Below are 144,179 nucleotides of genomic sequence, written 5' to 3' on the forward strand. Positions count from 1 at the left end.
TAGGTACTTCCATGGAAGTTGGAAATGAAACACTTCTTCCTCTTTCATCATCTAATAAATTGTGAGGCAAACACTACATGCCTAGGGCAGTAGCAGGAAGGAAGAACGAACAAGATTCCTGGTTGTAGCACCTGGGCTCCTCTCACTGCTGTGCTGGTTGATATTTGTAGTGCTTAACAAATGAATCGGTAGAACAGTTCTCCGCTTCAACCTTCACATAGTCTAAAACAGATTGCTCAGAAAGGGTGACAATAAACAAAAGACAAAGGAAAAAATGTAATCAAAGTGATCATAAGAATGTATAGTTACAGTGTAATTTTTCAGAAATCAAAGTGATCTTCCCTTAAAAAGCAGGAATTGTATATAAATATGGAGTATCCAGGTAGGTCTACATAGGAAAGAGCTTTTTAATCATACTCTCCGTTTCAATACTTGTGCCTTCAACCTGCAATATTTTGTGGCAGGCTTTTCTTTATTTCTTCAGCACATACTAAGCATGTAAGCACATACTGAGATAGTTACTCTGCAAAATTTCAATACTAAATTAATCTTAAAACCTCTAAGTCAATAAATACAGTGGTTAAAAACTTTGCTGCATCAAACTGCAAGTGTTTTGTCATTGAAAACATTCATGCAGTAATATGGAAGGATCTTCAGTTTTGTTCAGATTTCATTTGAGCCAGGACTTTATCTAAAAGTATCTTTCTATCAGCAGATTTGTTGAGCACTGTATGTAGAAATCACAACATCAAGACAGGATCACAGTTTTCATGCACACAAAACTCCTTTTCATTTTACGAGAAAGTTGGAATCTGATTTACACTTACTGCAACTAGTAGACATTTGATTTCCTTAACACTTCCAAGGAATCCCACGGCTGATGTAAAAGTAATAACAGATCCAATTCCAAGTAACATACAAGAAATATATGCCACTAGCTGGTTCTCACCTGAAGAAACTGTAACACAATGCATTCATAGTATCACTTCTCTTTTTTTTTGAGACTTCCACTTACAAAACTTATTCCAGAAAAACAATTAAACTTTTGCAGTGCCATTACTGAAAGGATGGAAATAGTAGAATGATAAAAGGGTAGTATTATTACTTATGCTATCTACAGTCACAGAAAGAAAAAGACATATTTTCATAAATTCAGAGGATGGTAACAACATATGAGATGTAAACAGAACATACCCAATTGAACAATGTGAACCACTCACAATGAAATCAGAGAACAATTACAAGTTTACAGATTTTTTGTTTGCCAAAAATTAGTAGCACATGTACAAATCCTATGTGAACATAGATACAGTTCTCATTAAATCCAGACTCAGTTTCTATGCTATCCTTCCTCTTTGTGACTGGCCACTTTCCCCTTTCCACTTTAACCATTTTTGCGTAGATACAGAAAGTAGCAGGGGTTTTCATTACTTCCATCTCAAATGCTTTATCCGAGAGTTACTGTATTGGATGATTCCCATCCCACCAGTTGGGAACTTGGTGCAACCAAGGCAGACAACTCTTTAAGAGCACAGATGTTGTTATGTGACCCAAAACTTACTTCTCTGTGAAACAATTTGATAGACACTCTGGGAAAAAGGAATATCTATATGGAGAGGCCCAAGCTCCAACTTGTGTTCATTCCACCCAAATATCCACCTAAAGGATCTATAATCTTGTTAAATGCAGGCCAAATGCAGTCTGGTAAATTATATAAAGAAAAGATCAATAGAGCTGATTTATATTTCAGTGATTCATCTATATGCTGTACACCAAGAGAAATAAATAAATTGTATAAATTATAATCATATATAAATTGTAGACATACTGATATATATCTTCCCCTATTTTGATAATCATACTGTCTAATGATGGAAAATAGACACAACAGAAAAAAATAACCTACGCATTTCAATCCAATACTGCCACCTTGTGAAAGAAAATTCTATAGCAGTGTCTATCGATTTTTCTTGCAATCATTTGAAACAAAAGAAAAATTCTATTTATACTCACATAACACACTGAATAAATTGTTTCTGTCAAAGAAAAGCCACAGGCCAAATGTCAAAAGCATAAGACCCAGAGCCTGGGAAAAAAGGAGGATCATTGTTTTAATTCAAAACATTTAAAAAAAAATGATTTGAAGCTGCTAAATAAGAAAAAGATAACAGAATTTTTACCAAGAAAATTCCATTGAAGACATTTAAGTAGTACTTCTGTATTAGTATTTTATCCCTTATTTTCATTCTTCAGTTTTCAGTTTTGAATCACAGCTGAAAATATAATCATATATTCAGTTCAATATGAAAAAGATATAACTAAGCCTATCAATTACAACGGGATTTATTTTCTTCAGGTAATGTTTTATAAATTTAAACAGTCACCTGATACATTGAACAAAAAATAGTGGCAACAGCAGAAGCATCAAGATGGTGTCTGGTCTCAGTTGCCTCTAATGTTATATTGTACACGTGCATTTCTTTTTTTAGCTTTTTTTTTCTTAATTACTAAAGACATTTGGAGGCAGCATGTATGTAGGAAGATTTATATTGCAGAGATGGCAAGAGTTACATAGCCTGGCATACACTTGTCCTTATATTCTTCAATACAATTAGTTTACTAATTATTACGGATACCAGCTGAAATGAAGAGGGAGAACCATAGTAAAGATATAAGCCCTCCTTTGTCTACACGACCTGATTCAATTTTTGTTTAAAATAGCAGATACAGCCTAATGATTTCAGTGCGATCCAGCACACAGTTCTATCAAAGCCATGACAGCTGTCAAACGGTGCTACCAACTGTCTTGTACTAAACTCTGGAGTATGCTTTATACTTCTGAAGTGAATCTCCCAGTCACACCCACTTACTTTTTTCCTCCGTTTTTTGCTGCAGAATGTAACAGGATGTGAAAAGTTGAATTCCTTTCAAATGAAACTAAATCAAGAGCTGCACTTCATTGGTCATCAGTAGCAAGTGGGCACTCAGTCAATGGAAGAACAAGCAGAGACCCTGCCCATAGCAACTGCTCATGAAATACACACAAAGTGTGCGTTAGAACCCGAGTACCAACTGTATCGCCCTTGCAAACGCTTGCAAACCTCAACAGAACTGCAGTGAAGTCACATGGGCATTCACATCTTGAGCGTAGTTTAGCATATTTCAGCGGGAAAGACCCCTAGCACTGTAAACTCTCTGATGAAAGACTTTTTATATATCCTTATTATCATTATTGGATACCGTATCTTATGGGCCTATCAAGATTTTTGCACAGAGTAAAAATCATACATTTGTCCCCCACCTCATGTGCCCTTTCACCTGTCTTGCCTCTTCTGTAAACACACTCTGGCATTTTGGTCTGCCTGGCTTTATGGTACAAGCTGAAAGGAGTCCAAGACCAGTGTCAGAAGACGGTTTCTGCAGTGGCAGCCCACTGCAGTTGTCCTACATGTCTCATGTGCAAAGCATGCACAGATGCGTGAACATAACCAGCATAGCCACACTCTTCAGAAAGTATTTTCTAATGCAAAAGGATTTGTTTGAAAGGAATTGTTCTTGTCTTCTGTCAGAATTCCTACAGATTGATTACAATACGAAGTTATGTCTTCTGTTATTTGTAAAACAGAAAAAAAATTACAAATATGAAGCTTCTGCGGTCAAAAAATATCTTGCACTAACAACTTATTTTACATACAAAACGTATGTTACATATGTATCAAATTTGTTGATTAGAAGAAAAGATTCAGCAAACACAAGCTTTGCCTGCCCTGTCAAGATCTTCATTGCCTGGATTATAAAACTTCTGTTGCTGAATCGCAGAATGAAGAAAGCAATAAGCGTCTCAAACTAGCCCCGCAGTGGATTTGCGTCAATAATGCACCATGTAAACTTATGGACTGTATTAGATAACTGGTTTTTCACTTTCCCTGAAGAAGATCCACTACTTTTAAGAGCAATTAAACTTCATCAGAATTTTCAAAACCAGAATGTATTAAAACATTGGTGTGTTCCATTGTTCTGGTAAAAAACCCTGAACGGTTACATATTTCACTTGAAAACTGGCATCTGCAATAGTTCTGTTGTAATAAGTATGTGGTTTCAATGCTTTACTTTGAGCCATTTTAATAATAATAATTCAGATTATGTTATTTATCTGAAAAATAGAAATATTATCTTTATAGAATGATGCACATTTTACATTACATCGTTACTTCACAAGAAAATCCTTACCAGCTCTGAATATTTCCGTCCTACCTTAAAGAGCACAGTCTCATAATGATACGTTTCTTCCTGAAGTCCAGCTTAACCACATCCTTACAACAGAGAAGTTTTCTTCTGTTGATCAGCCCTGACTTCCTGGTTACAGGCAACAGACCTACAGAAACATCTTTTTTATTGGTGAAGTTGTTTGCTAAATGCATGACACAGTGCCTGTGGTCTTCAGTCACCATGATCACAGCGTAACTCGCATTACAAAACAAGTATCAAGTGCACGTTGACTCAGTGCTTGAAGACTTGACCACATTGAAAAGTTCACTGGTTACATGATTCTGTGAAGCACGAGACATCGTGGGGTGGATTTCAAATGGATGAGTTTCCATTGTTTTAAGATTTAAATGTCTTATTCATCCATAACACCGGTGAGAAAATGGTAAACGGTTGCTCTTGAATCCAGTATTTTGTGGCTAACATCCATAAGTCTTTCAGAAAGGTACTCAGTTTATTTTAAAGATGGCAGGAGCTGGGAAAAAACCCTACTATCCTTGGCAGATCCTTCCCATTGCTCACAAAACTGCCCGTTTTCTATGTAAAACCTGTCTTTACCTTTCAGTTCTTATTTTTCTATTACACCTGTCTTTGCGCCTTGGTATTCCTAATCAGACTTTAGGGACAGATGCATTCCCTGTAAATACCATTCCGCACTAAAATTACATTGTCTGCACCGTCCCTGCCCGGTATCACTTTTGCTAGACTGGACTGTGTGGTCTTTAATTCTCCGACTGGACATTTTCTCCAGCTCTCAAATAATTTGTATGTGCCTTTTTTTTTTTTTAATATTATTTTTTGTTCCCCACCCACAGCGCAGGCAGCAGGGCGTGCTGAGCCGCCGGTCCCCCGGACCCCCCCCCTCAGGCCTGGCCAGGCTAACCGCCCCGGGGCCCGGCCTCCCCGTGCCCCGGCCGCTGCCCACCGCCCCTGCGTGCCGGCGGACCACCGGCCTGTCCAAGCCACGACGGGGCCCCAACGTGTGAACGCAGAAGGGGTATCTGGCGGGCCTTCGTTTTTCACGCTTCTGGAGTTCTCTTGGCAAACGGGAAGCATTTTGATCCGCCTTTACGATACTTTGTCGGTAGTCTGCTTTTAATTTTTTATTTAATAATTGCTGAACCAGATTTATTCTGAAAACTAAATTTCAGTCCATTACTTAAAAAACAACAAAAAAACCCCCAAAACCACGAAGCAAAGGGCTGCGAGGTGTTTCGTCCCACGCTGACGATCGCGGCGCAGCGGCCTTCCGAAAGGCGCCGCCGCCCCCCCCCACCGGGCGCGAAACGCCAACTGCTCGCGAAGTTTGGATCCTCCCGCTTGCCTTCCGAGCCGCTGTTTCCCGTTGCCGTGGTGACGCTCCCGGTTTAACAGCACGGTGGCTGGGCTCTCGGCGTCGCCGCGGAGGGCCTGACCGGGGGCGGTTGGGGGCTGCGGGGTTTCAGGGCGGAGGGGCGGTCGGTCTCCGGAGGCGGCCGGGAAGGCGGGGGCTCCGGTAGGAGCTCGGCTGAACGAGAAGTGAGTAGCCTCACGGGGTAGACCGCGGAGACCGGCGGGCTGTGGGTGTCCTGAGGGGCGGACTACAGCTCCCAGCATGCAAAGAGGCGGCTCCGCGGTCCTTCCGGGAAACGGCGGTGGGCGGGCAGCCTCCCCACCGCGATGCCTTCTGGGAGGTGTAGTTTCTCTCAGGAGGAACTGCTTCGCGCCTTGACGGCTGAGATGCGCCCAGCGTGTCCCTTCTCCTGCTCCAGGAGTCGGCGAGGGAGAAAGAGCTGCTCGCTGTCTCTGATGGAGCGGGTCTGGGCTGCCTCCCCTGTCCCGTAATTGGGGCTAGGGGTGAGGAGCAGGGTTGCGGAGGGAGAGGGGGATGGCGAGGGACCCCTTCCCCTCCTGCCTGGATCCATGTACTTCTGTGGGTTAGGCCATTTCTCACCACTTTCTCCGTATCATTACAACTTCATGGAGTGCTTTCTGGATTCTTAGTATTATTTTGTAGTTGTTAATATGTATTTATTGTTTGAAGCTTTTTTTTTCCTTTGCAGCTATTAGGGCTAGGAAAAAAACCCTTGTGAGGCTTAGGTTGTAGCACTGATACCATCCACAAAGAGTAGAGAGCAGGCAGAGGTTTTTAACATTCAAATTTGGTAACACTTGCAAAATTTAGAGAGGTAGACTGAGGGTGGATTCTCTTATCACAAACTAACATTTTTTTTATTTTTTGCTTGTTGGTATGGAGTGAAGTGTTCAGAACAAGCTTCTGCTGTTCCTTTTCATGTTTTCAGCCAACTGTTCAATAAATACATCTGAATAAACTTATGCTAAATGAGCACCCTCTTTAATTTGGTTCACGCAGTGCTGAAAGTTAATATTTTCTTTGTGTAGCTTTGAAAGCAGATAAGACGCTGTGGAAAGTAGAATGTCAGAAGATATTGAAGGAATTGAAAAAGAAATAGCAATTGAATTAAGCAGAATCAGGGTTTCTTCCTTTGAAGCAGATGATCCTGACACAGAGGTATCAGATGAAGCTTTGAGTGACAGTGAGACAGTAAGTATTCAATGGGCTAAAACTGCTTCTGTTTCTGCTTGAAAGTAGTACGGGCATTGGAAAGCCTATCTGATGAATGAACTTTTTCCTGACATATCTAACCTGAGGATTTCTTCTGAAAGTCTCAGTAGTATTGCTTCATGAAAAATGTAACCTCCAATGGTGACAAGACAATAAAAGAGATGAATATCAGCATTCTGCTTAAGTGAAAAAAATCAGATATCGTAGATAATGATTTGTTTTAGAATTCTCTGAAGCTGGAAGATTTTATTAAAGCTAATGAGGTAGATTACATCTGGATGAATAAGCCAATGATTCTTCATTTAAATCTGTATTTAAATATCACAAGAGACTGTCTTATGTTTGAAGACTTCCTGATACTAATTTCATATAAATTGGTGCTTCAAGTCCTCTTTTTTTGGATGACTTCTTATTTTGGGGAAAGATTCTCCTCTGAAATCCAATCAGTTATTTGGGTCCTTTTCAGTTATTTTAATCTTTCAGACTTGTACAAAAAAGGATTGGTCTATAGGATATTAGGGTAGAAGATACAGGTTATATGTGACCATAAATCATATGATTTTTATGACATAAAGCTAGGCAAATGTATCAGTGATAATTATTTATGCACTCACATGCTGAACGCCACCAATGTTTACTGCAATTTACACATCTGAGAGAAGGCACTCCATTTTCCCAAATGCTTGCAGTAAAAGATAGTCTTTTGAATAGAAAATATCTGTGTAGTAAAGAAACTTGAAGCATCTGATTTACATGCATACTTTAAACATTAGTAAATTTAAAAGCAATTTGTTTTTTAAAGAGTCTGAACATTTTTAAGAAAAAGATCCTGTGCATCATAGGTATTCATTAATTTTTTGTCTTAACCTTTTTATTAATTTCTTGGTCCAACACAATTATAAAGAAAATGTTAATGGAACCATGTTTCTGGAGATACCGGAAGATAAGTTACTAAAATGTGTTCCAATCAAAATTTAATTAGACTGTAATTAAAAATGAGAATTATTAATTGTTCAGTGGGTGATAAGACAATGGGAAGAGCGTAGGAATTAGCAACAATTTTGGTAGCAATTGCTACTAAATCTCCATCAGTGCTTTATAGGTGAAGCCAAAATGAATCTTTATTCTTGCATGTCAAGTATTTACCTCTGGTCGTGGCTGTGAGATGAAAATGTAGCATTTATGTCAAACGTCGTGTTTTTCTAGATTTCAGATGACTTGCCAGAATCAGTTCTCTCCTATTTAAATTTTATAAAGAGCAGAAATCAAGATGCTGAAAAGCTTATACTGCAAGACTTAGAAGATGAAGAAACTACAAGTAAGCAGGGGTCACAGTTAAAGTATTTATGCACCTCATATTGCCAGTGGAAGTTAGATTAACGATCATCAGTAAAACAATGCAAACTTTTCAGTAGAGCAAGCAGAGAAACCTATTGCACCAGCTTCTGAATGCATGCTGAAAATCTCTAGGAATAAAACCATGCAATGGTGTCTTCTAGGATTAACATCTGAGTATGAATTGAATTTTTCTAAAAATTCATCTGATGCTAAACCATAGATCAATGCAGGATCATTCTCTGAAACAGGACCTGGGCCAGACTCTTCATGAGAATCTAAAGTGAAGTCACTACGAGCTGAAGTTAAGAGTTCAGATACAATTGAACCCCATAGGATATGTTTAAAGTCTGTCTTTAGAGATATCCAAGCTGGCATTAAATGAAATTACCTTGTAATTGGGAACAATATTGCTGTGTCAGCTGTGTGACTGAAGCCAAGCTCATAGTTTGTATGCCAGAAAGCTGGCATTGTTCCGTTCCAGTTTTTCACATCATCTTGGGTTTCACACTCATTTAGTGTAACGGTCTTTGTGAACAAAAGTTCAATATTGTCTATACATTTTGATATTTGAGGAAGGTTTCTTTTTATCCTTTTTTTGTAATGGACACTTACTCTTTTATTATTTTTGTAGTTCTTTGTCAGTTTTTGACCTATCTGATACAAGCTCTACTGTATTTTTCTACACAGAAAATGTTCTGCTGTGTTCTATGCTGTGGAATTCTCTTTCATATTTCTATGACTGGATTCTTACAGCATCATATTGTGTTCCAGTTACACATATTTGCTGCTTTTAATGTAGTTAAATGACTCCCACGTATATTTGAGTAAAATTGGGGGAGGGGGGTGTTAAGAGTTTTAAAGGGGAAAAAATGCTTTATTTTAGTTTAAAGAAATATAGTAGCTAAGCAGTATAGAGCAGAACTGAGTACTGGTAAGGGATTTTCTCTCTGTGTACTAAATATTTATTTTTTCTTTAGGTAACATTTATGGAGTAGTTTCTTGCCATGCTTCAGATTACTTGGCAGAATTGGCTTCTGATTATAATGAAGATCCAGAACTATTTAAAGAAAGGGTATTCTCTATTTAAACAATATTTATAGTGAACAAAATTCTATTAAGTAATGTGGATAACTTACACTTGCTTTGTTGGCCTCCTAAGGAGACCTATAGATGTGTTCAGTTTTGTTTCTGTCAGATTATCCATAAGGTATTAAGATGAGTTTGTTTATGCCGTTCTTTAGAACTGGGACATCAGCTGTAATACACCATGTCAATAAGTTTTTAAAATTTGGAATAAATTCTCTGTACCAGTAGTTGAGATGCTGAGCACAAAAATCAACAAAATTAAACAAAACTGAATAATCCTATATTGTTAATTATTTGCAGAATATTATCTCAATAGTCTGATAACACTTTTAAGCTTCTCTATCATTCTTTTTATGGTGATCAGGAGGATGTGCTACTATTAATCTTGCTCCTAATATATTCCGTTATTTTATAGAAAATGTAAACATAATAATGTCTGTAACTTTCAAAGACAAATCAAGAGTTATGAACCTGGGTTCTTTTATATTTTCATAGGATTTGACCGAATTTGCTGAAGCTCTTAGAAAAACATAAACCTGTATTTAATTTAATCACTTTTAATTTGTCGCCTGGCTTTTATTAGTGAGCACTTTTGCAAACATGATTTTTTGTTCTCAGAAGACCATTGTTTAGAACAGCACAATTACTTTATGTGACTTCAGCTGCATTACAAATATATGCCCCAAGCATGTGATGAGCAGATGATAAATGAGCAGGAATAGATTACTTCTTGTCAATAAAGAACAATGAAAGAAATATGCCCATAGCATTATTTTCAAATAGACTTCTTAAAAATTTACACTGTAACTAGTTCTTCCCCTATGTGCATAACAGTATTAATGCATAAATATAGTGCTTAGTTCCACAGAAAGTAAAACAAATCCCAAATGCAAAACATTCGTTTTTCCAAGTAAAAATGTAAAATATATTAAAAAACCACATAGAAATATTATGTATTTTGGGAAATACTCCAATATTTATTGCTCTAGAAAACAATATTTTGACTGATACGTTTGTATTATTCAATGTCTAAGGATTCCAGCCAGTAGTAAGTTTTGTATTATTGTACTTGTCATATGATGAAAAGCTTATCCTTGTTCTGGAAGATTTTTATAATGTTCTGCTTTTAAATTTTGTTTCTTGTTTCTTAATGACACTATTAAACTATATTAGGTACTATTTGAAATTGAAAATGAAGACTTGCAGATTGCTACACCACCTAGTTATAATAGTCAGTCCACCAGTGATGCACTGGTCCCTGACGACCATTTTGTTCCAGGTAAGCAAACACATCAGTCGTTTGGTTGAGTTGATCTTCAGTGTCATATCACTATTTCCTGCTTTTCTGTTTTCATGAATATCATAACATTCTTTGTAAAGAATTACACATTTCAGCATGCAATAGATTTTGATACTTCATGAATTGGACATGAGCAAATGCCTGTGCTTTTATCTCATTTCAGGATCACAAAATTGTCCTAGTCTTTAATGTCTTGATAGAAATCTGTTTCAAAAAATAGTACTCAAAAATGATTTAAATAATTATGAACACAAATGAAAGCCAGATTGGAGGCACTAAGCAGGTTGTGCTTTGGCCACAACTTCTTTTATTTTTTTATAGTCACATTGGCTGGGAATATTTCCCTTCACCATGTTTTGGGGTGGAGTGCATCAGTTATAAAACCCCTGCTGATAGCCACAGAAGACATTCATCCTGAAGCCAAAGTGTAGTCCTGAAATATATGTTGGTAGAATAAGCGTGATTGTAGCAGAGTCAGTAAGTGTGCATCATGATAGTAAGACATCTCTGATAGAAAAGACTTGCATTGTTGTTCTGATTTCCTTGGGGATATATATTGCTGGCTCTATCGGCACAGAATCCTTTTCTTGTCAATACTTTCAGACTGTTTAATGTTCCCCAATGCTTATCAGGAAATTAAATAACAGGTTTGCTTGGTTGATTACAAATTCATAGCTGATGTTGAAATGAGCATAAGCCTTACTCATCGTGAAGTAGAAGAGAAGTGTAGACAAGAATTTGAGCAGTGGGAGAAAAGACAAAAGGAGCTTGAAGATGAGAAGAGGAAAAAATGGAAAGCTGAGAGGGAAGCACAGGAAAAACAGAATGAAGAGGAACACGCAAGAAGGGTGCAGCAGCTGGAGGAATTTGAGGCTGAAAGAATAAAGTTAGAGCTTCTTCATAAGGTAATTAATGATATTGAAGCCAATCTGTTCCCATCTAGACTATCTGAATTCAAGATCTAATGTGAAAAAAGAGAGTACTATCCCAAACTGTATGACTGTCCTAAACTCTGTCTACTTGTGATACCAAAGTGAGATGTAAGACATATTTAAGTATGATCCACTGGGTTTTATGCGTTTACTGCTTTGATCAACAGTGAATGAATTTGCTATGCTAAATGTTAAATTATTCTTTAGGCTTTGCCCTCACTCAGTTTTTATAGTATGACACCAGCCAAAGTACTGGAAATGAGAGTTGTGCTAAATTACTCACAAATGAAAAATGGTCACTGTGCCTTAATAGAAAATACTTACTTACTTTAGATCTCCCACCCCAATTTTACAGTTAGATGAAAAATCACAGGTGAAGTAATCTGAACCAAAATCATTCCGTTCAGAAATGCTGGTGCTGTGCTTCATCTGGGTAAAAGTTACAATACTCCTTTTTCTTGTCTGTATCTGGGAGACTGAGTCAGGCTTAATCTACTGAGTTCTGCCACGACAGAACATGACTCCATATGTTGACTGGTTGCATTCTCAGGGTGTCTAGCCGTGTTTTGCTATAGTGCATAGTGCATACTGAAGGATAAAATTTGATAACTCTCCACAAAGGAGCATAAGAATGTGAAAAAATTTAACCCTCACACATACTTGTGGGGCCACAATATTTTATTATTTAGCCTAAATATTTCTGTTTTGGGAGATACATTAACACTACATATTCCGTTAACTAATTTGTAGCTTTCTGAAGAGGTGAGCACCTTGGTCCCAGCAAGGTAATTCAAGTCACCAAAATTAAGGAAGGGCTTAGTAAGTGAAAAGACCTTTGATCTCTGAAGGCCAGTTCAGTGTCTGAGATAGCTCCCTTTTCAACAGGCCACAAAACTGATTAGGCTTCCTCTGCTCTTTGATGTCATAAATAATTTTTGGATGTAGAATGGCTTTCTTTCTCTGGAAAAGGTGGGGCACGTTCCCATTTAGACACTTTGGTAGTGCTGTCGCTAGCACACTTTTTGTGGAGGTGAGAGATGGAGACTAATGTCCCCCATTACAGAACGGTCTAGACTTCCAGTCTCCTATTATCTGAACAGCATGCTTCTGAACATGCATGAAAAGCAGTGCTTAGGCACCTGGGAGACTTTGTCCAAGTTGGAAGTGCTAGTTTGTTTATACTGGTTCCTTCATATACTGCTGTGTATTTAATTTGGCTGATACTGATTTATCTTGGTTCCACCAGGAGTTAGGTGGTTCTGGATCAGCCTCTGGTTTTTAGGTACTTACTGTCTGCTAATTTTCAGTCAGATGTAATTCCAGATCATTTGGATTTTTTTTTCTGATTGAGAATATGTTGGGGGGGGAAATGCTATTTATTTGCAAATAGGGAGAAAATAGACTTGAACTTTCATTTTCCACTGAGAAACAATTTCAGTGAAAAAAATTTCTTTAACTTTATTGAACAAAATTCCTGTTTGAAAGATTATACGATTATCAGTAACATAGCAGTGCAAAGGGGCACTGTTCATGCTACTTTCAGATCTTTTGTTTCTGTTACGTTGCTATTATCTACCTGTAGTTTGAATGTTGGTTTCATAAGCGTAGTTTTCATCTTCAATAGTATTACAGAATTTGGAGAGAAAGGTGGCAGTTGTTGGGGTCAGTACCGAGATGCTAACCCTCTGAAGGTATGCATCTGTCAGTACATGATGAAATCTGCATTACTGATATGAGTGTCCAGTTGTTTATTTTGACCCTCACACAGCTGAGTTTCTCATTTTAATTCAGGCATTCGCAAAAGTGGATTGTTGGAAAGTCAAGAAGATGGGGGAGATTGGAGAGAGGGTGTTTTGTGATGTTCCAGGTTTTGTGCAATATTCATCTCAGTTAATTTGTTGTGCAGAAACAACAAACTGTGATGGAAGATGAGTTACAGAAAGAAAAGAAAGCTTGGAGAGACAAAATGATGCAACATAAGGTAAGGTTGTACAATGAGCTTTTGTCAAATGACTGTGAGGTTACTATCATATATTTGAGAATAAATGTTATTCTGGAACAGTTAATACACCAGATTCTGTTTATTAATAATAAATATGTGCCAACAGCTGTCTTATTTTAAAAGTAGTTTATCCTACTTGTTTTGGCCTAGGAATTGATCATGAAGCTACAGTTGCAAATGGAAGAGGAAAAAAAGGCATTGGAAGAGCAGAAAGCAAAAGAAAGACAACACCTGGCAGAACAATGGAATACAGCAGCTGTGAAAATTCAAGCTAGATTTAGATCATTTCTAGTCCATAAAAAATATGCTCCGATCTTAAAAGAATGGAAAGATGAAATAAAAAAGAAGCAGAAAATACTAGAAGAAATAGAGAGAGAAATGAAAGAAAAAGAGGAAAAAATAAAGAGGCGAATGGAAGAAAAGAGGCAAAAGAAAGAAGAAGAAAAAAAGAGACAAGAAGAACTTGAAAGACAGGAATATTTGGAACAGGTGAGGAGGCGTGAGGAATATGAGAAAAAGAAAGAAAGCCTGAGACTTGAAAGAGAAAAACAGCTGCAAATAAGCAAAGAACAGAGAAGACTAGGAGTAAAAAAAGTAAAAGCTGTGACGGGTGAAAGTGGAGATAACAACAAAGAAAACATAAAAAAGGATAAGCAGACAGAAAATACAGAAGTGATAAGAGAACAGAAGAAGGAACTAAATAAGCAGGTAGAGGAACAAAAAGAAAAACAGACTGAAATGATGGATGGAACAAATAATTGGATGATTCCAGCAGAAAGAAATTTGACACCAACACCAAATACGCTAAGCTCTGAGAAGAAGGAACACTCTTCTCAAGTAAATAATGAGAACATATACATGAATTCAGTAACACATGTAGAAGAAAATTACTCACAAACTACAAATCTTAAAGCTCCAAATAGTCATACTTCAAAGGATGAATCTGTTAATTTTGGAGCTAATGACATGGTAGAAAATAAGGCAAACAATACATGCAGTAGTCTATCAAATGTCCAGCCAAATGCTAGTAATAGAGAAGTCAAAGATCAATTTTCTCAGTCTGAAACAATGGAGAAAACTCTGTTCCTAATGGAAGATGCTAATGAGGAAGTCAGAGAGACCTGGGACAAAATGAAAAATGTAGCTGAGTGTTCCAGTAGACTAATTCTTCCTGATGATATTGAAAAGAAGAGGATAAACTGGATGAACACATGTAAATCTTGGCCTAAACTATACGAAGAAAACCAAAGAAAGCAAGCAACTACAAAAAAACGACCAAGGAAAAGTTCAATTAGCAAGATGCCTCCATTAAGTACAGAAAAGATAATTCATAGTGGCCCTTGGAGTACTCTGCAGCAGGTAGCTATACAGAAGACTTAGAATGAAATGGGAAGCCATACCATCACTTTTTGTTTGTTTTTTTTTAATTTGGTATGTCAGCGGAATGCTGTTTTGGAAGAGGAGGAGATTATCGTTGAGCAGGATACAGATCTCAGTAAGAGTTTCTCTGCACAAATGCAGAATAAGGGCGATGAGAATGACTTTTGAATTCCTGTGAGTGTTGTGGAGCAGACTGGTGTGGTATTAGTCTTCAGATGATTGATAGTATCTTAAGTCTGTAAAAGACAATAGCTCCTAGCTCCTATTTGCTGCTAAATTAACATGGTTTTGCCTTTGTATGAGGGTCCACATTTCAGCTCCTGCTCATCTAGCCCCTTCAGAGTTTTGAGAAAACTAGTCTCTTCCAGAAGCAAGGCATTGCTGATGAGCTTATAGATGGTGCTTTACCATAAAGAACATTGCTTAGTTCCCAGCACTTACTTATCTTACCACTTACTAACTTATCACTGTATGCTTGCTCTGTGCTCTTGTCTTGGTATCCACTCTGAGATGACATACTAGACTACATACACTTTTAGTCTGAACTATTTTTGTCTGTTCTTGCGCACTCACTCACTCATTACTTATGATAGTGTGATGGGAGACAATTCACACTATTAATTGCTTTGCTTAGTGTTAATCTTCCATCCATTCAAGTTCAATGTCATTAGCAAAGCATCGGTTTTATTTATTTTAAGGTGGATGTTAAAATCAAACAGATTGTTTTCATAATAACTTCTCCCATTTAGCGGAACAAACCCATCATTGCCATCCTTTTCTATATGAAAGGACTAACATGTTAGTTGTGTGCATTTTCTAAAGTGTTAGTAGAATGTAGTTTTGGTCTCTTTTTAAAGAAAATAACCATAATGTGACATTGTACAATGAATGTTCAATATGCAAACAATTTTATTTATCAATAAATGCATGTAGGTCACAACACTTACACTCGAAGATTTGCCAGCTTGTAGCCTCTCAACGTTATCCGAGTGTTCAAATCTTCAAGTTTTGACTCTGAGGCGCTGTGGACTAGTGGCGCTGGAAGGACTAAGTAGCTGCAAAGACCTGAAGTATATCAATGTGGAGGTACCAAGCATATTTGATTCTTTATTATAACCCAAAGAGAATTGCCAGTTTTGCTGCTTAGGTGGTTATGCAGTTGAATATATAACTTTTATTGCCTTAAGAGCATAGGAAGATCAACAAAATACTCCCAAACGTGAACAAAGTTATACCAGCAGATTTGCATTGTATATAGCAATTTGCATTGTACTAAAGCAACATCCTGCAAATTAATCAAGCTATACTAAGAAAAGTGCATGATAGTATCAGTCTAGGATTAGCGTTAGTATGGCACAGTGATAGATCTTCATTACCTCAGTCTTTCTGATTCATGAGTGGGCAGATGCTGTTCACCATAGCCGGTGCTCAGCTTAAGCAGGAGTAGGTAGAAGGAAGAGTCCTTTGCAATACACACCTTGAATATTAGTTAAAATTACTTGCATATATGCTCAAGGAACAGTATAGTGAGTTACACTAGAGGCATAATGTCTAGGTACTTGCTACTGCACAGTGTCTTACATGGCCTTGTAAATTTAATGACTAAAGAAAACGTTTTGCTCTGTGATGCATCTTAATTCCAGAAGTTGGCAATTTACATGAAACAACTCTGTTCACCTTTATTTCATGTGTTTTAACAATACCATTTCACAAGAAAGTTAATATGCCCTTATTATTCATGGAAATCTTGAATGTTTCTGCTTACACAGTAATTGGTGTTCTTTCCAAAGTATGGGGCTTTTGTTGGTTTTGGAGTTCTTAATAAAATTCGGAGAAGAGAGCTGATAATAACTGTAGTTAAAGGAGTATTGTCTGTCCAGTAATTAGAGCTTTGCAATAGGGCAGGTTGAAATAGTTCTGTCCTTTTCTCAGTTTTCTTATCTATTGAGAACATAATTTCTGGGATTTGATAATTTTGGGTACCCTAAAATACAAGAGCAAAGTATTAGTATAAGGGCATAATATTTATCTAAGCTGCCAGTCTTACTAAGGTTGGTATTTATATGTGAACTTTTTTAGATCAAATATTGTCTCTTACAGAACAATTTTGGTTTTGTGATTTGGCTTTTTTTTATTATTTATTTTAAAACGTTATACTTTAAATTATATACAAGATTGCTTCACTGGGATATGTCAGGATAATGTAGTTAAGGAGAAGACTTAGATATACTTTAAAGTATGCTTTATTAATAATTTAATAATTATATACTTTGTTAATAATACTACTTTATACTCTTGCTGTGCCAGCTAATGTGACAGTTGTCTTCCATTCAACCATAATGAAGAAACAGCCTCTTTTGTGACAGTTGAAACAGTCCAAGATTGCTTCATGGGTATTTCTCACATAGCTAAAGCAGCTGCCTCTGTTTCCCTTGGACATTCATTCCTACTTGATATTGCCCCTCATTTCTGTTGATACAAAAGCTAACATTTAAGCCATATCAGTTCTCTGCTTTAACTTACTGGTGCAACTGAAGGGGCTGTCCAAGGGCAGGAATCAGTGTTATGGCTTCCAAAGGAAACCTGTACAAATCTCTGCCTGCAGCTGAAGGTAGCACATAAATCTAGACAGCATGTTAATTCTGGAATAGGAATTAGACTATTTGGCTTAACTGGTTTGTTACAAAGGCAGGGAATGTAAGTTTTGTTTGTTTGAGCATCTGCAGGTGAAAAACAGAAGAAAACAGCAAGGGCAGCAAATAGTGAAATAAAAATCCGAGGAAGCATTATTAAAATGGCCTGGGGAGGGGTATGTTAAAAGAGCAAGATCTCTTGGGGGAAAGAACATTAGCTGAGGACAGTATTAATGTTTGTGATCAAAATACCTCTAAATGCAGATTTTCACTATTAGTAAATAGGATTCCAACAAAGTTATAGCTGTCTTCATTAGTGTCTAGTAAATATGATGGTTTCTATGCAGTTTTTAGTTCAGTCTTCCAGGATTTGGGAAGCTAGGAAAGCATATATGGAAAAGACCACTCTGTCCTTAACTTCTCCTTACACTTTTTGTTTCAATTTCTGGGCATTTTCAGAGCTAGAATGAAGTTTGAGATCTATCTTTGTTCTATCCCAGCAGGAAACAAAAGGCAGTTTCTATGACTCATCAATTTATTTTCCTAATGGAAAAAATAGAGATGCCCTTACTCCTAGCTACAAGTTTAAGATAAAAATAAGCAATGATAACAATCTACCATATTTTTACACTTAATATTGCTATTTCACTTCAGATGCTATCTAACATTCTTATTTTCCTTTGTTGCAGGAAAACAACATTCAGATAATTGACTGTGAAAATCTAGAAAATCTCTGTGTTCTGATTCTGAATAAGAACCATCTTCCATCAGTTTGTGGCTTAGATGGCTGCATAAATCTCCAAAATCTTGAACTTTCCTACAATAGAATCACTCGAATTGGTAAGAAAATTAATGAAAAATTATTCCAGTTTGTAAAACAATATTTGTGTTGTTTATATTCAGAATTATACTTCCCTTGGATTCAAGGCCAGCCAGCTGCTAAGCCCAAGTAGAATGAGAAAAGTCTTAGAACAGACCTGCATTTTAAAGCATACTCAACTTCACATTTATTTGTAGTATGGCTTAGCTATTGCCATGTATTCCATCTACCAGATCATATAACTATGGTCAGCCAAAGAGAACTAAAAATCTTTCTAGAAGGGCCCCTAATATTACCTGCACCAGCTCAATAGGAATATATGAGTAGCCTGAGTTCAGTTTATCTACAGAAGCAATTAATATAAAGCCTAGCCTTGCAACGGCAGAGAGTTCCAGTGTGTTCCTGACTGACACAGTAAGTAGTTAGATAGAAATCGTGTTATCTGTCTGAGTCTGTGAACCATACTAACACTGGGCCACAGCCTCTCTTTCTACTAAAATGCTGCCCATTCTGGCTCCAAACTATTGTTCTATACTTCCCTCCCACTCTGGCTCTTCATGCTGCTCATTGACCCAAAGGTGGAAAAAAGAAGGAGTCTAAGGTGGAATTGTGCAAATCATTTAGGCACAGCAAGTATGCCAATCCCTATTACATTTACAAAGGCGGTTTGTTATATTTGTTAGGTCCAACAGTTGGCAGGCAACAGGTGTATCTTTAGCATGCAGTCAACCAGTTAGAATTTACATACACCCAGACCACCCAACAGATGCATCAGTACATGAAATCTTTGTGCCAGGAGATAGATGTTTTCTGTTGGCCAGACAGGAATTTTTCATGTAGTGAACAAGTGTTTGCCTCTCTGCTTGTACTGCCACTTGGACTGTAAAGTGCCTAAGGGGTAGATACTGTGTCTCGGCTTCTGGCAAGCCAAAAATACTGCATTGTGAGCCTTGTGTTATGTAGATTTGGTATAGATGTAGTCAGGATCCAGAGCCTTTTCTACTGACAAAAAGTCAGGAAAGTCTAGTGCAGTGAAAATAACCAAGAGCTTTGCTGCACGTAAGTGGAGAAGCCAGTTTTTTGTTTTTAGAATCATGTACAGAGGGAAGACCATTAATGGTCCCTCAAAAGCAACATTAACAGTTGAGAAAAGGTAGTAGTAAATTGCCAGATCATTACTTGAAAGGGAGCTCTCAGGGCTTGAAAGTAGCAAATTTCCTTCAAGAAGGCAGCACAGCAGATAGAACAGAACTAGGTTTAACAGCCTCCCTATACTCTAGGGACTTGGGGTTTGGTGCATGACATACTGTGAAATTTGTAAAGGCCACCAAAATACGGGTGACTGTATAATGTCAGTATTATAATCTTAGCAGAGATAAATCTTCAGAGGTTTGTCCATTGAAATAAAATCTTATTGTCAAGAAAAAAAATTGCATGTGATGAAGTAATTAATTTTGTATAAATTGAAACATGAAACCTGAAAAGGTGACTCTCCAGTTGTATTATTAGTCTGTGCTAAATCTAAAGATGTTACTTGAAAAGACCGCAGAGCTGGAAATGGAAAGGAGATAAGGAGATTTTGATTTTATTTGTCTTGATTTAGACTTTTAATTTTCTTTAAAGTATGTGGACATACTTTATTTTCCTGCTGGACAGGAGGAAAATAATATAAAACAATTATTAAGCTGATGGAGGAAACATATTCACATAATACATTTCTATAAAGAAACGGTTTCCACTGTTAAAAAAAAAAAAGAGACTGAAACAGTATGAACATGGATGATGAAATTCTGTGATAAATAACAAGAGCATAGCAAACAGGCAATGGGAAAGCTTAAAAAAAAATCTGTAGATTTAGGGGGTTTAATGTTGATATTTTTAATATTTTTTGCTAATATGTGCAAATTTGTATTGTTAGTATTTGCAAACAGAGTTTATAATACCTGAGAATAAAGGTGCTGGAACATCACTGTTTACTGTAAAAGCATATCCGTACCCTAATGAGAAACAATAAAACAAACTGGTCAAAGAGAATTCTTCTGTATCCTTGTGGCCAATAATGCTGGATAAGATTCTTATTCAGGTTTCTCTCATTTGATAAAAATGTCTGTAAGATTACTGTAAGAATGACATAGTATTAGTGGATGACATTTAGGAATGTGGCATCTGTGTGGAATGTAGTATCTTTGTACAGGCCAAGTGCAGTAAAATCCTCTTGTACTTTCTCTTTTGTGCAGTGTGGTGCTATGTTTACTGAGTCTCTAATGAATTTGAATGGGTAAATAAATGTTCACAAAAATCAGCTTGGAATCTGTCTTTCTCCTTTCCAGAATTGCTTTGAGGATGTCTGGTTAAAACAGATGCATAATACAGCATTTATCATACAATAACATATTGGGTGTAAGTAGTCACACAGAATACACAAAAATGGATTTATGGGGTTTAAGAAGTTATTGTATCCCTCCCATCTGTAAATCTTGCAGGATGTCCCTTAGCAATTTTGGAAGCTGCAGTACTGTGCAATGTTCTCTGTTCATTCAGCTTTAACAAAGGCTGTGGGCTTTTTCCTAAGAAGAAAGGTTTATTTACGTTTGTAATACTTCTGTTTTAATAACTTATTGTAGGCAACTTCAAGCATACTATGATTTCTTTTTTCTTTTTTTCTCCTCTCGTTGAAATATAGCATCAGTAGGGGAAAAATTAGTTGCCAGAAAACCCTTAAAAATAACAGTAGAAGTATGAGAAATATGTCTCAATTATGCTTTTCCACTTAAGAATGCATGATCACGAATTAAGTAATTGTGTCAGTAATACACTGAAGTTCAGTGCATATGTTTGTATTGCTTGAATTGTATATTGTATTGAAGATGGATGCTTTACTTAAAAATTTTCTTACACAAAAAGTAGCATTTTTACTTAAGTCACAGAATACGCTTTTGTAGGATGTCTATATTGCCACAGTTGGCAATATTTTAGTTGGCTAAAATCCTGGCAGTGCTAAGAATAGTAATGCGTAACTGTGGATAGTCATAAATGCTTCTTCGGACCTACTCTTTTTAAGAAAGCACATAGAGGGTTTTTTTTATCAGACATCTTTCAGTTTTGAGGTTTTTTTTGTATGTGTTTTTTCATCTTCATGTTCACTGTCAGCTTTCACTCCTCTCTTATCATTCATCTTCGTCAGACACAGAAGTTACTTCAGAACTGCATTGGTAGCTAAGATAGAGTCCCTAGCTAACAGAGTCCTGCTGCACTTTGTAAATTGCTGAGCTACTTCTATAAAGGTTCTCCACAAATCTTGCTGAAACGATACGTTTTTCAGCAGAATGCATTTCCCCATATACTGCTATAGCTGTTGCTGGTTGCATCATATGTAAAACAGACAATATCTTCTGGAAATGTGCAGAAGACTTTCATGCTTATTTTTAATTTTGCATGTGTACAGAAGAAACATTAAAATACCATCTGTTTGTATTACATTATTCTGTCTTGTGTATGTTTCTGTTGGACTGCGTTTGATAGTTTCAGAATAGATTGTGATCCCATTGTCTGTAGCCTTGGCATGTCTGTTCCAAATGACATTGGGTCTAATTAAACAAGACAGATGAGGAGAAGGAGATGTAAAAAAGGTGCTTTGTGCAGCATGCAGAATAGGAAATTTCCAGATCCTGTATTAACTCCTTGCCTTTTCTTTCCGTGTGTGCAGTCTCTCCTCTCTGCCCCACTCCAGACTAATTCAGTGCTTTTAAAGTTTCCAGTACTGCTATGCTGATAAATTAAAAGTGGAGATTTAAGGCCTGCTCTTGTGAGGAAATCTTGGAAGCTGTTAAAACACTGTCTGGAATGAAGTTGTTTTGAGACCACTAGATGGTGCTCGTTCCTTTTTTATTTTTATCCAAGCATAAAAGAAAATACAGACCAGGATCTTGCAGTCAGGATAGTATGTCATGGGCATGTTTGAAATTCTTTCAAAATAATTAAAGATTTCTGTATTTATTTCCTAAAGCACAGTTTTGAAGTTACAGTACAGGACATTTGTTTTCGATTTAGGATGATATCTCTTTAATATCAGGCGATTGTGTTATTTCCACTAGATGCTTTCCATTTTTAAATTACTGTGATTCGAAGGCCTATATTTGATTTTTTTTTTTTAAATGTACTGCTAGTTTTGGCAGTAGTTTAATTTTTTACTTCTGTTTTCTCCTTATCATTAATTTTATTTTTTTTCTTTCTCTTCTGTATTCTCGATAATCTATGGTGCAAACTGGTCTCTGGTCTCATAATCCAGTTTATTCTCAGAGGATAATCACAAAGACATTCACCTCTGTAAAGCTCACCCAACTTCCTTTTGGGAACTTGGGAAGTTTTACATGAAAGATGAGACAAAGTGTTAGCTCAAATAATCCTGTGAAGAATACATGAAAAAAGTAAATTCAGAAATTCCTTATTGTAGATATGTTTTGTAAAGGGTGCCCCTTCAAAGGAGTTTTATTACAGAGGTACAGAAAAACTGCTTGGACCTGTAGCAAGTCAAATGCATCAGTGCTCCAGAAAGGAAGGCATTGCAGAACATCTAGCATGTATAAGACTGTGGAAAGACAGTATGATTTTTGCCGTTGTAAGAGGATGATTTGGGAAAAGTTCTGTGAAAGAAACAGATGCTGACAGGAACCTTTTCCTTTGTGTCCTTTTGGGGTAGAGATCGCACACGTTCTTGCTCTTTATACTAGCTGGCAGGAGTAAGTTTGTTGAGAGTGTAATGGCTATAGAAGTATAGCTTTATACTTAAAGGCACTACATTTTCTTGATAAATTTCTTCATTAAAAATACTTCGTAACATAATTCCTTAAACAAGATGCACTTAAATAATATAGTGGTGCTGGCCTAAGTTTTAACGCAATTTGTTGTCATCTTGCTGAGAACTTAAAAAAAAACTTTTAAAAATGAAATAATGAAAATTAACTTTTAAACATAAATACTGTTTCCATTCTGAGGGGTGATTTTAAGAGGGCTGTTAGCATTTCACAGAGCCCATAGGTTCTGAGTAGCAGTTATAAAGTGCTTAAAGCATAGTAAGTACAGTTTATCACTAAAAGAATGTTCTGTTCCAACAGAAGTGCTAAAGGGGTTATGAACTGTTATTATTGCTTGGTTAACAGGATCAGAAATTTGTGAACTGTATGCATTGTCTATTTGATAAGCTCAAAATACAGTAATTATTTTTAAACCTTATACAGGACTAATATTAGTTGTTACTATAGAAAATATAAAAATATTGAAAGTTCAGTGTTTTCTTAGTACTTGAAAACCAACAGGTTGTTATTTCATTATGGCTTAATTCAGCTAAAATCTTTAATTTTCAGGTGGTCTGGAGTCATTGAAAAATCTTCAGAAATTAATTGTGGACCATAATCAGTTAATCAGCACAAAAGGTCTTTGTGAGACACCTACTCTCATTCACCTAGACTGCTCTTTTAATCATCTCACGCAAGTTGAAGGCATTGAGAATTGTGGACTACTTCAAATTCTGAAGTTGCAAGGCAATAACCTCCAGGAGGTAGAAGCTTTGCATTCAGTGGCTGTTGTGCATACATCTTTGTTAAGACTCATATTGTTCAGAATGCTGATCATGTGCTCTTTGTTTGCTGTGGGATGTTTCATGCTCTTTGGTATGCTTTTTTCCCCCCTGTTAGAGGGAGATTTTTCAAAGATACAAATGGCTAGCAGTTTAAGTATTTTCTTGGTCTGAAGTCCTTGAAAAATTGGCCCCTCAGTAATTATATTTCCCTCCTTTGTTTATAGCATCTAGCCTTCAGTTTATATTATATGATGCTGATTCTTTGTTTAAAATGTAACAAAATATTATTATCGTTACGTATAAGTAATAGTTCAGGCTGATTTGACGTATGCTGATCCTCCAAAAGTTGAAGTTGGTGCTGCAGCATTTGAAATAGGAAAGTGGTTTGCTAACTGTATGCTTAGTCATATTTACTGACAATGATTCTCCTGTGAATCCGAGAGAAAAACCATTGTCAATAAGCAGCAAATAACTGCATAAATAAAATAGTAAGACTGTGGCTCTTGGGCGCTTGACTTTTTTTTTTTTTTTTAATGTATATTGACTATTCAGACTTGGTAGAAGACATTAAAAATACTTACCACCTGATATGTAGAAATTATGTGTGACAATTGCTATATACATAATAAGGAAATGATGCATATATCCAAAATGTGTTTTTTGCTTGTCTTTAGTAATGATTTATGAAAAGCATCAGGTAAGCATTCCATTGTTGTTTCTCTAATTTATATTAATTTTAAATAACCATCTCTTTTCTATTTAGCTTCCAAGACTGGAAAATCATGTTCTCCTAAGAGAACTATATTTGGATGACAATAGCATTTCTGCTGTGAGAATGCTTTCTTTGTATTGGTTGCCTCTATTGCAGATTATTTTGCTGTCTCAAAATAGGTAAGCAAGAAACATTCTTCCATTTACAAAATTGATACAGAGGAATTTACTAACATAACACTTATCTGAAAAGTATAATTCTCAGTATGGTTAAAATATCACTATCTTTTCCAGATATTCTTTGAAAATATGTGTTTGACAAGTAATGGCATCGGCTACCTTTAGCTAAGAAAATTTGAAACAGCTTTAACTATGAAAAGTAATTTTTTCTATTAGATGTTATATGAAAATAATTTTTGAGCATTGTGGCATTATTAAAACCATGGTGTTTCTTTTTTTTCCTTTCTTTAGCGATTGTTTCTAGAGAATGTCTGTCAAACTTCATATTTCACAGCTAGCTTATTCAAAACAGACTTTGAAGGCTATGCTAAGTGCAACTACTAGAGTTAAAAAAGACAAATGAGAATGTTGGTTTTTATTTTACATGCATATGTTAATGCCCTCCAAAACAAGCATATTTGCTTTAATTTTTCACTCTTATGGTTCAGTTTGAAAGGTATAAAATAAAAAAGAAGGATCAAGACCAGCAGCATAAAACTAGACCATGCACTCGAGTACTCTCTAATTAGCTTTCTGTTCATTATCTGAGCTAATCTGTACATCTGTAGAGTTAGGATGAACAGATAATTCAGGAGTCAAAATTTTTATTTCCCCATCCCCTTTTTCTCAATTTAAATTCTGCTGAAAAAATAAGGAACAATTATAACTTCCAATGTGTTAGTAGTCAAATGAATCTTAAATTAGTATAAATTAATTATTTTTCTATACTGTGACCATTTCGCTCTGAATAAGATTGATCTCAGCTAAACAAATAGAATATACTGTTACACACAATATACAGAATATATGGTCCGAACTAATCACTTAACTCTCCTGTTAATGAAGAGAAGAAGATGCTTTTAGAATGTGATTCCTCTGCCATTTTTAGACGTTTGCTACACCTACAGGTGCCTGTTCATCTTCACTGACTATTAAGAGTCAAAATGACCAGCTCACATGTAGGTGTCTACATTTGAACAGATGAATCCCATTCTATGTGACATTTAGTTCAGCAGAGTCAACTGTAGCTGGGATCCTGTGGGAGAAAAGATCTGTAAGACTGTTTCCTGTTATTATAGGAATGTCCTTCATGGAAAATTAATATTATTTATTATATACAACCTATATTTTCATATAATTTTTCAGATTGTTTTCATATTATCTCTAATGAAGTACTATGCATGTAAACTCTTGGATGTAAATATAACACCTAGTTATATTTACAGAATCTAATCTTCAAGTTGCTGGGCTTTTAGGGTTTTTTTGTTCTTTTAATTCTTCTGGAGTTTGGAGAAAGTGCTTCCTGCCTGTGACTAACAAGAGCGTTGTTTGTTAAGTGTTAGATTCTGAATCACATGTATTGATTTAGTTCAGTTCTTCACTTTTTTTTTTCTTGTCCTGTTCAGCTTTTTGTGGAAAATGCAGTAATGTGGCTGCATCTTCTTGTAGTTTCCTCCTCTTCCTCCAGTTTGTTTTTTGTTAACATTAAGGTGTAGCTATGCTGAGTGTAATAAAAAGTTTGCAAAACTGCTTGAAGACCTCATGTCCCTGCTAGGGAGAGAACAAACTTAGGAGCACAGTCTCAGGCATAGCTTGAATGCAGCCTCTGGATCTAGGTTGTGCTGGATTGGCCACGTAGATGTACCTTATGTCACTCACCTATCCCATGATCTTACAGTTTTTAATGTCCATTGTAGTGCTTTTTCTTGTTTTCCAGTGGCCAAGCTGAGATGCAGTGTTTGGTCCACTGACTTTCTTCTGCTGGACTGGGAGAAAGCACGTATTTTTGCATCAGCAAACTGGATGTGCTGAAAATACACACACACACCTCCTCCCCAAACAATTCCCTTTCTTTCCTTGATGTATCTATAGCTTATCTCAAATCTTTGTGACAAACAGGACAAGATAGCCTTAAATGCATATTAAAAACCTCAAAATTCCTGGCATTTCAGTAGCCTGCTCTGTTACACTCACTTTATGTACACTTATAAGCAGCTCCATATGTGTGTGCTATAGCTTAAGTAACTCGATGTTCTATGGAAACAGTGAATGTAATGGAGTAAGCTGTTGAAAGAAAAGCTGTTTCTTTACTTTTATCCTACAGCTAGTGCAATTTTGTGAATTTTTTTCAAGTGTGTACTGAGTGCCATTTCCTTTTTACTGATTGCAGGAAGCCCATATAATGGTAATGCTGTGAATCTGTATTCTTTCTAAAAGTGAAGGACTGTGAAAAGAAAATTCTTACACTAATTTACAGGACTTTTTTATTCCTGAGATGCTTTGTCTGTATCATAAACCAGAAATTGCTGAAGGTGAAACTCCAAAAATTAATTGTTTTAAACCTACAATCTAGCAACAAGGAATTATAATATAACAGGTAGCGATTAACTCCCTGAAATACAAAAATGGCAGCTATTTCACCACTACTGCTTTTATTAAGTGTTTTATTGTGGCTTTCACATACAAAGCATATACTTGGTCAATGTGCAATTGACCAAAGCCAATGATGACTATCCTCTTGACTTGGTTACTGCAGAATTGGCACTATGAAGATCTGTGCTCTATTTTATAGCAGCTGGAGAACACAACTGTTATGTTAGTTTAAAAAAGGCACATTTTCTTTTTTCTTCTGTTGTGGATAAAGATTTAGGTGTAGGAGAGAAAAACCTTGCCCCTGGGACTAAAATTAATACATACTTAATATGTGCTAAGAGTTCATGTAGTATTTATAATTGCTTGTAATCCCACTTAATTATGTAGCTTACTTGTTAATGTCTTTTTCATTTAAAAGTTTTACAGTGAGACTAAATCAATCTGCTGTTCAGGTAGCCATTACTTTTTCTTTTTTTTCAACTTCAAAATAGACATATCTATCCCTCTTAAAATTTCTGTTTTAATATAACATTAATATGGCAAAGTTCTTTTTTTGCTATCTCTTGTTTTTCATTAAGATAACCTAAGTGTGGTAGAGAAAAATGTAATATTTAAAAAAATGCAGTCATCTGCAAAAATTCCTCTTTTTTTGGAAACTGGTTTGGCCAGAATCAAGTTCTTTGTGAACATGTTGCTCCCATGTTTCTGCAACTAGATGCATTCTATTCCTAAAAGGCTTATAATAGAAATGCTAAAAAGTCAGCTCAACTCTTTCTTAGTATGTATTGTTCTCCCTACTTAAATATATATGGTATCTATGTTTTTAACCTAATTTCTCAGATGTAAGAATTGAACTCACTGTCATTGCAAGCCATCATGTTTTGAGAATTAGACCACTTTTCCAGAGTCATCATAATAAATCTAATTGTTATTGGATGTTGAACTAAGTCAGTCATGAAAAAGCTATACTTACGTATAGTGGTTTTCCCCATCCCATCCTTACCAGTCTAGATTTTTTTGATCACTTTCAGTAATTCTTTGCTGGTGATAAGTTTGTCTCTAAGTATGTGGCACCATGGGCAATACAGTTGACGTACTGCCTACTAGAGTATTCAAGAAACAAGTGGCTGACTGACAGATTTCCTACATTATATTTGATTACTACTTATAAATATGGTGAATATTGCAAACTAAAATATTTTTATTTTTAAAGAATGAAAAAGATATATGGGCTTTACTTGAAGATCTAGATTAATATAAATTTGTTTTTAATTATTTTGCCCTCCTTCCTGCTAATTTCTCGTTAACATCAATGATAATTTTTCTGGGGAAAAGCAGATGCACAGCAGGATTTGGACCATCCTGAGCAGTAACCACGATTCATGTTCAGAAAAGCAATCTTTATTTTCTCTGATGCATACTTGCAGCTATTCTAGTCTCTTAAATCTTGTTTTCTGACATAGAGCTTCTGTGGCTATCTGTGCCCTGTCCTGCTGCAGCCTTAAATGGGAGCAGAAAGAGGAAGCTATAGCTTGCCTTTTTGTGAATATCTTTTACTTTTGTGTCTTCTTTGTAATTTATATCTCTCTTATGCCCAGGGCTAATGTGACAAGGTCAAGTAGTATTAAGTTTTCAGTAATGTCCTTTGTCTTTCTGGTTTGAATTTTCTTAGGAAAAAAATTAACAAAGAATGTCAGTAAAGGGAAAGCTATAGAATGACGGGGAAACGTTTTAACTCTCATAATGCCAACAGCAGGCAAGGATAGTCCAGTAGACAATTTCTAACTCACCACAGCATATACTGATAAAGATCCAGAGAACTTGCTCACTATAAATAAAAAAATACTACATTATCTTTTGTCCCTTGTGCAAAGTATGACATTTATTTTCCTGGATATTTCTGAATATGTGAATCTATAATCTGAATCATGGATTTTCAGTCTTTGCAGCCATACTGTTAGCCACTAATATCTATGATGATGTTTGTTACAAATACTAAATATATTTATGTACTATTGACTGGTCATGAGAACCTAAAATGCTGATATTTGTAGTACTATGTACAGATCTATGTATAAGGCTTAATGCTTTTTAGAGTTAATACTTCTTCATATTTATTTGATTCCATGGAAAACTGTCAGGGAGGTAATAGAACTAAATAGGACTAGAACCAGGATAACTTTACAATACGGTTTGAGAAAGAAATGGAAGTATAGTGACACATACTCAATTGGCTTTATATGTGTTTCTCTGAATTTACTATTAAAATGTTACATTGTCATATAGAAATACTTGTCAACTGAACATGGAAATTATTTTTTTTCTGTTTTGCATATGGCCAAATTTTCAATAAGATTAAAGAATCTACAACCAACATTTGGTCCAGAATTTGTGTACCAGAGTTAAATCCAGCTCTGTCTTTCACTTGTAATGCCTGTGCTGGAAACACAACATAGTCACACATTTCAGCAACAAATAGGCATTTTTGGCTCTGACCAGCTGTAGGTTTGTGGAGTGAGTGGGTTTCGTTTTTTTGCATGGTCACGCTTCTGACCATAAGAATTCTGATTTATAGCTTTCAAAGGCACTATATCCCTCAGAAAATACTGCTTTCCATGAAAATTAGCAGTCACAAAGTGACCACACACATTGCCACTGGTGTTACTATTCTCTCGTTATGCCTAGGCCTTGTCCTTACAGGGATGAAACAAGTTACCTAAACGTGTATTTTTTTTAAAAAGATATAGTTGATTTAGTATGTGCTTATACATAAACATTCTAGTTTTAGTTGAATACTGGGTTTTTTTGCATCTTGATTTTAATTTTTCCTCCCTCTTTCATATTTAACATAAAATAAACTTTTTAATCTGAAAGGTAATATTTGGAAATAGCCTGGCAGCTGACCGAACCATTCAACATTCATTCTTAGTTGCACCAGTGCAAGTTTGTAAGTAAAGAAACTTGAATAACACTGGATGATAATGTTTTAATAGTAGTGATAATATCTTACAGTCCAAAATCCTTTGTACAGATGATTGTCAGCTCAGTTTCTTTACATTTACTCTTCAATACTACAAATAAGAATTTTGTCATGGCTTTACTACTGCTTTGCTGCTTTATTGCACAAGAAAAGCTCTGATATGCAAGAATAGCAATTCCATAACTGTCTGTGTAATAGGCACCTATTTGACACTGTCTTACAGAAGTAGTAAGACAGAGGAAGCACTAAAAATATATTACAGGACAGTCCAGCCTTGATCTGTTAAGAAATACAACTGTGACAATGATTATGTTAGTTTTAGGATCTAGGAAGTAATGTGCTGAGTGGGGAAGAGAAACAAACTGACAAGAAGTTTGAGCAATGAGAAATGAAGGAAGAGGGAAGAGGAAAAGCAGATTTTATTTCTTCTCCAGAATCAGGGCCTTCTGTTAGTTTCATTCTAGTTATGGTGCCTAAAGAAAAGCCAATTGAGTTGTGTAAATTTTACAAGACTTCAGACCCTCAGCACTACATGCAAGAAACAGAATGAAATATTTACCAGATAAAACAAAACATTAATGAGTAAATGTTAAAAACTGAGCTACTGAGAAGACTAAGAAATGCTTTCAAGTTAAAATTTCAGTAATTAGTTCTAGCACCTTGGATAGCTAAATGAGTATTTTCTTATGTAAGTAAATTGTCATAACTATAAAAGATTCTGGTGCCTTTCTGTTTATGAACTGCTGTTTTATTTAATTGAAAAAAACCCTCTTCTGTTTTGTTCTTAGATTAACTGAGCTTGTGCCTTTAAATTCATTTGTATCTTTGGAAAAGCTTGATATTAAAAATAACTGCTTGTCAGGTAAGTTGTATAAAAAACATAAAACCCCATCCAAACAAGAACTTCTTAATTAAATTATAAACTTATTTGAATTTGATTGTTCCCATTTATTTATAAGAGACATTTATACAGAAAACATATAAATATTTTCCAAACATGGATGTTATAGATATTAATTATAACTATACTGTATAGGTAGCAGAACTGCTTGTAGTACTTCATGATTTTGTTACATTTTACTTTCATGTAAGATTTTATGAAAAAAATATGGTTCTGCATTCAAATTTATATTTAATTTTCTTTCCTACTACAATACAGACCTTAAAGGTGTCATTACATGGTTAAGTGGCTGTCATAAACTAAGGGAGTTGTCACTCAGTGGAAATCCTCTTCTCCAAGAAAGGAATTGGAGGTAAGAAAATAAATTGATTTGCTAAATCAAAAAATCAAAATCAGTCAAAAACTTGGTGTACGGACATTAGTTAAATAGTACAAATGAGGTATGAACACTACGACAAATTGGAAGAGAATCATATGAAAATGACAAATAAAATTCAATTCTGTGATCTTTATTTTCTAAGAATTCCAGTTTGTAGTTTTGTTTAAACAAAAATCTTGATGTTTGACCTAGCACTTGGAACCTTAATAAGAAGCAGTTTGTGCTAAAACTCGACAGTGGTCTCTCTATGCTATTTAACTGTTATCCTAAATAAGTGTTTTACTTTATGACAATTTCTTTAAACAAATGCAGAAATTATAAAGATGATATAGGCCTTCTTTGTGCTGTTTATTTGTAACTGCTTCTTTGTCCATGGATCAAAATATCTTTTTTTTCAGCTTGAATTCTGGTCATTCCTCTTTACTGACAAGTTTACCACCTTTGGTAACTTTAACTTTCTGACTGAGGCTTTGTCTGACCTTTATTACCCTATTTTACATTTCATTAAAACTTTTACACAAACATGACCATCCACTCAGGCTTTTTCTCCTTCTCTTTCATCTGCACTGTTTAAAACCTTTGTTTTTTCTCTGATTATTAATATTCTTACACTGCTTACTTGCCCTTCTCAGAACCATCAGTTTCTGACTGTATGTCACATAGCTTCTTAGAGTGTTTCTCTTTCTGCTTTGCTGTCTTTTTTTTTTTCCTTATTTACTCCCTTCCATCACTTCATCCATTCACTGCTTAACAGTCTTGCTGGTGTGACAGGTTCACACTGCACATAGCTAGCGAAAGGGTGGTGTCTATAATAAATGTATCAAGGAATCCTTGGCTTAGCATCTTTTAAGGAAAAAAATTTAGAAGAGGAAAGTCGGAATGAATGGTTGATTTTTCCTTTGTAGTTGAAGCTTAGACTTTTTTCTTGTTCTGAGAATTCCTTATCTTTACACCAAAAATTAATAGCTCTTATGATTATGAAAGAGACACAGATGTAAAAATAATGCTATTCTTTGCCCTCCAGTGATGCATAATGCTGAAATAATAATCTGAAAAAAATTAAAGAGCTGGTCCTAGAGACTATTATATGTGTATATAGAAAAACTGGATAGGGTGGAATGGAAACTTGACATATGAAATGAGATAGATGCAGTCACCAGAATCCCTGAAATGAGTAGTTGAGATAGGATTGTATTCGTAATCCATACGAATAAAATTGTACATGGATAGGTTTTTTATATTTTTTTGTATTTTAGTAGAAGTCTCTTGGTTTCTTGAGAATTCTGTGGTCTGAAAGCCCATACGTGGGCCAATGCCATCAAGACTTAAAGCTCTCTGAGAGAATTGCTCAACAGAAGTACAGTAGTGCTGTTAATTTAATGTGAAGTGTTCTTTCATCTTCCTTAGAATTAATACTTTCTAGTCTACAGGCCTCCAAGAGCAGAATGACAAGTTGGAAATGCAATTTTAGATTTTTAGGTGACGTTCTAGAATACATGTGTTGAAATGGTACAGTGTCTTTTAGTGAACTCTTACTATAATTCCATTAAATGTACAAAGAAGCATTTAATAAGTAAGAATTTAAATCATTACCAATTCTTGCAGCTGAGGAAATCAAGCATTTACTTAGGAAAGTGTTGACATAATAAAATGTCTGAGGAAGTTAAATGAGACACAACAGTTGGACTTTCATTTTGGATGTAATTAAAACAGGTGACTGAGATTTTTTTATTAGAAAAATATGATTTTTTTTTAAGCTTAGCAATTTTGAAGAATGACCAGAATTGTTCCTTGTATAATTTCAAGTCAGTTAAAGGTGGGGCTTTACACTGCAATGTTACACAAGAATGTGTTCAGATAAATTATGTTCACATTTGCTGTATTAGATTGCCTAGTATAACAGCAGCAAAGTTTGGGGGATGTGTGTTTTGGAGTATGTGTTGTATTAAGAGAAAAAACAAGAACAAAACCACCCTTACAAGTATATCTTCAGTTAGAAGATTTTTGTACAAATTTCTGATTAGTATTCCAGTGGAAAAAAAGCTATTTGAAACTTTTAGTTGGAAATGTTTGAGTAGTTTGAAAGACAGCTTTACAAATACATTCTCGGTTGGTTTGTTTGTTTTTTAACGAATGGACTTATTTGCACTCCCATGGCTCCTGCAGGTAATTTTGTGAATAAAATTCAGTGACTGTGACAATATTTTAAATTCCCATTCGCATTGTTTTAATTCCCACTATTTTACAGAACTAACTGCTATTTCACTTGTAACTTGGAGGGGAAAAGCTTTCTGAATTCCAATTTAACTGTAAGAACTGACACTTTAGATTGCTTGACCCAATAGAGCTTTTATGATTAGACAAGAGATTAATTTGTCTAAAGGATTTAAAGTATGGGATACTATAAAATATGGATTTGCTGAATACAGCATTGACCATAACTTCAGGCAATATGTTCCAGTGAACTTTACATAACCCCTTGATACCAACAAAGGAATTAGTTGTAAAATTTCCCAATCGGTTTTGTACTTTCATGTCCAGCCAGCGATAACACCAACAAAAGTGAAGTAGTAAGATATTTTTTTTTAAAAATTAAACCCTGGGATCAGTCTGAGCACTCCTAGGGGAATGTGTTTCAATGCTGTAATGATTAATAGAGCCTCTTAAGTGACAGAATATTCACCAGGAAGTTTTCACTAAATGAAATATTGACTCAGCCCTTCACCAGGAGAAACCCAGCTGGAAAAACTAGTGTTGAGATCCCATAGCTCTAAGACACAATACTTCCAGCATCAATCAACTTTGATATGGCACTTTTTTGATGTATCACTATTCAACATCAGCTTTGGTAATTTCTCTCTATGTGTTCAGGGACTGTCTATCTAAATCCATCGTTTTATTCCAAATGTATTTCAGACAGTGTTATTCTTGCATTAATGGGCAGTAGAGAAGGAAAGTTTTATATTTGCAAAAAACTAATATTCTATTCTATTGAGCTACATTTTGGAATATTCTAACTCAGTCATAGAAACTTTCTCTGTTTTTAAAGTTAGTGTATATTGTCTGAGCTGAGTAATAGTCCTTTAACTTCACAGGGAATAATCAGGGAGTTCTAAAATTTTGAAAACAGTATTATATTTTTTAATAGTAAGGGGACTTACAGCCTACAATAAGTATTCTTTCAAGAGTTCTTAAGTGTTACTTAAAACTAACTTAATGAAAGTATTGAATGTTGATGTATTGATTTAAATAATTTTGCAGTCTTGAAACTTTCAACAAATTTGGTCTGGTATAAGAAATATGTGAAACAAGGTTGCAGTACTAGATTATATTTCACAATAACCTAAAAGAGTGAGCACTGATGATACTGGTTTTTTAAATCAGTAGATAAGTTTCTCATACATATTTTTTCTTACATCAGTGGCCCAAACTGTCCTTTTCATAGCAAGGAAATGTCATCTCTACTGTCATCTCTTTCACTCACCCAAATTCAGTATTTCAAAAGTGGATTTTTTTCCTGTCAGTCATACTGAATATCATATTGCTTTATGTGGTATATGTAAATGGTGAAGGGAGTAAGACTGACAAAGTTTAGTATTTTGCGCAGTTTTTAAATCTAAACTTTTCAATGTGTCACATCACTGTCACAAAATCAGTGCCATATCTTAATCCTATGACTTAGTTTGCTGTGTTGCCTACTAATCAAATGCATTACAGATGCCTATGCACAAGTGTGTCAAATTTTCCTGTTATTGTTTAAGTAGGTAAAATGCTAGCTCTAGTGAATTGAGAATGTTGCCATTGACCTCCCTGGGGTCAATATTTCAGCAGTGGTCTTTATAACAACAAAGTATTAAGAAATCTTGCTAAGTTCTGTGGTTTATTAAGAATAAAGTTTTAGTTAATATATTAACATATGAAGTAAGGACAAATATATACAAATACTTAGAGAACTATCATCATGTTCTGTCTTGTTATATGATCGTATCAATAAAACGGGAGTTTTAGCATCAAGAGTTTTTCATAAAACTAATTATGACTTTTTCTTTTCTCAGGCCTTCCTTGTGTAAGGTCCTTCCTAGTTTACAGTTTCTTGATGGTGAGATCTTAAACTATCATATTTTACCCACAACTGAAAGAATCAAAGGATCAGAATCAAGAACTTTTCTGGAACTTTGTCAAGTTCAAATTGAAGAAAATGCTCTGCTGAAAAAAAAGGCTGCTGAACTGGGGTATGTATTTATGTGAATATAAATTGTGTTCAGAAATACATTTTCATGTATTGTTAGTGTAGTTCTTGGTGTCTTGTGAATTTTACTTAGCCTTTTGCCTGGAAATGTGTTATATTAAGAAAGAGATTAGAATCATTGACTTCAGTGCAAAGTGTATTTCAGACAGATACTAAAATATGTGGGCCTTGACTTTTCCTTGTATAAGTTTGAGAAGACAGGTGATTCAAAACCTTCAGTTAGTAGTAGTTGAATGAATTCATACACACAATATATTACAGTGGTATGCAGGAATAGTAGCTTAAATCCTGAAAGTGGTGTAATCATATTAACATGATTTCCAGCTTTAGCTTAATCAAACCTAGTTTGGCTAGTGGTGCAATATGCTCTATTTTTTTCCTGCATTTGTTTTCCATGTCTGTTTTATTCACTTTCTAAATGATTGCAAAAGATTTGACCTCTTTTCTCTTAAAGTAGTGGATCAGATGGCTCTGTTTACAGGTCTTTGATTTTGTCATACTTACTACCTTTATGATTATTACCATGGTTAGTTGTCCAGTGACTTCAGCTTAGACACTGAAGGTCGTAATTTATCATTTATACCTGCTATCTTTTCATTGCTTTGCAATAGCTAAATAGCTCAAACTTCTCATGTTTTCACACTTGGTAATACTGCATGTTTTATTCTTTCTTAGTTCCTTTTCATTTCCTAGCAGGTTCACAATATCCTTGTAGTCCTTTTAATATCCACCTTGTCTGCTGATATTTGGAAAGATAGTTTCCTTGATCCTGCCAGGTACTGAACATTATCCCAGAGCGGGTGAAGCATGTGATGTTTGACAATGCTTTAGTCTGAACTTCTCCTTGTGTACTTTGTTGGTTCAGGAAAAGTACCCGCATTTTTTTCAGCATCTAGCTGTTTTGCATTTACATGTAAGCCTGTATATCTGGGTAGATAAGAAACTGAAGGTGAGCCAGCAGCGTGCCCTGGTAGCAAAGAAAGTTAAAAACATCCTGGGCTGTATCTACAGGAACATAGCCAGTAGGTTGAGAGAAGTTATTATTTCCTTCTCTTCAGCCCTTATTAGCTTGCATCTAGAATACTGTGCCCCGTATTTTGGGTCACCAATACATAAAAGACATAAACTGGAACAGGTTTGGTGCGTGGCCCCAAAGATGGTCAGGGGGTTCAAGCACATGCTCCAGAAGACAGAGCCAGGCTGTTTGCAGTGGTGCATGACAGGAGGATGAGCAACAAGGACCTAAGCTGAAACAAGAGAGGTTCAGACTGGTGTGGTAGGTTGATTCCAGCCAGTAACTAAGCACCCACCAGCTGCTTGCTCACTACTGTCCCCACCAGCAGTTTGGGAGGGAGAATCAGAAGAACCAGAAGCAAGAAAAACCCGTGGATCAAGATAAAGACGGTTTAATAAGTAAAGGAAAAGGGGGTGGTGGGGGGGAGGCAACCGAGTACTGCAAAGCAATCACTCACCACCTCCCACCAGCAGACTGATGCCCAACCATTCTCTGAGCAATGGCTACCTTGGAAAGTCTCCCCCCCAGGTTTTATTGCTGAGCATGATGTTATATGGCACGGAATATGATTTTGGTCAGTTCAGGTCAGCTGTCTTGGATGTGTCCCTTCCCAGCCTCCTGCGCACTCCCAGCCTACTTGCTGAGTGGGACAGAGAAGGCCTTGACTCTGTCCAAGCACTGTTCAGCAAAACATTAGTGTTTTATCAAAACAGTTTCAGTCACAAATCTAAAACACAGCACCACACGGGCAGCTATAATGAGAATTAACTCCATCCCAGCCAGACCCAGTACAACTGGAAATAAGGAAAAACCTTTTCACTGTTAGGACAGTAGTAAATTGCAACAGGTTGCCCAGAGAGGTTGTGCAGTCTCCGTTCTTGGAGGTTTTCAAGACCTGACTGGATAAAGCTGTGAGCAACCTGATCTGATCTCAGAGCTAACCCAGCTTTGAAGCAGGAGGTTGCACTAGAGACCTCCTGAGGTTCCTTCAATTGAGAATTTTTCTATGATTCTGTGTAAGTTTTGTTTGAAAGAGCTTGCAGATGTTTGAGAAGAACATAGTGGGAAGAAGAAATTATGTAAACATCTCTTCTTTCCTGAATGTATGGTTTGGGCGAGGGGAGGTGGAGAGGGAGCGTTGTGGGTTCTTTAAGATTTTGAGAATTCATTCACAATCTTTTAGATTGGTAATTTTGACGTGGTTGAAGCATCTTGCATCAAATTTAGTCTTAAAATTAATTTCTTGTGTGTTAAAGCCCTCTATGTTTTATTTTGACTAAAATACAATTTATGGATGATTTGAAAACCGTCTTGAAAACTGCAATTCATAAAAGGAACTCTAAACAACTTGTTTGTATGTAAGCCTTAACAGCATAGCTATTATATGTACATACTGCAATACTTTGACTGAATTAATGTGACGTTGCTAAAGAACAGGCCAACAATAGAGCAAACTTCTGTCTGTTTCACATCTTGCTAAGTTATGAGCCCCTGTAGGTGCGACCTCAAGCATGTAAGCTGCCAAAAGTAATCACTGCTTGCTTCCCTAATCCGTGTTTCATTCACCACTGCTGCCCAATTAAATTGTCTGTGCTGTTTCTGCCTGAAACGTCACTGTTCTTGCCATGCTTAAGAATGAAACATTTTAAAATTAAATTTCTCTATTCTAATAAATGCTTTCTGTCACATAATCTGTAGATGTCTTGTAGTGAGTAATCATATAAAAAATAAAACGACACCTTGGCTGCAGTAATTTGCTTTCAGTCATCAGATATGCAGATGTCTGGGTAGTGGAACTTGAACTTTATAAATACTGTATGTATAATACAGTGAAAGTGACAGGAATTTCATAAATGGTATTGCAGGAGAGAATATGTAAACAGTGACCTCTTTCATGTGTTTGTAAGGGACTTTTGTAACCTGCAGTTGAACATCAGTAATGATGCTTATAGAAGTTTCCCCAAAGACAAATTAGATTTTACCACACTATTACAAACAAAAGCTCAGTTAAAATTGGAGTGTACTATTTGAATATTCCATGTATCAGAATTATGAAAATCACAGTAGAGTCACAAAGGGAAAAACATGACATTAAGCAAAATTTTAACTAGCACACAAACTAGCACACAAAGGGGTGGAATATTATTTATGATTTAGCTGCAATGGCCAGGAGAAAACTGCCATTGCTGATTAGAACAGGCTTGTTTGTCCACTGTCCCTTTTGCCTCTGAAAGGTTTGTTCTGCTGACTTTTCCATATAATTTTTACTGTCTCATTCTGACAAAATGATGATTTTTGAATAACCTGGCAGTCATTGCAGATGCAATTGCAGTAGGAAATTCTATACAAAATGTGTCAGTTCTGTAAGCAAGTTTCCACTGCTACCTTAAACTTTCTAAGTGGCAACATTTTGGCTGATTTAAACTTCTGAAAGGAGTTTAAGGATGAATAACTTTGTGCTTTTCCATATCTGTTAAGTCAGCCTGTGCATGGGTCCTTATACTTCCTAGGTGGTGTCAGTGGGGGTTTGCTCCTCCCCACCTCTACTCTTCCCTCCCCAAACACTGCATGTGAAACTGAGCAGGGTTTGGTCTAAATTTACCGAGAAGACAGTGATGGATACTCTTGGTGGACTGATGTTAGGACTGAGGTTGTAGCAGTCATTAATAAATGCCTGACTTGAATTTCCAAATAGATTAAAATCTGATTCTAATGCTTTTATCTTTCCTTAAAATCCCTGGAAAATCCTAGCACAAGTTGGGAGGTATCTTTTTGGTAAGAAAGCTACGGGTAGCTTTCTGCTCTTAGCATTTGTTTGTGAAAGTAGTATCTTGGTCTTTAGGTACTATCAGGGCCGCTATTCTAGCACATTTGTACATTGCTATGAAAGACCCATCCCTTCCTCTTTTGGCTTATTATCCCTTTCTCCCACTGCAAAAGCAGTGCATCCTTTGTGGCTATGCTAAAATTTACATATGGCATAAATTACTTTCACTTGTTAAGATCAAAACAAAGCTGTGGGTAGCCATTGAACATGAGGGAATGTGCTGGTCAAAGCTGGAAGCCATAAAAATTTTACTGTAGCAAGACTGCCATATTCATCTCCATTTCATTACATACTAAGCAGCCAGGCAGTATGGATACTGGTGCTTCCATCAGGATAATCCCATTTCTTGTTCTGTCTAGATGCCAATTTATGCTTAAAACCTTGGTTGTGTCTTAACCAAGAAGCAATTCCAGAAGAGTTCGTGTGACCAGACCTCCTGACCTATAATGCCAAAAAAGGTCTGAAAGGCAAACAACCAATTTACATTAACTGAAAAGGAAATATTGTGGTATCAAAATCTTAATACTGTCATATTTCATACTTTGTCTTCTCTCTTTCCTCGTATGTGGTTTTTTCCATTAAAGAAGTAAATCAGTCCTGCATATTTTCCATCATAGCAGCTTCCTTTCTGTGGTTTGAATAAGTGGTCTTCAGGAGCACGTCTCTGGTATCAAGAATGCAGTCCTTTTGAGACACTGAGAAAACTGCAGTGCATTGATAGGATAGCTCTATCCCAAGCCTATTGAATAGTTCTTTTTCTTTCTCCAGAGCTGCCTTAAAATCCCTGTTCACCTAAGGGAACCACCAGGCTGACTGCCACCTAGCACTCAGACCCCATCTTAATATTTGTCGTCTGTGCTTTGGAGCGTCACCTTTGCAGGAGAACCCCAAATACAGTTACCAAGCCACTTCATTGCTCATAATTCTCTGAGATGTCACTACAGCTTCCTTTGTAGTTGCTTGAAACTTAGGCTGATCTGACTGCCTAAAAGGAAAGCCACTGATACACAGAGGGCAGCCTAAAAATCCTACAAAATCAGAGTATAGTTGTGGATTGCCAAGGAATGTGTCAGCTGGGAGATAGGGTGCATGCCCACAGTGACAAGACTGTATTTTGCAACCACTGTTTGGAAAAGCTGCCCAAAAGCAGCTTCTGTGAAAAAAGTAACACGTGATCCCTGGTGACCACACAGTTACTCCCTGCCTGGATTTTCAATTGCCTTCAACCTCCCCTCCCATTTCTGCTTGCCCCATTCATAGCCACTGGAAGGGTGAAACAGCTGCTCAAGATGCCCCTGCACCTGTCAAAGGAGAGGATGCACAAGTATCCTACTCTGTTCATTGTTATGGTGTTTTGTTTTTCTTTGTTTCTGTTTTTTGAGAATGAACAAGTATACTCAGGATATACTTTTCATACAGAAGTTTATTTTGCCCAATATATAAAACATTCTGGGGTTTTCCGCAATATTTTAATACTCAAATAAACAAACAAAACTAAAACAAACCAAAGAAAAATGGGAATTAATTTTGGGGTTTTTTTCTTTTTTTTGTCTTCTCACCATAGTATGTTTTGTAGAACTTTGGTAATGATCTTGTACCAAATTTATCTTCTTAAATACTTTAACTAATTTGAAGTATTTAACTAAAGTATTTAACTAATGCTTTAAGTATTTCATGTTGAAGAAATTACTATTCTTACTGTGTCGTAGGAGACAGCTAGAATTTGTTATATCCGTAAGCAAATATATGCATTGGTTTAAATATTTTTAGGAATTGTCATATTTGTGGAATTAACAGGAGTAGGAGTAATGTTGTGTAATGGGTAATCAAATGTACAGCTAATGCACAGTGAGTTGTGTAATTAGGTTGCGTGGATTTGGCTTCCAATTTAGCCATTCATATTTTGTCCAATAGCACTGAAGTTGCACTAGCAGAGGAAGAGTTTGAATTTTTTTTACTCTTGTAAGATCTGATTCTGTGTGTTCTTAAAAATCTAAAAAGCTCTTAGTTGAACTTCACTAGAGGAAATAGTTATATAGGTAAAGAGTCTTTTCACAATAAAACCTTATAAAAGCTTCACCTTTCAAGAATGAGGAACAGGAAGGAAAATTCTGTTATTCAAACTATAATCTTAGGACCTGTTTTTTCCAGATTCCCAAGAGAATTGATCTTATTTCTACTTTTTCTCTTGGATTTCTGACCTAGGATTGACTTTGTGCTCCTCTGAAAATAGCGCCAGATTACAGATCTCTGCATCTATCTATGCTATCAAAGGAAAATGTTTTCATGATTCCAAAAGTACCTGCTACCTAATACAATGGACAAACACCGTCCAAATACAGACAGCCTTCTGAATCTGTAACAACCAGTTTATATTTGCTCTTACTCATCCTCGTCATTTAGATGGTGTAACACAAAGAACTAATGAGAGCCAGACTTCGTAGATTACTGTTGCTTCAGTCTAGCACCTTCCCTTATATTGATAAAAATACCTATACTTAAAAGTTTCTGTTTTCCTAAATTCTCTCTAGGCATTGTGGTTTGTTGGTTTGAATCTAAGTTTGGGTTTTGTTGCTGTAGTTCTAATCTAAATTTTAAAATTACTGTTATTTTTATATTAGCTTTCATAGTTTCCAGATCAAATTGGATTATTAAGGCTACTACAGGATTTATAACAAAATTGCCTCAAATCCTCTAGAATTTTCGGCTTCATATGCCTCTAACCACACAGAAAATTAATAGTGAAATGCATGCCCTAGTGCCTATTTCAAACAGACTGAAACCTTTAAAAAAAAAAATCAGACTAAAATAAGCAATCTAATATATATGAGTATATTTTAAATACTGCCAAAAAAGAAAAATGCAATTAAGATTTATAAATACTGAACCTGGTTTTCAGTCAGAGTAATTACTATTCAGTGTAAGAATATGGAAACATGTAAGGATACTTGAAAATACAAGGTAGTTTAGAAAATAATAGAGGGAATACATTTTTTAAAAAGCATTCTTACAGTCTGAAACACATGTAAAAACATTTTTGTCTTTTTTCAGAATTGCCTCTTCTGTTGATTCTGCACAGGGACAATGCTGGTATTTTAATCAGTTGATGAAACTTAGTATTAAACATCGATATGCACATGAGTACGGTGAACTAAACATTACTGACAGAGATGGACCAGAAGCACTGCAAAATCATTTAAAGCAAACATCCACTGGCTGCCTACAGGAAAATAACCTCTTTATCATGGGTGCGACAGAAAATAAACAGGTCTTGTTGGATCCTTCCGAAAGATGGATTACTACTGGCCATATTCAGGCCACATTCATTAACTCCTCCATACCTGTGCACCAAAAGGAAAATAAAGAAGATCAGAGAGTGAAGCAGAAAAGCACTGAATCTTGTATTAATTACAGTGGGGAGAGCAAAGGCAAGAATAACACGTCAGCCCAATTCACGTTGCAACAGTCAGTGATAGTAGCAAATAGTATGGGAAAAGATCGTCAGCATTTTGAGAATGATACAGAAAGGTAAGACAGATGTCAGATTGCTTTCAAGTAGATTATATGGATAGGCAATAGGAATGAGGATTTCTTGTTTAAAACAGAGGCACAGAACTTGTAGTAAGAAAACAATATTTTTAAGCTTATTAGACAGTAAAGAGTTATTTTAAGGTGATGCACGCTAGACTTCCATATTAACAACAATCCTTTGTGGTATCCTGTCAGTTGATATATTAGAATATAGATACGTATGTACTTAAAATAATTTAAAAATACTGTATAGTAAGAGAATTTGAAAACTTTCTCTTGGTCTCCTACCTTTTCCTTCTTTTTTTGCAATAAATTTATGACACCGATTCAATGACACATACAATGTTAGGGATGAAAATGCTGGATGGTTTGCAGGAATTTTGGGGCAGTTTAAACTACAAACTAGTGTAAGGCTTTTTTGCTATACTATTCATTAGACATTCAAGATTCATCTCTGTAGAGTTTACAGTCAGTATCATTTAGAAGGCAAGAGGGAAAAGTTGCTTAAATCTACCATCCTACTCCCTTGACCTTAGGCCAGTCTCCTGCTGTTGTGATGACTGAAGAGCTAACAGCCTGCCCTGCCCTTGGTACTCCTCCAACATGCCTCAACCTGCTTCTTAAAAGTAGAGGCAGGGGTGAGGGGCCAGTTCAACTTGTTCTGTGCCCCCAAATATTCTCCTGCATGAAACAGACTGGTTTATTACCTCTTTGGAATGCATTTGCTGCAGGTTTGTATGGTTCTGGATGTACAGTCAGGGAAAACAGAAGCTGAAATTTTTGCCCTAAAGGTACAAAAATTCAGTTACAGTTTCATAAGAATTCAGTTTCAGAAATAGATGTCTTGAGAACACTATGAAGAACAAGCATGGAAGGTGTGCTTCTTCATGCTGTTTAGACCTATGGTAAATGGCAGTAGTGCTTTGTAGGTACTTAACACACTAATAATTTGTCATAAAATTTATTATTCAGGAAGACCATAGAATTCATCATTGCCTCTCAGGAAGTTGAAAGTAAGAGTACAGTAGTCTATTATGGAAGATGAATGCTTCAGAAAAATCTTTTTGAAACAGTTCATTTGGAGTTTTTAGTTAATGTTTTAAATGCATTCTGTAAGTGTGTTGTTGGACAGTTCTCTTCAATGCAGAATACAAACCATTAGAGGGGTGTTTCTTGTTTGTTTTTTAACTCAGCTACTGCTTTTTATAAAGCAACGCTTATAATAAAGCTTATAAATAAACCATGTTTTGGGGTTGGTAAACTTAATAAACACATTTTAGGAAAAAAAAAATTCTGGCTTAACCTCTGAAGTGTGCTTTTTTGCTGAAAAGTACTCCTCTATTTAAATAGATGCACTGCACAAGGAAAGAAAATATGTAAAGATTGGGGGAAATGTAGATGTCTTTTCTTAAACCCACTCTCCAATTGAAATGAGAATTTTGTGGAGAAAAGGATTCCAAGATAGTAAAGTCATAATGCAGAGCTGCCATTAAACTTTTTCTCCATCAGTATGAATTAATTGAACATATATTTAGAAAGCTCAATCACTGAAGAAATCTAAATAGTCTGTAGTCAGTGCTTGTTAAACAATGAGGAAATTAGAAAATGTACCCATATAACCAGTGGTCAGTAGTGTTAAATTGAAGAGTAGAAGTAGGCAAAAGATTAAATTGCACTTTCTCAGTTTTTCCTGTCTGCTCCATCGGAGATATTTGTCTCATGCAGTTTTCAGCATTTAGCTCTCTTTAGTGGGTTGGTTTTTTTTTTTATATGGACAGTGGAGATAATTGGAGCCCTCCAATAGTTTATTCAGTCACTGTTAAACCACTTCTGCTCCTAATCCTTCCTTTGAGGAGACTCTTCCTCTCCAGTGAATATACAGGGAACAGAGCCCAGCAGAGATTAGTCCTCTTAGATAATTGGATTTCCAAAGTTATATGATGTGAATATCCTCTAGTGTTTCTGAACATATATGTCACATCTGGATTGTAATTTCTTTACAGTTTAATGGCAGAGCCTTCCGTTTCTCTCAATGCATAGTGCTATGTTTTATGGTTATAGTCTAACAGCTATGATAATCCAGTTGCACTGGTGAGGCTGTCATTCATAAAGGTATTTATTTCTCTACGAGGCTACATATGGCAGCATCAGTGATCCAGTCCCTTTGGCGGCAGTACCATGCCAGGAGGAAAACTGACTGCACCAAAACAGAGAATCATCAGTTTATAGAAGCTTTGAGACAGAAGCATGAAGCTGCCACGCTAATCCAGGTTGGTTTATGGTATTCTCTTTACTTATTTTGCAAATTTAATAAGAAAAAAATCTTGCTAGTTTTGTGTACTCGTCATCTTCTCTCTATTTTTGTTTATTATTTTATTAATAGTTTCATAATTAAACATTTTTTTGTTTTATTTAATCAACATAACCTTGATGTTTCTAAAAGAGAGCCTTCTTTACAAAAAGTTTTATAGAAGCATAAAAATACTTTCCCTTTTTTCACCAAGTATTTCCCTGAAATAGTTTTGCTTGATTTAATTCTAATATTATGTTTAAGAGATATTGTGCCCATGTTCTTACTGGGGTATGTCTATGCTGTTAAACTGGCAGACACCGCAAAACTGGTACATCATGTCTGATACCTATACAACTAATTATTTTTTCCATCTCTTCTATCCTACCTATCCATCTCTTTCCTTCTCTGCCCATCTCCCAAAACCAGGATTGCCTCATCCATACTGCCATTGGGAACAGACTGTGGCCTAGGCTGTCCTATGGTAGATACTGAGCTAATGGTTAAACAGAATGGATTACTATGTGCAAGAATTGAAGTCCATGCCTTGGCTCTGTTTAGTTTGCTAACCAGATATAGTATTTACCTGCCAAGTTGCCAGGGTTCATGGCTTCTTCTACTTTTTTAAGCAAATGGACTCTGTATTGATTTCAGATTTCAAGTTAACTTAAAAACATTCGATATTTTAAGTTTTCTATAAAAATGTAAACAGTGCCAAAGTGATTTAGGAGCCTAAGTTCCATTTTCAGACTGAAAATCCAAGTAATTCATTAGTATCTAGTCAACAAATGTGCAGTAGCAAAATGTTTAGTAAATGTGCATACTAAGAAACAGGACAAGTGCACAATCGTATTACAGCAGTCAGTTATCTGGGAAGTTGAGCTAAAATTTGTTTCTGGACTATAGTGTGTAGCTAATATATTAACAGTTGATCTCCATAAACTTATTTAATCCATTTTTGAACTTACTTATATATTTGGCCTTTACTATATATTAAAGTGATGAGTTTCACAAATGTGTATAGTGATTAAAATGTGCTTCTTTTCATTTGTTTCAGACCTGATAATTTCCAAAGTTAGTATTTCACTGTTTATCTTCTGTGCATTTTACAGATTTTTAGGTCTCTCATATTCATCCTTATAATTACTCTTTTGTAAATAAAAGTTTAGTCCATTTAGTTTCTTTTCACATTACTCTGAACTTCTTTTTATCTTTTTGTCCCTCTCTTAACCTTTACCTCATTCTATTACAACCTTTTTTAAAGAAGTGACTGGAACTGAATTCCATAGGCAGATATATCAGGAATTTGTACAGTAAGACAATTTTCACCTTGTTTCTTAAAAACTACTAACATATAATTTTTCTTTTTGATCATGACTAAGCACTAACCTGGTGCTTTCATAGATCTGTGTTAACAGCTGCCTTACAGTTTATCCTTCTGCATATACCATTAGGATTGCTTTTCTCCTTTGCATTTGTAAAAACTAATTGTATTTGTTGAATGGAATATATTTGTCGTTTGATCACTCAGTAATATCAGGATATTTTATCTGGATGGTTATGAAGATCTGTAGGAAAATAACAACAATGAAATTATAAGAAAGCAGTTCTAATACATTTAACCATTTTTATAATAATCAGGAATTGTGTGGGCAAAAACAGTAACATTTTCAATAATTTGTGCAGTTAGACAATCATTTCCTAAAAATTAATAAGCTAAACGTTAAGCCAGAATATGAGATTTACCCTTCCTATTTTAGTGCCTTCATTGCAAAGCCGTTAAATGTGGACAACACTGCATCTTTCAGGACAGTGGAAATTTTTTGCATGGTGTTTTAAATGCTTAGGGCATCTTGAACTCTAATGATGTCAAATGCTGATTTTGGGGAAAATTGCTGTCCTGAATTTAGTTTTCTTAAATCCATCTATGTAATTTTGATCTCTGAAGTGTTTTCCCAGATCTGATTCTACAGCTTGGCCTGTGTTCCTAACACCCTTTTTTTCTAGCACTTAATTCCTAATGTGCTCCTTTTTCTTAGATATGATTATGCCTACTGGTAATATTTTTTTTTAAATAAAGATCTTAGACAGTTAAGAAAGAGTAACTGACCTAGGTCAATTGCATGAGATGTCTCCAAGAATTGCTACTTGTAAACTATAAGACATTTAGTACAAGTGTATTTTTATTCTCAGTAATTTGAAAGTTGACACTCAGCTTTTTCTTATGTAGCCTTTCCTTTCAGTTTATAATAGTCCCTGAAGGAATTGTCAAATAATTAATTAGTTGACCCAGGTTTGTAGTTGAGGGAGTTTCAGGATTCCTTTCTGCTTACTTGTGGAGAGCCTCTTGAGTACTCTAAGCTTTAGACATATGCTGGCATTTAATTTGTCTTGTAGTTTTAAATGTCACATAAAGTTCAAAAAACAGATCATTGAGCTATTAAACCAAGGCCCAAGATGTTTTATCTTCCTAATGGGATAACATAGAGAATCTGGATTTGGGTTTGATCTATGGCTTTGTATAACATGCTTTAAATTTTTTGTTTAGGCATTTTGGAAGGGTTTTCTTTTGCGAAAGAAACTGGCCAGTGCTCTTGCAGCTGTTAAAAGTGATGAAGTGGAGGATGACTATGAAGAAATAAATGTGGATGATTTCACATTTTCTGAAGTAAGCACAGTCATTAGCATAAAAACTTCCTGTAAAAAATAAATATTATTCTTCTTAAGCAATCACGTAGGTGTTGGAAATAAAAGAAATTGCAAGGACTACCAGGGCTAGAATTAACATGTTGGATGTCCAGAAATAAAGAAGCATTTGGTGTATATATAGCTCATTTAAATGTATTTGTCATGGATTAATTGCTTCCTGCTCTTTGAGATGCTCTGGTAGTTACTGTGCTATTAATGTCACACCCACTGTAGAACCCCATATATTTCTACAGTTAAAGGACAATCAAATGAGAATAAGGAAACAGCTACTTTTGTTCTAAAATGTTTAGCTTTTTAGTATTTTAGTAACAGATAATAATGTCAACAGTATTTGAGTGTGTATTTTGTTCATTTTCATGATAGAATGAGAACAATAATATAGCTGAAAATACAGAAAATATAGCTGAGATTCAGTGTTGCAGTATTCCAGTAAAAAGAACACACACCCAAAACCAGAGGTGAAGCAGGCTTATTAGCTCTTCTTTTGTCTTATAGGTAAAGTGCTAAAAAGATCACGAGTCTGAATACAGTAGTAAATTATGAAAAGAAGTATAGTTAAATGAGGAAAAAAACCCACACTTAGAAGGTCTGTGATGCACAAAATCCAGAAATTATTACTAGTAATTTTTACAAGTCATATAGAGTTAATAACGTCCTTTCAGTTTCAAAGGATTGAAATTGGCTCAGAAGTTTCCATTCCAAGAAATAAAAGCAGGTTCCAAAGGAATTTGAGGAATAACATCACATTCAGAACTGAATTTAGCAATAATTAAGTAAAAAATAAAAATATCTACAGGATCAATTTTGTCATTCAGTAAGCAGGGAAAAGAATCTTTAATCTAATTTTATCTTTTATAGCCTCAAAAACCACAGTCTACATGGGAAGTTCTAGACTCACTATGCATAGTAAGGCAGCTGTTGATGACTTCCCTATATATTTGTCTGGAGCACTGCTTTCTCTAATTGTTCACATTTGTTGGTTTCTTTTTTTTTTTTTTCCATGGTTTCAGGTAGAGCAAAGAAAACTGATAGTGATGTAGCCATTTGAGACCTAAGAGGATATGACTGAGGTTTTTTTTCATGAACCTTTGTCTCTGAATGTGCTTATTCAGCTGCTGCATCTTTGCAAGAGCCATTTGTCAATATTCCACTGTAATTTTGCAAAGGAGATTGATGCAATAGCCCTGCCACTGGCAGGATTAGATCCTATTTATGATCACGTTTGTATGGCACATAGAGAGTTATGAAACCAAATATGTTGTTAGTTGGAGCAATGCAGTTTACAGTTAATCTGTCTTAGGTCATCTGAGTATCAGCCTTCTTTTGCCACCCCCCTTCCCTTAGAAAATAGCTGGGCTTTATATGGAATTATTACCAATGACTTGATGACTTGGAGTAATTTTATTTTTTTCTTCTCCCTTTCAGCAGCTACTTTAAGATACATTTTCAGAATTACTGTCTTATTGTAAGAGCATGCAAAATGTTTGAGGCAGGAGTCCCAGGAATCATTTGGTAGACAGGAAATGTGTGTGTGTAAACATAGAGATCTGGCTTAAATTTTAGGAATTTTTTTCATTTTAATTTGAAATATATATACAAAAAGAACAGTCTCATTAGTTGATGTTCTCTGATCCCTGGCTTCTTTCTAAAATAATAAAAAGCAGAAAGTTGAAGGATTTATTTCTTCACACAGGAAGGAAGTATCTGTTCATATATTAAAGAAAGAAAATATCCTGTTTTGAATTATTCAGCCAGTAGGCCAGAGTCTTATATACTGTAATTCAGTTAAGCCGTTCTTGTTTCACTCTGTTTGGCCCAAATAATTTTTTTTTTTTTTTTTTTTTTTAATTGCTAAACTGAAAACTACATGGGCAGTTTTGTTCCATCTGTCTGTCAGCAAGGCAATCGCATTTGGACAGGTGCTCCTGAGGCCAGGGAGAAAAGGAAGGAGTGGGGAAGGCAGGAAAAAAAGGCCAGCTCATTTCAGAGAGGCTTGCACTGTATCACCCTCTGGTGTTGCCACAGATTTCTTCCTTTTTTTTCCAAATTGTTACTGAGTTTATTAAGAAAGAAGTAAAACACGGTTTTAGGGAGCAATTCTCAAAGCGTTTAGGTTCAGATCATGACAAGGAGAACCATGAGTTGACATTTTAATTGGCACAGCAGGCTCAAAGGCTGAACTGGGGACTGAAAAGTTGCTCAGGCCCTTTGCTTCTTGTGATGAAAAGTATAAGAACGTCTGTTTTCTACAGAGCAATAAATTTACAATGTATGTGCCCATGAAGGATATACTTCCTTCAGTGAGTGAGCATTTCAGTGTTCAAGATTGATGGCTGTAACTAGAATTATACCCTGCAATATTTGTCATTTTTTTTCCGTTTTTTTTTTCTTTTTTTCAAGCACATATCTTGTCTGTGCTGAAGAGTTTGATTGTGAGAAATTTGTGGCTTAACTATAATGGGGCTGCTGGAACTGGGGTGTGAAATAGTGATACATGATACAGCCATATCATGTTATTAACTGTATGGGATACCAAGGAATACTTACTGCAAACTTATATTAGTATTCTGCTAAAATTTCAATGATTCTTGCCTTACACTCTTTTCTGCCTAGCCCAGACTAGCCATCCTTAGTACTAGGTTCATGGTTCCATGTGTCTTTAGCTGTTCCGTTCTCTGCACTTGGGTGATACCAAATCACATGGACTTTCTACTTCTGCAGGAACAAGCAGCAGAAGCTTGGAATAGTCTGTACTTCCTATTCCTTCCTTTCTGGCCTCAGTGTTTTATAGCAAAGTGCTGAAGCAGAGCCAAATAATGACACATGATATCAGTGGCTATCTGTTGGGCCTCAAACAAGTGTGTAGGGAGGAGTACATATTGCTGGGCTAAGAGATCCCATATGCTAGGGTGTGAAGGAAAAGAAAAATATCTGGACACCATTTTGTACTGCAGATTTCACTGTTGGATAGGGTGAGTGAAATGAGAGAGAAGGCAGAAAAACTTTTCCTTATTGCAAACCAGTACAAATATATTAAATCTTGTCCAAAAGTTTTTTGAATGGTCCACTATTTTGTGGTGTAGTCATTGTTTGGTTTTTTATATCAGTTTTATATAGATTTCAGTCATAATGTTTTTATTCAGTATTATCTAGCATTCTACAAAATCACTAGTGTGCAAGCACCTATTTAAACCACTTGCAAATATCACAATGCAGTATGTCATTAGGCACCAGTCTTCATTAAATTACTGTTTAATATCTTCATTATAAACTCAGTGTACCCACTGCTCTGTGGAAGGTGAGGCTGCAAAACAGCATGGGGAAAACTCTAGTCTTTGCCAAAGATCTTCTGTTTACTTCATTTATGCACATTGAGCAGTGGTATATTTTTAGTACGTTTGGCACCATATCACGTGAAAAATAGATCGCATGTGATTGAGCTGGAGGAAGGGCCCTTATCTTGCTCACAATAGCATGAATAGTAATCATTTCACCTGAACAATTACTGGTATCTTCTTGTATTCATATCAGCTCCCATACGTTGCCAAAGATTCAGAGGCAATTGATGGCAGTAGTGTTTTGTGTCTGTTGTATTGTGCAATGTCAAACAGGCTATCCCAGATGAGATGAAATATCTGGCCAACAGATGTCTCAGAAAGTATGAGCCTGGTATTTAGTGATATTTTCATGTCTTTCATGTGGACTTTGGAGAATTCCAGCCTATATGCTCCAGAAGGCTGATCTTAAGGCAACCTTTCATCAGCAGTCCATCCATGTAGCAAATGATCTACAAAGCAGGCTCACTTTACCTCTGGTGGACAAAATCTGACAACACATTTGCTTGACACAGCTCTTACTTTCTGTACCATGTAACCATCAGCATTGTTGTTTTCTTGATGAGAATATGATGTGAGACAAATGCAAAATGGCTGATCTTATCAGAAAGCTGAACCAATTGAATATGATCAGTTTTAAGACAATTCTTTACTCAGAACGGTGGCCATTGAATAAATTATTGTTTTCCTACACTGAGTCAGCTTATGGACATACCTCTTATTCTCATCAAGATAAGTACCAATATTGATGGTTACATGGCACAGAAACTAAGTATTGTATTTTTCAAAACTTCATTTTTTCGAATTTAGTTTAAATCAGGGCTATCTAGTTGTACTTTTTCAAAAAGAAAGTAACTTTGTAAGTTGCAACCAAACTAAAAAGAAATCCATCACTGCTTCCTTCATCAAAGGGAATAAATCTGTTGCCCTGAGACAAAGTGTTGTTCTCCTTCTGAGCTTGATTATGTAGAATTTTAAAATCCCAGTCTTTTTGACAGCTTTTGAAATTATTGACCAGGAGTTTCCTTCACAATTTTTACATATCCACACTCAGACACATAGCCATTCTTATTTTTTTGCTTGCCTTCCATGGCAGCTAGGTAGCAGTTTTTTGTTATTTTGTTTTTTTTTTTTTTGGGGGGGGGAGAGAATAAAAACTCCCTCATATGTGCTAACTCTTTAAAAGTATATTAGAATATATAGAAAAGCAATTAGAATAACAATTTCTTTACATCTCTCGCCTTTCGTATTCTTATCACATGTCCAAACTAGCCAAATACAATGTGTTTTGTTTTCTTTTCAGATAATCCTTCATGGTGTGGTTTGTCTCAGGCTGTGAGCTTGTGATTGTGGGCTTGTGACAGTGATTGCTGTTTTTTGCCTAGTGCCAGGAAATAAGCATAGCCTATGGATTAGAAGGTGCCCATAACATTTCTTGTATCTTGACACTCTTAAACAGGTCTAGCTCTTGTAATTGCTTATAAATGTCAGATCAGAATCCAGCCTTTCTGTATTGTATACTGCAAAGAATATGATCCTTTTTTCATCAAATTTCTTATAAAGTTACAGTGTTGTAGAAAAGCAAAAAAGTGTAGGATGAAAATTTCATTAGATCCATCCTCTTCTTTCAAAAGGGAGGGGAAAAACTCTTTCCTAAGTAACATATTGGAAGATCAATCTTTTCAATGAGTGTGTATCAACAATCTCTTGATACGATCCTGCTTCTTCAGCTGCTATGTTAATGAATCACATGCCATTCTCAGTCTGTGGCATCATCAGATACATAAAGCCTCTTTTCTATCTCTTTCAGCAATGACACTCATCTAAAATGCTGAAATCTTGTTTTCTAGTTATCTGATAGATATCCTGGCCTTGGAAGTAGGTTGTTTCGGTTAGTATCTGATAAAATAAACACAAACACAGCTATTAGGAGTTGTGGCCATCGCTAACACCCCAGCTTCATAGCTCATGCATAATGTGCTCTGATTGCTTTCTGGCCTTCCACCATGAGATCTCAGTTCTTAATGCCACTTGAAATGCTTTTAATTTTTAAACAGAAACTATCTTCACAGCTTGTCTATATCTAATTCTTGGTTAAATAGCGAGATTCAAACAAATACTTTCCAAAGGAAAGCCCACTAATGATGCATGACACTAAAGATATCATTTGGAACCTGTATTTAGCCAAATGGTATAGTATTTTTCTAAATTATATTTAGCTTGTCTGACATATCAAAGTATAGTGATGTCATTAATTATATTTTCTAGTCATATTTCTCTAAAGACAAAGTCAAGTGTCATAATTGAATAAACAGGCCAAGCAATGGAAAAATGTATAAAAATGAAAAAAATCTTAGTTCTGTGGAGTTTTAGACTCATTACTGTGGCCTCAAAGGACTAAAAAATCGTTCTAAGCCAAATGCATCATTGGCTGGTAAATGGAAGTAATAACAGAGCCATCAGTTCTTCTCAGTGAGTACGTTTGCATCTGGAGTCTCTTGAAAGCTTAGCTAAGGATCCCAAAACATTGAATATAACTTCCCTAAGTTCTTTGATTTTTGTGTAATGTTAAAACTGAACATTTTAGTGTAGGTATAGATTGTGTTTAAAAGTTCTAGTTAAATGTCTGATATTTCGCATGTCCACATACATTGATTTCCATTGAAAAAGATCTTTCAGTAATGCCTATTTACAAATTTCAGGAGCTCTCCTGACTGACTTGTCTGTGCTCTGTGAGAAGAGGCCATTGTTGCAGCCAATATTGTAACTGAGTTAAATAGCAGTACTTTTGGAGGAACCAAAGAAGAAAGCGCGATGTCAGCTTCCTTTCTCTTCCACACTTAAATCCATACATGTCTCATTGCCTGGAGCTTGAAGTCCTTTTAGTTTAGAACATAGCAGATGTTATCCAACCACAGCACAGCTTAACTCACCTGAACATATACAAGTCCCAGGGAACAGATGGGATGCATCCAAAGGGGTTGAACAAGCTGCCTGATGTCATTTTGAGGTCACTCTCTATCATCTTTGAAAGGTCCTGACAACTGGGGGAGGTTATTGGTGAGTGGAAAAGGGCAGACATCACACCCATCTTCAGGAAAGGCAAGAAGGAAGAAATATCCAGGGAACTAGGGGCAAATCAACCTTATCTCAGTTCCTGGGAAGGCTGTGGATCAAATCCTCTCAGAAGCCATTTCTATACCCGTGAAAGAAGGTGATTGGGAGCAGCTAGCACGGGTTTACCAAGGGCTGATCAACTTTATTGCTTTCTATCACAAGGTGACTGGCACTATGAATGGTGCCAGTCACTTACACTGACTGTCCTCTATGTAGGACATCTCACTTTCTTCTTTGGTTCCTCCAAAAGTACTGCTATTTAACTCAGTTACAATATTGGCTGCAACAATGGCCTCTTCTCACAGAGCACAGACAAGTCAGTCAGGAGAGCTCCTGAAATTTGTAAATAGGCATTACTGAAAGATCTTTTTCAATGGAAATCAATGTATGTGGACATGCGAAATATCAGACATTTAACTAGAACTTTTAAACACAATCTATACCTACTATGACCACTATGGAGGGCAGTGCATATTGCATGCTTTATTTTAGCACGGCCGTTGACAGTCTCCCACTGTCTTATTCTCAAAATTTGTTGAGGTATGGGCTGGACAATAAGGTAAGTGGCAAATTCACTGGACTGCCAGGCTCGAATAGTTGTGTTCTGTGGTGCAAAATCCAACTTGTGGACTTGTAGACTCCAGTAATTAATGGAGCCCATCATGGATGGTAGGGGGGACCAAAATAGTTAATATTTTAATTAACAACCTGCATGATGGAACAGAGTGCAATCTCAGCAAATGTGCGGATGATATCAAATTGGGGGCAGCGGTTGGTATGCTGGAGGACCAGAGTGTTCTTTAGAGCAGCCTGCACAGGCTAGATAAACAGGCTGACCAGACCCTCATGATGTTCAACAAGAGCAAGTGCAAAGTCCGATATATGGGCTAGAGTCACCCCATGCAACACTGTTGGGTAGGGGCTGACTGTCTAGGAAGCAGCACCACAGAAAAGGATCTAGGGTCCTAATGGACTTTCTTCGCCATGCAATTCTTGAGTTTCTAATAGTGGAAACAGAGAAGGGGGAGAAAAACCCCCATACCCTATAATGCAATCTTAATTTAGCTAAAAACTATTTAACTTTATGTCTAGTTTGTCCTTGAATGGAGTGGGCTAAGGAATCCTAAATGCTAAATACTGTTAAAACCGTCTTCTGGTTCTCAGTCTAGTCATTTTGTTTGTATGGAAAATACTGTAAAATTTTATTTTGATACGGAAATAGCAGTAGCTATTGATCATTTCACAGATCTGAGTCTACAGCAGGAAAACATCCCAAAGAATGAGCTCCTGAAGCTCTTGAATTTCCCAGAGAGTAGCAGTGCAGGTCCCAAAAGATTTAAGGTGTTGAGACTACAGTTATGAATCAACAAATTTCAACCTGCAGATTCATTTGTGCATAATTTATTTCAAATAGAAGTGTTAGTGCTAGGGACATATAAGGAGGACAGTATAAGTGAAGCTGAGAGATGATTAAGACATATCTTCTTTAGAATTAAGCATTTTTAGTGTAATCAGAGATTTGTTATCATCAGTTTCAAAAAATATATGCTTACAACTTAGTCCTTCTTTGCTCTTTATCTTCCAAATACTTTTCTGTTCTTATTTCTGAAATAGGGACTTTTAAACAAAAAGGAAAAGTTGTCTTGAAATTGAATCAAATTTCTCATGTGACATGAACTTTGAAACATATTAAAGGTTAGATGACTATAAACTTGCGAGTAGTCTATTTTTTATTACCCTGTGTTTCTGCCTAACTTCCCTTCCTTTGACAAAACTGCAAGCTGAAGTACAGCTTTCTTTTCTATTGTGTTTTTAGCGTTCATTCCCCAAACTTGATAGAATATTTTGGGTGATCTTCATTTGAAATTGTGTATTCTCTGAATGTACAGTATATAAGAGGTGGAGATGAGGGGTCCCTTGGCTGTTTTGTTTGTTGTTTTTTTTAATTCATTGCCCCTTGAAAGGTTTGTTTGTTTGTTTTCACAGAGGTAGAAGGACTTGGAAAAAGGCTTATAGGGACATACCAGCTAAAGTTTGTGTAGTATGGCAGAGTCAGAGAGGGGAAGACTTGAAGATTTTTGTCATTTTAATGGGGAAAGACTGCATCTGGGGTCTTAGAGCCATTTGAGGGGTGGCCTGAAGGTGCCAGGAGCCTGATGTTTATTGAGGTGCGTGGGGGTATACATCTCAAAAGATTTTTGAAGCATACATTTCTGATGCTTACTTGAACCATGTCTAACCTCTGAAGCTGAGGTTACTGTTTACCCATCTGTATTTTTTATTCCTGTATTCACAAAAAGATGTAGGACCCAGAGCTTCCTTTGAACACTGTCAGGCTTAAGACAAAAATGCATTTCTAGAAAAGTTTGGGTCATGTAGGTCATGAATGACTGACATGAACTACAATAAGATTCAGACTTTTGGAGAGTTAATTATGTATGTATACATTCAACCTTTTTGGTGAATGAAAACTTTTACGGTCCCTGAAATTTTCATTATTCATTTACTTTTGTATATTCTGAAATAAATTATTTGCATGGTTTTAGTCATATGTATTTAGAAAAATCACATAGGTACTTACATGAAATATAAATACATATATATATGTATTAGAATTTGAGAGAGCAGTTACTTTTCTGAGCTTATTAAACAGTTTGGAAAAATGACATTTGAAGAAAGCATTCTCCAACAAAATTTTCTTGAATGTTTTTCTTAACAGAATGTTGTGATTTTTCCAGTAATTGTCAATATATCCTCCTTATAAATGGACAACTACACAACTATGCTTGCCCTCTAATTTTCCTACAAGAACGTGCTCTAATAATTAACCAGCTTTCGTAAGTCTTTAAAAGCTCTTGGGGTCAATTAATCGTTCTGATGTTTCTCTGGAATCCATATGATACTCGCTACTTTTTTTGGCTTGAAACATTGTTTGGTTTTAGCAATCATAAGAATGCAGCCATGCCCAGCTTTCCTTCCTAATTCTCTTGTTTTATATAAAGACAGGGTTGAAAAAGAAGCATTGCCAAAGGTTAAAATAACCTTTATTAGGGTGCTAACCTATTTATCTTCACCACATAAAATATGTGAAAAAGCATGAAAGACAAATCCAGAGAAAAAGGCTATTTTTCCTACTGCCTGCAGTTCAGAAATCCGTTTTCTAGAAAACCTATCTCCACTAAACTAATTAAAAAGAAGTCTGTATACAGTTTTTTATAAAATTGGTCAAATTGACACATTTACATATAGTTTTAAAATTACAGAACTTAGACTGAATTTTTGTGGTATTGGAAATGGAATAATAATGCAACTAATAGACGATTCAGTTAAGGATGTTCATATTTGATACTGTCTCAGCTTTGGGATTATTTTAGAAAGTCTGGCTCTGAATTGATACTCAACTTCCTAACATTGAACTAAGCTTTATGCAAGAACCTGAGTTTCTCAGAAAAGCTAGCCCATAGAGTAATCTGATTCCTACAAAGACTGGATGAAAGAAAAGGCTAAATACACAAAAATATTCAGATCTTTAATTTCAAAAGAACTTTTCAATCACAGTCTATGAACAATAGATAAATGAGCATAGAAAAGTGGTCTAGTCCTTCTGTATCAGCTGCAAGAGCTAAAAATTTGTGATTTCTTAAGAAGTTTGTCAAAACTTACTTATGCTTTTAGAGAAGAAATTTCTAGCAAAGAATACTTGGGCCTTGGCAGAAATGAAGTTTAGTTTAAAAAGAAATGAAAGATGTTGTCCTGGAGTAGCATGATATTTGAATGGAATACACCACAGGGTGAAATATGTTTGCCAGGAATCAAGAGAGAAAGTTACAGCTTTCAGCCAGATGAAAGACAGTACAGTATGGCTGGCTGTGGTATGCCCTTTTCTATTGTCAGTATCCACAGGGTTAACCTTCAGCATATGATCCTTCTCCCTGACCACTCCCTCTCCCAGTCTCTGAGCAATTATTTAACCTACAGGATGTTTAACACTATGAAAAGTAGTTCTTCATGTGGCATGTATTGTGCAAAAACAGAAATTTTGTCAGCTTATTTGAAATAGTCATAGAATGCTGTTGAACGTTCTGCCTTGGATTAAAGTACTGTCTTTCACTTGTCTTTTTGTTTTAACTTTTTGTTTTATTTTCTTGGAGTGAACTAGACTTTAACTGCACTATTCAAATATACTCCCAAAAAACTACGAAAGTAGAAATCAAGGACTTCACCACCCTGAAGAACTTTGTTTAAGCTTGTATTCTATAGAGAAAACTAGTGGAAAGATTCATTCTGATTTATTTATTTATTTACTCTTATTACATATTATTCTTATTAAAAACTAATTTGAATGTAGAGAGGGCAGATACTTTGTAAAATCTGGTTGAAAAAGGGCCATTCTGAGAGAGAATGACACTAGTGGCCTGCCTCACTGAGGGGAGCAGAAGTCCAAAAAAACAGGTTAGACAAAACCAGGCAGGTGAACTGGAGGGTGAATCTTTTTTTAAAAGCAAGGAGTTCCACACACTATTTCTGTGGAAATATTTTTTTTTTTAATGAAAGATGCTTTTTTTTTTTCCCTCCCATGTCTCCTATTCTGTTGTACAGCTCAGGGGCCAGTCATGACTCTAAGTTCAGAGTGAGTTTTGGATGTGAATTTTCTTCTGCTTGTTTATAGTCTGTTGCGTAATTTTCCTATTTTTATCTTAAAATACAATATAAATAAAAGCACTACATAAATATCAATAAAACAATTTTTCTGGCTAAACCATTGCTGTCCTGCAAACAGTGAGTGAGTCACTGAGGAAATGAAAGAAGAAAGGAAAGAGTTAGTTCTCCCTAATTTTCAAAAATAGTTTCACAGTTTTGTCAGATGATGATTCATCTTGTGATTCTGAGGTCCACCATGTTTGGAAACATGGAATAACTTCAGCTCCCATGGCAGCCAACATGTTGGCCTTTTGGAGTTAAGCTATACCACTTCAGCAGTTACATGCTCTGAACTGTGTAAATGATTTTGCATTCTTTCTGGATCAACATAGAGATGACCTTGCAAGCACACTTATTAGATGGTTATATTTGTCATAAGAAGTTAGATTACCGTTTTAAGTGGAGGAATCTTTTCCTAGATGTTAGCAGAAAGTCCTTAAACCACCAGTTTCCAAGGTCTGAAAGAACATACCAAGGGAAGGATTGTCCTCGACATGTCCAGCTTCTTTCATGCTTTCCATAAGCATCTGCTACTGAACTCTTCTGGAAGCAGAGTACTGATGTAGATAAATATTTGATCTGACCCAGAACAGAGTTGTTCTATATCAAATGCTGGCCTTTCTTTTCAGCGTGTATTGTTAATGCCTTCTTGCATCTTCTACTTCTAACCATAGTAGAGTTTTGGGAATTTGTTTGGTTTTTATTATACTCTTGTGATCCTCCTTGATCTAAGAGACATGAAAGGCAATATGTGATAGCATTATTCACAGTTTGGACAGTTACTTGTAGAAGTGCTTTAAAGCTGAGTGTAGGTTTGACACTGTGTCCTGTGAGCTATTTTTTGTTCCTGGTTTCAATAAGACTCAGAATAGCCCAGATTACATGTATGGTCATTATAAAAGATAGTGTAGCTCCAGAATGTAATCTAGGCCATATAAAAGTTGCCTAGAATTAGATTGTATAAATAGCGTTTGCACTAAAACTCTGCTTTTCAGTAGCTCATTCAGTCCCCGTTAAAGTCAGTAGAACCATTCTCACTGACTTTGGTGGTTGTAGGATTGGATTCTGTTTCCGAAGCCACAGAAGTTTAATGTTTGTTAATAAATAGTCATTACATTTTGCAAAGAAAGGAATAGAATAAATATTTCAAAAATGAAGGAATAACAAAATGAAAAAGGTTATATATAGTACGCCATTAAATCCTCCAGAGTTCATTGATGAGCTAAAAAATCAAAGGGGAGAAAAAAACCTGTAGGATTAAACTCTCAAAGGGTAAAAAATACACTGTGAATCAGGATAAAAAGTTCTTGATCCTAATGGATAAATGGAAATAGCTAATACTATGGAAGTTTTATTATTAAAATTCAGAAAAAAAAAAACCCAAAACCAAATATATTCACACCTTCTTCTTGTTGAAGAATAATATCGGGGTAATTGTATTGTGTTTAATAGTGAATTTGGTGGTCTGTATTCTTTCTAGTCTTGGAAGTATCTTGTTTGTGTCCTGAGCAGGAGCTAAATGAAAGCTAACATAAAGTCTAGGGGAAAAAAAAAAAAAAAGAAAGAAACCCTTGAAAAATTTGCCAAGTATTAAAAATGTGTTTCAAATAGTAAGTTAAAGTGAATTTATTTCTGTGAAGTTTTAACAAAAAGTTAGAAAGGTCTATGTTTGTTTTGTGTACTTGTGAAAATTGAAACTTTTTTAAAGTAATCAATACAGTCTTTGATTTGAAACAAACACTGGAAATAAAGTATGGAGGATACAGAAGCGTAAAAGGTATCTTCAGGTGAACTACTGTGTGTTAAATCAACTGTATGTGATTTACACATATGTGTAAAGCTATGTTATATACCTCAGTATTTGTGAAATCAATTCCTTAATTTGGCTTTAGAAATAAACATAAATATAGTATGCCTATAACTGTTTTTGTAGACTATACAATCAAACATTATTATTTAATTTGTTTTGTACTTCATCTCAGATTGCTTTTTATTTCCTCCTAGTGGACAATGACAGTAAAAATGGATCTATTTTTTAGCCTTAGGTATTGGTAAATCTGTCATAAACTTTGCATTAGTTATAATTTAGGACTGTGTTTATGGGAAAGATATGGACAGAAGTTTCTTGAACTTAGTGCTGTCAAAATCTCTAGGGATAAACACAGTAGAAGAGCATATATCTGAAAACCAATTATGTGTTTATTTTTTCTTGGCCAAAGCAAACAATAGTGTGGTATATTTTTACAATATGCTACACATACATAGGAATGCCAAATGTGCTTAATGATAAATCAATTGTCTTTTTCTGTCTTGCGTATTTATACCTTTGAATCATGCTTTTATGTTTTCATTGGTATTTCTTTTCAACAGTTAGAACACTGAAAGACATTTCATAGGCTATGAAAGAAATAAAAACACTGTGCAGAATATTAAATTAATAAATGGCAAACACCGGGCTAAGAAAATATTTGTGAGAAAAGTTTCAACCTAAATATTAAAAGCAAAGAACTTTAATTGGGTTATGGTACAACTATAAAGTAAAAAGATTCAATCAGTGTACTGCTTAAGTGATTCTTGTTCCAAAAAATTGACTACAGCTTTGGAGTGTTAGTTTTCATGTTTCATGATTTTATTGATTTTTGTCGCAAACAATTTCATGAGAGAGGTAAAAATTCAAATAGCTAGGATGCAAGCTTGCCCTGAAATCTGGCAGTAGAGCTTGGATCATATTCACTGTTAAAGACAGACATGTAACTACCCAGGTAATTAATGGACACATCACTGTACACACCAGTTAACTTGATTGACATTTAAATTGTACAATAAGTGGCAATATACCTCTCTCCCAGCTGTATTGATTCTTTTGCTAATAGAGGAATCATAGATTCATAGAATCATAGAATAGTTTGGGTTGGAAGAGACCTCTAAAGATCATCTAGTCCAACCCCCCTGCAATGAGCAGGGACATTTTCAACTAGATCGGGTTGCTCAGAGCCCCGTCCAACCTGACCTTGAATGTTTCCAGGGATGGGGCATCCACCACCTCTCTGGGCAACCTGTGCCAGTGTTTCACCACCCTCAGCGTAAAAAAATTCTTCCTTATATCTAGTCTAAATCTGCCCCCCTTTAGTTTAAAGCCATTCCCCCTTGTCCTGTCGCAACAGGCCCTGCTAAAAAGGTTGCTGCCATCTTTTTTATAAGCCCCCTTTAAGTACTGATAGGCCGCAAAAAGGTCTCCCCAAAGCCTTCTCTTCTCTAGGCTGAACAACCCCAACTCTCTCAGCCTTTCCTCATAGGAGAGGTGTTCCATCCCCCTGATCATTTTCATGGCCCTCTTCTGGACCTGCTCCAACAGGTCTGTGTCTTGTGCTGAGGGCTCCAGAGCTGGATGCAGTATTCCAGGTGGGGTCTCACCAGAGCAGAGTAGAGGGGCAGAATCACCTCCCTCACCCTGCTGGCCACACTTCTTTTGATGCAGCCCAGGATACGATTGGCCTTCTGGGCTGCGAGTGCACATTGCTGGCTCATGTCCAGCTTTTCATCCACCTGTACCCCCAAGTCCTTCTCAGCAGGGCTACTCTCAATCCCTTCGTCCCCCAGCCTGGATTGATATCAGGGGTTGCCCTGACCCAGGTGCAGGTCCTTGCACTTGGCCTTGTTAAACCTCATGAGGTTCACACAGGCCCACTTCTCCAGCTTGTCCAGGTCCCTCTGGATAGTATCTTGTCCCTCTGGCATGTCGACCACACCACTCAGCTTGGTGTCATCTGCAAACTTGCTGAGGGTGCACTTGATCCCACTGTCTATGTCATTGATGAAGATATTAAAGAGGAGGAAAAAAATACTTCAGAAATTTGCCATTTTCATATACCTTTATATACCAGCAAAGTTGAAGACATATCTTTTGCAGACGTTGAGTTCACCTGTGACAGGATTGCATGCCCACACTCAGAAAATAAGTGAAAAACTCATCTGAAAAACTAGAAATATGATTCGCATAGTGCAATTGAAGAGTAAATTCAAGGATGACAAAGAGGAATAATATCTAATTTCACTGACAGTTGTTGGTCAGATTTTCTCCCTTTTTCATAGTTACGCATTTTTACCATTCTGCCCATAGACCCCAGGCAATTACAAAACTTGAATATGTCACAGCTTTGTCTCTGCTGAGATGCGAACTTGTCAGTCTTCTGTGTCCAAATTGTACCAATTTCACATCTTTAAATGATCACCTTTGGGATTTCATTTACTGCAATCTGCTTCTGCAATTGATTTGAACTGTGACTTCTTTTTTTTTTTAATGAAAATTGTTTGAATCAACCACTCAGTGGTTATCAGCATAAGAGTAATCACCGAGGAGAGATAGGCTAGTGGGCTGTAGGTAAATGTAACAGTTAAAGAACATGATGCATTTTATTTGTTGCATGCCTCTACAGTTTATTTACATAGATTTCTTAACACATACAACCACCTGAGAAAGGAGGTGTGGTAAAAAGGATAGCATTGTATATTTATCATTAATTGAAACAGTAAGAAGGGGAAGAGTGGTAAAGAGACATCGTCTGTTAATAATGTTAACATTATTATCTGGGAATTCCAGAAACAAGGATCAAAGATGTAAGAATGCATCCCTTTTAAGACATGAAAATAAAGTCAAAATTTATTGAAAATTTATGTTGAAAAGCTAGGTCAGAATGGAAGAAGAATAATACTGGTTCAGTTACCTTATAAATAAAAAGAGTGGTCTTAGAGTCACTAAATTATGTCACCAGTACCTGGAATATGATCCTTTTGTCTCAGAATTTCAAAGGGCTTGGAAGACCTTGTTCAGCAGTCTAAGGCTGTGCAAAGTCCTGTTTACACAAACTACACAGTAAGGTATCCACAGTTAGGATAATTTCTCAGGGTCAGAAATCAGTGCAATCTGAAATAATCTGTGAATGGGAGAAAGGTAGTCCAGTTTTATAAATCAGACATTTTCAAAAGAATGAACCCCAGGCTCTTTGCTCCTGAAGTAAGTACAGCCTGAATGACTGAGCCCTGTGTAAGTAAAGCCAAATTCTTCAGAGGTATTTACTTACTGTGTGGGAGTAATTTACTTCTCTCACTTATCAGAATATATTGAAAGACCATGTGGTCAAAAAACTCAAGGACGTGTAAGAAAAATGTCATATACAAGTTGAGTTTGAAACAAAATCTAAATTTTGTTTTTATGAAAGAAAACTGAATTCTGCTTTGAAGTGCCAGAGACACCAGTTAGCACCTAATTCTGCCACCCCTCTTCATTCCAAGCTATTACTTTAGTTTGCAAATTATTCCATTATATCAAAAATAAAATTGATTAATTGAAGGGATAAGTACATATAGCATTCACTTTTTTTAACCCTAGATTTCAATGAAAACTATTCACCAATTCAGTTCAACTCAACAAAAGCAAGTTTGACAGAATCAGGCACCTACATCTGGTTGTAAAATACTCAATTAGTCAAAAACAACAAACAAAGCTGTTCATGTTCTTTAGGCCTCTAAGTACCTTAGGTCTGTATTTTTTCAGAGTTTGGCAGTCTTTTTTAATAACTTGGGTTTACTAACAATGTTGGGATAAAATTACAAGACTTTGAGAAGGAGGGGATGCATCTTATTTAAAAAGCAAAACAAAACCCCAAACCCAAAAAACCCCACAACCCACAAATACTGTTAATCTGATTTGTTTAAAATAAAACAATACAACACATTATCTCTAAAGGTGTTTTAAGTGCGATTGCTCTGCAGGTGGCAGTTCTGATATACGACTTGAAAACACTTGAAACAGTATGTAAGACAATTTAAAAGAGACTTTGCAAAAGTTATCAAAACTAAACTGATTTTATCAGTGCACTATTTGACTTTACTCATTCATGCAGGCTGCATTAGAGAAGGAACGGCTAACTCTAGATTCCACCCGTTTCCCTTCAAAAACACTCCTGCTCTCAAACCAGCTGCACTGGCCAAAGGTAACATGTCACAGAAACTTCTTACTCTTCAGTCTTTATTCATTCCTTAAGGATATGCTATTCTGGGTGATTAATAAGACAATCTATTGACTTGAAAAACACAATTACTTTTAGAAGTCTCGGACTTCCTCCTCGTCCCCAGATGCAATTTTTCTTTTAGATTTTCTTTCATTTGCTTAGTTTTTTCTTTATTTTGGATTTATTTCAACACTTTACTTCACAGTAGCAGAAAAAAAGATGATGTGCTTCATCTGTACATTTGGCAATGGATTAAAAATTGCTAGTTGACACACTACTTTAAAAATACTAAGATCTGCATTATATGACAACAGCTGAATGTTTTCAGAACAGCTAAAGGTCATTGAACTGTAATGTCTGCTAGTTATTTGATAAACTTTGAAGTTTTAGCTTTTTGTTTTGGTAGGGTTTTCTCTTCTTGTTACAAGCGTAGTATTACTAATGTTTTATTTCCTACAAATAAAAGGAAGGAGTCTTATAAATGTATAATTCATTCTATTTGGGGACGTTAAGTATAATTAAAGTCACCTTTTTGCCCTATTTAGTTAGTTGAAGGTAAGGTCTGTAATGGGCATATCACCATTAAGAATCTTTCTGTTGTAGTAATAGATTGTAAACCCTGATGCAGGTTTACCTGCACATTTTAAACTCAAACTTGCAGGAATCATCAACTGCATTTTTTTTCTTTCTTACTTAGAAGTATTCTAGGCCTTCAAATTCCAGTGAACATTCAAATATTTTGCCATTGTCACCACAAGATGTTTGGCGGGGTGTTAACAGACCACATTCATACTCAGCAGAAAATATCCACTTTCATAGCAGGTAAGTTAAATAATATATTTTTTTCATTATATTTAGTTCATTTGGATTTGACAAAAATCAAAAGGAGGAGAACTTGAGGCTGTTTTCTGATGCTTTTGCTACTTTTGATTAATATGATATTACTGGAGTTAAAATGTATTTACTTGTTAAAACCAAATATATTAAATTCAGTTGTTATTTTTCATTGACTACCAGAATTAACAATATAAGAATATATATGTGTATTTTCATTTATCTAGGTTTGACAATAAATGATAGAACTCATATTTTTTCACATATATCATAACATAGATGTTGAAATAGAGATTTGTAAGACTAGATAAAGATTAAAAGGGATTTCTTAGACAGCTGCATTCTTTTGGAGAGAAAGGACTGAAATATGCTTCAAGTAATTGAAATGTAAACATTTCAAATTGATGGCAGACTTTTATTACTCTCCAAGATAAAGCCTTCCTGGAGTATTAAAATAGATTTTTCTGTATTGTTTCCAAGCTTCAAAAGTGCCTTTAAAAGGCACAAACAACTTGCAGAATAACAAAGGCTGCAAAATAGTCACCCAAGACCCTTCCTTATTTACCTACCTTTCAGTACCGCTCTTATACTTTGTTTTCAGGTCAGGGAAGGGGACAATGTCACAGCTCTCTGACTGGAAGGAAAAAAAGAAATTTTCATTCATGTCTGAAAAAGAAGAGAGAATTTCAGAAGAATGGTATGTTAAGCTGTCTTGCTTATATAGTGACTTCCAGGAATAGGTACAGTATAGTCGGCTGTTGTTGCTTGCTTTTTTTAAGTTCCACCTTTCAAGAATGTCTATTTTCTACTAAAGTGAAAATTATTGTAATTAATAAGTGTCTGGGAGACCAGCTTAATAAGTTGCAATAATGTAGTACTAAGATAAGCATTGCAGCTATCTGTGTAATTCAGAGTTTCATACCATGCATAAGAAGTACTATGCACTTGCATTCTTTTTGAAAAGTACATTATATGATAATATGCAGCTGGTGTAACATATGTGAAATGTTTAGTAAGTTATTCTCTTCCCCTAGGGGTTTTAAGGATATTTCTACTGCACAGCTAATGCTGAAGAGGGCCCATAAAATGAAGCCCAAAAAACATAGTAATAAAAATTTAGGTAAGTCAACAGTTAAAAAATGGTTATATTGATGTAATGTTTCTATTCTTAAATCTCAAAATAATCTCTTTTAAAAAGTTTGCTTGCACAACATTAAACATTAATTTGAATAAAGGTAGAGTGTGATTCAGTAAAAATAACTCGGTTTAAATCTCTGTAAAGAAATCAATTTGTTCCAGTGATAAAATATTCAGATTTTAAAAAATGTTCTACTGGATTTTGAAGTTGAATATTTGACAGCTATGTTAAACAGAAATTTTGTTTCTTTTTGTTCATGTATCTCTTTTTCAAGATGTGGAATTTATATTTCTGCATTTTGTGCTTCTTGTATTTTTCTCTTGGGGGAATCTCTGGTTAAAATTATTGACTTATGCAAGAACTGTTTATGAAAATGACAGTTTGATACAAATGAAATGAAATCATACTTTTTGTATTAAATAATCACTGTGGAAATAGATAATGCTTATCCAGCTTCTCTGTAATTGTCTTCTGGTTCTTCTCAGATACTTGTTATGTCAATGAATCTTTCTTACAATCATCAACTGTTAGTATGATATGCTAATACAAATGTTAATGGAATATGTTAATAAAAATATTAATAAAATACTGCTAGTATAAGAAACATTAAAATATGTAAGAGCCTGGTTGACAATAGGACCTAACTCTAAATGATCTTTGGAAAGTGTACCTTTATTTACATCTAATTTTTTTTATTGTACCACAAGGTACAGTTAATTTTCCTCTTTTGTATAATTTTGCAAATCTCTTCTGTATTAATTGTTGAAACTATTGAAAGATGTTTTGCTCTTGGAAGGGCAAAAATTCAGCCTACAGATGAAGTTAAGAAAAGTGTTTCTCTGTATAATTTTTTCTACTTTAAATATCATGCCTAAGACTAAATATGACAAAAAAGATCTCTAGTTAAAAAAAAAAAGGGGGGGGGGGGGGGAAGGCATGTAATCAACAAACAATACTTTATTGTTATGAAAAGGAGAAAAAATGGATAAGAGGTTAAAGTGATTATATTTAAATCTTGATAGCTTCCCATGATGCCCTACCATGTTACTTAAAAAAAAAAAAAAAGTAAATATTTGGTGTGCAGCTGAGTTTTTTTACATATGTTCCATTTGGTGGTCTCTGTATAATTTTTTAATTAATAGAGCTTATTAGGTTATATAATCTTTTCTCCATATGCTCTCTGGTTTATGTTAGTAGTAATTAATCCAGTCATAAATGTCTGATTGAGCATATCAAATTTGCTATCCTATTTTTGTTGTAGTTCTAATGGATTTTTTGGGTATGTTTATGTTCACTTTGTTCAGATTATTCAATATGGTATATGTGTGTTGAGCTTTTTAATGTATCACTTGGAATATTCTCAAAATATATTACTAGTTTTAAAAAAATTAACAAAACTTTTGCACAATGTTTTTATAGGTTCAAATTTTTTCTTCTTGACACTACCTCATATAAGAATTTTTTGTCTTTCTAACCATTACATCAAGCACAAAAATAACCTGTATATATAATTTTCCTGTATAGAGCTCTCTGACAGTCATTAAAATCACATTTTTCTTTTCAGATAAGCAGCAAACGTAAAGAACCAAGAAATATGACTGAAAATATTGCACTCTTAATCCCTTTTCAGTACAAAGATTATCAAGCCAACTATTCTTTCTCATACAGCACGCTGACAAAGTCAGTCCTTCCTTGGTCACTAAGGACCAAATAGACATTATCAATTAAAACAAATATTTTTGTCTTAAACTGATGCTAAAACTCAGCTGTTGCACTAAAAAATGATCCTGATGGAATATTCCCCATGTGAGAAGAATCTCCACTTATATGACTGTCTTTTACATCAGCTACCTCCTCTGAAGTGGTGGAAGCAAGTCAGGGTCTTGTTGAGGGCCTGGTTGAACAGAGGGACTTTACAGCATTTAAGAATAGATATACCTTATCCGAAGGCTAGCCAGCTCCAGATCAGGAAACTGTAACCAGATCCATTAGGCTGCCAGTATCTTTCTTGGATCTCTGTGTGGTACAGCTCATGCTAGAATACTTACAGAAATTCCAGTATAACTAGAGAGAGAGACTTCACAATCTTGGGCCATTGCTGTGAGTTTAACCCTACTGAAGCAGGAATTCCATAAGAGACTTTATTCCTTCTAATATTGAAAAGCAGATTGAAATTCATCTGAATAAGTAGATGTTAACATTGTCTTTTAATGTTTCCATAGAAATTAGCATCCTATCACCTTCATCTCCTCTGAAATGAGCTTCATCCATCTTGTACTCACTGAAGCTGCATATGAAATCTTGTAGGATTTATTTTTAGTATTATTCTTTCTGTTTTTTCTTTTGAATTTCCAGGTCCTCAGTGTTATAATTGCAACTGTTTCCTTTTTAGCTTTCTGATTTAAAATAGTTGAAGGTATGCTAACTACAATAAAATAATTTTATTAGTGATATAGATTCCTAACCACTAGAAAATAAATAGCCAGCATCCACTTAAAAGTGTGAAATATAAGGTGTGAAAAAAGCAATTTTCCATGTTATATCCATTTACTATTACACGTTTAACTTAAGAGCAAAATTTTAAGTTCTGACAAAAAGCAAAGCAACAACAAGATCTAAAGGTTCTACAGACAAATAAATTATAGGCTATTAACAAATACACTGATAGCTTTTACGCTAAGGTTTCAGGATCATCCCAAACATCTTTTATGTGCCATTGAGCTCTTCCATGGTAACAATCTTATTAGTTGAAGCTAATGCTAAGATAACTGATGGATTTTGTAGGAACAAATGGCCTGTCAGAGTATGCTGTCTGCTTCCATATGCTATCAGACTCCTTTGCCTTAGGCCTGAGATTCACAAATGCAAAGTGTTAAATCAGCCTCCATTCAGAGTGTTTTACAATTGCTCTTTAATATAGTCAAGACGTCTGCTGGATTGGAACTTGGATTGGACAGTCATGAACAGCTTCGATTCTTAACATCCTCAAGTGTGGGAATTTAGTCCTTTTCATTTTCCATTTAAAACGTTTGTCTTCTCCTAGTGCAACAGTGATGGGATTCATTTGGTTAATTATAGAAGTTCACATCTGAGCTAGTCATCTGCATTCCTTTATGGAAAGAAATAGCCACCTTTAATGCTATTAATTTCCTCCTAAAACATAATTCAAAAACAGGCTACTTGAATCTCACTGTAAAAGCACTTATAGTTCTCCGTTGCCTATACACAAAACCTAGACCGACTGGCTGAAGTACAGAGTTAAACTGTAGATACGTAGAAGTAATTGAGAAGTATCTTACCTCATATGTCTGGCCATGTACCTTCTCAGTAGTGAAAAAAATATGGAAAATACTAGCAAGTGCACTGAATCCTGTGGTTTGTATTACAAGGAAGAGCTTAAAGTAGCATAACCTTATAATAGGGAGTGATTCAGGCAATGCTTATATTGCAGTAGACCAGTCCCACCAACTAATGGCCTTAAGGCCTGTTATGCCCTAATCCACTACAGTTATGTATGCTTGTTTATGTAGTTAAATAAAGTTGTGGCCTGTATTTTAACGATACCAAATGTAGGCTGTGTCTGCTTCAACTATTTTTACTCTACAGTAAGATAATACAAAAAGCGTGGGCAAGAAACCAGAAATTTTGCAGCCAAGTAAAACTGGCATAATGTCAGAAATATTCCTGTTTATAATGGGTGCATAAAATTCTATAGAAATTCTAATTAAAAATCTAAATACAGCAGACATTAATGCACCTCACTCTGCTTAAAAATTAAACATCAATGACTCATAACAATCCTAGCATCCTAAAGATGTCTTGGCACAGCAGTACAGAATTTCTTGCTTAACTTTGAATTTCCTTGATTCTGTGGATTTTGTATTAGCCTCTGAAAGTTAACTTCTTTTTCTTTTAAGAGGGCTGGAAGCCTTGTCTTGCTTTCAGCTTGTCTGTCCTACACTGCTGTATTACTTCTTATTTAACCATTTCCTCTCCAAAGGAAAGCTCTCTTGTCAGTGACCGACAGCATGAGATGGTGATTCTTGCTGCCACATAGGTAGAAAAAAAAAGCAGCTGGAGTGGGCCTTGACTCCTAGAACCAGAGCACAATGATAAAGACATTTCAGAGAGGTCAGCATATATTTTTTAGTTCTGGTTTAGAATTTAAGACAGCAATGCAATACTAATTAAAAAAAAAAAAACAAAAACCAACCCACCCCCATCATAACCCACAACCCCGAAACAGATGATCTGACTATACAACATGGATTTGTTGAATTAACAACAGTCAGAATAAAAATCTGGGGGATATTATTATTCCTTATTACACATTACATAAATGACCACTGATCTATATTTTCTTAGTAGCAGAAAGAAAGCTACTTTTGTTGTTGTTGTGTATTTCATATAACAGTATCATCTGGGAACTCCAACCATGGATGAGCTGGAGTTCTAATTGCTATTCAATTATGGAACAAAATGTGGTCTTTCTTCCAAATGAATTTGCAAATTGAATTATCTTATAGATAAGCATCTGTCACTCTGGGCTACTTTGATTTATCAACCTTAAGTTGGCACAGATATGTTTATGTTTTTCTAATTACAGATATTGCACAACAAAAATGAATGACAAATATTTGATTTTTTCAGTTTCACTTCTTATCAAGAAGTTGTTTAGCAAATGCGGTGCCAGATCAGGCAGTAACTATTCCTTCCACATTGTTTCTATAACATTTCTTGTGTTTGTGCAACTTATCTTCTATATTTGGAGTCAGCCAAGCAATGTGCATTAAATTACCTCTCTGGTTCCTAGATTGCCAGCACAGAACATCATCTAATAAGCCACATTTAAATGAGTATACCAGAATCCAGGAAGATATTTGTATGATTTTGAACTATTGGACTCTTTCACAGTTCTCTGTGTGAAATCTAAAACATTTGATTGCTTGTCATCAAAGCATACATGCAGTTCATTTCCCTAGCTCACTCAGAGACTGAAAAGCACTAGTATTATAAAGTAATCCATGTAATATTGCCTACATTTGGGACTACATAGAGAAAAGGACTCATTTTTAATAACAAAAGAGCTGTAGGCAATGGTTGAGGTGATCCAGGTAGGTACAAATTCAAGTAGTCTGGCATTGTGTTAAATCCCTGTAGATTATTTAAGTTATTTTGCAAAGACTCAAAGATAAATCTTCTAATAGAAATCTCTTAGAAGAAGAATTTCCATCATTTCCCTCTCTTCACAGTTCATGGACCTTCTTTACTGCTTATATCCTTGTGCACAAATAAATGTTTGAAAAATCTAGGTCGGCACTAATAACTTCATGTGACTTCACCCACAAGTCCTTGGTATGCTTTAACTTTGGACTGGTTGGAGTTTTCATAGAATTGGGTGGGAGGCTGGATTAAGGAAAGATGACATCTTTAAAACATTTTCGAACAATTTGAATAGACCCACATAGGAAAAAAGTCTGTTATTTCAGGAATTATTTTAAGTTAATCAAAAATGGTTTGGAAATCCTCAATCACATTTGTCTTAAGAGGTTTTAATCAATTTGTCACTTTGTCTTTGGTCTTCTATTGAAGAAAGACGCTGTTTTTGTAACTAGCATAAAGCTAGAGGAAGTTAGAAGTCTTTTTATCAACCCTGTATTGTATCAACACTGAATGCTGGATATTGGAAAAATTGTAATTACAAAAAAATTTATTCTGTACATTTTTAGCTGTGTGTAGTACTCGTATGGCTATGTATCTTACAAGTATAGAAAACACAATAGTAATTCATACTTTGCTTAAAATATTTTTTATAACTTTTGTTACTTAAAATTTCAGAGAGAACTTTTAAAATATAATGTATTATTATTTCAAGATATTTTCATGACAAATCTCACTGTGATCTACTGCCCCAAACATTTGCTACCCTGAAGAACACTAGGTTGCTACAAACTTATTTTTGAGTTGGGAGGCATGCCAAAATAGGCCTACTTTATCCATCTATGCAAAGTGAAAATATCTACAAACCTGGTAATCCAGTTTGTGAATAAAGTGATCCCATTATCAGAATCATTCTAATAACCTACCTTTAAAACTAATGGAGATAATCATTATTTATTGTGCTTCTTGGGTCATTTCATTGAATTTATACTTTAAGTAGTAAAAGTGGGTTAAAATGACTTTAAATCTGACATCCTCTGGGTTAATCTGGAAGCTATAATCATCACACAACAAGATGACAGAGGTTCTTCTAGACAATTGGAGATAACAAAGTGTAAGTGTAAGGTATCACTGATTCTGCCTTGGAAAGAAGGCATGACCTAAATTACTTCCATCCGTATTTTCCACAATTCCTTCGTTAGTCAAGTTTGCTGCTTTGTGAGAGGTTAGCACCATTAAGTACATTATGTCAACCAAATGCTGCTGCAGTGTGGGCTGCCCAAGAATACCATAACGTTTTGACGTGTTTTGTCAATGCGTTCTCTCTTAAAGTATCCACACCCCCTTAGAGATCTTCTCCAGGCTTATAAGGCAAAGATACAGTATGTCTGCATCATCTTGCTTGTGTCAAGAGGGCATTTTCTGAGAAAAAGTGGAGCTCTTAGGATCCTTTTATGTTCCATTAGTTTGTAACTGAAGATTCTACTGCAAATATAGAGGTCTAGTCAAAACCAACTTTATAAATTGCTGTTAAACTTCATAAGAAATTGCCCACTAACTTAACAGGGCATTCTGATCCATTATTTCCATAAATAAGGAAACAAAAAAACCCAAGCTACTTACTTTGCTGCAGGATTATAGATGCTCTTATAAACTCTCTCAGTAAACACCAACAAGGTCATGTAACAAGCTCAAAATGAAGTATCAGACATAACTAGTCATGTAAATTTATTCTGTCTGAATGCTCTTTGAGTCTTTGCATCTCCTCTGTTTTCCTGCTCTATCTGTTCTGGCAGTGTCTCACGTATTCATTTTTGCTACACTTGCATTCTTTGTGAAAATTTAGATCCTTTCCTTGCCATATCTACTTTCTTGCTAAGTTCTGTTGCTGTTTTCCCTCTTTTATTTTTATTAATTTCTACTCTTTTCTGACAGTATGTAGTCACCTTTGTAGAGAAACCTCTTCTGCCTCATTGGTTCTCAGATATTCCTGAGAGTGTGTTTGTCTGCTTACGCTATTGTCTTCTTATTTTAATCATGTGAAATGTATTTCTTTGATTTTTCCCTTGGCTTTCTGTTAGTCATGTTATCATGCTCAGAGTCATACCTACAAAACCCTATATACTTTTGCTCATCATTGTATAGTTGCTTTTGTTTCTACGTTCTTCTCAGTCCTTTTTTTTCTTTTTTAAATGACTGGTTTATTCTTCACTGTGCATAGAATTTTCACATTCTTTCTAACCATTTCCGTTAAACTCCTACTTTCGTCCTATATCAAGCAAACACTTCTTCTTTCACGTAAGAAATAATGCATGAAGATCACCTTTCCTGACTTGTGCTAATGCTTTGCATTAGTTTAGCTTTTGTTAATTAAACTCCCCCCCCCCCCAGCCTAGGAACATGTATTATCTAGATTTATAGACAGTTCTGTGCTCATCTTTGCTTCTTTGCAAAGTTTTCAAAATAACAGTTATGAAACTAATCAAGATTTCATTACTGTGGCATATAGATGAGTCTGTAGTCTTTTGGAGTATATTTTATTTCAATAAGGATGGGACATGGAAGAAGGTTAGCTTATTATCTGCAAGTTTAGCCTCAAAAAATAAACTGCCTCCTGTTAACATTTTTTAGGTGTAAATGACTTGATTTAGACTGCTGAATAATTCTGAACCAAAGCTTTTAGAAGCAGTGCTTGGCATGTACTCTGTTAATATTTCTGCTTTAATTTCAAGCTTTAAAACCAGATTTTTTTAATATTTGCTGGAAGTATATGCTTTAGAATTTATTTTTAATTTGGAGATGAGCTAGCTAAAAGATCAACAGTGTTAAAATCCTGCAAAATAGTGACTTTGGTTCTCAGTTGCACATGTATTTATGTTGCTTTATTTTAGAAAGTGTAATCCTTTGTGAATATAAAACCTACTTTTAAAGGTATTTTCATTTATTAAGTGGCTAAAAGGTGAAAAACTGCTTGAAGGAATGAGTGAGCCAGGTCTGACCTTTGATTTTTAACTTGTTCTTGTCGTCTAGACCCAGCTGTGCGCCTGGCGTTGTTCAAAAACAATGAAAATAAACATCTCCATGTGAAACCACCAAGGAAGACACAGCCTATAAATGCTGGTTACTTTGAAGGTATGAACAAGTATTTCACTTTATCTCTATGCATGTAAGCATATATATCTTCTAATGTCTTTTAAGCAAGCCTACTTGAAATGTAAAATAATATCCACAAATAAAAGAAGTCAGGAGTTTAAGGTTCTTATCTGTTCCTGGGTATCTCAAGTTACAGCAGTGAAACATTTTAATTTCAATTCATTGGGGGGGCAGGGGGGGCTCCTAGCGATTAATTCATAATGAACTGGTGCCTAATTTATTTATTTATTATTATTATTAAATCTTCATCATAAAAATAATCATCATAAAAAACATCAAAGCATGTCACAGAGCTATAAAATACAAAGCCCTAGAATAAAATTTTATAAATGAAATATCACTTCAAATTCTTCACTCGTCGTCACCTTTTTCAAGCTAGCCATTAATTCCTGACTATCGTTAACATGTTTTTAGGAAGTTACTTTCATAAATACTCCCTAAAACCCCACCATTCGACAGAAGACAAGAAAAGAATCTTCAGCATGTAAATATAAAATTGGCTTTCCAAAAGCATTTAAATACTGATGTAGCTCTTTTACTGTTGAAATTTGTTAAACCTCTCCTTGGTTTCAGTAAAATTAGAATAAGGCCAAGTCTATTACAATACCCTTGTTGTAAGAAGCTGAGCATCTCCAGAGGTATTGTTTTTAGACTGTTTTGATTCCTTTTGCAACTCAATAGCGTGCTCAGAAAGTTGTCACCTCTATCCCTTTATCTTTTTCAAAGATAAAAATAATAATATTATATTAACATTCACTGAATGAGGATAGACATTAGAACCTTTCTGAGGCAGATGTGCAATCAATCTGAGTATAGCTGAACTGCAATTCAGTCAATTAACCTAGCTATATGAAGGACCAAATTTGCCTCACATTCATGAGTCCATGCTCAAATTTGGTTGGAAACAATTCTTGGTGAATTCTGAAGAGGAAAAATGTTTGCGCTATTATCCAAACATCCAAGCATGAATTTACCTAGAATATAGAGAGTCTGTATATACTGTGCCTGACTTAGCATTCCCAGTGTCTCATATCTGTTCCTGTGGCATATGCTTATACGCCAGAATGCATCGTATGCTGAAGAAATAGGGCATGCAGACTGCCTGCAAAACACTGGATACCCAAAGCCTACAAGCAGTAGTGTGAATGTTCAAAGCCATGTCGAAGAGATAAGCTTGATCCCAGGCTCAGTATCCTAAAGTCAGTATAGGCTTAGCCTAGCTTTCCTGCCCCCGGTTTATCTGTTTCTGCCTGGAGACATTTCCCTTCATTTTGGAAAGCCAATATATGCATTCTAAATATTACTGAAATTACTTTTTGAATACATGGAGAGAAGGCACCATAGCAGATTAGCTGTCAAAAGGTAAGCACTGTAGTGACACTCTTGTTTATCTTTCATTTCAAGGACTGTTGCACTCCCTTGGCTAGCTAATAAACAGATTTTTTTCAGCAATCTTTTATTGGGTGCTTACATGCAATCTGCTGAGCCTTCAAGAAGACAAGCAATACTCTTCTGCTTGACCAGAATATAAAATTGTCCTTCTACCTGAGGCATTGCTACTTCAGATGGTATGGCCAGAAAACACTAGGTTGTGAATTAGAACCCAGAGTGCAGCACAGAGCATTTATTTATGTGTATGTGAGATACCATCAGACAGAACTAAGAGTTTCTAAATTTAGAATTTGGTAACCCTTTGCATGTTATCTACTACAAAGCAAAGCACCTGCGTGATAATTTCACAGAGTTGTGTTATCAGTCATTTCTTCCCTCACTCACAGAAAAGCTTGTTTCCCATTTCCCCTCTCTCACCTTTTGACCATTTCTTCCTCTTTTGCCTGGGATAGATTTCTTTGGGTCTGTTCTGCGATGGGAGTTCTTTCTGTAACAAGGTGGAATGTTTTCACTCTGTATCCATAAATCTTGTGGACACCGAATTTTAAGTCAAGAGAGAACACAGACCAGTCCATTGCATGGTGGAAATAAACTTCATTCAAGCACTTTTACCTTCACAGACTGGTAGTCAGTGCTCTGGTAGAAAATTTGAACTCCAACCCATCTCCTTCATAAACCACTAAATTAAAAAAAAAAAAAAAAGCACATTCTAAATATTCCTGCTTTATTTCTTTAAATTGGGAAATGGGGGGAGAAACCATAGCATCAACAGCAAGTACACATGTGTTATCTGTTAAATAACAGAATCAGTGCTTTTGAAAGGGGATGCCCTTGGAAGTGAAACAATTAGAACAGTTTTAGATTTTCAAACTGGAACACATCATGGTAGTGAATATTTAAGAGGTAATCTAGTTAAAATGTATGATGAATGCCTTTCATCTTCATTGTGTCTTTAGTTTGTGTTTAAAAATACAAATAAGAAAAAGGAATAAAAAAATTAGAGGTATAAAAATAAAGAGTGAAAAGGAATGAGCTTAATATCTGATACTTGTGTGTTTCTGAGATAAAGGTTATATTCTGCCATAATTTGCCTTCTCATCTAAGCTACTGCATCATACAGACAGTGTTGTATCATGCAGCATCTGTAAAGCAATATCTAAACATAGTGAGGACACAGTGTTGATGCAGTATTCAACTATTGCCCTGTTACAAAAGTTGTGAGGAGCTGATACGCAAAATGCTGATATCCAATTTTGAAAACTTGTGCATAACTTTAATCCCATGGGACAATTCACATATCTCTAATTTGACATACACATTATAGGAAAATAAACTTTCAAAACTTGAGTGACATCATGAATTTTTATTAAATTTTAGAAGAGTCATCATGCTTTACTCACTGATGTTATAAAAATCCCCACAGGGGACCATTATTTCACATTTGTATCACAATAGCACACAGGAGTTAGTCAGAGACAAACCCCTTTGTATTACATGCTTCATCAACAACATGAGGAAACGTTCTGACAGACAAGAACTTACCATTTAAAAATACAAGCAACATGTGAAGGCACAAACCATGGGAATGTAATTAAATGTGTGTTAGTGTATATGTGTGTGTCTGTGTATGTGTCAATACATATACATGCAATACGTATGTGTATACGCACACATATATGCATATACTGTGAGTATAAGTAGGTATATAAATTCAATAAGCATGGCACTTATGCTTTTTTATTTGTATATTTTGAAAGAAAAGTAAATTATGAACAATTACTCTCTGGTGTAATTTGTAGTATCAACATGCATTTTGTAATCCTAATGCTTTCCATCTAGATGATGTTTCAGTTTCTTTAAAATTAATTTAATGCATGTGGTCATTTTATAACACAGATTCCTTAAAACTGTTATTTAAATAAATAATATTTTTTATTCATAATTATATATTGTGACATTAACTTCAGTAGGTTATAGAGTAAGCCACAGAATATGCAAGTGCAAATATGTGTTTACTGCTTCTCTTACAAAAATATAGCCTGATCACAAACCTGAAGACAGATGAAAGCCTGACTTGATGTGCTTTCACTTCTGAAAGCACGTTTCCTGGGATTATGTATATTACACTGCTTTTTTTGGTGTGATAGGGTTATGCTTCCAGCACTGTTGTTGAGTTTGTTAGTGCTTGTTACTTGATAAACAAAGTATGCCTGCTTACTGTTTTACTGAACGTTCTTGGAGGTTTTTGTGTGTTTTGTAGATGGTGACATTTCAAAGATCTCAAAATTTTGGAAACATTATAAGGAACACAGATAATTTTCATTATTTCCTATTTTGCAGCAAAGCATATTTTTAGAAAGCTTTATGACTGCTTCTCCTCTTGTTGCCTGGAGGCTATTTCAGTCATTGATTTAACATAAAATAGTCTTGCCTATTTTGGATAAAGTAGATCAGGAATTGAAGGAAGAATCTATCCTTGACTCCTTCTCTTTTCTTGGTAAGTTCCAATTAGTCCTGGCTGAATGTGCATCTCTGCCCACTGTGGGTCTGCAATTATAGGGTCTGTAATTTCATTTACACAGAGGAAGGATAACTACTTTTCCAACCAATGGTGTGAGTGCTTTGTCCCGGTACAGCAGCTCAAAACTCAAGAAGGAGCCCCCAGGCATAGCACATTGTTTTGCTACAAGCTTTGGGAACAGTATATATCTTTTGGGGTCCTTTTTAATCCATCTACCTCAATTTTGGTGGGTTATCCAAATAATTTCTGTTCAGTGGAATGGGAAGCTGGATTCCAATCTGTAGAGCAAGTTGGAAGAATGCAGTAGATCAGCTAAGAGTCCAATCAAACTGTCCAAGAATTATTTGGATATGATTCACTTTGTTTCTCAGAGTTTCATAGACTATGTTCTAATTAATTATGTAGATTAGGTGATTTATTGGCACATATAGTACATTTCGTTTTAGTCATATCCATATCCATCAGTGGCACATCTATACCATATACTTCAAAGAAGTGGAAATAATACAACTTGACTTCACCCAGGAATGTGCACAATGACCAATGCCAGGACGTTTAACTATATTAAAAATGCATTGGACTATGTTGTCAAGATATGTTTACTGTAGTTTGGGAACCTGTAGTTCTAATTGGCAGTACTGTATTTCCTGTCATTTTATGCTCATTGGTGACTAAAGAAAACATAATGGGTATAACGTTAAGACAGATTTCACCAATACAAATTTGATAATGAACAGATTATGCTTTCTCAGGTGGCTTTTAATTGTGGAAATATTTATTCATTTCTCTTTAAATTGTCAGTAGAAATAACATTTATTTTTCATATTGGAACAAGAATAAGAGGTAAAATGATCTTGTGATTATGTCATATGATTGGAAGATAAATATCAAGGATCCGTTTAAAGTCTGTTTTCCAGCTTTCTGATGGTTCACAATTATGAAACTCCTTGTAGTCCCAAGTGAAAAATGTTGCAAAACATTCTTATAGATTATTATTACTAGTGCTAATTAAAATTGTGAACTCGAGACTTTGGAAAGTGGTAATTTAAGGTGACCTTTGAGTTAATTATGTGAGCTCATTAAAATATTGTTACATAATGATCAACATAGTTTCTTAGATTTTCTATAGTACAAAATATGAACACATTGAAGAAAAAGTATATGTGGTAATTAAAACAGAATTTATATTGATTCAAATCGCTGATGCTTTTAAATATCTGCATTAGAGTTAAGAGAAGGTAGAGTGGAATGCTGATATTCACCTTCTTCTGTGCTTTAAATATTTTGTTGTTTGTTATTTAAGAGCATTTAAAAAGACATTGAACTATAGCTCAGATTTTGTGTTAGCTGTTTTTGTCTTTTAGAAATTAGCTATTTTCAATGGAAAAATATAAATGGCATCAACTCCCAGGAAGCGCATTTTTTTGTAAACATCCATTTCTAAATTAAGTCATCTTTTATTGAGCTGTGATCTGAAAAAGATTAATAACCACATTCTAAATATGGCCTTGCTGCAATTCTACTAGCTCAACTGCCATGTTTACAGTAAAATACAATTATTACATATCTCCCAGGCTTTAAATTTGTATGCCACATTAGGGAAGCAGTTTCTAAACCATACAGCACTGACAAAAATGACAGAATAATGCACTTCCAGAGAATGTAAGATCTGTCCTGAAATGGGATGAAAATACATTACAGAAACCTGTAGTGTGGAAGGGGATCTCTCTTTTAAAATCAGAATTCTATGGCTTTGTTTCTTATTATTTAGTTTGAGCTCACACAACAGAACTCTCGCATTGAAATATTTTCTCATTTTAAGGAATTAATGGCTCTCCACCAACCCTTTAACATGTAAAATGAGTAGGTTACTTGTGTCCAGTACATCCAAAAAGAGCCAGGATAAAATAAACATAAGGAGTTGGATATCTTGGAAAAAATCTGTCATGGGTTTGGGTTAATCATCTCCAGAAGAAATTCAACTTGATGCCTGAAATGTAAGACTTCTTGGAGAAAGCAGTAAAGCCTGAGGCAGTGTTGATCTGAAGGAGTGCTCTCCATGGGTCAGAGCTGCTCTGCTGGCAGAGTGCAAACCCAGTTCACAACAGCGGTACGCTGAAAAGTTGTAAAAGACTGCAGGGGCCTTACAGTGCACGCACTCAAGCTTCAGTTACATAGTTCTAGTGGCCCAGTTTCTTATTATAAAAGAAAACTAAAAAATAAAATCTGTGCCTAATTTTCTAGTCTCCTGTCCATCAATGATACTGTAGGATTTTTTCAGTATTCATGGAATGAAGCAATCCTGAAATTATGGTGTATGTTTAAAAATAAATATGTAAAACATCATTTATGTGCATTTATGCAGTGCTCTTCAGTGTCTGAATATTTATAAATGATCTAGACATATGACATTTTTAGTAATAATCTTGCTTTTCACATTCAATTGAAAAAAAAAAAAAAAAATTCTATTTGCGTGAAGTTCCTGAACAGGAGGTATTTGCCATAGGTACATACCGATTTTATATTATGAATTCTCACTATGGTTCGAGTCTTTACAGTTCCTGTATTCACCTGTTAAAGGTTTCTGAGTACATATTTCACCTGTCTGTGTATTATCTCTTTGTTCATGTCTCCACTGTTTTGCAGACTGTTGTAATTAGCGGTGGTATCAGGACTTCATTAGTGCATCAGACTTAAATGTGGTCTCTGAGCTAGAGAGAGAGTGTGTGTTTGTTCCAACAAACTTCCAAAACTTGGATTTTATACAATGTGTAGGCTATCACCTGTGCTTTCATAGCATAGTAGTTTACCAATCTTTAACCTAAAAGGAACTGCACATAGGGGAAAGAAAAAAAAAAGTCTTACTGCTTTTTGCTAATAACTACCCAATGATGACTTCAGTGGGAATGAGATTTCACCCGAAATGTCATCAGAGGTTGAAAACTAGTTTTTCTCATTGTTGAATAAGGTAACACGATAGTTCAAATAGTTTTATTTGCATCTTCTGAGATTCTACCTCTCTTTTTGCTCCTTTCCTTGACATTTTATGTCCAAAAGCTAGGTAGTGTAGATATCTGCATCTCAGCCAATGTATACGTAAACAAGTTGACTCCATGTTCACAGATTTTAATACTGCATAAGGCAGTCATTTTGGATGAATAGACCCCTGAGTACTGAAGCATTTCAAATCCTTTTTCGTTTGACCATTCAGTGACCTGATAACTATTTCCTGTCCCTAAGTAAGGTTGTGACCCAGGTCTTAGAGTGCAAAAGACAGATAATTTTAGCAACAAGTTAAATCCAAATGGATTTGGTTGGAGGGGGTAAGGGAGAATAGGTTTGGCCAAATTCCTCTAAAATAAAGTGTTACAGCACTTGGATTTAGTACGTCTAGTTAAAAGTAATTGTTGAATTTGTTGCCATCTGTTTGGATGCCTGGGGACTGTAGTCAATATTGGGGTGGTTTGTTTATTTGTTTTGCTTTTACTGAACAACACCCAATACTCTTTTTACACTTCAAAAAAACAATTGCTAATGAAGAGGTGCATTTTCAGGTGTATTCCAAGTGTTTTCCAAAGGGAGTATTTCAAGCATTAAAGTCATATTGGTATGCAAATGGTATTTTAACATAGGCCACAGAAAACGTATGTTCTGTGTCCATAAAAGTATCATGAATCTTGCATTGCACAAATGTTCATCTCGCAAAAGAATTTCCATTTGGTATGGAGCTATGAACAAGGAATATAATATATTCTTAGAAATATTTTATAGATAGAAATCTTGTTTCAGTTGGACAACAGGATACATTTTAAATCACAGTTAAAGAAATGTTTCCTGTAGCTATACATTTTAATAGCAATGCCTCTGCATATTTTAAGTACTTTTAGAGGTGAATTAAAGGAAGGCCTTCACCCCAGAGCTTTTCATTGATTTTAAAATGTAATTGATTAAAGTTTCTTATAAAAGAATTATTTTTTTCCTATTCTGTAATGGGAACTATGGTGTTATGGAGAATTAATACTATTAATGAGGTCAGAGATCTACAACATTCCAAAAAGGCCATTTTCATGTGTTTAATATTGAACACACATTTAAGTCTTTTTCTTTTTTATAGGTAATAATGTTGTGGTTCAGATATATAATATATTTTGGTAATGTGCAACATTTTTCAAGCAAAACATTAAAACAAGGCTCTAAAATTGAAATCTAGGTATTGAAAATTTTATACTATTCAATACTAACTCTTATACCAAAGTCTTATGCCTCTTACAAGTTTCATGTAATCTGTAAAATAGTACGTATGGTAGACTTAGATGATTTTACAAGGAATTGCAAGTAACTCAAGTATTTTAATAAAAATGGACAATCATGCAGTGATATCTGTGTAACTTCTATGCTGTGTTATTTCTATAATGTACATCTTCCAACTTCATAACTTTACAGTTCAATTCTTACCATGTGCAATACAGAAACATTTTAGCAGTTGTTTGAAATTCATAGGTTTGTGCTGTTTTGATGTATGCACTGCAGATATTTTATCTGGCTTATGTGTATAAAAAAGGTTGAAATACTGAATTTTCCAGGTTTTTTTAATATATTTTTTTTTCTCATATTCTTAAGAAAGGCTGCATACAGAGATAATATTTTTGAATAAAATTTTATTTACATGACAGTCTAGAATAGTTCTTCCTTCGCAGGTTTATTGTCAGGTTAACTAATCCAACATGTTTATAATTTCATAAATTGCTACATTTGTAGAATGTTGTAGATAACCCAGTCCAGGTAATGAGAGAAAGAAATCCAAGTAGCCAGACAAAAGAAGAGCTTTATTTCACTTTCACAATCATCATTAAACAAGCAGATTATTAACTACTTTAATTTTTTTAAATGGTTTCTAAATGCAGCTTGAGTATCAGGGTTACTAAGAAATTGACTGTGGAAAGTCATTTCCCTAAAGCTCTTGCATGCTTATTGTTTTCTAATATGAAGCAAGCTTAGTAATATTCAGTTTATGAAGAGACCAGGGATATCTTTTGTCAAAGATAGAATTTAACTTTTAAAAAGGGGGAATTTAAACACTACTGTGTATTTCGAAGTTAAATTTACTGAGAATTTGCTTTTGTAGCTGATGTATATTTTGTAATTGAGAAATTAGTAATGAATGTAAAAAGAAAGGAAGCTATGTGCTACTAAGGCAGAAAGTTCTGATTTAACCTACCAATGACCTGGCTTTGTTTGTTCAGATGACAGTTCTAAAAGTGTGCAGAGAATATTCCCTTTTAATACAGTTATTTGCCGCAAGCCGTGACCTCACTGCCTGTCAGGGAGCAGGTCTGAATTGGCCCTTTCTCTGATATCGTGACATTGCTTCTGTTGCCTCGATTGTGACCTCTGATTGCATGATACCCCTGAGAGTTCAATTTAATAAGCGTGACTCCTGACTCTTAGCCAGGTCTGCCTTCTTAGGTTTTGTCAGACTCTACTTGTAGTCTGGTCTACATATGCTAAAACACTGCATAGGCTGTCATCATACCATGTGAGTTGTGTGCACTGTATTCAAAATTCTCTTTCAAACATCTCTCATTTATTGCAAATGGAAATATTTATAAAAGCTAACTTGGAATAAATTTTAAAAGTTGTTTCATCCACAGTTGTGGCTGCTCGGGATTTTTGGTTTTTATACCTTTGTACAAATAGTTACTATTATATCACTATATTACTAAGCATGAGAGTTATCTGTGCGTCATACTAATTCCTTACTTTGAGATTTGTTTTATTTCCCCTGTGAGAGTATTATATATTTCTATGACTTCCCATCAACAATATGTTTGTTCATTATAGAAATAGTAGGGGCAAATCCCCTTTTTTCATTGCATAATTAATACAGTTGCACAAGGAGACAGTACTGATGAGCACCCAGAGCACTGTGAGATGTAGTTATTCAGGACTAGTCAGGTGAAAGCTGAAGAATCTGTTTGGAATCCAGGAGAAGGTGAGTAGAATTAAAACTTTTTAAGTATCACTGAAAATGAGATATCTTGGTTTTAGTGACTATTTTGCTACATCATTGCATTCTTTTTTCCTGTTTTCCTCCTCTTCTAGCCAAAATCCTGAAGGAGAGTCTATTCAGAGACCTGGCTGCCTTGAGGATGATGATGCTATTCAGACATTTCTCCAGTTTTAGTATCCCTTGATGCATTCACTGAACCAGAATATGGAGAATTTCAAAGATTTGAAAGAGTTTCAAGAACCGTGGTACAAGTTACAGACAAGTTTCTGTGTTTACTTGCATACATTTTTGTATTCTCATTGCAGATACATATACCTTTTTCTAGCCTCTGTATCAGTACCTCTAACATACTGCTTCTAATCAATGTATTTAGCTTTTCAGACAAGCAGAAAAATCTTGCTGAACAAAATAATGCTTTGTGCTCACTTTTGTAGTTAAATTAAAAAAATTTCTGTAAATATTACCATTTAATATTTCTCTATTTCTTCACCTGTTTTAAAGATTTCTGTTTGCCTTTTCACTCAGATTACTTTGTGTTAAAATTGTTACATCTTGTATGAAAAGGAAACTATATTAGAATCTTTCTTATTAAACAAGTTGTCCGATATAAGGCAAAAAGCAGGTATTGTTACATTCGAACTTGGCAATGAAATGCTGTTCATTCTTCTTCATGACAGTAACTGTTACAGTGGAAGTAAAATCTTGGTTTGGCCAGTTAAATCATATTTAATTCATATACAAAAAAATCATATACAAATTCCCAGGTAAGTTAATACAATTTTAATAGCCTAAGTTAGTCTATAAGGTTGTACAACTCAAAATATAATCGTCTGTTCCCTTATTCTGGAGTAAATAGTGTAAGATTAGCTGTTGAAGTTCCTTAATCTCAAGTGGGAGTTTGCTTACCTAATTGGAATTTATGGGATTTCACTCCTTTTTGGATCAGACCTTAATGCTCTGTAAGTTCCTGTGCTATTTGCAGGAGCTTAGATAATTGGCTGCAAACAAGCAAAGTTAGGAATGGACAACTGTTTTACCTGTTGTTAGGCAACAGGTAAAACAAATTATACTTTTAAGTTAATTAGTTATGGCTGTCTTGAAAGCTATTGCAAATATAAACAGAATGCACATGAGGCAAATTCACCTATTCGGAATCACCATGGTATTTAACACCTACTCTAAGAATAAAATATTTACAATCAAGCTTAAAGAAGATTAAATTATGTTCAGTAATAGACCTGGTTTTTTGTTTTGTTCATTTTCTCATTAAAAAAAAGAATTTAAATAAAGGTCTAAACAAAAGTCTGTAAAAGAACAGGAGGAGTCAGGGCTAATTTATTCCTTTTTCAACTCTGATTTCTTCATTCAGTGAGGTAAATCATTCAAATCCTCTCTGCGTGGATAGAAAAAAACTGTGCCATCGTAACTATAACTGATCCAAAATCAATATAACTAAGTCAGTTCAATTCCCTGGGGGCTGAATACTCTTGAATATGTGTTGGTTTCTCTAAAATTATATACTGTGATTCAATTTTTCATGCATTTACAGGCTGAAAATTTCAGTCCAATTAATCAAGAAATCTATAAAAATACTAAGCTCTTTGAGCCATATGAATTAAGAATTAACCTGGGGCAACTTACAGGCAAATTGTGGTTTTGTTTTGCTTTTTTTACCTGTCCTTCTTTACAAATGGAATTCCCTTTTTTTAATAGATCCATAAGAAACTGGAATTTAATATTGTTTATTTTCTTCCATGATGTATCAACCAGTTAAGTATAACTTAATAAGAAGAATTAGTACTTTTATGTCTATATTTATTTATAGTCACTCATAAGTTTAGTATCTACGGTTATTTTTAAGCTGGATATAAATATGTAAGAATTGTACACGCTTGGGGATTAACTCACTTTATATGTAGAGTCTTAAGGAAAAGAACCATGTCTATCTGAGACTTTTTTTCCATTGAATTCAATGAGCATTAAATCAAGCCTTGTTTATACAATGTTTGGCATAATGACAGGCCTGATCTTCAGTGGTACCTCTGGGTTTTACTATAAAGTAAATTAAACAGCAGCCTTGCACTTAGTCTGTGTAGACTTTGTGTGTATATTTGACAATGTAGAGTAGTTCTGCTGTTATACATTACTGCACTGACAAAGCTGTGAATTGTTGTCACAGTACCTTCATCAAATACCAACAGGTATTTCAAGTCAGCATCAGAAAGTAAGCCAGAAAGAGTTTCACCCACACAAAATAACACACTTTTAAATTGAAAATGGTATGTATACATAATAGATAGAATAGATAACCAATTCATAGGTATTCATAACTGAACTACATATTGACATTCATAGAATAATTTCATTATTTCACTTTCAGTGTTACTCTGCATTGATAAGTACCAATCACATATGGTACTCGTGCATGTCACGTGTTGATGAATATGAGTTCTTAAAAACAAGTTCATATATTATTCAAATAACTATCTAGAAAAAATGTTTCTTCTCAAGAGTAAACATAATACTTTTTTTAACGTACATTCCCAAACTGTCATATAAAATTACATATTTTAATTACTTGCTCATAAAAATTATGAGACAATTAATGTAATAATGTAAGTCAGCTTTACTGGCTAACTTCATGCTGCTCCTGAGTAATGATTTTTCTTTTTTTTTTAATACTTGGCATACTTGTCTTCTTGTCACATAGCAACTTCAAATTGTTATTTTGAACAAATCTTTTGTTGGGTTTGGATTTTTTGGTCCCTTTCTTGTACTTTTAAGTCCTTCAGTACTAACAAAACCTACCTTAATGGTTGTCACACTCAGTAAAATTTATTGTATTTTGTATTTTTGGCCCTCTTGATAGGGGACAACATAGTAGTTAGATCTCCTGTGCTCTTACAAAATGTTCCTTTGCATTTGTTTTTTTGAGAATTCCTTTGGAAGATCTGATGTCTTAAATCGTTTTGCTTGGTTTATTGAATTTAGAGAAAGGTATTCCTCTGGCTTGGACTCCATATGAAGTGATAATCTTTTCTTGCTTGGGAATGCTGTTTCATTACTGAGCAACTACACACTTCTGTTCAAGTTCTTGATTGTTTCTGTCAGTTAATCTTAAGAACTGGAATGTATAGAAATAAAATCTATCAAAAGATTCTGTAAAAAAATTTTTGATGTTATGCATCTCTTAATTTTCTCCTGAGCAATATAAAATCCATTCCTCTTTTCAGTAGGGAATGTCCATCATTAGGGGGTTTATTAATTCCCAAAGATTATGAGAAAAACTATAGATAGGGTCTGTTACTAGGAAGATTTGGGGGATGAGACAGAAAGTATGTGAGAGTGTAGGCGGTAAGGATAAACAAAATAGGCTCAATCTACTTCCATCTTATTTATTCCTTACATTTACTAATGGATAACTAAGCATGGAAATGCTGAACATAGCATTTCAAAATATTTTTTTACTCCTCCTTGATTTCTTTTGGTTCTTCAAGGGCCTTGACTATCCAAAGATCTCTGGGTAACTCTTGGCTATACTCCAAATTTACTTCTTAGCAGCGCTGTTGATGAAATATGCCCATGCTGAGTGGCTGAAGCAGGTAGTATCTAGACTACAGAACACCCTGTTCATAGAAGACTACACAAAACAGTAATGTGAAAGTACCGCATAGTGCTGTAAGGTTTTTTATGTACTTTTTGAACTTGTAAAAGCCTGAGTGGACCTTGAAGAGTGCTGATTGCAGGAAGGAGTAGTTTACATCAGGAACTCATCTCTGTGTGTGCATGTGGGTAGAATATCATCCCTGTAGTTTCTCCATTTTTGTAGAGTTGGGGTTTGGTTTGGGGGTTTTTGTTTGTTTTTTAAGAAAGAACCAACTTAGTTTTTCAAACACGAAGCTATTTCATGTTATTTCCCAACCTATACATAAAACAAGTCTGCCCTTGGGTGACTGGACTGAGAAATGTCTCTGTTCTTTTTAGTTGTAATGCAACTTCTATCTATTTAAGTTCTGGGAGCGTGTGTGTGTCTGTGTGTGTAGGTAGATGCTGAAATACTAAAATTTTCTTTATATACCCTTCATCCTATCTGTTGTCACTTGTTTTACATTTATTCCTGTGTAAAATACAATTTATCTTCACTTTCACCACAACATTAATCCAATATGAAAATTTCTGGCTATCCTAATAGTAATGCTGTTTATTATACTGTTACCACAGTATAAGAGTCCAACATACTGGGGCTGAAGAGTTTGATGTTTGGATGCCTTCAATACTTTCCTTAGTACAAACAAAAATACCCAGAGCAGCTGATACATTTCAACTGAGTGGAGTCAGTGACTATATAGCATTTAATAAAAAATTTAATAAATACAAAATCATAGACTCAGTCACCAGCACTTGATATTTGCATTTCCGAACTTGGAAGGTTTCAAAGAAATTGGAATCTTAACATTTCCAAATGTTTGTGCAGTTTATTCTCCTGCTTTTTCTTCTGCTTTTCTATGGTGAAAATTTCACATGGCCACATTCACTGAGGTTAAAATAAATAACCATAACTATATGTTTAATTCCAGTGTTAAATGACTACTGTAGCATTCTGAAGAAATAAACCAATTTTGCTGAATATTTCCTTGATATGAACGTGCTTGAACAGTAGTCTACATAACTCTAAATGTAATGATTTAAATGGTACAATATTAACCAGTTTAATCAAATGGCAGAATATTGTTCTGTTTTCTGGCTTATTTTTTTAAAGAAGTAATTCTTTATTTGGTGGACAAGGGAATCTCATACAATTTATTAGAGAGTGTGGACCTGTATTAAACCAGTGCACTACTGTTCCTTTATTTTTTCTTCCCACCTCTATGACTTATTTTAATTGACCCAAGCAACCTATTCTTACATTATTATTATTAGCCCTCCACCATTCAATCCCTATATAGATCCCAAATAGATCTTCAAGTTCTTATCCCAAGATTCACTGCCTGAATCAGATCAGAACAGTCATAAATTAGCAAAAAATGAAATCAGCAATTGTATGTGTGGCAGCTTCCTGTACATACCTCAGGTGAAATATGTCTTTAGGTTTCTAGATCAACTCAGAAAGGTGTTGTATGTCTTAGGAAATACCTAGATATGAAACTGATATTGTTATGAAGGAAATTATAGAAGATAAATGAGAAATTGTGTTTGACATAAATGGAGGAGTACAGAAACTGGTGACAGCCCATAAAAGTTGCGAAAGATGTATTAATTGGAAGGAACAGTGTTTAGTGCTGCCTTGAAGTCAGTGCCAGGAAAGTGAAGCTTATGAAGCAATTCAAAGGAAAATGTACCATGTTCACAAGAATAGTAAAAGACATAAGCAATTTAATATGGAGTAGTAGTTTGCAATGTATTTGTGTGATCAGAGGGTTGCAGTGAGAGAGATTCAATATTCAGGAAACACTGGGAGAACTTTATCGACACTATTGTGATATGAAAAGAGAGAAGTAACTTTAAATGAGGTGTCTTAGAAGTACACCATTGAAGATTAAGTAAGACTTGGATTTGCCTCAATGTGGAGAAGGGAACAAATTGAGCATAACCAGGGATAAATACTAATTACTACTGATAAATAGTAGTGGTGCTGTATTCTGCAGAGGCAGGAACAAGTAGCAAAATAGAACAGAATGTGTGGGAAGGCCCAAGTATGAAATCCTGTTTTCCTTGAATTCAGAAGCTGAAATTTGTACAGTTTCAGTGGTTTAGGACTCTCAATGAAAGGGTTCAGCTTTTACATAATCTAATAATAAGACATCAAAGAGGTAACATAGAAAGCACAGGCTGAAATGTGGTAACCACTGAAGCAAGATGAATTAAGTAGGTGAAGCTTTATTACTGGTGTTAATCACACAGAAATAGAGCACAGTGTAAAAGACAGCAAAAAATAGAAATAAAAACAGGGAGAAAAAGGACAGCCAAAATAAAGACTATGGGTTTTAACTGAGAGTGTGGTGAATACCTGGATTTGGTGCAGGAAGAATGAGTGTGAGGGTGAGGTCAAGAACAGTCATGTGGTAAAAAGGAGATGATTACAATAGCAGATGAGGAGATTAGAGAAGAGAAAGAGGTTTGCAGATGGAATAGTAATATAGTAGACCTTATTTATAGTCTGAAAAAAATCTGAAATACCTGGTAAAAAGAGAAAAAGGGCACAAGTTTTAGGAAAAAACCTCAGAATTTTTTTTTTTCCTTTCATTAATTGCTTTTGTAATTTTTGAAAGACGTGCTCTTGTGGGATGATCAGCACTCCCATGTTCAAAACTCCTTGTGATGTAATTGATAATGCGTTTTTAAGCAACAGGAAATTTTGCATGTCATAACCTGACGTGGTATTCTTGTGAAAAAATTCTATTTCATCTTTTATTCGGCTGTGAACTCACTTAGACACTGCTATAAATATTTTTATTTCATTTATTCTAGTCCTAGAGATGGAAGTTGATTTAGTCAAAAGTTACTCAGATGAGAAAGTAACATCTAAAATTAACTAATCCGTACAGTATAGCTATGTCACAAACAAGTTGCTGTGTTTTTAAGATAGAAATGTATGTGTTTCACTATCTGAAAATTCCAGACCTGAGTTGTAGATAAACGAACCTTATCGGGAGATACTATCATTTTAAGTGAAAAGAACTCTGTGTCAATTACTGCCACATGATACTACGAACTGTCTGGAAGTCTTATATATATTGCTAATATAAATGTACTCACTGAATACCTGTGAGCATGCTAAAGACCACTCTAAATACCATTCTTTTTCCAAAACCAGTATTTTGGGCATGTAGTGATTGCTATGTAATGCTTAGGTGATTTAGTGACTTCTGACAAAGTAGACTTTGACAAACGTGTCAAGCTTTTTGTGGAAAAGAAGAAATTCCTTTCATTTCTCTTACATTCTGCTATAAATTTCTGGATGATTTTGGGGGTGGAGGGGTGGTGGTGGTGTGTTTTTATTATTATTGTTGTTTTCCTCTCTGTTTCCAAATTCTTCAGTTTCTTGCCTTGGTAGCAATGTTATTACTCGTGTTGTTCTTGCTTTCTGTTCTGCCTGTATTATACAGATTGTGACAGAAATAATGCCATTTTGTTTGTTGACTAACATATGAAGAAAATGAGATAAAAAGTTGGATTTTAGGTTTGGGATTTAAAGATTATTTATTAATGTGTATTATAACATGGACTCAATAAACTTAAAGGTCTTTTCCAACCTAAATGATTCTATGATTCTATAACATAACTTTATAGAAGACATAGGAAAAATTATAAAAATCCTCACAGGGTATATATAATTTTAATTTTTATTCAGAATAATCTTTTTATAGAATTTGTACACTCATCCACAGTCACACGCACACGCCCTTATAATATATATTGCTGACCAATAAAGTATGCCAGAATACTGACAGATAAGAAAAATTTCAATGTTTTAATAGCATAGATACGAATTTTATACCCAAGCTCAGCTACTTAATTCCTATATTAAGAGCACCATTTCCAGAATACATATTGAGAAAATTAACTCTGGTCACATATTTTTTATATTAAGGGAGGAAAACTTAGAATGCTGAAGAAATTCCAAGCCCTTCTTTCACATTGTAGGTCTTAGTTTTCTTAGTCTCTTACTTTATTTGTATTGTACTCTGTATGAAGCAAGTTTTGAAGTGAATTAAATCACCCTCTAAACACAAAATTTAACTGTGAAAGGTTGGATACAGTGCAGACTTCTCCACACATTTCTCTGTTTCAAGAAACACATGACATAGTAAAGTTAGACCTTTTATCTTCCCATCATCAACAAATAGATTTGAAAAAAAAAATCACTGTGTTGAATCAGGTTCCTCAGTATCCTCTTGCATATAAATTGACAAAAGAGTTGAGTAGCTAACTGGGATTTACAACAATCAAGATCGTTGTTTCCTGGGCATAGAATCTGAAAACTGAAATGCAGAATCTGAAAGATCACCCTGAATGTAGACTTCATGTAACCGTCTTCCTTCTTTTTGTATACTGGCTTGCTGTTAAGAACACTTGCCCTTGCTCTGGGGAACATAGGTATGAGGTACTCCTTAGGCAGTGGGAAACAGGTTTCAGGTACTCCTTAGCCTGGTGAGATTTGAATCTCCAGCTTCCACATGCCAAGCTGTTCCCTCTGGGTATGTTTCAATCCTCTTTTTAAAGCTGACTGCTACAGCTGTGGGCGCAAGATGCAACAATCTTGAAGAAAAACCTATGAGAAGAAAACTGACTTTAGTCAGTGCCCATCTAGAACTGAGGACACTTCACCAGAAGTAGTTCACAGATTCTTAGCCTTTCTCCTTTAACTCAATGGATTATCCAGAGATAGTCTAACTCAAAGTACATGAGTAACATCCACATTTTAAACTGAACATGAGTCGTGCTGTCTCAGAGCATGACCAGCAAATGAATTTGACAGACGGAGGATGACATTTTTCTCGATCCCAAAGTTCAGGTTCTTATGGGTTTGCATATTGGTTTGGGGACCTAGGAAAGAATTTGTTGTTTTCCTGTAATGGTCAGTTCCAAGGACATTTCAGGTGCCCAGGCTCTTCTGAACAAGTTCTCTCTACTTAGATGCCCAAATTCTGCAGGAAAATGGCAGTAGGTACCCCTGAAAGCTGCATTGGATCTGGCCTAAGTGCACAGTATGTGTGTGGATGATTAATTGGCAACACCTAAAAATCTTTACTGTATTAATGCCAAATGTAAGACTATTCCAATCTTAAATTATTAACGTGTGTGTCATGTAAAAAAAGTCAAAAAGATTGAAAGCTTAGAAGTGATAATCTAATGAGGGTACAATACTTTAAATACCGCTGTGATTAATTTAGTTTTTGACGGAGTTATGCCTTCTTTGATGTATTCCTTTTTTCTTTGATATTCTAAGAGTTGTCTGGGTTTAACAATTAAAGATTATAGGTCTGATCCATTTCAAAGATGCAGAATGCTTACAGCTCTTTGGAACTTCTGTGGAATTTGTGTGTTAGTACTTCTACAAAATCAGGTCCAGGTTTTTAAAAAACCCAGAGCCCTAATTTAAGAAAGCTATCAAGCAAATGCATGTTAATGATACTGATACACCAGATCCTCAAACACAGGATGTTCATAAGTGGAATTGAAAAGTGATAATGCTGTGTTTTAATTCATAACATAGTATTTTTTCATAAGAATTAAAAAGAGAGATATTACTATTAAAAAGTAAGAATATGGGTATGTTCCAAATAAGAAAATAGAATATAGTTTTCTGCAGCATTATTAAACAAATTATTGAACAGTGTCTCCCCATTTGAGAAAAAAAGCCGCTATTAACACTAATATGGAACAAGAATACTCTGTTTAATAGCATATATAATTTTAAGAAAAAAAAAACTATTGTGTGCACTTTTGTCTTGGTCACTTTCTTGTTTCAATAATGTTTCAATAATTAACATGCAAAAATAAATAAAAATTAAAATAAAATAAAATTTTATTAAATAAAACCAGTTGTGTTTCAAACATAATTCAGTCAAAAATTCAAACTGCAACTAAGGTAAATTATTAACAATCATTTTTGAAAAATAACTTGCCAAGTTAAAAGTATTCATTTTATTGTAAGTTTTATCATAGCTTATTGTATGTGCATCTTCTTTTGACCATCACTGACACACAGACTCAGACATGAACTTTTAACACTGGTTTTAAATCCCTACATAGATTTCCCTTTTAATGGAGGAAAAGGTAAAAAAAAATTTAGTAAATGCATAAATAATACTGATCCTTTTAATAGAAAGAAGTAGTTCTCCTGAGAAAGATGGTAATACTGGACCAACTTTTCTGTAAATACAGATAAGAAAAAACCTAAAGATAATGTATTGGGGAATTATTCCTCACTGGAGAACATATGCGGAAAAGCAGAAGGCTCAATCTCCAGGACTGCTCTTACGGAGTCATGCAGAATGCTTCTTACTGCTGTTATAAATCAGCATCTTCTTCCTCTGGAGAGCTATAAGGGTACCAGTGTAGCTGCAGACTTGGAACCTATAAATTTTAAAAATTTAAAGGTCAGAAAGCTGTACTCCTGAACCAGGAACAAGGGAAGGCAATATCATAAACCTAGAAAAGAAGAAATGGCTCCCACTTTAATCAAGGAAGGTGATGAACTCTGTAATTAGGACTCTTTATATTTTGATATTTGGCACTGATTGAGCAGTTCACTGCTTGATCTTTTTAGTCAGCCCTCACAACCTCATTTGGGTAGATACAGTGACTCTCCATCAAAGCTTTTCATTTTCTGTCTTCCTGAGGCAAATGAGAGTTCTTTACATCAACTGAGGATAAATTCTTCTGCCTAAGTTCTAGTCTGTGAGTCACTAACAAGATATACATGACTTCATATTCTGGACCAGGACCTTGCCTAATTTTAATAGGTTAATTATGGGTTTGGCAATTGAACATGTTCAGCCTAGGGAATGGATTTGGTTTGAATAGAGATTCTCTATACCAAGATAAATGGAGAGCACAACCAAAAGACATTTGTATTGCAGACTACAAAATAAGAAGCTATGATACTTTAACAATATTCCCTTAGAGCTAAAAGATGAAAGCAATGAGCTCACTGTAAAACCAGGTAAAATGCAAGTGAGGAGCTACATTTCACAGCTTATGCAAAGTAAATTATAATTTTTACAGGAGGAAAAGTTTAAAAAATACTACAGATAATGTAGCAAACCTCTTACAAAGGTAAGTTGGTGAATAGCCTGTAACTTCAGTTTATGTTGTCAAACCATGAATGAAAACTACGGCTTAAAATATGAGGAAACCATTCACCTCAAAGGCAGTTCTGACATCCCCCCCTCCTTTACAGTTATTGATAGTTAAATCATTCATAGTGGGCAAATTGACTTGATACAAAGTGGAATGACCTACATTCTTTGCTGGTTCAAGTGCAAAAGGACATGTATGCTCCTGCAGTTTACTAAGCAACTTCTAGTAGCTGCTGAATTTACCTTTCACTGAGAGAAAGAAAAATCTTTAAAAGGAAAAAAGGAGTAATCAGCAAGAGGGAAGATAACTCAATGTCATCTGAAATGAGATTAAAGAGAAAAACAAAATACTTTGGTACCAAAAAAAAAAAAAAGTTTTCTGATGTCTCATAAAAGCCCTGAGTCAAAGGTGCCAAAAAGACATAACCTATAAAGTTGATGTATAAGGACAGAAAATAAAAAGTTATTCTAATCCATGAATATCCCCATGCAACAATGATGCTTCCTCTGCAGGCTCTTCCTTATGCTTCAAAACGTATGGTATTCACCAGAATGGTCCCAAAAACTGAAGGATCTCCACAATTGTACAGCTTTTTTTCATAATGTTACTATTTTATTCTCTGTCTTTGGGTATCTTTTGTGATCCACAAGTAGGTAGTAATTTGTGAAAAATAATTTCATTTATGTATGCAATTGCTTTGAAATCCAGTATCAGAAAGTGCCATTAAAGTGTCGTAATAATTCATATCAGTAAAAGGCAGATCAGAGGAATAAGATTGTCATGTGTCCAGTCTTGCATATAATGATGATTTTTTTACCTTATAGTTCGGTAAATAGAATTATAAATATACATGAATGTGTATTTTTAAGCATAGAGATAGCGCAGTAAGCATTCACAGATGCTATGACAAGCAATTTATGTATAATATATATTTCCATAGATATGTCAGAATAAAGGAGAATCTTATTTCCCAATAAAAATAAATTTATTCAGAAGGCCAATATTTAATCCCAAAAGATAAAGTAACCATAAAATTCAAGTTTAATGTAAAAGTCTTTCTCAAATATATCTGAAGAAATTCAAGTTAGTTGGATTCTTTGCAAGAAAAGGAAGTAATTGCCTTTTTTTTAAAAAAAAAAAGGCAATATGCTCAAAGTTTATCTGGGGAATCTTAAAAAAATGATATTTTAAAATAATAGTGAAAGACAGGAGTATCTTTTTTCCTCCCCAGGTAAAAAAGAAGAATTTTCTCAGCTGGATACTACTTTGGATGAGAAATTACAAAGGAGAAAAGACTTTACATACCAATGGCTTCATACACAGCTTTTGGATTATGAAGCAGCCAGTTCCAAAAATATGAAGTGGTGAGGTCATTGCCTTTAAATTAGATTTTTTTTTTTATTTTAAATTTATCTTGTAAAGTGAAACCTAGGTTAATAGTTCTAAAACAAACATGACTTTGTAGCTAGCAGACAGTACACCGTATTTCCGGGTCCCAAACATAGCACCCTATAGAACTGGTTTAGTAGTCATTATACAGATACATCTTCCATGGTGATAATGAAATGATACACAGTGCAGAATCTTACAATAAATATCTACATAGCTTTATGCTAGCAATGCAGTGTTTTTTGTATTATAAAGAGAATTGAAAAAAGTGCTTATTCATCATATATTTTATAACTTTATTGGTATATATTATGGTTTTATGTAATTAGATCAACTGTAACATTACCTATATTGTTAGATTTGATTAAGGAAGTAAAAAACACACTTTTTAACTAGATAGTATGTATTTATATTTTGTCTTCAAAACATAAACCCAACTTTTACATCTTCATAGTATACTTTAGTAAAATGTTGTAAACGTGTACCTTCTATATTTAATTTTGGTTATTAAACAGGTAAAATATCAATACAGTTAAAGAAAAGGTTAATCTCATTCCCTAAACTAACATGAAGACATAGTAAGTATATTTTGGTCATAAATTCAATATAAACCATTGATATCTTGGTGAAGTCATTAGTAGACACAATGCCAAGCACCTCTAATAAAACCAAACACGGTGTCAGTAGGCAAGCAATGGATTTAGTGTAAGCATTTTAACTTTATTTTCATTAAAGATGTATTTAATTTGTAATTAAATGGACTGCATATTGTTATGTTTTGTATGGAAAAATAGTCCACATTTCTAAATTTTATCAATGACTGTAGGAAGTATATGCAGCGCATATTCCTTAGAAAATATTTATCTGTCAGTCATGTTCCATAATTGAAACACTCCAAGCGTTTGTTTAAGATAACTGTCATGACTTTTAATTTGAACGAAAACACTGGAACAGAACATGTAATGATGTTTGAAAGTAAGAAGACAAGGAAATTTAGAAAAGAATTTTTTTAAATGTTATTATGTTACCTCTGCAGGTGTGTGCTATGCACTAGTAATTGTACTGACATTTTTTAAGATTATGATACCATTTTTGAATGTGGCAGAAGTCCCACTGATCTCCATTGGAACATCACTGGTAGACTGTTTAGAACAGCTGATACATTTATGTAACTGAAAACAATTTTATCCCTATGTAAAGTAATGTGACAACTGATTTGGCTATAATTTATGTCAGTACATGCAAAAATTCATGCATGGTTGCATTTATTGACATTTATATTTTTAAATTAGTATTCTATCATAAGAATAAACAATATTTGTTGTTAATAATTTATTGATTTTAATGTTAAGTACAAACATTTTAATATTAATTACTCTGATTCTTTAACATTATCAGTTAATATTAATTACTCTGATACATCTTAACCATGGAATTATTTTAAATAGTATCATTTCTACTTAAGCAGGAGTGTTTCCAGGAAAAGATTCTGTCCAGGTATTTTAGTGAACCCAGTACAGTGGAATTTATTGAAATTTCTATTCTACATTTTTCCCAGCTGTCATTTTTTGCCTGAGTTAGATCCTGCGATACGTGACAGTAGACGAGTACAACTTGTGGTAAGAACTTCTTTCCTTGTGGGATTTTGCAGAATTCAGCTATGCCTTGATCATGTTTTCAAATAATACTTGGTGTAAAAGCAACCAGGAGATTTTTTTGATTGAATATAATTCTTTAATGTTGTCTCTATTTGGCAATCAAGTCACCCATTGATGGAGATCAGAAGAAAATGTTTGAGCACAAGAACCCATGTGTGTACATAGGGTTCTAGTTTCATAATCTGATACCGGTTTTGTTTTTAAGACATCAAATGCTACTGTGTGTTTTTTGAAAGCTTCTAAATCAACCTTTTAAAAAATGTTTTAAAAAAATTAAATATGGTTCAACACTAATTACATTATTGACTTAAAACATGTATTCTTGTCAATCAGACAAGTTTAAATGTTCTTAAATTCTGTAAGTCACATACCTAAATCATTCTAATATGCCCACAGTGTCATTTATTAAAAGACAGTAAGTTGGACTAGTACAGTGACATTATTAAAAAGACTTATTCCTACAATTTCTTTTCTATAGTTTTTTACATCATAAAATGCCCTCTACTCTTTTCATGATTCATTCTTTTCTTTGCAGCATTTAAAAAAAAATTGTATTTTCTGAAATGGGTAGTTCTGCAGGTTGGCAGGAGGGGGAATATGAGCATTTTAACAATCTGAAGATTTACAAAATGAAAAGACTCAGTGTCAGAGATACCCCAAAGTTTCTTTGATAGTGAGCAGGGTTATCATGCCTACAGGCCAATTTATACTATACACACACACACACACACTTTTACATTTTATTGCCAAATTAGCAATATTCTTGTTGATATAATTATGTGGGGGTTAAAAAAATGGGGCAAAAACTTGCATACTCTACAGAATTAGTGTCTTATATTCATATATATAATGTAAAATGTTGCATAAAAAGTATTTCCCAGTTAGATGATGTGTCATATGCCTCATTCTGTACTCTGAGCAATCTTGGTCCTTTCTAACCTCTGTCTTCCTTAGCTTCACCACCTATGCAATATGCATGTTTTGGAAATGCTTCCATAAACTCTTCTAAAATTCACTGCTGAAAAAATGCTTTTAAGATTTAGATGCTACTATTACTATTCTCTTTAAGTCAGATTTTGTCAAAATTTTTTCTCTGGTGTGGGGTGTGTCCAATTCTTAGGTTGCTGTTAAAGTTTAGTGGCTGAAATCATGAACCAGGCAACCGTTGTGATGGGTTTTGGTTGCAGCAGCACTAATAGTTATTTGTTAGGTGAAGTCTAAAACAATAATTGCTCTAATTCGAGCAAATCATAATCTAATAATGTTATCTAAACTACACATTATGTAATTATTGGTAAGCATATGTGCATATAGGTAGATTGTATCTTATTTACAGTAAGCAGTTATATCCACAAAATACTGCTGAAATCCCACAACAGTATTATGTGGTGTGCCCACATAACTGGCAATGTTATGGGATTGTCACAGCCTGTGCCACATAATTACATAGCTGTTCCACATGAATGAAATACAGAGAAAATGCAATAGAAGGTCAAAAAATAGAAAACGAATAAAATGTATCTCTAATGCAGAAAGCAGTACTATATAAGCAATGAAGTAATGATGTGGTTTGTACACATAGAAGGCTGGAGAATTATGGTTTTAAAATTTATATGGGTTCTCTTAACATTTAAAGGTTGAAATGTGAAATGTGAACATACTCCTAATACTTTTGCACAGTAACTTAGTTAAAAGCTATGAAATCTTGACAAAAATGAAGTTAACGCTTAGCTGCAATCATTACCAAAAAGTAGGAAAAGTTCTGGTAAACTGAAAGAAAGAGGAAAATATACATTTAAAAAAAAAAAAAGGAAAAGAAAAAAAGATAATTAGAAGAGGAAAGCATTCCTGGGCATTTCCAGTAGTTTATTCATATGTCTCATGCTTGACCATAAAGTTTCCTGGTGTGTAATAGGATCCCTAATTTGTATGTGTTACATAAGCCTGCATTCTGAAAGTACTAGATTAATATAATTTTCTGACTGATATTTGTGCACATTCCAAGAATTTAAGACACTCTTTTTCATGGATACAAAATGGTATTTCAATGGTTGCATATTAACAATAAAGTCTTAGCCCTTCTCATTGGGGAATAAACCCTATGTAGTAACCTGCAGTAAATCTAAGACCTTGTTATGTTAATTGTGATCATTTTGATGATTTTGCTTACTACTACTACTACGTAAGTGCTTAGGAAGGCATGCTGACTTACAGTTTAAACTGGGCACTTGAAATTAATATGATTCTGCTGAATGACAAGTAGGAAGGACTTCCTGATTCATCTTTGTATGTAGTTTAAGTTACCTACATGGTTAACCACTTCACTATTAATCAGTATCTCCAAATCATTAAGATATAACTTGAATTTAAAAGCACTTTTTACCTCAGACAGTTTCAGAATATCTTGATAATTTAACATAGGAATAGACAAATATTCAGATGCAGAGCTGTATTCAAGGCAAAGATTCCTCCTCATTGAAATTAATTTCCAATTAATTGGAAAAAAAAGGTTTGTAGTAATAAAACTAAGGGAAAAAAGTCTGAAGAGTTAAATATGGTGATCACTACAGTTGGAAGTCCAATACTGCACTCTGTGAAAAAGTGTACCAGTATCTTAAATTTCTTCCAAATTTTTGGCTCTAAGCTATAAATGTAAACGGGAAGGTTTTAATTAGCTTCAGAGCGCTTTCAATCAGGTTCTTTACAAACCTGAAATTAAGTTTACTCCAGTGATTAATACAACCTTAAATATTACTCTGACTGTAATTGGGTGAAAACACTTATTTTTATTTGAAAGAAAATAACAAATATTTTACATCAGAGCGCCAGATAGCCCTATTAAAATCTAGCATATAACATTGAATATTGTTGTCTACAAGATGATGAAGCCTCAGATTCTGTGATGGTAGGGATTGGATAATAATTCCGTGGAAAGGTTAGTTGTTTAAAATACTGTGGCCTCCTGGGTCTTTGGGAATTGGGACATTAGAAAACTTCTGCTGTGTGTTGAAACAGGTTAAATGGAAATAAGAATGATCAATTCCATTGGTTTGAATCTCTCTGAGCATTACAGTGATTGCATTATTTCTACTAAGGAAAGACTAAAAGCTTTCTATTTAAAGATTTTGAACAAATGGAGCTCTCACAAGCTTAAAGCAACTGTAAATATTCAGGCCAAAAATATAAAGAGTTGGCAGGATAAAACTGTGACTCTTTTCAAAGTTTCTTGACACTGCTATGGAAGAGAAAATAAAATATTGATGTTAACAGCAATAATACAGCCTGCTACCTGTGCAAAGCAAAACTTTAAAATCATGGTCATTAAACATATAAAAGGCAAGCTTCAGAAAACAAGGGATAAACTTTCTGTGCTGACACAAAGGGTACACAGTCACTAAGGAAGAACGTAAAATCTCTGTATCTTTGGAGTTGTTGCTTTGTAACTGCATGAACTTTTTAATGAATTTTACATTGAACAGTGACTAGGTAAAGACAAAGAAATGAAACAGCTCTCCATTTCATCCGAGTTCTCTAAGTTAGGCTGGACTACAAAGCCTGTCTGCATTGGTGCAATGCTGCTCTTGGTACAGTGAGCTGGTTTGAACAGGAAGTCTGGAGATCGTCTCCTCCAGAGTAGCCTACAACTTCATAGTAATGGCATTTTCCTGAGAAAAAGGGAGCTGTAGGCTTCAGCCCCCCGAGGAAGGAGTTGAGACCCAGTCTCTTGATTCCTGATTGAGCAGTCTAGCTACTAAGATATTATGCAAAAGTTTGGTGACATTACCCCTAGCATAGTCTTTCCTTTTTTGTTGTTTGTTCGTTTGTTTTTATGAAAAATGGACTCTACTCAGTTAGACACCTAGCTTCTGAAAGGATTTGGGGCTTTTCAGCCCAGATAGAGGAATGACTTAATCTGCCTCCTGGACTCCACTTCCGAATGTCCAGAGACTAGAAAATTTATGTCCTTATGTTCAGTACTTCCAGCTGACGGGCTCTGCACTGGGGCTTTTGCAGATTGCTCTTCTGCAGTGTCTGATTTTTCCTCGTCATTATTACTGGCCTTCAGTATCTAGTCAACAGTATTGTTAGGTGGCTGCTTTTGATGTTGAATAGCTTTTCATTTCAAGGAAAGGCAGTACTGGCTGAGTAAATGTGAAGTCATTTCTGCAGAACTAACAATCTACCATTTACAGTGTGTGGTATCTTCCAGGTCAGTATTTTTAACCTTTGCCCTACATGTTCCCAAAACAAGGACCCACGGCTAAAATGAAATACAATTTTCATTTCTATCTTGCTGTATTTATGTGCAGGTACATTGCCTCATGCCAAAATGTACCACCACTGGATGCTAGAAGTTTATAATTAATATAATACTCTTACCTAAAGTATAATTAAAATGCTGTCTGATGGTTATGGTTAATTAGCAAAAAACTAAAAGATTAAATTACTTACTGAGCCCTTGACTGATTGAACTGATACGTGTCCTGGATAAAACATAAATATTGCAGAAAATAATCCAATATGACATCTCTGACATTCAACTGTAACTTAAATTATAGACTGGTCAGTAAATGATCTTAAGCTGTTTAAGGTTTCATCAGCCGTCTGCAAGATTGATTTTCTTCAAAATTACTGTACTAAAATGTTTTCTTTTGTTGTTGCACTGACTCAGATCACAAACCACAATTTTAAGATCGGCTCTTATTTACAAAAGTGCTTTGACATAGTGCATTTGTTCAGCCTAGGCAACAATAAAGGATTGTGGTATCATTTTGAAGAAGGTTGTTTGACAGACCCTGTTTGTTTATTTGGGGTAATGTGAGCTGCATTCAGAAAATGTTATATTTTGTTTCATGATTGTGTACATTCTCTCCCACTGCTTCCAGGCAAGCCCTGTAAGCAGAGAAGACACGGATTTAGACCTTGTTTCCATGGCCAGTGGAAGTGCTTTGACTGAGAACAGAGAAAAAAATAAGCAGCCACACAGACACTCAGCAAGATCTTCAAGTAAGTTATGGTTTTTTTCAATATCAGTTTTAAAGATCACTTTAAAATGCTAGGTGGAACTGAGCATGCTTGGAATCCCTAATAACACGTGCTACTTATCTTTATGTTTCTTTCTTACCTAAAACCTTTTCATACGTTTTCTACAGTTATGTTTAAAAACTGCGCTATTAATTTCAATAGACTTTCCTCTTGTGATTTTAACCCACGCGAAGTTCCCTGTGACGCATGCTAAGTCTTCTGATGATCAAGTTCTTAAAAGATTTTCTTTTCTCTAAATTATAAAACAGTGGTTTTTTTAATGTTCTCCTTCATTTTTTTTCCAAAAAACGTTTGAAAAATACGTTCTATTAACTGAATACCAGAACACATATCCTGATCAAGCCACCGATTTCTGTCCTGTTGATTACCAATTATACTGTAGTACGTGCATCCTACTGAACTTACTATAGCTCAGTGGCAGAGGCTCCTTTTAAAGCCTTATATTTTTACCAGTCAATATTATACAAATCACCAGAAGAATCTATATATAGAAAAAATGAAAAAATAATACTTGAAAGTCATAAAATGGTAGCATTTTAAGTTTCATGTTTTATTTTGTGTGATATAACTGAAGAAAATATTAATATACTTCTACTAATATGACATACTATATTTTGTCATTTGTGTACAATGTATTTTCCAAATAAATAAAACTCCAAACCCCCAAAATGTACGTTACAGAAAATATAAGCAGTATTAAATAAGTATGGCAAAATTATTAAAATTCCTAAAGCTGTATAAGTAGTGAAGTTTCTTGAAATTCTTTATGTCAAAATAGAAATCAGGTTATTTCATAAATTAGATGTAATTGCTGGATTTGGTTTTTTGATTATGTTTTCATATATACTGCCTTTTCACTTTCAATGAAAAATAAATTAAAATTCAAGGAAAACATGTAAAAATACTTGATATCTCTACTTTTCTGACATAGTTTGTAAAGGCTTTAGAATAAAGATTTATTTACATTATATTAGTCCACCACAGGCAAAAAATAACAGTGAGTACAATTTGTCCGTGCTTATTCACTTGATTTACATGCCTAAAATTAGATTAGATAAAATTTATCATCCTAGTCTAAGTTAATTGCATCCATGGAGAAAGAATATGATTCTTTCTCTCTGCCTGCCATCTTAGAAAAGAATGAATTGTGTCCTGAGTTTTCCTGTTTCTCTCCATTGGCTAGTGATGACGCCCCACCATTTAAATTAGATGAGATTCCTAACTGCTAAGATCCTGAATTTAGATGAGACCAAGTCTAAGCTACTGATGTCAATGGCAAAATTATCATTATATTCATATATTCAGAATAGAATGGATGCATATCTTGAATAATTGAGTTAAATAGTATACACTGCATTCATATTCATGTATAACTGCTGTCTAGATTGTAACTTACACTATATCGCCATCCAGAAAAATAACTAATAAGCTCTTTCAACGAAGACAGGCATGTAGAACTTGCCTATGTTAGGAGCTTGGGAACAGTAAAGAAAAAAGTGTCATTGTATTTTACTTTCAAAAAGAAGAGACTAGGAAAGGAGCAAGAAAAAGCAATCAACTGGCAGAGTCATAAGTATGAGAGACAGGCAGTTTACAGTGTGGTAATATATATGTATTTTCATAAAATACACATCTACTACAGCACACTTACATATTCATTCTTCTTTCAGTAGTCCAGGAACTAAGGAAAAAAAGGCCCAGGTCTTACGTCTTTCTACATACGTTTCTGTATGTGCATCTATATAATTTTTTTCACCATGGATTTGAGAAATTAAACAGTGATGATACATTAAATTATAATGCATATTATATATAAAACCAGACATTACTATTATCTTTGTACAATATATATGCAGTATATAAACATGTTTATTATATTATATTAGTTCTCTTTGCCAAAGACACTTGTTTTTCAGTGATCGAAAATAAGTTGTTAGTCCTGTGGTATCCTTAATCTGAAAACATTAGAAATTTGCCTTTATTTATAATGTATTCATTATAAAATACTTTCCTGTTGTATTGTCTCCCTTGGTTTTGCTTTCTGCAATATTTATTAAAGAAGCCTAGAAACTATTTTAATGATTTAGTAGGTGTATTCCTTTTGAATTAGCCTGCACTTGTTTACAGAAGAGCTTAGAAAAGATGCTGTGACCTTAGAGGTGCTGCCATTTGAATAAATTGTTAAATCAATTTCTTGTACCATTTTTTCAGGAGAATTCAGCCTCAATGGTTTGACAAGCTTTAATTAATAAAATGTTACTAAGTTCACTTTGCAACATCCATAATCCTGGTTGTTGCTCAGAATCCTTTTTAATTATTGGTAGAAAGTCTTCGGCAAACTGTGCCATACAACTGAGAGAGATGTTAGTATGTATCAGAGATATTAGTTGGGGGTATCATATATGTTTCTTATATATCATTTGTAATTCAGTAATTGTATCAATAAATTGTTGAGATCCTCCGAGCTGAAAAGTGAGGTCTAAAAATGCAGGATAAATGATTTTTAGGTATATTTACTCAAAAAAACCTCAAATATATATGATACTGAAATAAAATGCATTTTATATACTACAGGGACATGACTGTACATGAATGCTCATGTTTTTGTAAAGACAAAACATACAATGCTTCAAAGTTTAATTCAGAGGTTTTTTTGGAAAGGCTAAGGCAAGATTTTCAGAAATATTTTGAGGGACTGCCCAACTTTGATGTACTTTTTGTAGATCTTATTTACCAAAGGTAGGTTCTTGGAATTTCTGGTTAAAGAATTTTAAGGTTTTTATCATGCAAATTTACTATTTTTTTCTGAAAAAGCTGGATGGGATAGATTAATCCTAAACTAAATTAACTCTGTTCCTTGACAAAACAAAATGAATTAAGGAATAAAGGAAATGCTGCGGACATAGTATATATCAGTTTAAGGAAAGCATTTGTGTACTTAAAAGTATTTGATGTTGTTCTATGTTATATGTTCAAAGGGAAAATTGACTGTGCATTAAATTCACCCAGTATTTTAAAAAAAAAAAGAGTAAAAAAATATATATAACCTAAAGAAAGAGTAGCAATTGTTCAGTTAGACTAATTAGTTATCAATCTAATTTAGAACCTTGCCTCTATTGATGGCCAGTATGTTATGTTCTCAAATATACTACTTTATATTCCTTCCAGAAATCATAGTTATTTCCTTATGCTCCCTGGTAGCTAATTTTTCTTTTCTGTTTCTTGAGGTGGGGTTTTTGGGTGGGTTGTTTTTTTTTTTTCCATTCTTGTCTGACCACTGCTAAGATCTTAATCTCTGTCGTACCTATGGCCAATAAGTTGCAAAAGTAGGTGTGTTAGAATGACCTTTTGCTGATTATATTTTCTGCCTTTCAGTTTCACATAAACTTGCCTTGCTTTTGTAAAAAAGGGCAGAAAAAAAGTTCTTTTTCCCTGATGTATAATTTCTCTGTAATGCACATACATGAGCCATGATGGTTAGTGGCTTACAGTCAGAGTTGTGCAAGATTCAGGTATCAGTCCTACACTCATTGGTATTTTTATTAACTCCATAAATATTGGTGTGAATTGCTGGTTATATTTTTTTTAAATACTTTCATGAACACTGGCAGTGTAGTCAGCACTAAGTTGCAAGATGGGCATAGAAATATTTTGCAAGAATTAAAAGTTAAGTAATTATTTTATTATACATAGCTAGACAGGATGAATTTTTTTATACTAATGTCCAGTTTGTGAGTAGGCTGTGACAATCATCAGCTCCATTCTATCATCCTAATCTGGTTCTGGCCAACCAGTGTTGGACTTTTAGATGAGTCTCCTATGTATTTACATTGTCTACCTGTCATCACAATGTTGTGGTTTTCTTTTCTCTGCAAATCTTAAACTTTGTTTTCATTGTACTTCTTGTCTTGTGAACTGCAATCTTTTGACAGCAATTTCCAGAAGCATCAGAATTTGAAAGTGGAATGCAATGGGAGCTATGCCTCTAACTGTTATTTAAAATACTGCCCAGAATTCTTAATTCTTGTCTTCCCTGAATTCTAGTCTTTCAGGGAGCCTCTGATATCAGTGAAACACTGCTTTCCAGGAAAAAAAAAAAAAAATTTGGACCTGAATCTTGTCATTCCTTAATCACCCCTAGTTCAAAAAATGGCCTTTAAATACTATCCCCACTACAAAACATTTATCAATTTAATTTCTGAGATAAATTCAACTTTACCATTCTGTTATTCAGTGGAATTAAATTAATGAAGTTTAATAATGCCTTTCTTACAGTGGAAAGACTTCAAACTCACGCTAAAAAAAACCAAACACAGTAACTTTTATTTGACTTTCCTTTTTACATCTTTCTCTCAATTCTTATTTTTCCTCTTGTCAAAACCCCCACCTTGATTTTTTTTGCCTTCCTTTCTTTTGATAATGAGAGCCCATAGAAAGTCTTCAACTTTGTTTTAAGCAGTGTATGGTACAGCTTCGCTTTTTTAAAAATTCCTGCTTTCCTGCTCCTTTCTCCTTAGCATTAGTATTGTCTATATATTCTGGTACCATAACTGCTGTCTTTCATTTAGGATTTGTAAACTCCCTGTGTGCAGTAAACATCTCATTTTTAAGCTCTCTCTTCATGCCTTTGGTCATATTTTACCGAGGGGTTTCTGGTGGATTTTTTTCTTTCTTTCTTTTTTCTTTTTCTTTTCTTTTTTTTTTTTTTTTTTTTTGCTTATGCAGTCTGAATTAGAAGTTTGCCATGTTATAGAAACTGAATAAGAAACATCTTAGAAACATGGGATCAAATATGAAGGTACTTATTTAGTAGTCTTTTCAATTTCTCGGCATTTACCTGCTTAGTAGACTTCCTAGAAGATAATGGTAAAATTTATGCTTTCTCCTTAGAAATGTGTAGAAATGCTGTAAATTTGTAGAGAATATTTACATTACAAATTACTTATTATCATCAGCAAAATGCTGAACCCAATTTACCTTAGAAATCGCAACTGCTGCCACAATTTTAGGAATAAAGCTGTCTCTTCTGTAAGCCACATCTGATTATATGACCACATGAATGTTAGTGGACAAGTATTTTGTCCAATAAAAGATAGTGACATGATTCCATACTATTAATATTTTTGTGCTCAGAAAGTGAAGGCATAAAACGGATGAATAAGGGTTCTACAGTTCTGAAGTAATTACAATTTACCAGGCTTTGATAACAAGTAGAAAAGCATGAATATTGTTTTAAACATCCTTTCAACATAATATTTTTTTCCATGCAGATACCTCTGTACATCTTACCAGAATACAAAATATGCCTCAGAAAAAAAGCTGTCCATCCACCATACATTAATGCATAGCATATATTTACATGGTCAGAGGAAAACAGTTAGAAACTAATGAAACCTGTGTTATAGGCTGAAAGAATACAAAATAGCCTCAGTCTGGAAACCCGTAGACATGTTAGAATAGAATGGTACCTAGGCAAAAAGCCATGCAGAAGGATGTGATAATTTAGCAGTGGCACAACTCCGTATGAATTTGAAGTTCTTTGATGACTTCCAAACAAAAGCTCACTCATATCCTGTGAACTTATGGTGCAGGTAGATAAAGCTCATAATCTTAATATTGTGTCACATCCAAATTTTTCATCTGACATTGATGCTTTCTTTTAAATAATTGGTAAGAAAAATCACTGTATTAGAAATTAATAAATCAGTACAATACTCTTCATTATATTTTAAACATTCTTCAGTATACTGAACTTCACTTGATGCCCTATATGTGAAAATACACAGCACAATGGAACTTGTTCATGTGCAGACTTGCACATGATACTAAAACCTACTTTTCTGTGTATGGTAAATGTATGGTGCTGACATTTTATCCACATGAGAGAAAGTATTTGAGTGCAGATTCAAGAGTTTTGGCTTTTTTTCCCACTTCTGTCACTAGCCTGTTAGTTGGTATTAGGAATGTCATTTTGAATCTATATACATCAATTTTCCTACCTGCAGAAATAATAATCATGATATATACCATCCTTGTATAATGTTTATGTATCTGCTGATGAAAGGATGATAGCATCATTAAGTTTAACTGTTAGGAAAGGGAAGGGGCCTCCTCCTCATTTGTGAACTGGATAAACTATTTGGAAGCTGCCATGTCAACAAAGGAGTAATGTTACAGATGGATATACACAGGTACAGCCATGCAAACAACAAACTAGTTACAGTATGGTCACAAAATCAAGGGGTATATCAAATGGTGGAATGATTAATTCACAAAATAAATATAATTGGTGACAATGTATGTCTAACTCTCATTCTTTCAGAGTTTCTTAAATTCAGTAACTGATTCTTTTTTTCTTAACTGGGGAGGTGTTGTATTCAGTAACAATAGAAATGCAGTAGTCCTTTGAAGAAACGTTAAAAATTCAACAAAGAGTTTATAATGATGAAATTAGGAAAGATCAGGTATGTACCATGAATTTCTTTCCAGTATAGATATAAATCCTGTGTTTGGAAGTGAAGTAAATCAGCATATGTGTTATTGTTTATGTGTGCAGAGAGCTATTTATCTTAATATTATCTGCTTGAGAAGAAGGCTTCTCTCAAAAATAAACATAAAATTGTGAAGGTAAAAGTGAATTTCTGAGGTGGCTTAATCAAAGCCAGTAAGCCAGATTTCAGTATGATACATGCATCTAATACACAATGCAAAAAACTTCAAATTTTTACTGTTTTTTTTTTCTATTCACAGTTATAATATCTGAGTATTTCCCTGTTCTTGCAGTATGCAATCTTAATAACTTACATTTTTTAAAAAATTTAAGGAAACACACAGATAGGCCTGGCTCATCAGTGTAATTCCATTGATTTCCATGCCCAAGTGTTTTAAAAATTTGACTAGTGGTGAGTGTGATTAAGAAAAAGAAAATCTGGACCAAGAAACTACTTGTATATAATTTTGCATAACGAGAATACTCGTGCATGCAAATTTGACATATTCTGCCAGATCAGGACTTTTTTATATTTGTTAAACACAGCTGAAAGATACTGCTTCCCTAACCATTTGAAATTACTATTGAGATGAATATATATTTTTCTAAGTATTAGTTAACTATGGAACAGCACATACCTAATCTTTTTCAACAGATTACAGAATGATTATTTACAAGATGCTGCTTAATTCACTTTGAGATTACATATTTAAAAAATTACCTAAATGCAGATTTTAAAAGGCACTTAGAACTTGCTTTCATTAAATTTAACAGGCTAGGGACAAAAATGATACATTATCTCATGTAATTTCATCATCTGTGTTTTGAATTATGGAAATAATTCAAGAGCTATGTATAACAGATACACAGAGGCATTTCCTAAATTTTAACTGCTTAATTTTACAGCCTGATAGTCTTTTAGTAGGGTTTGGGAGTTCTTAGCGGGGGGGGTGTTTGGTTTTTTTAAAGAGAAACCAGGTTAAAAAAAAAGAGAAAATCCATTCTGAGGCATTGACTTACGTGTAACTTAGATACCCACTTGGAACCTTGGAACCATTAGACCCACCACAAGGATTTCTGTCATATGGTATGAATAAATAATAACAATTTTAGGCTTCTTTTGCTGTGGGATATTTGTCAAGTAGCTTCAAAAAATATTTCTCAAGTCATTGCACAGAAAGACCTAGTAATGAATGTTGGGCTACTACAGAGTTGTTGCATTGGATGGCAAAGATGTGTCTATAGATTTTTTCCCCAAGACAATCTTTCTTTCCTTGTTTTTTTTTCCTTCTAATTTATCTCTTTTTCATTGCTGATTTTTCCACACTTGTGTTCCCTAATCCTTTCTTTTACTATGAACAATTCTTGTTTCTGCTCCTCCAACTTCTTATTCCAGCATAAGCTTCCTCTCCCATCCACTCTTAGGCTTCCTATCCACAGTTGCCATTGAGTCTTGTGTTTGTTTCCACAGATCCTTGTCTGATTACCTTTTTTTTCTCTCTCTCTATTCCCTTTTGTATCCAGCTATTCCTTCCCAGTATTCCTCAGATTTCATCATCTCCTAGGTTAAATCTCCTCCAAATTTGTCCTGATTTAGTGTACTATTTAGGCAGATCTTGAGTCCAGACTCTTAATCTACTTATTCTCTGTATGCTTTCTTATCATCACCTGTATTTTCACTTCTTTTAATTATGTAAGTTCTGAGAGTTAGGGCCCATCTAGTGCCCCTTAATCCATTTTCTTTATTCTTAGTTCCCCTTTGCCAATTCACAACTTTCTTCTTCCCCACGTTTTCTCCCTGCTCTCAGTGTCAGTCTATTTGTCAAGTCATTCTAGTCTTTTGTGCCAGCTATGTCAGGGTATTGTTTGCCAAGTTAGCCTTAGTTTCTCTCACCTTAACTGCAAGTCAGTCTCATTTCTCTCTCAGGTTTTAATTCCAGCCCTCTGCCTCTTCTCTCAGTCTCCTTCCTATAGGAGCTTTGGTTCTTATCCTCTCCATGGTTCCTGTAGCTAGGCTCCATCCACCACAGAGAGCATGAAACAAGCAGGCTCTTAAGTTCCCTGACCTAGCATGATCTTCGACATTATTTTTAGGAATAGTCTTGCTTAGCTCCGTGTAACATCATGGTAAAGCGCGTTTCCATGCTGACTGATATTTTAGGGAATACAGCCAAAAAAATCAAGAATGTCTCCTCCGATCATGTAGAAACTTCAATTTGTATATACTTGATCCAAATTTGGACAGATCCTAAAAGCAAGGCTCTGTAACTTGGCTGACTTCAAGTCCCCTCTGCAAAGGGCAACATAAATATTTCACATATTTTCTTAGAAGTGACCGACCTTTCAGAAAACTTTGGCCAAAGGCAGATATTCAGTATGTAAAATTTCATCCTAAATGGTCAAAATTGGGTATATAGATAAGGAACTAAAAACCAAAAGAAATATTGGGCTTTAATAACCAATGGTGCTAAAAGTCCTGTTTGTAGTTAGGAAAACGTTATATTTTACAGGAACATTTTGTGAGCATTATGTTTATTATGTTATTTATTTTAAGTGTGTAGAATGGCAATTAATAACTGTTTATAACTTATTCTTGTAAATGCTTATCTATGTGAATTCCTTCATGTGACTGAGTCACATTTTAGAGTTCAGATTATTCAAGTATGTAATTGTCAGCATGATCTAGTTAGAACAGCATCAATGTTTGATAAACAAAGAAGATAATTAAGTTCATTGTTTCTATAAGATTAGTCTCTAGTCCTACAAACTTGAAGTCAAGGAGATTTACAAACAAAATTAATTATTTGCTTTAAAAAAAAAATTAATCATGAGTATGTTTTATCTTCAAATCTCCATATGGAAAGGAGATATACCTTTACATATTATGTGAGATTTTGTATAAGATGCTCCTGAGGCTTCTCAGTGCTATTCAAATATAAGTGTGAAATACAAAAATATAAGTTAAAATTGCAATGCAATAAATGTATTTTGTTTTGATGTAAACAATGCAACTAACAAAAAATTTTTGATCCGACTTCAATATTGCCATAAGTAACAATGTTAAAAAGTAACGTTTCTGAGATTGTAGCATTTACCTTTTTCACAGACCTGCTGAACCTAGCTTCTTTCCAGAGCTTAAATTGATGTAAACGCTTTGCTGCTAAGGATTCGTTCTGGTCACTTTCATTAAAATGTTGAAGTTTTTTCTCCATGCTTTCTTAAGCTGTATTTGCTCTTAAGTAATACAATATGGTAAGGACTTTGAAATAAATTATATCTCCAGACACACAATGTTAGGTGGATCGATAAATGCCCTATGACGTCTACTATACATCATAAAATTTCTATCATAACCTGTTTAACAAAGCTTTTCTTCTTGGACACCAAGAATTTCATTCAAAGCATTTTACATATTGCATTACTTATCAAAACAGAGGATATGTAAACCTTGACATTTGTTAAAAGACCCAGGCTTTAACCAAAAAAGACCAGAACAAATCAATAGCAGAAAACAGATTAAACAACAGAAAAGTGACTGCTTAGAAATAGAAGCATGTTAACTTAACCCAAGACAAGCTTTCAGCACATACTCAAAAGAAATGGTTATTTGATATATACAGGCACCTGGAAATCTCTCAGACTATACTGGAGCTTCATCTAGTCAAATATTGCAATTAAATGAAAGTACAGTAAATAACTGTTACAGCCTGTCTTCCAAAGCCTAGTTCAGGGTAGGAGAAATTAAATTGCTTTTCTTGGCTAAGATTTTGTTCCCATATGAATGGGTATTACAATAACTGTATATCATGTTAAATTATACTTAATACACTTGCCAGGTTCTATTTAATTCTAGTACCAGTAATGGTAAAAATTATAATTATTATTATTATGGTTGTCAAAAGTACCAGTACTTTATAGAGCAAAACCAATGTAATAGCTCTAATTTATTTTTAGTAAAAATACTTATAGATGGGCTTGAAACAATGTGAATCTTTCAGTTGTTGCCTTTGGGTAAGGCCCACTACAAATATACTCACGGAACATGAAAAGAAAGTATATGATCATGCTTACAATTATTCATAAATCACAAATACACACGTGCATACCTATGTGTGTATGTATGCATACTAATGAAAGATACGCCTTACAGATCTCTTTATATTTATAGCAAAATATGACTTTAAATGTCACCTTTTATTTTACCAATCAAAAAGTTCTGATAATAGTAATTTTATTCACTCATATGTGCTAATACATGAACCAGTTGTCTGCAAAACACATTGCAGTTTAAGGGAAAATGGAGCTATTGCAAATCCAAGCTTGCTGTAAAAACTGTTCACATCATTAGCAATGCTGTAAGAGAAATCTGTAAGCTCTCAAAAAAACTATTGAGGTTGAAGTAAGACTTTCAAATAAAGCACACCCTGAAGAACAGTTAAAGGATCTCACAGAGATTTTTAATCTTTTCATAACACCTGAATATCTGACCTTGCAGCACTTCAGGTGTATGCTTGGTAGAACATTTTTAAAAACGCAAAATGTTTTCATTTGCTATTAATCATTGGTTTTGGTGAATCTTTGCTTTATTTTTCTGTACATTGAACTAAGTATCCTTCCCACTTTTTATTATTTTCTCCCCTTTTCTTAAAATAAAAAATCTCATAAAGCAGTAAAATTCCACAACTTTCCCTGAGCAGGTATAAATGTATTTACATCCAAGTATAAGAAGCAAAGCACAACAAATGAAGTAAAGACAACAAATATAAGTGAAACAAATATAATAAGGATTCAGTTACCTATTCATTTTAATATGCTTCTTTGTTTGTTTGTTTGCTTGTTTGTTTGTTTAGAAAAACAAAGCTGTATTTTTAAGGAACATTTCTAGGTTCAGTCTCTTAATTCAAAGTGACGTCATCCCTTAACAGACTCTCGTCTTCCCTCATCCCCTTGGTCTAGACAAAATTCTAACCATCTGCTAATGGAGCTGTCTTTATTGAATATTTCTGAAAGAAAAAATTGCCTGTTTGAATAATGTAGAATCAGAAAACCTGTTGTAAACACAGGTATTCACGACAAAATAACTGAGTTTTAGTTTTAATTTATATGTAGTATTTTTACTTCTTGCAAGGCTCTACCTAGATGCTTACTTTATACTTAAGTACAAAGCTGCTCTTAGTTCACCACAAGAATATTCATACCTAGATTTTTCACTGAAATAACAAAAGACATGAATTAAAAATAAGCACAGTAATTTGTGGGCACTTGTATGATAAATCAGGTAAGTCCTATATTTGCAATGCATTCCATTCCTATATTTCCATTTTTCTTTCTGTTTGTTCTTCCATTAAACTCTAGGAGAAAGAAATAAAAACCTTTCTCATATTTAACTAATACCTTCACTGTAAATGAGGTATTTCTTTGCTTTATGACACAATTTTTCAATCATAATTAATATTTAAGCCACTAGCAGTCTGTAAGAATAACGTCTGAGAATTAGGTATAATATGAATAGGAGTAAGCAAACTTCATTATGCTTATATGCCAGTCTGACTCATGTCTGTGTTTGAGTATTCTTCAGGGAATAGGCTGTTGGATCTCCATGCCAGTTCTGTCTTTCATCAGTCCAGTTAGACCGATAACTGGAACAGCAGTGCTGGTAATAATACCCATCCTTAGTACTAGTTAGTAGATATCAAAAGTGCTTTATCAGAAGAGCAAGCATAATTATGCCCATTTCAAAGATGGGAAGATGGGACATACAAAGGGAGTGATTTACAACAAACCTGTCTTGTAGATATTTCATTCTAAATTAGTTGATCATTCCCTACAATTGTTTTATTTTATTTGGCTGAAAGTTCTGAGAACTGTGTGAAGGATGGAAAGGAAGAATACAGAGTAGTTTATGCTTTGATTCAGTTTGTCTAGATCACTATTGTATAGTAAAGTTTAAAGCAGACGCTAGGAAATCTAACCAGCACTTCAGGCGAGATAAAGAAGAAGAGATCTGTGACTGTCAGACTTTGGGATAGCCTCTGATTTGTTAAACCTGCATTCAAGAGAGCAGCGAGTCTACACCTTTAGAGTATCTGGGATTTTGCAAAAATACCTTCAGGCTAAGGAAATTATCCTGCTCTATTACTGAGGGTCTACAAAACCTGAGCTATGATTCTCACAGACATCTAAAACGTTGTTTTGTCAGACAGCTTATATGCACTCAAGATTAATAAGTTACTACATTTTACTCACAAAATATTTGACTACTCTACCCTCTAAACAATGCATAAATCAGAATTAAAAATAAAATAAAAACATTGTGAACTTTTGACTTTGAAGTTTAGACAAGCACAATTCATGCTATCACAGACACAGCTGTTATTCTGCCAAAATAAAAAGAAATATTAGTAATTTATGAAGACTTTTCACAAGTTTCTTGTAGCAAATTACAGTAAGTCTTTGGGGATTTTTTTATGGAATAATAATATACATTTCATACTAATGGAAGGACGCTATATCCCTTCCAATGAATTGCATACAGTTATAAGTGGAAAGCCAGAAAACCTGCATTTACAGATTTCTGAAATCCATCATGAAAATAATATTTAGCAGCACAGACAGGTTTGTAAACAAGTGAGATTGTTAGTCCAGAAACAATCCAGATTAGGCAATTAGGATGTGGTTGACTTCCTGTTTTGCTACATTGACTCTATTACTTTTAAACTAATTTTCAAATTTATTAATGGTGGTTTTGTTCTGGCATTTGTATTTATTCTGTCTTAAAAATCATGTAATAAAAAAATATTTGTTTTGTCAAAATATAGAAATAAATAACTGGTATGTCTAGTTTACCTTTATTATTGATACAACCTTGAAGATGAGTGCATAGGAAAGTCAGTCTCAAGCATAATTTAGCCCCAAACTTCCAGTCTAAACATGCAATATCTATTTCCTTTTTTTTTTTTGTTAACAAAGAACATATTCCAGTCTTAATTGGTTTTGTTGTTTAACAATGTCTGTAACTTCAGAAAACATCTCTTTAAATTAAAAAAGGGGTGCAATTTTTTTTAATGTTATTACCATGTTAGATTTATTTTGAAGTTTCACTAAATTAACCACTTAATTTACTAATTTGAGGATTTCAACCTTCAGCGAATATGTTATGGTTCCCAGTCAGAAGAATTAATGGAAAGTTTACTGCTTGATTAAATAACTTTATTCTTTGCTCTTTAACAAAAGCCTTTCTGCACCAGAGAGATCTGCTACCATTTGAGGTGTTAAATGAAAAGATCCAAAGACAAGGAAACTGGGAATCCTATAAAGGCAAGACATTCGTATTTTAAACCTTTATCAGGTAGACCTAAAGTTATACATTTTAAGAAAAAAACCCAATCTACTACATCTGTAGAGCCATAAGAAAACAAACGGACATCATGTTAAAAATACTTGAAAGCTCTTGATTGCAAAAAGAGAGAACTATTTAGTAAGATACATTTGCAATAATTTAAAACTTCATAAAAAAGGGAACTGTAGGCTGGGAAAAGCTCCTGACATTTAGATCTAGCAGACTACAGAAAAGCATCCATGAGAAAACAAAGAAGTTCTTACTGTTCGAAATTTATAGCTATGTTGTACGTATTAGTAGATAGAATTATATTCAGTCATATGGTTTAAGTTGTTTTTTAATCTTTTGGGGACTCTTTATTGTGAGAAATTTAATTTTGCTATTAAAAAGTACTAAAATGTTAAAATATCGAAAATACTTACTAAAAATATGTAGTTAGTAATCTTTTCCTTTGATAGGTGGCAAAAAGATGTTTGTAAAATTTTTATTTTATAAGCTAAGACAGCATGTTAATTTTATATATATGTGTGTATATATATATAAAAAGCTGCTGTGCTGTGAACATCATATCATTCTCTTGCAAAGTTTGAGTTGTCTTCCACAGATGCTTTCTTCCTTACAGACGCCTAAGAAAGATATTTCCATCTGTAAAGTGTTGGTTTGTGTAAAATAAATATCATACCTTTGGTCAGGTCTAGTGGTTATTTTATTTAGATAATTGTCTTAAGTATTTTGTAGAAACGACTGTCTAAATTACTCAAGAGTCTGTATGCATGACAACGAAAGTGATTATTTCATGTATTTTTATGTGTGCTTAAACTTGCTATGGCACCATTCAGCATCAACGTTTAAGTATTCCTGGGCTTTGGAAAAAAGAAATCTCTCTTTTATTTCACCTAATACAATAAAACAATAACTTGTTAATTAGATATATCTTCTGAACTAGTTCTTCATCCACTTGAAGGATGAATGACATTACTAATTTCTCTGTCAAAAGCATTGCTTATCTCTATATGTGTTTAAAATATGTTCAAAATGGATTGATAGTGGCACTTTTAAAAATATGATAATTTTGTGTAGTAATTTTACTGTCTATTTTGATAAGGAGTTTTTTTTTAGAAATGTACTACCTTGTGAAAATCCTTGTATTACTTTTAAAACAGTGAGCGATACATAATTATAAAAGTTGTGTGCTATCAAATTAGATATTATTATCTTAAAAAGAATATGATGCAGTGAAATGTCGGGAGTTTTGTTTGGTTGGTTTTTAATTTCACATGTATGTTTATTGTTTAGAAAAGAATATATCTACTCCAGAAAACTCACATTTGGGTCCATCTCATAAAGAACGGATATCATTTCGAGACCATCCAGTGCAGCTCAGCGGAGGATGGGGAGCAGGCAAAAAAAGGCAAAAGCTTAAAAATATTAGCTGAATATTGGAGATAATTTAACTAGTTGATTTAATCAGATATGGAGAGCATATGGAGAGCTGTTTCTTTTTAAGCCTGTGAATATCAATTTTTGGATTCCCGTTTATTACCAATATAAACAGTTTCAGTTAACTGCATTTGACTTATTTTATTATACATGGTTACAGTGGTTTGGTTTGGGGTTTTTTTTTCAAAGTATTTTATACCTGTCAGTAAGTTATCATAGTTTGTGTTTTCAATTGCTTATATGTTCATGTGGTGTAGAGTGCAGAACTGATTAACCCTGCAAGGATTGTTGTACAGTGAATAAGTTTAGGCTTGGTTGTAAGAACTGCTTGAGATGTGCAAATATAATAATGGTTCACGCTCATGTGATGTATGTTACATATCAAAACACTGAATTCTCATTTTCTCACAAATAAAATACATGCTTGCAAACTGTGTTGTGAGCTATAACAGCCAGCAATGCCAGTCTTAGAGAAGTCTGTTTAGAATATTTTACTGAAGCAGCAAAAACTTGCAGCGACCTACAAATGGTGGGGACGCATTTATCTTTTTTTAGTAATATGAGAAGTCCTCTAGAGGTTTCATCCTGAATTATGGTCATAATATGATAAAGCAGCCTGTTATAGTTTTATACTTTCAAAGACTTCTAACATTTTCCTAGAGGGTTAAAGAAAAAAATAAATTTACTAAGTTCTCATTTTGTTCTGGCGTAATGTAACATTGCATCTACACGACACTGTTAACCCAACTTTATTTGTTCATGTAGCCAGACTCCTTCAGACCCATGTGCAAAAGTTTTGTGGTGCGAAGAGATCTGGAGAAAGAGAAGAAATACTATCTCAGCTATTCATGGGTATATAACTCATTACTTCTGGTCAATGCTTTGTCCATCAACGTACAGGACAGAAAATGTTCCTTGATTTCAAAGCCTAACATTATTTTAATGTTTTCCACTTTGAGGGTAGAAGTTGCTAATTGGATCTAGAGAAGTCTGTCTTTGGTATTTTCTCATCTGTTTTTGTCCAATATTGTGAAGCCTCAACCCCCTACAGACTGAGAGAGAGGTGGGGAGGGTAATGGGGCTTGAAACTTCAGTCAGTAAAGAACGTAAATTCTTATGTTGTGGCTCTTTTTAAAATGTACTTAAATTACATATGACATTATTTTGTGAGGTGCTTTTTGTGCTAACATACACATATGACTCTGGATTGAAAGCAGTTATCTCCATTTTTGTGAATACTCTCATTCATTTTCAGATTAAAAGATGGCTGATCTCATGGAAAACCTCCAGTAAATAACCTTGCTCGTTCGAATCAGCGTGCTGGTTTTTATTATCATTTTACTTTTGAAAAGTCAGTGCAGCCTATTTCAGAAAAGATTTCTTTACCTTTCTGAGGAATGATGATCAGTGAAGGTTGCTCAGCCTGACTGTAGAAATGCTGTGGCTGTCAGCAGGGTATAAGACATCACTAGATGCTTATGTTATCTAGTTAGTTTCCCAACGTATGTAGTAAGTGTTAAACTGAATTTCCAGATCTGCTATATAATGACTTTTAAATGTCACCCCCAAAGACTGGAGCTTCTGTGGTTTCGATTGTATCATCAAGGATATGTGTTTTGTAGGAAAAACTTTGTTAGTTCAAAATGTCTGCCACTGTATATGGCAGTATGGCCAGTAAGTAGATAACACCACTGTTACGGGTGTTAACTGGAGATCAAAATGCAAAATCAAGCAGTTCACAGTTTAATGCTTCTTGCAGATTATTCCCTCTATTTGTCTAGAGTGTCCATAATATCACATAATCACAGCTGTAAATGAGAGATTTGTATTTCAGATTTCATAAATCTTTCTATATCTGTATCATCTATATCTATATCTACCTCTATTTCTAAAAAAGATCTGCTCTATAAAAGTCATCATACCTGATCTCTTTTGCTTTCCAGGTGTTTCTGAATGAGAAATACCTCTAAGCCTGAATAAAATGTTTTGGCGATATTTTTAAAGGCATTTTATTTTGCAGAGAGAAAATAGTAGCTTTTTAACATACAATTTACTAAATTACAAATTGGAGTGACAATATTCGCTGACATGCCTTTTCAGGTTCATAATATGCTTAGTCTGCTATTCCATAAGTGATATTGTCATGCATAGGTTAAGTAGCATTCCCAACAGAAATTAAGTTATAAAGTATGCCAAAATATGTTGCTGTTTTCATTACATAACATTGCAATGTGTAATGGGATGATGTCTTATTATTGTATCCAACACATTTTTTACAAATTGTAGTGTTGAAAGTACAGTGTGTCTGGTCAAATGTGGATAAAAGTGCAAGGTCCGATTTCTGTTCAAGGTAGCAGAAAGACCTTTATAGCTTTCAGGAATAAGGTGAAGCAACCCTAAATCTGGGCAAATGCCTGCTGTTCGTAGTCACACCTTACAGTATGCAAGGTCAGAGGTAACACGAATGCTGCACATGTTGACGTATTTATGACATGAATTTTTCAAGCCCTATTCTACGCAGCAGAAAGCTGTTTCATGCTTTCTTTGTGTCTTTCTCGGGTTTTCTTTTCCTTCTCTCTTTTTATTTCTTTTTCTTTTTTTTATTTTTTTTATTTTTCCTTCTTTTCTTTCTCCCTCCACCCCTACCGCCGATACAGCAATTCCCATTTAGGACAAGAACATATTCTTAAAAGTAAGTTTCTCTGGCATTCTGTTCTGATGTGAGAGCGGCTGTGAGTCACAGTGACGGCCCAGCAAAACCTGCACCACAAATCCCCGAAACTGCATGTTTCTAGATGCGCTACTGCCTTTGCGGTGCTCCAGACCTCTTCGTGGCTCCTCAGCACTTTTTTCTGTTCCCGGTAGATCCTTTAACATGAAGGAGGAGGGACTTCATGTGAATATGCTCTTTAAAAAATCTTCCTTGGATGTATGAAGCTCGAGTCTCGGAAATGTAGAAAAGCATTCATTCAAAATTAAGAATGAAACAACCGAGGTGCATTTATGCATTGATCCTTTGATGGCTGTCATTCGCCAAATGGAATTGAAAAGCTTTCTGCGAGCTCTCCTGAACAGATCCCTGGAGTGTCTCCTGTGCAACTTACCTGAACAGGTAAGCACAGTAGTTCTTTAAACCCTCCGTCGCTTGAACGGTGGCATTAGGAGCATCATTACCTGCTGCAACAGAAAAAATGCTTCCCAAAATGCATATTCTGAATGAGAACGAGGTGTTAATGGTACTCAGACAACCCACACCTGAATGACAAAACATCGTGAGGAAATGTTTCTCACTGAATAATGGGCAGATTTTCCTGCTTACCTGTTTAGACACTTAAACAGTAACCATGCTGACTCAAAAGATTATTGCTCAAATAGATTTCTTGTTTTAAGAGATCTTAAAATAGCAGGGAGCCAGTGTATCTATAGGATACATTGCTTTGATGCAGGGTGAGTTGGTGTCACATTTTTACTTAGTAAATAATTATGATTCATTATTAATAATCCTGTTATTCAAACATGCATTCATTAAAGGAGTGTCTGCTGTACTTAATGTTTTTACATTTTTCAAAAACATGCCACAAGTGGCGTCCAAATCTGGCCTCAGACACATGGGTGCAAAACTGCCACTTGATCTCCCACTACAACTGCTGTATGCACTATGAGGAATGTACTGGATTAATATCCCTCTGATTTTAGTGTCATATCATCATGATAATGGCAATGCATATTTATGGAGGTACAGTCTTTCCTTGATACACACTGAAGTTACTCCTATTAGCATTAATGGAAGCCAGGCTAATATTCTGGGACACTGCAGTATCTTAATATGCTTTTCTGTAATGAGAAAAACACGTATGAAAAGTAGCTATTACCACATGGCCCCAAAAAGGCAGGAAAGGAACTCAACCATATTATAAAAGATTGAGTAGCCTGATATCACATCAGAGATTCAAGCTGTTTGTACTTAGCTGTACTAGCTGAAAAAAACCCGACTCACACCAGCAAACCTTGTTGCTTTATTTATTTCTTTTTACAGTCATAAGTGAAAAACAAATTAACTAATTTTATTTTTTATAGGAGTTGTGAAAAGCATAGGAGTTTTGGCCAGTAGTCTGTGGACGGCAGACAAATCACAGTCACTGCTGATTTCATCATTGCATAAGGTCTTAGAGAATGGAGATCTTGGCCCACAGTGAACTACCACAGCACTTGTAAAAGCTTGTGTGGTGTGTGTGTATATATGTGTGTATATATATATGTATGAATGTGGGATACCAACTGGTCATGGATGTAGCTGTGGTTAAGTAGGAATGGGACACCTCTTTCCTCTCACATAGAGGCAGAAAAATGTACCTAGGGTAGGGAAAGAGACATAGGTATGGCCTGCAAGTAACAATATAGATCAGTCTAAAGCAGCTGTTGAGTCTTGTGGAGAACTGCTTCCCTGGTTTTCAAGGTAGATGGTGGACAGGAAGGTGCTGGCCACATGTCCTTGGATCCATCCTCAAGGCAGTTTCTGGGTGCCAAGTTGTTCTGAGGGTTTGTTAGCACTAAAATCCCTGCTGGAGAGATGTTCATGAAGTTCCACAATGGCCAATGGACAGGGACTGGGTTTTCAGAGAGATTTTTAGTAGCAACATTGTGTAACTGCCTCAGACTGGCCATCCTTGCAAGGACTGGAGGTTGAAATGAGTGACGTTATGAACTACACTTACTTGCAGAGCAGTTGGACAAATGGGTTGTTCTTCATGAGCACAGATGGGCTTCCTCCATTATTTTGGTGACATAGATGCTGACACAACAGGTTAGCACATACCCAGCTGCCGAGGACTAGCATTTGTTCCTCTCCTGGTCTTCACTTGAATGATAGATTTGTTTGGAGTTAGCAACCTTTTCTTAGTTTCTTAGTTGATTGATTGCTGTCTATATAGCTAGTTATTTTTTTGCATCAAACACTAAAGAAGCCCAAATACCCAGGTAGATGCAAAATTACTTCTGGCTGAAATGCAATTGATATCTCTTTAACAATAAGCAGATAAGAGCATTTTATATTGGTAACAACCAATGCCGATCTCACAAAGTTAAGACGTGGTAAAAAAATGTTTGTTAATAGCTGAGGGTCGGGTTTTCTTTATTCCTAGCGCATTCATCTGTTAAATTACTCTTAGACAAAGAAACCAGAGGTTAGCATATTATTTTTTTTTTTCCCGCGAGGCATTATTTCAAACCTGAACGCAAATAAGCGCCACCAAGTAGCTGAGCCACAGCCAACGTGCCCGACCGATATCCTGAGGTACAAGACAGGAGAGATCGCTATAGCTATTTAGTTAAAATTCTAATAAAGGATAAATGTCTCTATTTCAAGTCAGCTTAATTTTCTGTGCTTGTGAGCCACGCTCTGAAAAGGAGAGCGTAAAAAAATAAAATAAGGTTTATTTTCCTGCTACATTTCGGCCATTAGATGAGAGCTGTCCCTTCAAAATTGCATGTTTTCTGCCCCCGTCACCACGTGTAGGAGGTTCGAGAGGTTATTCACTGCAAGAAGACAAGTCAGCCATAAGCTTGACTCTAATTTGCCTAATATGTTGCCCTTCGCGCGATTTAATACAGTTCTCCAGCAATTTTCCTTTAAACGACAATTTCCTTAATGTGAGAAAAAAAGGCGTGCCGCAGGAAAAAAAAGCGCGGCTAGGCGAGCGGCAGGAGAGAAGAGAACGCATAGACCACGCATTCCCAATAAGTGGTGATTTCTGGTGGCTTTTTGTCTTCCGTCGCAGTTTATTCTTAATTTGCGGCTTCTGTGAACACTACGGCGGGGCGAGGGGGGGCGCTTGGTGCCGCCGAAGCCGGCGTCAGCCCGCGGGAGCGGCAGCGCTGTGCCCCGGCTCCGCAGGAGCACAGAGCGATGGGTGTCTGTGAAATCGTTGCCCGCTTTCCTCTCCCATTTTACGAGCAACGGCTTCGTTCTTCATCGCGGGCTCAGCCCCGCTGATTTCTGTGCGACTTCTGCCCGCACAGAAGCCAGTGGCGAAGAGCTGCGTTTTACGCAGCCCTTCGCGTCGGTGCGGTTTTCATTCGCTTTTAATTGCGGGCAATGTCTCGGGAGGATGTTGAGTTCCTGCAACGTACAGCTCGGCCGTGTGCCGGGTTAGGCTCAGATCCTCCACCCGGGCGGTGCGGGAAGGACTTGTCCCCGGTCTGGAAGGATGCGCTGGCTGTGGCGTCAAGTGGTCCGGGGGGCCACCCGCTTTCTCTTCGCGGGTACCTCTTGCCCTGCGAGCGGGAGGCGAGGTAAGGCTTCACGCTTACACCAGCTCGGCTTTACCTGGTCACTTGGTAACGCTCCCCCTTGCCCCGGCACAAATGCAGGCACACATCAGTGACTTTCCTGCTGGGTCACGTCCCCTCCCCGCCGCCCATCGCTGCCCTGATACCCTCTAGAAACAGCCACCGCACAAACGGGCTAGGGAAAAGCTCTCTCGCGGTGACATATCCCAGGTACGGGTTTTGTCAGGAAAAGTGAAATATTCCGAAGCAATTTGTAATACAGTGGATTAATTTTGATTGCCCGGGGTAGAAACAAAAAGAAGACTGTCTCCAACCATAGGCTGGGGGCTGACTTTATTTGCCAATACCAATATTTGTGTGGAAAGCTTAAAATATGTTGTTTTTCCAAGAGCTGAAGTTTTAAAAGGGGAGGAGGAGGCCCGTGGATGAAATATTAGCAGCATATCGGTTAACCACTAAGTCCTTTTTTGTATTCATCTAGCCGTTTCTGGTAAGAAGGGCAGAGAGTCTAAAGACTCGGGGATAGATGCCCCTTAATGCACCTAGCGTTTGAGAAGATATAGGCAGTTCTCAGCAAAGGACAAAATAAGTCTGAGACTGTACAGAGCCGGGTGCTGAAAGACCGGAATAAAATTGCTCTGCGGCTTTCAGCATCGCTGAATTACGCATTTTTAATCGGATCTAGCACACATCGCACTGGGGGGGGGGGGGGGGGGGGGGGGGGAGAAAGCAACGGTTCTTTCAAACGAGCTAGCCTTGAAAACCAGCAGTCCCTGTCAAAGCAGCTCAATGCATCCGTGTGTTGGTGCCTCCAACCTGAACAGGGATCTATTTCTTAGCCCCTGTCCCTTCTGTCTCACACCTTCCTTTAGCTTCGTGCTTAGAAACCAGAATGTCGACCCATATTTCATGCCTTAGAAGAAATCAATTCATCTGAGATGACAAGGCAGCCCCCCACACACTCTCCAGGCCCCTCGATGCATTCAGAGCCTCGGGGTCGCTCCGGTAATGTAGCCCGTATATTTTCGGAATTGTCCCAATATTAATCAAACTGCCAGCAGGGAAGACCGCGTAACTTGCAAAGGAAGGCTTTTCGTTTGGTTTGCTCGTTTGCAGAGGTGCGCTAGCGCTCGGTGCCCTACAGGCAGCTCTCGGTCGGTTCGCGATGGGAGAGTGAGAAGGGGTCGTTGGTAAAAACAAACCAAAACAAACCAAAACAAAACAAACCAGCTTATTTAGTTAGACTTCTACACTTAAAACTCTTAATCAGCTCCTTTGGGGGAGGCCTCCCTCCTCGGAAAGAAATTCCCGGGGAGAGGGGGAGAAGCAAACGTTCACCCGTAACACACTGCATAACCTACTAGTGAGCTGCTTTTTCACGTTTGGATTTTCCTCCTGAGGCATCTATTTCTTTGATATGAAGAATGGTGTTTGTGTTTTGCCTTGCGTGTATCTCTATAATTTGTTGGAAAGCGCGGCGGAGCGGGCGGGGGGAGGATTTGGATTTCAGAGAGCAGATCCAGCTGCTGGAGCGCAAGCCCGGCTCGGCTAATTCAGCCAGCAGGTTTGTCCCCCCGTGAAGGCGGGTGGGACAGACGCCTCCTCCAGGAGCCGCGCCATCTCCGGCTGGAGGGAGAGGAAGGCTGTGCTTGTCTTCCCTACGTTCCCGCGTGGAAAGCCGGATCCTACTCTTACGCGAAGTGCGGAGCAAAAAAGTCGGATCCGAGAAGCATCTTTAGGAGCAGATCTCTTCTTCCTGATAGTGCCAAACTGCACGGGGCTTTGAGTCCCACGGCCCAACTTTCAAATCCTTTCTAAACTTGATAAAGGGCTACAATAGCAGCTCGATAAAGCATAGATTAAATTCTTGTAGGATTTGTTTTTATAGCACATATGTAAGTAGGATTCATTATGATTTGAACTAGATCAAGATAAGAGATTAATGCTTTTATAGAGCATCTCTGCTGAGATTTCCTATGGGGCTAAGATTAAATCCACACACTAAATATTATCTCGTTCCATTTCGTGTTGAAGGAAACGTTAGACGGTTTAAGAAGAGTCATTACGTGTCGCAAGAAGAAAATTGTCGAGGTCCGTCCAGCTCTGCCAGCAATCCCGCTTTCCTAACGGGCGGAGAGGGACGGGGGAACCTTCCCATTCACCAGTTTCTTGTCTTCCCCCCGAATATGCCTTTGAGGCACATGAAATCTTCATTTTGTCTGTGCAGGTGTCGTACAGGAAACCTCCCAAACAGCTGAGGTGCTGTCAAAGCGCCAAACTGCAGGAAATGATTGCTGTCAATGACGCTTTGGCTGGTTTGTGGACAAAATCTGGGAGCGTCTGAACCTCGAGTCCGGCTGGGAAAGGCTCCAGGCTCGGGCCCAGCGTCATGAGAAACGACACATCACTTCCCCTGTGCGCACTTCTAGGAGATGAGCGGGGCTCAACGGCCTCGTCCTCTGCCCACGCAGAATTAACATTAAATTACCGAGTAGAAGAGTAGTCGATTCGCTCCTGCACTTTCACTTATCTCGGAAAATACAGATCCCAGGCTTTTGGGTAAAGTCACACAATGTCAATTAAACACTTCCACTCCGAGCGGAAGATCTGAAGGCTACCCACCTACACCAGAACCCTTTTTTGTTTGTTTTCTTAGGTGAACAAAACCTGCCCTTCAGGGAGAAAGTTCGTTAAACGGGGCTTGGATCGGGACCTTTCTGCAGCCTGGCTGCGGAGATCCGGAGCACAGTCGTTACGTTTAGGCATTAGGATAGTGATGCGTAACATACTTCAAAAAAAACCAAACCAAAACAAAAAAAGGCTAACAGTCCCAAAACTCAACTTCTTTCAGTGCTCATTGAGATGTATTGCAGTTTTTTTTTTTTCTGGCAGTAAGAATACTTCACATGATTCTTCTCACAAACAGGATGTCTGGAAAATTATAACTCAGCCAAGCTAGATTTTGAATCTGTAATTTGCAATTTGCCACATTACGCCGGGAGGGAGATGTGGAGCGAGTCGCGGAGTATCTTTTTACACCTTCTTTCGCCTCCGCAGGGCAGGTCGGTCTTTCCCAGGACCGGGCGACGGAGACCGGGGAGCTCGTCTCTCGGAGGGTGTCTCTGTAGCTAACTCCTGAACCGACCTAATGCAATAAAATCTCTGGGTCTGAACGTGAAACGAGCAACTAGGTAAAGCCTCAGGAAAAAAAAAAAAAAAAAAAATCAACCAAAACAACCCAAAAAAACCCAGAAGGCTTGTGGAAATACTGAACCATTTGAGCACCTGTTTTTCGAGATAGCCAGTTCTCTTCGTGTTTCATGGACCCTCCCTCGGCCCCGCGGCTGTTGGGGTACTCGGTCCCATTCAAGGAAATGCATCGCTCCCCTTCTTCCCCTACTGCCAGCCCTCAGCCCCCCCTCGCTGCGGGGGCTATTCCCCCGCGGGAACACCCAGTTCTCATCTTCATAGCTTCCCCTTCCATTTTCCCGGATAACCGGAGTGTGTGTATGTGGAAGGAAGAGAACAATACCCCAAAAATTCGTTTAGACCAGTCCCAGGTAGCGCTGATTTCTTCCCATTCAGTCCCTAAATAAATTTCGTGTTGTAACTTTTCGGAGGGAAGAGCAGTGTTGGTGTAAAATAGATTAAAAAATAAAAATATCTTCTCTGTGTCCTGACATCCATAGTTAAAACCCGGTATTAGAAATGGGGAGGAGGGACGGAGGGATGGGGACTCCTGGGCATTTGGAAGGGAGATCCTCGCCCGTATTGATGCCGTTCTCACTTTATTTAAGCAAATGCAAGAATGTGAGGAGAACTGTTGAGGAGATCCCTCAAACATGCAGTAGCACCGTTTCGGCTGGAAACTGCCACTCGGAGCAGCAGCGGCAGCATCAGCTGGGACCCAGTAACGACCACCCTGTCCGGGGCGGGTTGTCTCGTACCGTGCGGGTCCGGCACCGGACTCGCACATTTCTTTTCCTAAATCCGTTCAGTTTTCGGCAGCGAGACGCTTGCAATTTATGCGGGATCCTCATTCCTACGCTCGGGTCTGTAACTTCTGATCTCAGGAAGGGGGGGAATGCGAGGGCGGAGGGGGGAAGGCAGCCAGCCTTCCCCGCGGGAGAGCCCCGCGGGTGCCGAGGCGGGAAGCCTCCCGCGGTGTGCGCGCCCGGCTTATCTCAGGGGACAGGCTTCCCCCGAGGAGCTCCTATGCACTGCAAGGGCAAGCTCCTTCACACCACCTCTGGCCACGAAACGTCTCTCCATCACACATAACACCCTTTCACAGAAGGTTTAGGAGATACTCCATCTCTGGAAACACAGCGGCACATCTGCACGCAGCTCTTAATAACCGGGCTGCCTGGCGGAGGGAATCAGTCCCTGAAGAAAGATGCTTTTCAAAGCTGTCTCACCTCAGCACAGGATTTTTTTTTTTTTTTTTTTTCTCCTTTGCCGCCTTCTCCCCCGGGATCTGTCCAACCCCTTCTAAATGGTTTTAGCCCGCTGAAGTCAGCTTTCTGTTTTCAAGCTTTTAAGGAGAACGAATGCCGTACGTGGCGCCAATTCTCCCCCAGGTTACATCTCTCCTTCCCTTTGAAGTCAGCTGGGTTGCGCAGAGGTAAATGAGAGCAGAATTTGGCCCCTGGAGCTAACAATGATGTGGAACCACTCTGATTTTTATTTATTTATTTATTTATTTACTTTCCGGGGGAGGAGGGACGGATTTTAAGATCCGGTTATAATTTGTGTCGCTCTCTATCTTTAATACTCAGATATTGTAAGCGCGTATATAAATCACGGCGCTAACCTCGTCGGGGAGCGCTTGGCAAAGACGGGGAGAGAAGCGAGCGGAGTCACCACTGGGGTGCAGATGCTGCGGGAGGGGTCTTTTTTTTCTCAGCGGCGCGGGCGGGGAAGAGCACAGAGGACGCGGCAGCCTGTCCCGAGCCTGGTCCCCAGCCGAGGCCGGGGCTTCCACCCTCCCGCGGGTTAGCCGCAGCCGCCGGGGTGGCCGGGTCCGCCCGGGAGGGAGGGGAGGTGCGGCGCTGGCTGGCTGCGCGGCCGCCCGAGGCCGCCCGGCAGGGAGCGAACGCCGTCGCCGCCGAGGCGGCTCTTCGCCGCCAGCGGGACACGCGTGTCCCCGCGGGCGGGCACCCGCGCTTCCTACAGCCTCTCTAGAAAAAGCCCTGCTGCTGCTGGGCGCTCTTGGTTTTTTACGGGCACATGAGATGCTCCTTGTCCTCGGCTCCCCTGGAGTTTACTAGCTGCCTTTAAAGAGGGACATTTATTGGGATAAAAGTGGATTGCAGGCTGCAACAGCGTTGCATGTGTCTTTCATTTAAAAGACACCGAGAGCTCCTTCCCCCCCCCCCCCCCCCCCCCCTTTTTGCCTCCCCCAAGGCATTTAATGCTTTTAAGTCATAGTTACAAACAAGCTGCCGAAACGCCAGCACACGGAGATGCGGGCGGCGGAGGCGGGGGGCAGGGAGAGGATCTATTTCCCCGGGTCTGGAGCAGGCGTTGCTCCAAAAGGTGCAAGGAGGAAACGTGCCGCTTCTTCAAGAAAAAAACAGGGACGGGGACTGCCCCTGGAGCGGCTCCCGGGTCCGGGTCCTGCCCCCCGCCCGGGCGAGGCAGCGGGCTGACCCCTGTCGCACCTGGCCGCGCAACGCGGGCACCGCTCGCCCTCCGCGCCCCTTCCCCTTCTCCCGGGAGCTTAGAGGAACCGCTTCCACCTCCCCCTCCCCACAGGCGGGCAAAGCAGCACCTCCGTCCCCCTAAAGATCCCCAACCAACCCCAAGTCCCCAAGCGCCACCTCTGCGCTCTCCTCCGGCGAGGCCGAGCATCCCTGCGGGGATGGCAGCGGGGGCCGGCGGGGCAGCCTTCCCGGGCTCCGCGCCTCCCGCAGCCGAAGGCCGGTGTCGGAGGCCGGTAATATTGGAAAACGGGACGGAGATGCGGAGGTGGCAGCCCGGCTCTGCGGGATGGCAGGGAAGGGCAGGTTGTGCGTGTGCGTGCGTCGGGTGATGCCCGCAGCTACTCGACTGCAGCTGAAACAAGCATCCCTCACTTAGCTACCCCCTTTCTCCGGGAAAATACCAAACTAGAGACCAGCTGAAGAAGGAGGGGAGCTGCTCGCCGGGAAATACGCCGGACCTGAAATGGCCTTCTCTTCACCTTTGGCTGGGTTCACAGGAAAGTTCTCTAAGACGCTCAGCAGTCCCGGCTGACCATTACTGCACCTATACTTCAACCGACCATTAAAACTTCACTTCTTTCCCCCCCACATGGGGGAAGGGCCCACTGAACTGATTTCTGAAATAGCCTTAATAGAACAGACAAGCTCGGGCCCACGATGCTGAAATACTAATCTGAAGTGATTGCAGACTCGGTTTTACTTTACTCCAACGAGCCCTCCTTTCACCGGGAAGCAGGGAGCAGCTCTTTTCCATAATTTGGGCCTTTTCTAAATAGTTTCCTCTCTCTCCCTTGCCTGTGTTTTAAATCCTGTCTATGTGCGAAAGGACCAAGGAATTCAACACTTCAAAGCTCACACTTTGGGTGAAAACCACCCGCTTTTTCAATATCCATAGGAATGCACGCATATATGGCCGATTTCTTTTTCTTTTTATTACCTAAGACTCTGTTTTAATACTTTCATTTAGAAACTGTATTTTTTTTTTTCAAGTCGGTAGTGATAATATTTCAGGAGATTTAAAATAAAGGACCCGTTTTAACCGCTGTGCACACACACAGAGAGGCAGACTGGAGGTCTGTTTGATAGCAGCCAAATTCTCTTTTAGGCCGGTTTCTGATGTGAGAGATTTCTAGTTTTTAGTTCCTCTATTTTCCATTCCCTCTACACAAACAACCGCCTATAATATTTCTTTCTCTCTTTAACTCTAGGACCAAACTTCTGAGCTGTTTAATAAAGAAGTAACACTGGCTCTTAATTTTACAGCTTCAGAGAACAGGACTGCAGCTACCGAGGTATCAGTCAAATTGATTAAAGAAGATCCTTTACTTGAGGGTATGTGCCCCTGAAATTACCTTGCTCTAAGCCTCTCGGGGAGCTGGGGGGAGAGGGAGGGAAGCGAGGGATTACTCTGTTTCCAGGATCCCTGAAGAAATGTGAATAGGTTGCAGAGGGGAAATGTCCTTTTCGTGTGTCCTCCCTCCCTCCCCGTCTCCCCTCACCCTCCTCGCACGCCTGTGTGTGTGTGTCTGTCTGAAACGGATCTGTCTGTCGAAAATGGGCCTGGAACTCCCTCCTGTGTTGGGATTAGGTCTTGGGGGACCTGGGGTGGAGTTACACTGCTTGCCTATTTTCATATTCATTAGAAATGGGAGGTTGCATAAGGAGCCCTGCTGAGCTTCAAGATATAAAAGCAACTTCGGGTTCCCCCTTTCAAGACAAGACAAATCAAAGGCTCAGAGGCAAAACAGCTCCCTGAGCTCTGAACGTCTTTCCCTCCCTCCTTCCTTCCCTCCCATCCACTCACCCACTCTCCCTCCCTCCCCTGCTCACAGTCCAGCCTCTGTCTAGGGAAGAGGCTCTCAAGCAGCCTTAGATGATTATGGATTTTCTGAGCGAGAAGTTTGCCCTGAAGAGCCAGCCGAGCAAGAACAGTGACTTTTACATGGGAGCAGGAGGCACTTTGGAGCACGTTATGGAAACTTTGGACAATGAGTCCTTTTATAGCAAAACGTCAGGCAGCAAATGCGTGCAGGCCTTCAATCCTCTGCAAAGGGCTGAGCATCATGTGAGGCTGGAGAGGACATCACCCTGCCAGGACAGCACCGGTGAGTCGCCATCCCAGGGTTATTCTCGCTCCTGCGCTTTGCCCTTCCTGGAGATGTACAGGGAAGGCCAGGGCTTCTCTTGCCCGGGGAGACCAAAGGCAGCTGCGCAGCCTTTGGGTGCTGGCATGCGAGGGGCTGTCAGGTAGTAGTAAACAACAACAACAACAACAATAATAATGATGATGATGCCGGGAAAAGGCGATCGCCTATTTCGAAGCACTCTTTTCCCTTTAGTGCTGCCCCTCCGGCTGCTGCCTTCCCTGCCGGCCCCGGGCCGGCTCCCTCGGCTTGTCCCCGCCGCCGCCACGGGAGCGGCGGGGCGCGGAAGGCTCAGCACTCGGGCACAGCCCGCCCGGCCCCGGGGCCGCCCGCCCCGGGGACCCATAGGCCGGCGGGGGAGAAAACGGACGGGGAAAGGGCCGCGGCCACCCCGCGGTGCCGGAGCGGCGGCGCCGGCGGGGCCCGGCGGGTGCGGGAGGGCTCGGCCGCCGCCCCGGCCCCCTCGCCGCCCGCCGCCCGCCTCCCCCTTCCGCTCCCCGTGGCGCCCAGGCTCGGGGCCGGCGTGCGGCGGCCCCCGCGCCCGCTGCGGGCAGCGGCGTTTCCACCCAGCGAGCTCCTCGGAAAACGCAGCCCCGGGTGTCGGTGGCCGCGGCACACCGGGCACGTACGGCTCTCGGCCGGCGAGGTACCGTCACGGGGTGGGAACGGAAGGTCACTTGGTCATGGCTGGTTCTTTCAAATAACGCTCTGCGAGGATAGTGTTTTTTGGGGGGGTTGTTTTGGGTTTTTTTTTCTCCCCCCCCCCCCCCCCCCCCCCGTGTTACCGAATAATGCGTAATAGTGATTCTTCATACTGAGCGAAAAAGACTCAGGTCATTCAAACAACAGCGTTAAATAGTATTTTTTTCTAGCTGATCGGCAAGGAGAACGTGGAATATTTTATTTTATAAGCATTTAAAAGATTCCCCATTATTTACATGATGTAAATCATGTATAGAAATCATGTATAGAAATCATGTATAGAAAAAAATAATTTAAAACATCTTTTTCCTAGCAGAATCGAAAAATATGGTTAAGGAGATCAGCTGCAATAATGAGACTAACAATATCTTACATTTTTTGACTTCATATAGGCACCGAAGTATTTTTTTGAGAACATCTTTTTTGCGTGAAACAGTTTGTAAGAAATAATGACAGATTTCTGCAAGTGCAACTTAAAAAAACTACAGAAAATTGATTTATACATTGACGTTTTTCTTAATTAGCTCATTTAATGTGTGCCTTGGGGGCTTTGGGGCATTTCCTATCTATGTATGTATTGATGGTAAGTATCTAAAAATCGTGTTTGGTTAAAATCAGCTCGGACTGAAAGAAAAGAAACCACTGAGAATAAGATAAAATCCCAAAGCAAGCTTTTTATCGTATGTTACATGCCATCTTCGTAGATTTTAATTTCAGTAGAGTTTTAAATTTTTTTCGCCCGTTTCTGAGAGAAAAAAAAATGCCCTTTTGAATCTTGTGACATGTCGCATGACTTTTTCAGTGATGTGAGATGTGTAAAAATAGAAAAAATGGGAAATGTTTTCATTTCTTATTAAGAAGCTACAGGGGAATATTTCTTATCTCTACCACTCAGATTTTACCTCAAGACAAATAGTTCCTGCAATCCTTATACAAAGTATATGAAACGATCTCTTTTAATAAGTTAACATTTTGCAGAAACTCTCTGTATTTTGTAACCATAACAAACTTAATTGGAAACAATTCCACTTTACAAATCCAAGAGAAGGTATATGGAATCTTTTGAGTTTGTAAAGTGACGTTAATTTTTGGTTTCTTTCGCTTCTTGATTTGTCAGTTTACAATTACTTAGTTTACAGTTATTTTGTATTTGTGTAGAAATAGAGTTTGTTAAATCTGCTTCCAAGTTTAAAGGCACATTTGTCAATAGCTTTATGCCACTTATCTTATACGAAAATCTGTTTTGGGCTAAGATTCCTTATCTGTGCAACTCCAGTTGAAGCTGATTTCATGGATTATTAACTACTTTAGTGGCAGAGTAAAAATATTCAAGTATTCTCATGCAGTCTCCTTACACTGAAAGATTTTAGATTACATCTTCAGATACAATTCTCAGTTAAAATTCAATGTGATTTAGTACTTTCACTCTGTTTGTGGTTAATATTACAGATCCCTCTTCCACGGTCTCGTGTAGAAATACGCAGCCACATAGAATCTGGTTCCTTGTGAAACTGTTTTGTATGAACCCTTGAATCTAAAGCCCCCCCTTTAACCAGTTGTTTCCCTCCCCCACCTTTCATACAGTGAACTATGGGATTACTAAAGTGGAAGGACAGCCTCTTCACACGGAGCTGAGCAGGCCCATGGACAATTGCAACAACCTCAGGATGTCTCCGGTGAAGGGGATGCAGGAGAAGGGGGAGCTGGATGAACTTGGTGATAAGTGTGACAGCAATGTCTCCAGCAGTAAGAAGAGGAGACACAGAACAACTTTCACCAGTTTGCAGCTGGAGGAACTGGAGAAAGTATTCCAGAAAACTCACTACCCTGATGTCTATGTAAGAGAACAGCTAGCTCTGAGAACAGAGCTCACTGAGGCCAGAGTCCAGGTAGGAACCAAACTTCAGCATTTCCATGACAAGTTGTGCATTGTAGGAACTGGTAAATGACGCTCTTGGGGATTGTACAAAAGCCCATAAAGCTAAAGTAAATAGCTCGTTTTGCTTTATTTCTTTATGGATACGAGCTGTTATGCTGCAGTACTAAAATAACTTGTTATTTTTTTAAATAGCTTGTGTTTCTGTTCTAGAAACTTGTTTAAAGGATGAGAAAACAACATCAACAGTAAAGCAGTCTTGATCTCTGGTAGTCCTGTTTTACTGTCAGAATTCCAGGCAGTGAACACATAAAGTGTTACATGTAAAGATCCCATTAACGAGATATGTTGCACGTAGTTCAGACTGATGACGATGCAGAACTCGGCCGCAGAGGATTCTGTGTATGTTACGGCATGAAAAATGCAATCTAAAAAGTAATTGAATTCCTTGTTTAGATCCAAAGAGTATGCAGTGAAACTGCACATACATAGATGTGTATAAATATATATGTATGTGTGTGTTTGTGCCTGTGCAGAGCAAGGACGTAATCCGTTCATCTCTGTTGTATGAAATGAGCTTAAAAATCACAAAATTGGGAAGTACATTTGCTGGTTTTTAAACTTGCATAACCGATGGATGTTATTCTAATTTTTGGAATGAAACATACTGTTGACCACTTAGTGCAGTATTTGACTATCTTAACTGGGTACAAAGTTGATTCATTCAGTATATGCTCGTACAGAAATCTCAGCAGTATTTATGGCTTTGGATGTGTAATGGTGAGAAAAGAAGCTAAATATCCAGGAAATGCAGCCCTTCCCCCGTTCAGACATCTTCCCTTAGAAAAGGGTGCGAGCTGCATTTTGTGAGTTTATCCTATTTTTAGAGAGATCTTCCCCATTCTGGTAATACTCATCATTTCAATTTAGGGAATAGCAGTCCTGTCGATTCTTACAGACTGGTATTAATTTTTTTTAATTTAGTGACTTGAGTATGATAACAACTTCACAACTTGTAATTAAACACATACTGACACATGCGTATAAAGAAATAGACGTCAGTGCACATGCATACATCTGAAATTAAACCCGGATCACTTTCAGAAACGAACTCAGCTAATTAATTTTATAAAGAAGTGATCTTTTCATGTCTATTCAACCAGACAGCATATTCACTGTTGTCACGGGAAAATCGTGTCCAAAATTGTGTGTCAGTTACATCGATACAATATCAGTGATGCCGATGGAATTTAGTTCAGTGGCTTTTAACTCTTCAGGCTCTGTGCAATTCCTCTCCCTTTGAATTTGATACAGTTTTCCGAGTATGACTTCCATTCATTAGGATTTAGTCTTGACTTAAAAAAAAAGCTTGTATAATGTTAAAACATTGTTCTTACAATTGCATAATTCTGGAACAATGAGAACTACTCCAAGAATAAATTAATATTCAAAACAGGGAGGGGAGAATTGGGCTAAAAAGTGTCAACTGGCTTTTTATCACATTTTTTTCTAAGTTTTAGAAGCTTCGTCTGGTAACAGTATTAAAAATAAGAGAGTAAATATGAAAACATACGTCTTCACCAGACTTTCACAGAATATCTATTTCTATTTTATTTAAACATATTCTCCCCTTTCTTAAAAGATAACTGATCTTTGCATTTCTCATACACTAAATATGAAAGGAAATGGTGATCATTTTTATCCAGAGTAGCAACAGTATTCCATCACAACATTAAGCAATTTAAAAGGCCTTACATCATTAGAGGCAAGCATCTGGCAATGCAAGGATAACAAGCAGCAGATTTTTACATTGCTTTGTGGAGGCAAATGGTTACTTTATCTCTGCCAAGAGTCAGTTTCTAGTAAAGTGATGTAAACAGAAACATTTTGGGGGATTGTCAAAGGAAAAAAATGTGTGCTTTTTTTCTCATTTAGTTACTATAAATTCAAGCAAATTGTTTGATTTAGTTTAGCAGAGTGATCAGCTGGATACCTTACCCACATTTCCCTTCACCGCCATTTCATCAAGATCCAATTTAATATTTGTCCTGCATACATGCAGAGAGCGCCAACCTGAACCTAATTTATCTAAGTTGTTCTCTTTCCTGCTGCATGTCAGTGAAGTAATTGGCACCCATTTTAAGGAGATTGTCAAGGTCTTTTTTCAATGAAAGAGCCTCATTACTAAATTCCCTTAGCGTGTTCTTGATGCCTCCTGTGGAGACAGGAGAATTTTTTTTCCTTTTCTTTTCTTTTTGCTGAGCCTCAGGCGTCATAAATAATACAAATTTACCAACAAGGTCCCTAACAATATATAGTCAGCACTTACAAGCATGGGCCTTGCTTTGATTGCCGAGTACATTTTAAAAGATTGCACATACTAAATTTGCAGCAAGTTCTTGGGAACTAAAATGAGTGAAATTATGCCCTCATTGCTTAAGCAGCATCAAAGGACAGTTGAGTTCTTCAAAGATCAAGGCAAAACCTGAATTATAAAACAAACAGTGTTATTTTAAATATCCCACCATCAGGGATCAGAAAATATCCCTCAAAATGGGATTCACAGGCAGTGTCTATATAAAAAAAAATCTATTCATGTATGTATCTATCCAAATAGATTCACAATCCATTTAGCAGGAAGACTAACCAATGGCATTGTTTTCATAAAAAAAAAAATGGTTTTGTTAGTAGTGTGACTTCTTGAAAAAGAGTCGGAAAGAGTTTGTTCATAGCCGAACAATAAAGACTTAGTTGGATAATATTACTTTTATAAAGGAACAGTTTCTTTTCCTAGCAATCCCTTTAATTCATCAGGATAAGTCTTAGCCAGTCCAAACTAAACTGTATGAAGGAAAAAAAAAATTTTAAGACTTCAGGGCAATGACAGATATCAGTCACAGCAAGAAATGTGCATGTAATAGGTTTTGAGATAACACCCGGCACTCAAAATATTACAGAACAGTCCAAAGGTTATTTAAGCATAAAGAAAATAGCTTTTAGTTGACAAGAAGGCATTGTTTCAGGTCTAAATTATTTCATAGTCCAAATGTAAAGTGCCATTCTTTAGTTTTCCATTGTCAGAAACATACATATTTCCTAACGCAAATGTGAAAAAATGTCACAATAGTTTTAAAACTGTCTGTGATCTCATGATTTTTTATTATCTGCCTGCCCTCTTAGCCTTCCTTATAGAAACTTTTTCTGCAGCACAGACTGTCCTGGTACCAGCTTTTCCTGCCTTTTTCACTACTGCACTTGATAAAGATTATGTATACCTCTAGGAGACAGATCATAGGTAGTCATATCAAGTCAGTGGGCATGTGAAATTAAGAGAGATTCTTTGCAATTTGACTTGCTGCTACTTGGTGATTTTCCTCTACAGAACTGAACTCTGTCAAAATTAGCACTGCCTGACAGACTGATCTTTCCTCTGCTGTTGGTTTTTTTTTTTTTTTTTTTTTTTAGGCATTAGAAAGGAAATAACATATACTTTTAAAACAACCAGAAATAACGTAAGCAGGTCTGACACTGAGAATATTGAAATGGCAAGAAATTCATCCTCAGGTGGAGAACTTGCCTTTCTTAGATAAACGATTTCTCAAAGCTACTGTCCAAGCTTTTTCCTAAGAGTCTTTGCACAGTATGTAATTGAGTTTACCTTGATGACTGTTTCCTCATTTACTATAGGTTTGGTTCCAGAATCGAAGAGCAAAATGGAGGAAAAGAGAACGCTATGGTCAGATCCAGCAAGCTAAGAGCCATTTTGCTGCCACCTATGATATATCTGTTCTTCCAAGGACTGACAGCTACCCTCAGGTATGGTAAAGACCAAGTAGTCCTTTGGTTCTACATTTACCTTCTCTTCCATTCTTAGGCACACACTTGCACAGAAGATGCACAAAGACTCTCTTGTGTTTAGCTTTCTGTGTTCTTTAGACACATCGACAGGACCTGCCATTGTGAACAACAGTTCTGACATCCAATATGAATAATTAATTCTTAAAATACTAGTATTTTTTAAAGAACAATCTTAGGAGCTGCGGAGTTTTGCATGAGTTATGTACTGAGAATAGCTGGCAATATGGTTGTGCAGTGAAGTCGTTTCTGCCCATAAAATTATGTGGGGCTTTGAATCACTTCTCGGTCCATACACAAATTCTGGATGACATCTAGACCCATTAAGACTGACAGGAATGATGTAATTTTATATAATAACGTCAGAATTTCACTTCTGGGATATTTATGTTCACAGGCACAACTGTCTTAACAACTCTGGTCTTGTATGCTCTGGTAAGACGAGGCATAAACTATGTGATCTCTAGGCGACTTCCTTCTGACGTATTAAACAGGCACAATTTCTTTACGGACCTCAATAGACCATTGAATACAACAAGTCTTCTACTAGCATGAAACCATATTATGGCCACGTACAATCAGAATTGAATGTATATGGCTGGGAGAGGGAGGCAGGAGCTCTATCACACAGTAGTAGTTTGTTTAATTTTTTTTTGCTTTTTTCAGTTCTCTGTTAGTATATAGTAAGGTATTACTGTGTAGTAAGATCAGAATCTTCTGTTTCTGTTCTCCAGTCCTTTGGTTTACTGCCTTGCCTCACTCTCTGCTATTGTTTTTCTGCTTGCTTGTTTTAGTACATTGAATATTTTATTCTGAAGCCATTGTTTCTCATGTCTCTAGCTTCCCATTGCTTTTACCACATAATTTAAAAAAAAAAAAAGCACCATACAAAGCAAAAATCTTGTATGGGTCCCTGTGGTAAAGTCGTCCCACTGCTGGTGTCCTGGTGCTCTTCTGGTTCATTAGGTAGCAGCGTCTCTGCCAGACTTAGGAATGTACTCATATTCCATATGGGCTTGCTTTCGTCATGCTCTACATTGGCTGAATGTGATTAGCTTTGAACCAGAGGTCTTGGGCCCATGTGTCATCTATCCAGCTTAAAGCACTTTACCTCTGAGGAAGTTGCACGTTACTAGGTTTTGTGCCTGGGCCAGAGCTGGTTCATGTTCCAGCAGCTCAGAACATGGGCACAACCATTTCAGATCTGGTGGTACCTATCAGTCTGCCTGTTTTTACTTTATAATGTAATAGTGCATTAGCCCAAATTACATCAGAAACCACTGCATGATACACTCTCTGTTTAAGTAGGAGGACACAATACTTGTTTCAGACCTACCTAGGTGGAGGTGTGCAAAAAGACCTTAAGCACTCCTAGGCAAATTTTCCCAACTGACAGAAGTTTCATCAGCATAGATAATGGAATAATGCAAGCCATTGGTAAGCACTTAAAATGGTTGCCCTAAAATTAATGTATTTAAAAAAGAAACACTTTTGAATTACATGAGAATATCATCCATAAAAATCTAAACCTGATGAAATATCTGTTCTGTACTTTCAGATTGTGAAATAGATGAGTGAATTAACTGTATTTCTATTCATGAATTTGTTAAAAAGCATCTTTCCTAGGCTGATGACACAACTAAGTTTCAGCCTGGCAAAACTTTCTATCATTAATTTATAAGTTCTTAAAAACAGGAGATTGAAATGGAAATGTTGGTACCATAATCTTAAATAAAGCATCTCTAAAATATGTAGAAATATAAAATGTATACTCATTCATAAACATATATATGTATAGTACTCACCTACAACCACAGACTAACACCCTGCAGGTAAACAAGACAGGCTCAAACAGGGAGAACAAGTCTTATGAGGAGCGGCTGAGGGAACTGGGACTGTTCAGCCTGGAGAAAAGGAGGCTGAGGGGAGACCTCATCGCTCTCTACAACTACCTGAAAGGAGGTTGTAGCGAGGTGGGTGTTGGTCTTTTCTCCGAAGTAACAAGCGATAGGACGAGAGGAAATGGCCTCAAGTTGCGGCAGGGGAGGTTTAGATTGGATGTAAGGAAAAATTTCTTTACTGAAAGAGTGGTGAAACATTGGAACAAGCTGCCCAGGGAAGTGGTGGAGTCCCCATCCCTGGAGGTATTTAAAAGACGTGTAGATGAGGCGCTTAGGGACATGGTTTAGTGGGCATGGTGGTGTTGGGTTGACGGTTGGACTCGATGATCTTAGAGGTCTTTTCCAACCTCAATGATTCTATGATTCTATGATTCTATGTAGTTGAGTCTGGTCACCTGCCCGAGAAAGTTGTGTTGTACTGTACTGTACTTCATGAACAGGAACAAGAAGCTAAATGAAGGTGTGAGTCCACTTTACGTTGGCTATTTCAGCTGAGTGCTTGCATGCATAGTTTGGCTACATGATAAAAACAAGGTATCCTACTCCTCAGTGAAGAAGGTGCCTACTTTGCTGTATACTGGAGTATGAACAGGTATCCAGGCAATTATCACAGAACAGTCAATGCAAGGTCACGTTCTTGCTAACCTGGTGGTAATTCTTCATAGTTTCACATTCTTAAATCCTCACCTTCAGTAAAACCATGTGTGTATCATATACATAACATTTCCAGTGAGAATGCTTGAGACAACGAAAATCCGTATTGAAAACACAAGGACCACTAACATCACTACATTCAAATCTTTTCAATTAGATGTCCATTTATAAGTGCCTCACTTATGGAAAATAAACATACAGTACATGACTTGCTACAAACTCCTTAATCTATCCTACAGTTCAAGCAGAAAGAGATTTAAAATTGTGATCTGCATGTTTGGTTTTAGTGTTATAGATTGATTTCCCAGAACAATTCCATTATTTCAGTACAGTTAATGCAAGAAAGGAAATGACACGTCCTTTTTTTTTCTTTTTTTTTCTTTTTTTTTTTTCTTTCTTTTTTTCCATGTACAAGCTCTCTTATTGTGACATTGACACCACTAAATATTAGACAGGCTTTGCCATACTTTTGAGTAACTAGTTTTTCTTGGGGATTGTGGAACACAGATCACTAGAGCTTGTTTATGAAGCCTTTATTAACATGGGGGGAAACAGACTCTCTCTTGCTGGCAAAAAATATAGGATGACGTTGAAAAAGGATAAAATCAAGCTGAGATATTTACTGCTGTGTGGCAGAAGGAACAGGAACAAATGTGAATTTCTGGTGTGAATTATATGAATTTGCAGTTTGAAGATTTCTGTTTTGAGCCCCACCACGGATATGTTCTCAAAACAGACATCCAGCATTGCATTCCAGCAGAAACATCAGTCTTTTTCGCAGTCAACAGAGGGTGTGGAGACCCCTGCTTAGTCTCTTCACCAATTACGTTCATCAAGTAGAAATTAAGACCATGATGCTGCTATGCCTTATGTGACAATCTAAACTTGAAAGGTTTTCCTGTGAGGAAATGATCTTTTCAACTTATTTCAGATAGACGGTTGGCTTTGAATCAGAGGATGGTTGAGGTTGGAAGGCACCTCTGGAGGTGGTCTGGTCTAACTGCCATTTCTATATTCCAGTCTAATTTTGCTATTAAATTACACATCTTTATCTTCAAAATAGTGATAAACCATTTAGGTTTTTTTCCTAGACCATAATTCTTTGCTTTGCTAATTCACTCTAACCTTAATTATTTTTACAGTATGTTGACGTTAGGTGTTACTTATTGTGCAAAATAGTTGCTCAGCTGGCTGCAAAGAAGTTAAGTATCTCTTAAACTGTCCAAATTCTGTGCACATAGATCTTCCATTAATTATACTGGCAGTGTTGCAGAGGAGGACAGTTAGTACAATATTCCAGGATAATCATCTGTTATTCACATGTTTTTTTCCAGGCTTCAACATTAAAAACACCACAGAGTTAAATTTTCACTCAGATGAAATATTTAACTTTTGACAACATTATGTTGAAAATTGTATTTTTTCTAGG

The 144,179-nt window shown here is 36.2% G+C and overlaps 3 protein-coding genes across 3 annotated transcripts in view; 2 read left to right on the forward strand and 1 right to left on the reverse strand.

Annotated features, from left to right (window-relative positions):
- TSPAN19 (tetraspanin 19) overlaps nucleotides 1–2,261 on the reverse strand; it is a 9,839-nt gene extending 7,578 nt beyond the window's left edge. Inside the window, exons 1-3 of the mRNA XM_076328667.1 lie at nucleotides 2,181–2,261; nucleotides 2,014–2,086; nucleotides 828–958 (exon numbers count right to left, since the gene is read on the reverse strand). Of these exons, the coding sequence (XP_076184782.1) occupies nucleotides 828–958; nucleotides 2,014–2,086; nucleotides 2,181–2,246 (270 nt within the window). The 5' untranslated portion in view covers nucleotides 2,247–2,261. The remainder of the gene's footprint in view (nucleotides 1–827; nucleotides 959–2,013; nucleotides 2,087–2,180) is intronic.
- Nucleotides 2,262–5,729: 3,468 nt separating this feature from the next.
- Nucleotides 5,730–120,506, forward strand: LRRIQ1 (leucine rich repeats and IQ motif containing 1). The gene is made up of 27 exons (XM_076333896.1): nucleotides 5,730–5,784; nucleotides 6,649–6,811; nucleotides 8,039–8,150; nucleotides 9,148–9,242; nucleotides 10,430–10,535; nucleotides 11,232–11,461; nucleotides 13,395–13,469; nucleotides 13,641–14,849; nucleotides 15,804–15,956; nucleotides 18,193–18,343; nucleotides 23,687–23,880; nucleotides 24,665–24,792; nucleotides 30,973–31,046; nucleotides 31,344–31,437; nucleotides 35,520–35,696; nucleotides 42,607–43,083; nucleotides 45,218–45,356; nucleotides 47,925–48,044; nucleotides 65,142–65,231; nucleotides 65,947–66,071; nucleotides 66,685–66,780; nucleotides 67,118–67,203; nucleotides 75,412–75,513; nucleotides 97,495–97,627; nucleotides 99,211–99,271; nucleotides 104,197–104,317; nucleotides 119,482–120,506. The coding sequence occupies exons 2-27, from the start codon at nucleotides 6,683–6,685 to the stop codon at nucleotides 119,619–119,621; spliced, it is 4,617 nt and encodes a 1,538-aa protein (XP_076190011.1). The 5' UTR covers nucleotides 5,730–5,784; nucleotides 6,649–6,682; the 3' UTR covers nucleotides 119,622–120,506.
- Nucleotides 120,507–133,441: 12,935 nt separating this feature from the next.
- The window catches only part of ALX1 (ALX homeobox 1), a 19,294-nt gene continuing 8,556 nt past the window's right edge, over nucleotides 133,442–144,179 (forward strand). The window contains exons 1-3 of the mRNA XM_076328668.1: nucleotides 133,442–133,723; nucleotides 136,049–136,353; nucleotides 140,028–140,156. Coding sequence (XP_076184783.1) covers nucleotides 133,492–133,723; nucleotides 136,049–136,353; nucleotides 140,028–140,156 — 666 coding nt within the window. The 5' untranslated portion in view covers nucleotides 133,442–133,491. The remainder of the gene's footprint in view (nucleotides 133,724–136,048; nucleotides 136,354–140,027; nucleotides 140,157–144,179) is intronic.

This window comes from Aptenodytes patagonicus, chromosome 1 (genome assembly GCF_965638725.1).
Source record: "Aptenodytes patagonicus chromosome 1, bAptPat1.pri.cur, whole genome shotgun sequence".
In the NCBI taxonomy this organism is placed as follows: Eukaryota; Metazoa; Chordata; class Aves; order Sphenisciformes; family Spheniscidae; genus Aptenodytes; species Aptenodytes patagonicus.

What these genes read in the sequence shown, in the direction of transcription:
- LRRIQ1 (XM_076333896.1), top strand. Translation starts at nt 6,683, where the DNA reads ATGTCAGAAGATATTGAAGGAATTGAAAAAGAAATAGCAATTGAATTA. An exon ending in AAGGCAATAACCTCCAGGAG is followed by an intron (nt 23,881 to 24,664) that starts GTAGAAGCTTTG and finishes TTTTCTATTTAG; the next exon opens with CTTCCAAGACTGGAAAATCA. An exon ending in ATGATTTCACATTTTCTGAA is followed by an intron (nt 48,045 to 65,141) that starts GTAAGCACAGTC and finishes TCATTCATGCAG; the next exon opens with GCTGCATTAGAGAAGGAACG.